Here is a 144,179-nt window from a genome sequence, read left to right as displayed (position 1 = left end):
CAGAAAGCAGTAAGCCGTGCATGCGAAAACAACCACAGAGACTTAAGCCCTTTCCAGCCCCCCAGGATCTCAGAGGACAAAACATTTCCTAGCAGGCACAGGATCTGCAAAGCAGTCTGGCCACCCAGCTCTATCACTGTCTTTGCAAATCCCAGCCTAGCTAGAGAAGTTCCACGAAGACGTTTTTCATAGAGCATCTTCATTAGCCTTCCCTACCTAAGAAACACTCCTGGGGGCATTTCTCTCAATGTTCACCAAAGCTTCACAAACCAAATAAAATCATCTCCCTTCTGAGCCCATCCCATTCACTCTCCAGGCTAATAATGCTGGGAAGGAGTGCAACACAACATTGCTCCCAATTTAAGTGCTGTACCTGAGATGACATACAAGCTTCTGCAGATATCTACTGCTTTGGGATCCTTAGAAACCCTTAACGTTCACATAGTTTGGGATATCCCTATGTTTAGATAAGAGGATAGATAAAAGCCAAAGTATTAATTCCGGCTGCAAAGAAAAGGGAAGGAAAACGTATATAGAGATAGAAAGCTAAAAGTCCTCAGCATTGCAGTTCCACATCTCAGACCTATTCTGAAGTTTGAGGACCTTTTTCAGCTCATGCTTTTAGTTACTTGAGCTTTGTCAATTCAGATTTGTCAACTACAAATTTGTAGTTGAGTAAGCCCTTGTGCATTTATTTTGTTGTTGTTAATGACATAGGCTTTTATTTATTTAAAACTAAGGAACTGAGTCACAGATGCCTCGGTAAGAGTAGTACTTAGCATTTATGGCAAATAACGCTTCCCAGTTTCCCAATATATTACAGGCAAAGACTAATCAATCTTCCCAGCATACATGAGACAAAGTATTATCTCCATAATGTATGACTGGTCAGATCTCACATGCTTAAGAGTACTGAGCAATGTTCCTTCATTCTAGTCAGTCTACTGAATCGCGCTGAGAAAATCTCAGGGGAAATCACAACTGTTCACACATTTGCATAATCTATTACTTGATTTGTATTGTACCTCTCAGTTTGCACAAACTAAATGTAGGATTTTTGCAGAAGCCTAAGGAGGGAGGAAGACCCTTAGCTATGATTGTGGTTGGTGAGCACACAGCAGCAGCTGCCCTGTATGCTGCGTGGGCTTTGAGTCCCTCAAAGCAGCCTACGGACTGCCTATCTGGGAACCACACGGCAGGTCTTGCAGAGACCTAACTGCTCTGGGCGTATTCAAGCAAATGTGGTGCACCACTTTCCAAAGAGCACTCCTGGATGACCTCAGTTGAGCATGCTGGTTGGTGTGCAGACCACGAGTCCAGTCCTCAACATGGCCTTAGAGCAGGTCTCCAGATGCAGTTCAACATGCCACACTTCCACCTCTCTCTGTGAGGGAGCACCAGCCGCAGACACGCTCCAGCTTCCAAATATCTGTCTTTTAAGATAGAAATCAACCTCCATACGTCACTAACCTGCCTAGAAAACTGAAAGTTTTGAGGAAGTCTGCAGACACTTTCAAACAACTGGGTGTTTTATTGCAGTTAGAAATGTCTAATTTGATAAAGCTCACAGGGCTCTAAATGTTTGGGTTTTAGTTCCCCAGAAACAAAGATCTAAATACAGCGATTAGCAGGTACGCACAGCAAGGTTAGGTGTCTTCCAAGGTCATAGAGGGACTCTGCGGCAAACTCACCATCCAAATCCAAGGCACTGCTTTGACCAACATCATCCTTCTTCCTAATTCATATGATTTGATGCCACTGCTATTTACTGCTTAAGTGCAATCATATGCCAGAGTGCTTTGTCAGATCTGGGCCTTCTGACTGACCCGCAGCTGCGTGCTGAGATAACAGAATGAGACACATAAAGGCTGGAAACATCAAATGGGTTTAAGGTATTTTTATGGCAAATTCTTGCCAAAAACTTAGAATCCCCACTGGGTCTCTTGAAAATTTCAGCTCAAAGAAGGGCTCAACAGAGGCATCAAACTAGCCTGGACCAGAGAAAGTTTCTCTGCCTTAGAGTCAATAAGGAAAGAGAGAAGATCCACAGGGCAATTCAGAGCTCCAGAGGGTCCTTAAATCTCTTTGTAAAAGTGCATTTATGATGGCAAAAGATAAGAGTGTCACAAACATGCTAATTCCACCAGAAGCATCAATTTTGACTGCCACAAGAAAATAAGTCAAATGAAATGAAAATAAAAGGAGACAATTTTCTGTTAAGTTGAGCTTTTCCTCATTCTTTGTTGTTTTTTTTTTTTTTTTTATGATGCATTGTCTGTTATGATCTTCCACTAAGAACCTCTACTTCATCCACAAGGGCTTTCGTGGTGGCTGACAGTACTATGGTAATTGTTTTCCTCTTCCATTATCATTTATCTTTTACAAAGAGGTGTTAACTATGACACTTGCGTTTGAAAGGCAGTTTTTCTTGTTGAAAGCTTAGCTTCAGAATAATGGGAAAGATTAGCAAACCTTTAAATTGTCTCATTTCTTTACAAAAACATGACAGATAAAAGATAATTCACACAGCTGATTCACTCATTCTAAGTACTGCATTTAATTAAATGAAGTAGAACACCTATATTTCTTAAAGGATGCCTCTGCAGTTTCACAGCTATAGGTTATTCTCAAGAGTCTCAATTTTCAGTTTTCTGGCCTGTAACACGCAGCTCAACAACATTCAGAGCTTTTTACAAAGCTCTGGAGTGAAAAAAAAAAAAAAGAAATTATCTATGCCTCTGTGAAAAATACAAAGGCCAAAAAACTTTTTGAAAGGAAACAAATAAGATATTTTTCTTCACTATAGAAAGATTGTAATGACCACAAGTGAGTCTTTCCACACACGCTCCTTTTTTAAGTCTGTCTTTTAATCAAAAAATCTGGGGAGAAATCTTTCTGAAATTACCTTTTCCTCTTCTATTTGGGGTTGTTTACTTCTGTCTAAGGGAGGGGAAAATTGAGGTTCTGGCACTTGAGCAGCAGCTTAGTGCAAATTGTAACTAGATATATCAGACTTGTAGGGAAGATAGATGGAAATGTGATTCACTCACGTAGCTTCTCCAAGGCAACTAAGCAGCACATTTCCTTTGGCGAATTTGAAATCCCCATGTCTACTTAACACAAAAACCAATACAAAACTATTTGTTACAATGACTCCTAAACATAAAGAAAACAAAGTGAGTGATAACCAGGAAAAAACAAAACAAAACACGATAAATTGGAAGATGTAAATTGCACACTCTTATGAAAACATGAAGACAATCAAATTTTACGTGCTTAGGGACACAGTACACACGAGCAGGAATCACAGCTTCTATAACATCAGACTTGAAAACACGTTCCACGCGTCAAAATTCACTGCTAATAATTTTCTTGAATGGACATCATGAGGGTGAGAAGCGAAGAGCTCGGATACAAAACTGCCTGCATGCAAAGTGATTTGAGACACAGAAGACAAGCCAACTAAAAAAGCCATCTTTTTTCCCCCTACCCCTTTAAAATCTCTCTCCGTGATGGCACCTTTGAAGGTCATTTGTACAAAGTAGGTCAAGTGTTTGCGACAGATGCACGATTTTCAAGCGGGCACAGTGTCTCTCAGCGCATCTTTGTTTCTGCTTCGTGAACATTGTGTTACGCAGTTCTAAGGCACGACGCATTGTAATTTTTAACAATAGGATTAAAAATTACTTGGATTGTAAATGCTTTGGAGCAGGGGGCATCTCTTCGGCATTTGTACAGCGCCGAGTACAATGGAGGTCTTGTCCGTGGCGGAATTCCCTCAGAGCTACAACATTAATAAATTTTTATGTCCTATAGAAGTCTGGGTTTCAGAAACGTCAAACACCTGCAGCTGCCATTAGCATAACGGGGCAGTATGTTATTAATTATTCTCGTGCTTATAATGCTTGGGTTGCCCAACCAGGGAGCAGAAACGATCCCACGTCACTCGGGTGACCAGCCACACCACAGGCGGTGGGAATAGAAAACAGATTTGGGCCTGAAGCCCCAACACGACCCCTCCGAGCTGCCTCCCAGTAATTGCAAAACAACCAACGTTCAGAAAGCAAAGCAGGGTTGATTTTCGACTACACAACAACTATAAAGGCATTGAGTTGTTAATACTGTTGGTAATGAGCGTTTTGGCCAATTGTAGCCCTGAGCATTCAGGGCTCTTGAAAACAGCAGAGTGATTTCTGCCAAGCTGCTGCTTGGCTAATGTCTTCCTTACATCCCTACCTCAATTTCAGTATTTGTAGTAAGTCAAATGCTGAGCTGGAATAAGTCAGAGCAGATTCATTTGTCTGTGGAAGTACACTAATTTTTACCAGCTGAAGATTAGCACCAGAAGTCTTGCTCTCTGTGATAAATGTTAACTACATGAAAAATTACTTAATTTAACAGAACCAATGCTGGCTTTTTTTTAAAATGTAAAATATTTATTGCTTCTATTCTGCATTTCCAGAAAATTTAAAGTGTTTTCACTGAGCTAAAGCTCATGTCCCACTTTTTTCCCCTGGATACCCTTATTCACAGCCCAGTAGAGCTGGCATGTGTGCTGTGCTCACCCCTCAGAGGTGACTTGGAACCGCACAGGCTGAAAGAAACTCATCGTGCGATGGTGCGCTCCTCTACAGGGAGCACCAGTTTTCATTCTGCTTCAGATAACGCCTGGAAAATAGCAGATCCAAGAGTTTCTGTGGCTCTGAGTTGTTAAGCAAACCACAGTTCCTGGTAAACAATGTCATTGAAAGGAATTAGAAAGAGCACACAAGAATGAAATGAATAGGAAGAAAAGCCTGGATGGGCAGTAAGGGAAGGAAGAATCGTATGTTTGACTCCAAAGACCTCATGGTAATTTCTCATTGAATTTTCCTCTTTTCTTAAGCATTAAAAATTATTATCTATTTATGAGGCTCTTTTGGTGAGCTGCTTTGGTTTATGTCTTTCTTAAAATTTCCTTGAATTTTCTGTAGAACGTACAATTAGTAGAAAAAAAAAATATTCCTTGCACAGTGCTAAGATACTGCTGATGGCAGAGAACTGTGCAACATGACAGAAGCCACTCTTTATGGCTTTCAGCTTTGTGTTACTCCATACTGGAAGATAAGCACGTAGGACACTAGAGAAGGGCTTGATACCCACTCTTAAATTGTAACATCACACACCTGAAGGGGTTAAAGGAAAAGAGTAAACACGCTCCAGACCTCTGAATATGCAACTCAGTACAACAGAATCAGAAACTTGACAGAAGACAGAAGCACTGAGGTTGAGATAGTGATTGCCAGACAGCAAGCCCGAGGTGGCAGCATGGATAAGTCTGCTCTGCACAGGGGTGCCTGGAGCTGGAGTTACTTCAAGGCCTGTTCTAACACACAAGTGACTTGAACATCTATTCTCTGTCACCAAGTGGTATCAGTCAAGCATTCCTGCCTCTTAGGCTCCAATAAACTTTGATGGTGTCAAGAAATAGAAGATGAGTCCTAGGATTCCACTGAGTTACAAGTAACGTGACTCGTCTGAAAGCCTCCTGGCATGCTGTGGACAAAAAAAAATTCAAGCAACAATAAGTAAGCAAGAAAAATACACCCAAAGCTGTGAAGTATAGATAGCAATAGCAAGAACAAACAATAATACCAAGTTACCACTTAGCAACAGTGTTCTCTCTACCACAGTCAGAGTATTCTCTGCTTTAAAGAAACCATCTCCGTCACTTACTATACTTTTTCTTTATTATTAATGCCATTATTGCTTTAGAACATACTAAGCATTTCAGAAAACAAATAAAGTCTTTGCTCAGATGGATGTTCCATACGGCTTAAGATTCAACAGGCACAGCACTGATCATTAGGCTCACAGAAGTAAAACACATGAACATTCATCCAACCCTTATGCCATTTCTGTCTGCAACTTGGACTGCAAGGCTTCCACAAGCAGCCTTTTAGGGCTTGCCCTTCCTCTCGTACCAGGAATGCCACAAGAACGAAGGCAGCTGGCAAAACTGAAAAGTAACAGAGAAAAGGAAAACAGAGAAACAACTAACCACAGTTTTGTGAACCTCGAACAATCAGAACAGAAAACAAAAGAGAAAACGATACACATTTTGGATTAGCCTTACTCTGTATTTGTTATGCCCATGTTGGTTCTTTTACTCTGTATGCCAAACCCAACGCTACGCCCAGCGTCACGCCACGCTGCATTGCAGTTCAGTGGCTGAGCAAAGTCTATCAGATTCTGGGAGCCTCAGACATGGCAAAGTTGAGGAAGCTGCCTAGCATAATTGAATCTCTGGATAAAAGAACAGGATGATTCTCCAGCTCCAGAGGAAAAATGTGAACCTTCACCCATGTAAAGGAATTCCCCTTAATATAAAATCTGTAGGGAGAGTCCTTCACCCTGATCCCTGGATACAGGCAGTAGGCTGAAGGCCAGCGTCATGCCCTACTGTGGCCTTTATATGGTCAACATGGGAAACGATTAATGGAAACCACCATTTTTGGCTTCTCTCAAAAGCAGCTAAGAATAACAAATAGCTATGTCAATCCCCAAATCTGAATAGAGTAAGAAACACCCCAGAGGATAAGAAAACACGAAAACTGTGGGGACAGATCAAGTGGATTCCCCTAATGATGTCCCCGCTCCTCCTTGGAAATTCTTCCTTTTTCAGAAAAAAGAGTCACAGGGTAAACATGACACTTGTTACAACGGAGCCTCTCCCCATTGAAAACAGACACATTCTTGCGAGTCCCTAAGAGAAATGGAGAAAAAAAATAAACACACAGGAGACATCAGCACTCAGGGGCAAAGGGAACATGGTAAGAATGGAATATTTGTAAAGAAAAAAATATAGAGAGAAAAGGGCTTTGCCTCTGACCTACAGCATCCTGTTGAGAAAAATGGCTGCTAGATCAGTCCCAGTCTTCTTATAGAGGAATTAAAACTACACAATACAGATGAAGTAGAAGCTATTGAAAAGAAATCTTCCAGAATAGACACCAAAGAAACCCACCAGGTCCTACAAAAAAGCCACAGGCTGTGGCCAGTTCACTGCAGAGACAAGCAGGACCAGACAGATAGGGAGGACTCCTTTTTCCCTTGCATCCAGGTCCTGTCCTGGTGCTCCCGACACACGGGCCCCGCAGCCCCAACAGAGCTGCTACAATCCATAATCATCCCACCGAGCACAGGGGAGGCAAAGTAGTGCCTAAGCCCTCCCCAAACCTTGTGGCACGGGTGGTGGTTGCTCATGCACTTTCACACAATGGTACAGATCTCACCAACGCTCTGCACGTGATAATGTTGGTACAACTCCTCTACAACCTAAAAAAGCTCATTCTCACCATGAGAATGTCACATAGTGGGACATGCTCCCAGCATCCAGCTCCACGATACAGCACGTTCCTCTGCCCCACCACACAAGCAGCATTTTGCTGCTTCTCACCAAAAGCATGTTCATCACAGGGCCAAAAAGCAAGTGTCTATTAGACGAAAATAAATATTTTAGAAAAGTAAATAAAAGCAACGGGTATGAAAGAAGATGCAAGATAATCCCTTACAGCACCTTCAACTATAGGAAATTAAAAAGCGGGAGCGGGAGCTATTCCGGAGACAACAACGATGTGAGGAGAGCATCGCTGGCTCTGCAGCGAGGCTGGTGGGGCAGGGGCTGCGACACAGGCAGTACAGGTCAGCTTCCCCTCCTCATTTTGTACATTCTTTTACCCTGTGAATGTTACCATTTTATTTTGGCTTCGTTAAAGCTGTTAAAACAGTGATTCCAAATACATGCATCCATCTTTTCTAACAATACTTTCCCCCCTTAGCTGCAGAGGGGGACTTATCCTCATCAGAGGATGAATGAGAAGGGTATTTTTACAGGCATTGTTCAAATGCAGTCCTTTTTCATAATGGAAAGCTTTATTTTTTCCTTTTTCCTTTCCTACAATGCACCCTACCAAGCTTATCTGCCTTACAAAGATGAATAGCTGAGTCAACTCTGCTGGGATTCAACCCTCTAGGCTTAAACATCATGAGTGCTTCCGTCTCCCTCATTATCTAAAACAATTAGTAGGGAGAAGAGAAAGCTGCATTAGAGCTGGCAGTTTCCTATTCTCATCCCTTGATACAACATCTCTCCGAAACGCCTGTATTTCTGTGAGCTGATCTTAAGCCACAGATATTGGATCCAGACACTGATTCATATTGCTATCAATTCTTCTAGCTTGAAGCTGGTCGGAATAAGCAATGCAGTTCAGACACATCAATAAAAGAGGCCTAAAATACAGTGCTTTGTTTCAAATCTGTCTGGCAAGGCCCTGAAGGTTGGGAGAGAGGCTTTGTCATCTACTCCAGTTGGGTTCATCTCTAATGCACTCATACCAACACACATTGTCAGGCCAGGACAATTGAAAATTCAGTAATTTCAAACTCAAAAAGCATGTAGATTCCAGGGGAAAATGGCCCAGCTACAATTCAAAAGCAGCTCAGGGCACAGGACAGTAACTGCCACAGCTAACGTGTTTCTGAGGCACCTGCCTCACTTAAAAAGCTCTGTATGAAGTTAGGAATAGAACAATCTAGGCTACAGTCTAATATTCTTGATTAAGTATATGTTTAGGACATATTTAGGGACTTAGATGCTTTGATAAAAAGTGAATTTTAACCCCATTTAGAGCAATAAAACCACTTGAGTAATATCTTTCTTGGAAGCCTGAATCATTGCCCAAGCTAAGCCTGATAAGTGTATCACTTAAAATTGGCTCTTTCTGCATTTAGAGTTGGTAAGTGCAAAATAGTGCCTTCAATTCTCAGCGAAGGCTTTACATCCTTCTATAATTTACTATCTTGGAAACTATTGTCAGGAGAGCATCAAAGGGATGCTATGAAGGCTGTCAAGAAAGACTGTCAATCTTGAGAGCGTATCTCATTAACCTCCCTGCTAGGACTGGAACAACAGTTCCTTTATAATTTATTCTGAGGCTTCAAGGAAGAGGATCTCAAGATAGACCTTCAGCTGAAAGGTAGCAGGCTTTAAGGTCTCTCTGCTGGACTTGGGAAGACCGAAGAGCCAGCTACATTTTTTTCAGAAGAGGGCTGATGAGGGAGTGAGCAGGATATGGAGTTGGCCTGTGGTTTGCTAATTCTCTGCAGATTCCCCAATCTCTTTTATTACCAGGACTTAAAGCTGCACTACACAGAGCCAAGGGGGATTTGAACTTCACTCAGCAAACCAGCTGACTTTGATGGGAATTACTCAAAGTTCACATAAGGGCTGTGGAACTGGACAGAAAGAGAGGAAGAGTGGAGGAGGATATTACATTCTTGGATGTAAGTTGTTGGCTAAAGAACATATGAGATGCGAATAGCCACTAAAGAGCACATTCAGGTTGCCTAGATTTCTCCCGAGTCCCTTTGCCTCTTGGCTGGCTTCAGATTCAGGTCTTCAGATCTTCATTCGGGTCTCCAGAGGATTTCAGTAGTGCCTGGATTTTGATATAGCCTAGGCAGAGCGATGTAGGTGAAATTTAAACTCTGAATAAAAGCCTAAACGGATCATTATTTCAACCTCCCCAGGAAGGGCTGTTTACTCTTAAGGGAATGCTTAAGAGTAGAGTCTTTGCACATTTAGCAGCATCATCTGCTTAGCAATAAGGTGAACTTATTACTACTTTATGCAGACTTTACTGTTCTGGGAGAAACATCATTATGGCCATCCTTGCAATATTTTTCACACCTCTTTGCTTCACATTAGTGTATTTTCTAGGTAAATAGTAAAACAGCATTGATATTACCCATTACCATCATCTGTTATCACATCGAAAGAAAAAGGTGCAGATTTTGTACTTGTGTTTTTAAACTCCCATATGAGCTTTTGTAAGGTGCATCTAACCAGAAGGGCAGATCTGGCAGTCATTACTCATGTCGAGCCATAGAACGAGACTGGTTTGGGGCCAAGGTATGGGGGGCGTTTGTCTTATAAATCTCAGGTAGAAAGAAAGCAGACCACAGTTACTTTATGAATAAAGTATAGGAAAATACACCAACCAGAATAGTTTATGCATAACATCAGTGCAAGCCTTCACTTAAAATCAGATTCAAGACTTTAAGCAAATGCACTTGCATTGACCCTTACCTATAGGAGCCATAAGCAGCAGCACTGAAGCATAAGACACAACGCAAGGAAGATGCAACTCAGCATTCCTGGTCAGCCTCAGCTCTCAGGGCATTATGGATAACACAAGGTTTGAGAGCCATGAAATCAGGGCCATTGTATTACAGCTTGGAAATAACTTATGCTTTAGGAAGTTTTACATTTTCTAGTTTTTATTCTCATCCTGAGTAAAAAGCACTACAAGAAGAGCAGTCTAAACAAGGTGAAGCTTATTATCACTGGACACACTTGCATCCACTATTTGCCAGACACTTACCAATAGTTTAAGGAGATGCAACCTTGCACTGAGGAACTCATGGTTCAACAACAGATCAGCATATGATAGATAGAAAAGGTAAAAAAGGGGACTATTTGCTTCACAGGAATCACCATTGTAAATGTGATTCTCTACAGAAATGTATCTTTTACAATGATGGGGAGAAGTGCCAGAGCAAAGATACACAAGGCATCTTTCATCTTGTTTGCTTGAGTACTGAAAGCAGTGAAGCAGGAGCTGCAAGATTAATCCTGCACGCATACAAAGACTCTCAGATTCACTTTCTGCACCTTGCACTGAAGCCTGGACTACTAAGATGCAGATCTGTCAGCTCTTGAGCTACCTGGACTAAAGCTACACTGTGTGCAAGTTTGCTTCCAGAGTAGAGTGTCCCTTTTGACATGAATGGAAGAGATAATTTGCAGTAACTGCACCGAATCTATTTCACAAGCTCAGTTTAGCTTACCTTCAATTAATTCATTTTTGTGTCCATACTTCTGTATCCCAGACCGCAAGGTCTGGCTCAAAAAAAAAAAAAAAAGTCCCAAACTCAAACTGCCTTTTACTAACCATTCTGGCACACAGGGAGCTTCCACCATTTGCCTCTGGTTCTTGATGTGTTTGAGGCCTCTACTAAACAGTAGGTACAGAAACATCTCTCTTCCCTGGACCCTGAAAGCATCCTTCTTGCCAAAAGGAGAAAGGCTGCTGAGAATAGAGCACTGTACTGGCCCATTTCAGTAATTGATGCTGCAATAAAAGTTTTGGCCTGGATCCTGGTGAAGACACCGCATTGCACCTAGGTACCAGGGGCTTCTTTAAGCATTCACGCTCATTGTGTACTTCTTGGGATCTTTTATGACAACTGTATAGACAGGCAGGCATTTCTCCCTAGAGATTTAAGACAGTGCCATAACTAAAATTATTTCTTCTTCAGCCCTCTTACATGACATGTAGGGCTTTAAAGGATCCGTGTGTGATGGAAGTTACCCTCCTTAAACAATTGTTCCCATGTTGCTGGGTCTTCTCAGACAAAACCAGCTTCATCAGATGTCCAGCATGGAATCTGTCAGCATTCCCAATGTGAGAAGGTGCACTGACCTGCTGCTGCTTGCTCTTATATTCAGACAAATCAGGAATAACATCACCAAAATCAGGTTATATAGCTATACACGCTGTTTACACTTGTTTTACTGCAAAGATCAGTTTCCTGGTGACCCTTTTGTCTGACATACCATTTTCCCGGGGGTGGGGTTAGGTCAGAAAAGCTCCCGGTTTTGCAATACACAAATATTTCAAATACAGGGAATAACTCCTATGCGAGGATCATTGCATGTATAGGAAGAGGCTAAGCACATGCTACTTAAATCACTGTTACGTACCCCATCCCCACACAACTGCCTCGAGCACTTTGCCAATTAGACAGAAAATGAGACATTTTCCTTGTTACAGTCCTGAGGAAGAGGAAACCACAAACAATCCTGAAAAAGGCAAAAGAATATGCCGCATGGAAAAAGCAAACATGCAACCTGTATTGAGCTGGTTGTTTTAAAAGACTAAGAGACAAGAAACATCCACACAAATTTAAATTCAGAACAGGTTGGTTGGACCTTTTCATGCAAAAGCACATAAGTTACAAAGAAGAGTAATGCCACCCAACATCTGCAAATTTTTTACGTGCAGGTGCTCTCACGAGCAAGCAATGTGAAAACATGCCTGTTTCACCTCATTAGTGGTATTCCTCTGTCCCTCACCTGGGGAGGGGGATCATTACTGATAAAGAAGTATATCTTTCCTTATCAATAGAAGAAACATTTCACTTAAGAAAGATGTAGGAGTTTTATACTCCCATTTATTGTGATGTGCAGCAGAGCAGTGATGGGAAGGAAGAGATCAACTGGTAAGGACAGGACTCTGGTGACAACTTTCCATAAAATTCCTTCTTCTCCAGATATCCAAATTATAAGCAGGCTCTATGGAAGACAGGATGTTTCAAATCCTGACTAAAGCAAACAAGTTAATTTTAAAGTCTGCAAGAACACCTGCCAAATCTACAACCCCAACAGCACAGCAACATGATAGGCCTATGGATGCCATCTAAGCTACCTTCAGTACAGGAGGTGACCACCTTTCTGCAGAGAAGGGTGGAATATGCCATTGTCAGATGTCTCTGAGAATTCATTTCATGTCATAGCTTGGTAAGGGCCAGATCTGAAAGACTTTATGACCTGATGCAAATTTGTGGAAGATGCATCTGAGGATAGGACTGACTGACTAAGAGGGTCCAAGCAGCATATGATGGCTGAGGTTTGGAGAATGTTAGAAGATGTCTTTGTAGTCCGCTTATGGATTTTATAAGCCAAGTCAGAGCATAAATGGTTTCAATTGTGTTTTGTAATGTAGTAATACCAAAAGCCAAAAGAAGAGGTCTGCATTTCAAATACTAGACTTCCAATGAAAATCCCATATTTTCTCTTTTAAGTTTTCTTCCTCTCCATTTTTAAAAGCCAATAAATGAATATACTAAATGAGGTTGATAGTGGGGAGCTATTGATCCTAGACAAAATCTATCTGTAAAAAAGAGCACTAAATGGGTTAGAAAATAAGAGAAAAAACCATGTCTGAGGCCTTAGACACATTTCCACCAAAACGTAGCTCAGGCAAGTAATGCTAGGACAGGGAGAGAAGAATGTGTATTTTTCTGTCTACCTGACTTGCCCTCAACACGAGGTGAATGAAATTTAGCACTGCCTTGCACTTCAGCTGCAGTGTCAGCTTTTTCAGACTGGCTTTGTTCACATCAATTCCCGCACTGTTCACACATGCACCGGAACCAGCACGATAAAGCCCTAGGACACTCACAGTCCAACTACTTATTATGCCTAGCTTTACTTTGAGACAGCTTGTCAGTCGGTGTAATTCAGCACCGCTTCCCCAAAATCGGTGACTGGAATGTCACCCTAGCAGCAATTTTAAGCCTCTGGTCCAACACAGCGAACAGAACTCTTCATAGCCACAGGCCATTTGTGCAGAGGCACTCTCAGGGGTCTGGTTTAGATCTCACTGGGATCATGGTGAGGCAGAAGCAACTCCATTAAAGCTGATGGCACAAATTCTCAGCTCATATTAAAAAGTCACCTCCTTTGAATTGCGTGAGCTATGTCCATAGAGCAGCAGAAGCATGTCAGGACAAGGGGCGAAGCAGGGTTAGAGCACTTGAGTTCCTTCCTCAAAAAAGGGTCAGCTGTATCCTTTGTCATTCTGTGTTTGCAAAGTAGAAGGTTGGGGAATAACATCTGCAGTGCCTAAACATCCACTCTTCAAAAACCTCGCCTAGGAAACTATCAGACAGCCAAGAAAAAATTTAAGCTACCTCAATTACTTTCAGACCTGGTTTTGATATTTGTTGTTACAGATGTCTCAATGCAGAGAGCTGTTCCACTTTGTTTCTCAGCGTAGAGAGTTGTTCCAGTTTTTAATCAAACTGCTTAATGACAAAATGCTGGGGGACTTACTGCTTGCTTTTCAAGTTTGTTCATTAATCTGTGTTAGATTCTGCTCAAATGAATTATGGCACCAAGCCAGTTTGCTTCACAAAACTAACATTTAAAGAAGTAAATAACTGAAAATGGTTAAAAGGCATAATTATTTTTGTAATGCAACATCTAATTAATCCATGAAGCTCACTGAAACAAGTGCTAATTGAAGAAAATACCTTAACAAGATTTTCAAAAGGAATGATTAGACATGGTTAGGGAATAGGAATTTTGCCATGCCAGTAACTGAAATCAAGCTGCAAAGTCACTTTCACATTTCTATATATAAGCCAACCACAGGCAGGGGCTGAGAAAGGCTTCTGTCTCCCTCGCACGAGCAGCCTGATGCAACACACTGGTGGTTTGCGTCTGTCTGAGGCATGACACGTTAGCCATTATCAGGGACAAGGTCCATCTAATCCTGTATCATTCATCTGGTTTCTTGTGGCAGTTCCAATATTGCTGTGTAACGTCAGAGGAATGTGATAATGAATAACTGACTCATGATGAAGCCATCATCTCAAAAGCCTTCTATGCAACTAAATGAATTAGTGCTTGGTATGAGCAATATCTTGATGTGACTAAGCTCCCAAGATAACTCAACCGTTTACCCATTAGCGAAGCAAACTGGAACCAGCCCAGAATTAGGCTTCTGACAGAACACCTTCAAGGTAATTTCCCCACAGCAAGCGTGACACGCATGCCCTCAAGCGATGTGATCTTATAAGAAAAATTGAAGAGAGGACAGTAGTTACTGAAAATATGACTGAAATTCTTGCTCCACTGAAGCCCAGGATGTCTGCCGTTTCACAGGGATCTTTAAATCCTATTCCCTATTTTGCAGCTCGGGAAGGTGCAACACAGGAGTTGAGGAAGCCTACGTGCAGAAAGATATCACCTCTTTCCTTCACAGCATCAGCATCAAGTTCAGACAGAATTTATTTTTCTGGCCTAAGAGATCTGCTTGTTGGAGAGACAGCACCGAATACTGCCATTGCGTGGAAACCAACGTGACCGATTCTTCACCACCTGTTTCTCCCATGACTCTGCAGACTTGGTGCCAGCTCACAGATCTCAAGGAGAAGAGAATCTTCAAGAAATCCTGAACATTGAAAGCTAAACAACTACTGCTGGCTCCAAGTATTTGTTTTTATTTTTTGCTCAGGAGATTTCTCTCTATCTTCAAATTCAAACAATTAGTCAAATTTTTGTAGTAACCATAACTGACGTAAAAGATCAAACCAGCTTCTGGTATATGGTTCTGATTTCAGCCACAATCAGTCCATTACTACACTTTGCTGTTACAAGCCAACTATTATGACACAGGAAAAAATATTGAAGTGAGTTCAAAAACTCTCAGAATACACACCCAAAGTATTAGCTGTTTTTCCAAATGAGTAAACATAATAAAACAAATTTTGTTTATACGGTAAACTTGCTGGAAATAAAAACCCCACAGAATCTACGCTTAATTGTCTAAAAGTGAAGAAAAGCTATGAAAGATCCACTGGGGTATGGTTTTACATGTACGTAAATGGTTTGAGATACTGCAGAAAATTTTTTTCACAAAGCCTGAAGTAAAATACAGCGTCTGGAATTCTTATTCTTTTATTACATTAAGTTGTTCTTTTTTCACATTTTTAAGAAACGTTTTCCTCAGGATTTCTGTCCCTCAACTAATTTTGTGCAGTGTCGAGTATTAAAGTAAGTGTTTTTGCAGATATGGCTTTTCCTTTCCAATATCTCTTATCACAGAAATATTGGCTGGGAGGGACCTCTCAGCCTCCCGCTCAACCTGGGACCATGGCCAACGCTGGCTCAGGTCAGCCGCGGCTTCGTCTAGCCAAGACTCCGCAACCTCCAAGGATGGCGCTTCCACAGCCTGTCTAGACAACCCGTCCCAGGCCTGCACTTCCTTTCTAGTGAAAACTATTTTCCTAACAGCCAACTTGCAGCGTCCAAACGGCTGTTTTACAGCCACTGCCCCCTTGTTTTATTATCTGAAGCTAATGTCTCCCTTGCCTTGGTAACTCCCCTCCAAGCAGCTGTAGATCGCCGTACGGAGCTGCGCCACCCCCTCTTTGCCCGACTCAACAAGCCCAGCTCTGTGAACCTCCTCGCTCGGGCACACACCGTTGGCTCCCGATCATCTCAACAGCTTTGTGCTGGATCTTCTCCTCTGTGCTTGGGGAACTGAAGCTCTCCGTGTTCCGTGCCCAAGTACTGCAGAAGAATGGGGCAAACTTGAAAACGAAGGAAACAAGTTTTTTTGCACCGCAGCAGGCGTCCACATCCTGAAGCTGTCTTACAAAGAAGTTTCCCACTTCTTATTTGGGCAAACGTAGGATCCCAGCAGTCAGTCCTCCAGCTGCCAGTACCTGACAGCTTTGGCAATTGTGCATTATCACTTTACAATTGGAAATTATGTTGCCATTGGATCACCAACTACCCAATTCATTCAGGAAAAGACAATGCGATACAACTGAAGTAGAATAAATTAGCCTCTATCCCAGTTTTCTCGTATGAGCCTTTTACAGCTGTTACATTAACATCCATCTGTCTATCGTGTTTCTGATGCCATTCACTGCTATCATTTTAACAGCCACGGTCTCCTTTCATCCAAATGAAGGATTTGTGTGGGAACAGCTGGACCGCTACACATAGCTCCCAGTCCATCGCTCCCTCGTTACTGCAAAACATGAAGAGAGGCACATAGCTTCGTGTACTGCTTCACAAGATTTCAAAGAGAAACATGGCCTCCATCCAAAAGGAGTTTATCACGGTTTTGCCAAACCAAAAGGCTCAAAAATCACAAATAAAGCCAGCCCCAAACCATGAGATTGATTTATTTAGATGTTTCATTCAGCAGCTCTTAAATAGAAAAAAGATGCTGAAATGCTTCAAGGATCTGGGCTTTAGTACCTCACAAATGATACTGAAATCACCCTCTGCACTCTGTCAGCATTTAGGGAGGTTTTTCAGTCTCACTTTATGGATTAAGGCCTGAGTGAGAAACGTCAACAAGGTCTGACAATGCTGGTGCAGAAAAACCTTTATTCCTCCTGATCTCTGTGCCTCCATTCAGAACCATGTTTGCTCTATGACCCTTCCTCCTCACCGCTTCATCAGCCAGAGATCTGTGCCAGGAGACACCACAGGAGCCCAAAACAGCAGGAGAACCGCCCAAGCTAGATGACAGCTTCATGTACTTAAGAGACGAAAACGGAAGAGATGATGCAATTTATGGAGGATGCTGTGCACTACACAGAAAGGTCTGAAGGGCAGCCGCACAAAAGCTTGTTTCATGAGAGGGCATTCACCTTGACCTACCTATGACAGACAACGCAGAGCTCTACTAGTTTTGTCTCAGCAAAGCTACTCATGTGGTCCAAAACGGTCCCTGGCAACCTCACGCAACGACAAAAAGCCCACAGAACTTGCGTGTGCCATTGCCTGATTCAGTGTGATGACCTCAGGTATACATCCTCTTTGGATTACTTGCCAACCTCCTCACCCTAGTTTAAAACAAAAACCTACTGTACGCGTTATTTCTAAGCTGACCTTAAAGAAGCTAGAGCAGAACGAGTACAGCTCAGCTTCATGCTTACGGGAGAGCCAATTCCATTCAAGACCAGATTGCTACTGGTTTCTGAGTGGTCTCATATCCAGCAGTTAATGCTGCTTTCATACGACAATACGCAGGACCTTTTCATGTAAAGTTTTCAGTACTTCAAAACTGAAGTTACCTACTCAATCTCGTGGCCTGAGGAAGTAACAGAGTGGAATCAAGCCTTTTTTTATTATTATTTTTAAAATAATCCTCAATTTTGGGACCCATCTCCAACAATTTACTTGAATTCCTTGTCAGCAATTGAGCAGAGCTAAATTAGTTACTGCTTTTGAACCAGAATTCATGAGATCTTAGGGAAACAAATCGCAGCACAAAGCCAAAGGTCTGAGACAGGGGTTCCTGAAAAACCGAGGCGAGTCAACCCAGGGGACATTCCAAAAAAAAAAATTACCAAGGATTTGACCCGAAAGCACACAGGAAAAGCAGGCAGATGGGGAAACAAGCACCCATTCACCTGATCCCTGGCCACCCACAATTTATAATCTAGTGCAAGGATCCATACACCCTTTTGCCCATTCCAGCCCCAGCAGTCGTGGCAGGTCCCACATGGGCAGGAGCGATGCTAATATACAGCACGCAGCTTTTCCAAGAGCACTGTGGGCAGCTAATGCTGCATTAATTACTGTGTGAGAGCCCCTCTTCAAATCAATAAAGATTAGAGCAAAAGTCTGAAAGCTGCAGTAACCAAAAACCTGTTCAGCGTGCACGGAGCGATGCGTTTACCCTGCACGGCTCCGTCTCGCTCACCCTCTTCTGACCTCTAACACACTCACTCCATACATACTGTTTTGTTACTGACAAATTAAAATTCAGTTAACATTCCTGGAGACTTCAATCACAGCGCTCAAAAAGCCTGCATATCTCAGCAAATGCACTCATCTTCCAATTCTGAGATGATCGCAATTTTTATTTTTATTATTTTAAATGTTCTTGCCAGTTTCCATTGCAAATCATGCAATGTCTGGTGAGCAAATGAAAAGGTAGAATGTTCTCATGCTTGGGAAAGACATTCAGTGTGGGAGAAAAGTTTCTTAGAAGTAGCTGCACTCTTTTTCTAAAAAGAAAAATACAGTACATACTTGGAATAGAATGACTAGAACAGAAAAGATGACATTAAGACAGGGGTGTAGGGAATATTTTGATGGTGGCCTTAAGTGCTGAAGATGTCTCACTGCTACACTGGTAACGGAGAAACATCTGGATGGAACAGGACTCGGAGAAAGGCGCCTTTATTACCAGCCCTGGTGTAAAAAGAGAGTGTTTACTTGCTAAAGAGAATACAGCGAGTTTTTATGCCCAGTTCATACAGAAAGTCATTATTAACATCCTTACATTATGGCTGCTGCAGGCAGATACACTCAAGCTCCAAACTAAACTGAGCTGATTGAAGTAAACTCCACCTTTCACATGTGGCTTTGCACAATATTTCAACTGTTGCCTCAGCACACTACTCGAGTTTAGGGATCCTGCTACATCTTACAAGACTGGGACCTTTAGCAGAATGACTGTTGGAGGCTGGTGACTCCAACACCAGCTTTTAGGCTGCATTCTTTTTTTTTTTTAGGTTAAAAAGCCTTCCCTTTTGGCTCCTCAATGTGCCTAGCCCTAAATAGTCATCCTCTCCCAATTCCAATAACTAGCAGTTGCATTTCTACTTGATATTCCTTTACTCTACTGATATTATCTACTTGATATTACTTCACTCAGAGAACAAAACAGCATGGCACAGGTTTAATGATAATTGTATAGTGATCTATGTTACATTCTTTTCAGCCTCCCGAATTATAACCACCATATATAACCTACACAATGAACAACAGCCTGACAAAGAAAAATAGAAGATTTGGGATGTATAGAAGTTTCAGTTTGGCATCTCCCAGCAGCATGAAATTGGATGAAGCAAATCATATTTAGACCATAAGCAGGGGGTGGGGATGTGTTTTTCTTCCTATTCAAAGGACTTCTGAACATGATCAGCTTTGGGAGCCAAGCACAGGCTAAGAGGAATTTCACATAAATACAGGAAGAACCGATGACAACACTTGGGAATAATCACAATGAGTCAAAGCTACAAAAGTCTTCCCAATGCTGCAGGATCACTTGGAAAAACAATCTCTCATTTTCCAAAGACAGTAAGTGATGATAAATGAGGATACGTTTATTAAGAGGGAACTTTGCATCCAGTTTTCTTCTCTCAAATCACAGTGAAGGATGAGGTCTCTGTATGATGAGCACTTTTCTAATGTAATAATCCCAACTTGTTTACAGGACCAAAATGTGACTAATAACCTCGTTGACGGATTTGTTTAACACCTTGAAGGACTTTGCAGCTCCAGAAAAGAGAGTAAACAGAAGGATACTTATCTTAAAGAAAATTCATCTTCTCATTTAACTTAACCTCAGCTTCCAGAGGATCAAAACAGAAGAATATGTGTCTCACGGGAAACTCTTAAGCTCAAAAAGATGTGTAATTAAAACTGGAATATATGTGAGTGCTGAAGGCTCGCCATTGTCTCTGCCAGGATGGGCATGAGCTTTAGGCAATCAAAAGGTTTTTCTCCCTGTAATGCAGTTAATGACACATGGGCCAAACCAAAATCCAGTAGCACAAACAACCCAGGCAGCTGGCAGCTCTGCAGCTTTTCCTCCTGCCACGGATCACCGCTGTCTTCATGCACAGCCTTCATCTCTCCACCTTGTTTTTCCTCACTTACAGGACAGAGTCATGCTTGGTTCCCACACAGGACTACTCTGAATTGAAATTCATTCGGGCTGGTTGAGACATGATATGGGAACGTAAAGCATCAGCCACGCGCTACGCCGGAGTGCAGCGTGCACGGGAGAAGAATTACATTTGGGTGGTGGCACAGGGGAAATTATGAAAGCAATTTAGAAGCATTGTAATAAAGCACAATGCACTGTAGTGCTGCTCAAATTCAAAACAGGAGTAAGTTTTTTCCTATGTTAAACGCTCCCTGAAGGACAGGGCTGCCCGAAGCGCAAGGCCTGGTATGGGGGCACGGTGCCACATGCTTAAAGCTGGGTTTAGGTGCATGACACAGAACTGCAGCTGAAATTCAAACTGACATGTCCATGGCTTCTTAGCTGTCTGAGCCACAAAAGCCAAATTAAACATTGCTTCAGCTGGAACTTGCCCTTTGTACCTTTAAAACCATTATATTAAAGAGCAATGTCATTTATGAGCTGGCCGTGGGGAACGGCAGGTGTCTAACACTGAGAAATCATTTCAGCTCTGGGGGATAAATCCAGTCTATAAACTGAAAGCATCTGAAATGAGCTCCTCATTCAATCCCACCCCTTTTCTTTCTTTTTCAGTTGCCTTTGCTGGGATAGAGCTGAGCTCCAAACCTGAACAACCTCCTGTAGTGGCACTGGCACAGCTATAACCTGAGGTCACATCAGCATGTTGCTGGCAGCTTGATCCAATACCTGCTGAATTCAATGGAATCCTTTCAGTGGGCTTCAGTAAGCTTTGGTTTACTCCCTAGGTGACACTGCATGTCTTTTTTCCTTCTTTTAAGCTTCACAGTACCAGGCAGTTAAAAGCGTTATTTAATCTCTAGCCAGCTGGAGTTGACTTCTCAGCAGGAAGCTCAATCTCACCAACAGACCTTGGAGCCTTCTGCTGAGAAGAAGCAGAGAGGAACACGTGTCACTTGGGGGCTGTTTTAATCATCGTTTCCTTGGGGATGGTTCAAGTAGATTCTGACATTGAAATGACACAAGTTCACCAGGGCAGAGAAGATTTCTCCTTGCCTCCTAACTCACCCACTGGGAACACAGTCCCAGAGACTAGGTTGATCATAAAAACATGCCTGGTTGTTATTTGAGTGTACAGGAGCTGGCCCATCACTCCTCACTTGGTGTTTAGGGGGTAAGAGGGCACTGAGAACTGTATCTTTAAGAAGAGATATTTAGCAACGAGAATAATAGGCCCCTCTCCTCCCAAGAAGTTCAGCCTGTCAATATGTTCACATTCAGTACACCCTCATGTATTTCAAAATTAGTAATATGGCCTGATAACCACATATGGCACTGTCTATCACTCATGAATATACAAGTGTATTCACATTGCAAGAAGGTTACTACACAGATAGAGCTTGCAGAAATGGAATATAAATTTTCTCCCTTTCATAACAGCCTAAACTGAAGATGACATGAAAACTGGGATGCAGGAAAAAAACAAACCAATATTTTTCTGTCTAGAAATCTAGAGGAGTGACCTGCTACTAGAACTGGTAGCAGGTCCGCAGCAATACCAGTAATGCTTCAGATGAATTATTTTCAGACCATTTCTCCTAAGAGGACGTGTCCCCAGCAGCTTCCAGCTCCTCTTTCCGTGGTGCTAAATGAAGGAAGATGAACACAGCTGCCTGGCACGTGCCAACTGCCCTCTCTCCTGGCACCTGCGCAAAGGAGATCTGCAATGACCTGTTACAGCTCTGCTGTCCCAGCAACTGCACAACTTGCTCAGTTCCTGAAAAGAGCCCGTCAACAGTGATCCCTTGAACACAGGGCAGGACTCTGCTACCCACAAGCTTTTAGGTCCTTCTTTCCTAGGGAGGAAGCTCTCCCCTAGAGTGATCAGTAATGGCAAAAGGAAACACACATGTAACCTCACAGGTCAACTCATAGGAAGCTGTGTTTGCATCCTTGCATTGAGAAATGGATGAAAATTTGCCTGTTGCTCAAAGGACACTCAGATTTGTGCTTGTCATTTAGCTCTTCCCAGAATCCAGATGACAGAACCACAAAACTGGGAGTACTGCAGCTTTGGCACCTTGCACTGTTACCCGGAGTGCCGCTTCTCAGGCTGTTATGAACCAAATGCAGAGTCCTCTTCTACCAGCCCACACCCCTGCATGGCAGGTCTTTTTCAGAAAGATATTTAGGCTTAGTTTAAAATATATATGCTCTGCTATTAAATTGCTTTTCTGCAGTGATGTTTGCAAAACGTAGACACACAAACTAAACACAGTTTGTAAAATACGAACTGTGTGTCAAACTACGATGTTAAAGACAATTTCTGCCCACTTCTCTGAGCCTCGAGGCCTCTAATTATTGGGTGGCATTTTTAGGTGTCACACTAGGCATACGTTACACCCATCTGCATGAGTGGTCTTACTTCTTTACATTTACAACCTGCAAAAACCATGAATAAACTGATTTATGATTTATTATTTTTTCCTTTCAGTAAACTTCAGATTTGTAACTTGGCAGAGGGAGCCATTGTATTTAACCACCTGTGCAGACTTTAACTAAACACTTGAGCTTTAAAACCAAGAAAACACAAAGTGTTAACACTGCTTAGATAGTTGCTTGGGTACCTTCCAACTTCTCTTAGCAAGACGAGGTTGTGAACGTGCAGCACCTTCATACAGTCTCTGCTCTCCCTTACTGTACAAGTACGTGGGAGTGCTGCCTCGTGCAGGAGGATTTACAGTATCAGAGCCATTCCCAAGCAAGAATCATTGCAAGGAAAGGTGCACACAAGGCTTTGGGGAGGTCACAGCCTCTCTCTGCGCTGTGCTTACTCGACAAAGGTTGCTTGCAAGCTGGAAGCCACAGAGATTTAACAGCTAATCCCAGCAGGGGTTTCCACTTGTGTTATTCTTAATATTTCACTGAAAAACACCACTGGGTCTGAACAAAGCAACAGCCTTATTTTTCATTGTACTTCACATGCACTTGGTCATGAGTGGCTCCATCCCAAAGAGTTGTAGGCTGTACTAATAGTGAACAGAAAAAAAGCTTTGCTAATCACATTTCATAGGTGGAAAATTGAAGCCCAGAAGGAATACTGAAGTACCTAAAGGGGACCTACAAGAAAGCTGGAGAGGGGCATTTTACAAGGGCGTGTAGTGATAGGACAAGGAGCAATGGCTTTAAACTGAAAGAGGAGATTTTGAATAGATCTATGGAAGAAATTCTTCCCTCTGACGGTGGTGAAGCACTGCAACAGGTTGCTCAGAGAAGCTGTGGCTGTCCTGTCCCTGGAAGTGTTCAAGGCCAGGTTGGATGAGGCTTTGAGCAACCTGGTGTAGTGGAAGGTGTCCCTGCCCATGGCAGGGAGGTTGGAACCTGCTGACCTTTAAGGTCCTTTCCAATCCAAAACATTCTATGATTTTATAATAGTGACTTACTGAAGGCCACACAAGTCACTGGCAGAACTAGGACCTGAACTCTGGTACACCAGTTTCAAGATCCATGCCTTAACTCCAACACTATCCTTAGCTACTACTGGAGAAATAAAACCACAATAATTGGCTGCAGAAAAACACTCAAATTCTTCCAAGCTAGAGACATAACAGCGGAAAGCATTATAAGTGCAGGAAAGGCAAATCTATACCATACTGCGGCCCTTCTTGGACTTTTTCCAAGTCCTCGTTGTTTAACACTCCAGGGACTTTTATTTCAGAGTTGTCAAGTTTCAGTTAATTATCTCTGTTTCGTTAGGCTCGGGTCTGCCTCATTTCTTCCACATAAGCCACAGCAATGTACGTTGTGCCCACCCGTGGGCTGGATACATGCAGCATTGCCTTCAAGCCCAAGTCCATCTGGTAGGGGCAGCGCTAACAAACTGCAGCAAGTGTCCTTTACATTGTCTGCACTGGGCTCTGGCTGGACCTCCCCAAACCAAACCCCTGCTGACTGCTGCACTGCCCATAAAACCTGTGTCATTACAAGGCTCTTCCCTCGTAAGCCAGAGCCCAGAAGCCCCTACTAAATGGTCAGTTCAGAGTCAGTACAAATAAACTGACATTGCTCGAAAGTGAGATCATTGGCAATTTATTCCTGCCCGAGCCCTACCAGAAAGAAAACAGTGTTTCATGTTGGGGCTTTTTTCCTCCTCTCTCCCGCTCTCATTTCTCATCTCTTTGCTATTTCCATGTGCTTCCCACCACACTGTGATTAATCTTTTCTAAGGCCTAAGGGACTGGAGTAAAGAGGTAAGTCAGACTGTATCAAAGACCCTACACAGAGGCAGCCAGGATCTGCCCCAGCCTTTGCAGGGCTGCAGCATTCCAAGAAACATTTTCCATCCTCAGAAGTTATAAAGAGTCAGAATTTTTACAGCTCATTAGTAAATCATTAATGAGATATTCCCTTTACCTCTCAACAAGCTCCTTGCTTCCCTCCCCCAAACCTTTCACAGAAGTCCTAAAACCTTTCTGTGAAAAAGAGCATTTTGTTTTCAAGGCCCTCGAACGCCAAACTCCTTCTCTTCCACTCCCCAGCACATTTTCCAACAGCTAAATTCAAGCCCGCCAAAGCTACTGCCAGGGAGGTGCAGAGCTGGAGCCAACCTACTTGGCACAAGCAAGAGGATTACCACACTATGCCACCCATGTACTGTGCCTAAATTCTGGCTTTCAAAAAAAAAAAAAAACACCACCAAATGATTATGACCTGGAGCCCTGGTGAAAGTCTGGAAGATATCTGGCTCCAGCACAGATCCTAAATCTGCACAAGGAACTTGCCAGTCTGGCCATCGATGTCAATTAAAGAGAGGAACAGGGTCAGCTTTTGTGATGTGTGCCAGTAAAAGCTTTTCCAATGCTGTCACATAAAAGCACATTTATCTGCACTTTTCACTCACTGAATAGTTACCAACTAATATCAGCAAAAGTAGTTTCTGTCAGTATAAATTATGCCTATTTGATGAGGATCCTGGAAGCACAGGTGTATTAGAGGAACAGGTGTAAAGCAGGTCTTGAGCTCCTGCAGTGAGAAATAATGCCGTGTTTTCCAAAAACCAATTGGAAAAAGGGTTCTGTGCAACATGGATGAGTGCTGCAGGGTCTGAACGCTTGTCTGAACTACTTGAAAAGAAACGGGCTCCTGCCAGGTACCCAGCTCCAAGAAAGTCTTCCACAGTATTTGCAAAGAGTTGGGATCTCTGTCAGACCCAAAACTTACGACATTACCCTTGGCTGTAAAAAATAAAAGAAAAGTTTAGAGAAATGGCTTGTCATGTGACTTCTAGTTCTCTTTAAATAAGAAAATCACTAAAATTCCCATAGGTATCTCATGGAATGTTAGTGCTTATTCCTACCCCTGCCACAGACTCAGAGTATCTGCAAACATTTACAGTGTTTTGGTGTGGTCATTCTTGCAAAATTATCAATAATCTAGCACTACTTGACAGTATCCCTGAAGTCTGAGCTGCTGACACCTTCTGATTGAAAACAGAATTCCCCGACCAAGAAAAAAAGTCTGCCCTTGGTTTGAGAGAGAAGTCAGAAAGTATAAAGTTGCTGAAAGATGAGAAGCAAAAGCAAAGAACTCCGAGTATGTTATATATTTAAATATCACAGGGAGTATGGAACTTGGTCATAATGTTTTAACGTATCACTGATCATAACGGGACACGTATGTGCTGGGCTTGACTCAAAAAGTATCAGTGCCTGGAAGGTGAATGGAAACTCAGGGTTCAATTTAGTTTTGTGTTTTAAATGTAAATCCAGACCAATTATATTCCACACATATTTGTCTGAAGAATTTTAACAAAAACATTGCCAAAGCCAGAATATTTCACTCAGGACACTGCCTCCTATGACATTACCTCTCAGACTCCTCCAGAGATCCTCTTGTGCCTGTGAGCCAGGGGAAAACATGATCCCACCAGGGACGGACCGTTAATTATCGCACGGGGCAGGAACTGCAGCTTTACTTATTCAGAATGGACAAGCCAACACCGTAACAACAGCGTAGCGGTCAAATGCCACATGAACTAGGATCTTGCATTCATATTCCTTTCAAAATTTGAGAAAGAAAAAAGAAATCACCGTGAAAGCGGACATTGTCATGCAGCGTCACAGGAAGGAGGGACTGCTTAACGTGAAGTTTCTGGTACTGGTAAAGAATGATGCTGAACTGGGACCATGTTTCAATGATGTGACAACACCTCTCTCTAGCTGCCCGCTACTGCTCTGATTTTACCCATTCTGCTCATTTTTGGTCAAACCTAGGGCAGAAAGTCTGCTCTCTTGTGTAAGATTGGGTTATCAAGACTTTTATAGGTACAAAAAACTGGAGTTAAAGCCCAAAAAGACAATGTCTCTTATGCATCCTGGTGAAGTGTCCAGCACCCATGCAAGAGAGTTTTCAAAATTTCTTTAAAGGCTGGATCTCATAGACTCCCACCTTAATAAATGAAGACAGCAGCTGCAAGTCAGGAGAAAAAAAAAAAAAAAGAGAGACAAACTTTGAGATGCTTTACTTTTTTGAGAACATTAAGATGGCAGCTGCCAGCCTTTTTCTAAAGAGGCTATTGAGATGCCCTAGTTACTCAATGGAAAACTACACAGAAAAGCAAAGTATTTCTCTACTTCCTGAAGTGCAAAGAGGCAAACCAGACAAGATTGAAATCAGCAATTTTACCCTGACAGTGACATCAAATCTTTCCTAATGGAACCACGTGCAACATAAAAGTGATCTATTGCCAGGATGTAAGTGTTCTGGTTGATTTCAAATCAAACTAATTCTAATATCAAAGTACAATTGGTGGAGCCCTTGTTTACGTATGGCAAGAATTAAATTCAGAACAACTATTTGTTGGAAGCTGAGTATTTATGCTTGCCAAAGTCCTTTGGACTTTCTTCCCCTGCTTTAATGTTTCTGGTTTTTAATGGAGCCTGAATTCTCTGGTGGTCACCTGTAAAGGTTGACTTAAACACTCCTGTGCTAGAAGAGTTAACACAAGGGTGTACTCAGCCCCATGGTGATGGTGGAGACAAGAGCAAGAGATTTTTCTGCTAGGTTGCAAGCTAGACAGATAAGGTCCAGACCCATCATCATTCCTGATGGTGGTGCCTGCAGTGTCCATCTATCTCCCTGCCCAAGGGTCCAGCACACGACCCACTGCCTGTCTCTTGTGCCCCTCCGCCATCCCTTTGGAGCACAGAGCAGGCACCTCATCCCACTGTCCCCCACATCCCTTGTCCTTACAGGGACAAACACCTTCATGACAGAGGTGAGAGGGACAGCAGGGAGGCAAAGGTGGACGTGCCACAGGGACAGACAGCAGCTCAGGCATAAACGTCACTGCCATTCACGCCGCACGAGCAGGCTGAGCAGAAAGGAGATATGAAGCTATCAAGGAAATAGGAAAATGCCAAAATATTAACACAGAAGGAGTAACAAAGGGGTACATTAGGAAAAAATAGTTTTGAATTAGGCCATGGCTATGCAAACTAAATGAAGCAAGAACAGCTACAACCAGTTAACAGCCAAGCAAAACCTGCCCATTAACAGACATTTGCATTTTGCAAGGGCCCAGAGAGACCTATTTTTCTATTTTATTTCTTCAAACATCTTTTTGAGGGAAAGAGTAATTCAGCTCAAATTTTCCTTAGATTTTCTTTAGTGAGTGCAGTCTGGTTTTTATTGGGAAAAGAATAATATCTTCAGGAAATTTATTTAAAAAGCAGGCTGTATATGTTCAATTAAAATTTTAAATAAGATATGAATTCATTTGCAAAATGTGAAGTGCTAATAACCTTGGCATATTTTAGTCAGATGCACTTTAAGAACAAGTCTTTTCTCTATGAAAAGCATTTTATATGAACAACTAAAATCAGCTCGATTAGCAGGTTCAGAAACAGGGATGTGGTTACAAAGACAATTCCAGCCAGAAAAGGGCAGACATTTGTAGAGGAAAATTAAGGGAATATAAATCATTTTCCAATAAATATTCCATGCAGAATATTCAATTCTGTGATATACAATACTGTCTTTTTCCAGAGATATTGCCTTCTCTCCCTGTGGATGCTGAAAGTGATTGCAGTATTAAGTTTCAATTGATTGTTAACAAAACCCCAAGCCTGTTCCTACTCCTGATTCAATCCACTTAGAATAGCAGGCTGATCTTTTCTAATCTCATTTTAATTTTCCATGGGGGACTAACTGTCCAAAATCCTTGCGAGGCAGCTGGAAGTTTCAGCCGTAGGATGCAACAACCTGATTCAAAGTCAACGGAGGAAGACTGTCATTTAGACCAGGTCCCTAATGGCTTCACTACGCTCTGGAAAGTGCCCTGAATTTCCGTCTTTCCCATAAAACAGAATGTCATTCTGCCCATATCAGGCCTCCAAATACAGCTGACATTCAGCCTTTGGAAGTAAAAGGGTCACAAGAACCAGCCTTAAGAGAACAGTCTCCCGTTGCAGCTCTGTTAACAGGCAGCAGGACTGGTTTTCCTCAGTTCACTATTGCCGATGCTGGTCCTGAGTCCCCTGCTCCATGCCACCGTTTGAGGCTTTCACTTTTACATACCTAATAACTGCCTGAATCCTAACCCACACATCCTGTGCACACAAGGACTGCAGGGGAAATGTGACAATCGTTTCCTAAACTTTTTTTCTTGAACTGCCTATCTCTACCTGCACCACCTCGCATCTTCTTCACCTCTCTGTTCCCCTCTGTACCTGGCAGGACAACAGGGAGTTATCCATCTGGGCAGATTCACTATCCTTTCACTTGCTTTCACCTTCCAAAAAAAAAACCAAACCACAAACCCAAAACAAATAAGCAAAAAAAGGCATCCCAAGCACTTTGGTTTCTCAAGTCCCATCCACTCAGGCCTGGTTCCTGAAGTCTCATACTGGCTATTTAACACAAGCTCTCCCACCAGTCTCAGAAGGGCCATGGTGATGTTCAGAGAGGAATTTCAAACTTGGCAGATGTTTGGGGACCACCTTGAAAAACTTTTCCAAATAGCTCACATGCTCTTCTAAAAATCAATCCCTTAACCTGCAATTTCACTCTCTTGCCCTACCTTAACCACCCTCCTTCTCTGCATACCTTTTCTGTGCCACTTCGACATTTTCAACATTAATGGGATAAATACAGGAAATTCCTGCTTCATTTTAAAATGAAGAGGTTTTACAGTAATGTTTCAGCATATCAAACTAAGAACAACCATTATTCTTTACAGCTCAGTGCTTGACCCTGTACACAACTTCTCGAGTATACGACAAGACACACGACAACCACAGAAGTCGCATCCAACAATTCAAGAAACAATTCCAGCAGACCAGTGCTCCAACCACCCCACAGCCAGCACCCTGCTAACCAGCTCCGTTCAGCACCCCTCCGCTACAGCTTCATTCTTCAGACTTAATGAGACAGATGCAAACAGCAGGCACTTACTCTCTAATTAACCAATTTGGCTGCCACTTTGTGATCATTAACCCAATGTTGCTGGGTCAAGATTGCACAGAAAGTATTTCTTCCTTTCCTGCACTCTCTCCCTTTCAATCCTAACGTATGCCGGGCTTTGAAATCAGCCGCTTGTCTTCATTCCCCAGCCACCGCTGCGTACAAACATCTTTGCTCACTCACTGCAGCACCTTGCAAGATGTATTCCTGAGATCTAAAAATAAGCTTGTTAGATTATTTGACAGCCAAAAATTAAATGAAATTGGGAGTAGTAATTATTTTCTTGATTATTTAATACAGGCCAGACTTTTATCAAAATATTTTGACAGGAGAAGATTAGTGAAAATAAATAGGCAATCAGCAAGTCATTGCTAACGGAAAAGATTTTTTTTTTCCCAAGGAAACAAGTACATATTACCTGTCACTGCCATGTGAAAGTCTCATGCTTTAAGAGATGATGTGTTAACAGCACTTTATCTAGAAGACAGCATAACAGGTAGATCAACATCATCAAAAGACAGATTCATGCAGTGCCACACTGAACATGGCAGAGGCACTGTGTTGTAACCAAAGATTAGTGAAATTTCTCATATTTAGGAGCTCCTGGGGGGCGCAGACTGGAGTACAGGTCTCTCCACAGCTTGATGAGAACTCTAATCACTCACCTAAAAACATTGAGAAGAAAGAGTCACATATATCCACCCTCCTTTCTCAGCTGATAAATTTTGGACAACCTCGACAGGAGCTGGAGGGCACTTACTTCTCAAAACACTGAAGAGGGAGCTTGACAATAGTGTGCCATCTACCACGTCAGTACTTTAAACTACACGAGCTTAGGCAATCTCACGGCCCTCTTCCTCCTCCTCCATGAGGTACGGGACATTCCTGCCCGAGCCAGGTATCTGTCAGAGCTGGTTATGCTCATTTTGACTTGCCATTTGTGCTCCGACTTGGCAAGTGCCAATGTTAGTGGAGCAGTTTCTTGTTTCATATCCAGGTAAACCTCGTCTTTCAAGATCTTATTATGAAGAGTCTTGGGATCTGCAACGGATCAGCTGCTTAATGTTAGCTCTGAATACGCAGTGCCAGTTTGTTATAGCACAACAGCTGCTATAATTATTTGCTTCTCCTTTCTTAAAAAGAAGAGGAATAACATATGAAATGGATTTTATCTGCTTTAGGGATAGCATTAGCATCATTTTCCTATGCCTGCCTCTCTTTTGGAACTGGTTTGCATAACATTTCCTAGAAATACACTCCATATGTACGCCAGCTAGCTACACCAACTACACCAGCAAGGCATTTCAACTGGGGGCGACTGGAAGGCAAGGGGAGGAGGGACCCATCCACATGCATTTGCTAACACCAACAAACACGAAGATGGGCTGCGATTGAGCCAGGTGAATTGTTCCAAAACAGCAGGACAACTCCCATCAGACTTACACAAACTGGGTCTGGAAAGATTACATTCAGCACAGAAAACACACACCTCAATTTGGAAAGGCCTCATTTAGCATCTGGTGTGGTGTGTCAGATTCCATTTGAGATACTGGGCTCGGGAGACCAGTGGGAGAAAACAACACACTCCAGAGTACATGTGTAACATGAGGAGTTAATCCCACACAGGCATTCATCTTTTCAAAGTATATATTTCTGACAGTTTTGGAAAGCACGCTTACAATTTCCATAATGTTTGAAAACATACAGACACTTTCTCTCAGTGTCACAGCGCCTTGAACTTCTGAGGCCCTTTTCGTGACACCATAAACTTCTCCTTGGAAGCACAGTATGATGTCAGAGGATGTAACAGTACAAGAGGTGAAGAGGAAAGCTGTGGGAGCATTCAAATAACTTTTTCTGGCCTAAAAAAAAAAAAATGAAATAAAAACTAGAGTTTGATCCAAGAACATTTTGTTCATTTGCTATACAGGGGTGCCTTTTGTATGAGCACAGACTGTTTTGTGGACTCTGGTCCTCTGTAGTCACCATTAAACGGAAAATATACAATGAAGCTAGTGATGTGTTATCATCTAAGATTTCTGTGAATGCTATTTCTGTCTTATGTTCACAGTGACTGCTGGTCAAACGTTCATCCACTACAACTGGATAAAAACAGGAGTTTTAAAGAATTATCACAGATATTTGTAGGTTATTTTATTTTCTCTCTTTTATCTGTCTGCACAGTTGGCATGATAATGCTCATTAGTGTTCAGGTTTAAGTGAATCTTCCAAAATAGAACTTTTTAAAGCTGTTAGTTTCTCACACATTCATGGGTTAAAAATAGCCATATTTTTAATAAATATATATGCTTTGATATCATCCACGTAAGCCAAACAAGTTTCATGCTAGCATAACTGAACTGCTGTATCTGTCACCTTCAGACTTGATTTGTGCCATAGTTCCAACACAGATTTAATGAACAAGTCAAATTTGATGCAAACTTTCAGAAGTTTCACAGCTCTAATCAGCAAAATAAAAGCGTGCTAGCTAATTACTGGAGTGTTAAGCTGATCTTTATGTCTGTAATCCCCCACATGAAAGAACCAGATTTCACAAGAACCATCTTTATATTTAATACCGTACACAAAAAAAAAAAGACATTATAGCAACTGATTGAAGACAAATATTGAGATGTTAATGAACATTGGACTGTTTACACCCTCAACCCTGCTTACCCCTGTGAAATGCTTCTCTTACATGACCACCCTGGCTGCCAACAGGATCAAGCTCAGGGCTAGCAATGCTCACATATCCCTCTCCCCCTTCTTCAGCACTCTGCTTTCCCTCACCATTTATTTATTCCACACTTTTCAACCTCTATTCTCTCATTTCAACACAGCCTTTTCTGCTGGAAGTCATCATTTTAGTAAGCAAAAGCTCACAAATAGCAGCATGAAAAAGGCCCATTACCCACTCAGACAGGGCACTGGCACTAAGACAGAAAATCATGTCCATCATGAAGTAGCCTCCATCAACATCTTTTCATAGGGTTGTGTTTGGTTTCAGACCCGTAATGACGAGGTTGAAGCTGCACGTTTGCACATCTGAAGGAGAGCGCTCGGGACCATCACCAGGGCCTTCTACTCATTTCAAGTACTTCAGTCCCCCAAAGTTAAAAATGTATTTTTAAATATGGACAAAACATTCATCTCCATCCATATGCCAAACAAATCAGCTGTCAAGACTCCAGAAAAATGCCCATTTGCTGTTAGCATATAGCACCTACCCAAATAACTACCACTTCAGCAAATTTATTAGCTTCTGAACACAAGATACCATTAGTAAGAGTATTGAACAACTTTAAAAGGACTTGATGCTACCATTTTTACTTAGTTTCAAAAACTCACTAAAAACAAACCTCCAGAATTGCTGAATATGTTTTGGACATTTCAAACTTTTTTTGAAGTCCCAGGTAGAGCACAGCTGTTCAGCACATCAAGCTTTATCAACCATCTTCCATTGTATCATTACATTGATATTCATACCTCCACAGACACACAAATACTTGTGATTAAAAAATTAAATATAAATGAAACAAAATGAAATCTCAGGAAGAATATGTGGACTTTAGCAGTAGAACGTGCCTCTATATGCCAAAGGAAGAAAAGGAGAGAACAGATGGCTTTCTTGCTTTGTCTTCATACTGCTTTCATACTTACACTACTTCATACTTCGAGTTAATATTTTTATCCAAACTCGCAGTGATTAACAATAAAGAGAGACAGACGGAGGATTGTATTTCACTCTGTAATTAGGCAGACACAATGAGGTGAGTTCTCAGCATGGTACAGAGTAAAATAAAGCACCCGTAGCTCCATTAGTGATATTTCCTATGCACGGGGGAATAACTTTTATTCCAATACGTGCAATAGACATGAGAATTTTAAAAACCCCCAGACCCACAAAAACCAGGGTTTACAGTGTTATTAATGAAACAAAATACCACAAGGCCTTCTTTCAGGATAAGACTTAACTCTTCCTTAACTTTCAAGCACATGCTTATATGCCTGATCGCTTGGAGAATAAAGAAATGGACAATGTCCTATTTCAATGCTAGAAATAACAATGGACTTGTTCTTTTTAAACAGCCTGAGTAAAAAAGCTTCCATAAACCTAGTTCTAATCAGAATTCAACATCCTTCATGAATGCTTTGTGCAACTGAAGTGTCAGTGAGTGCTGACTCCATCTACACCCACAGTGAAACCTGGGCATGTGGAACGGAGGACATCACTCACCTCTTGAGATCCAGTGACTGACTTGTAGGTAAACACACATGGAAAACAAAAGCAGCAAAGCTCTGGGAAAGACACAAGGCTCTTCAAACAGGGCACAATCCAGGGGCTGATCTGCTGAGATTCCCAGGCCATGCACAGAACAATCTGCCTACCAAGGCTGTGAGAGCATTTTACTTCTATGGGTTTGCTCATGACTGAGGTGCTGTCACATGAATGGGTCAGAAAGGAACAGTTTCTGGCAAAACACTTGAGACTAAGTTACATAAGCAGAAAAAAAAAAAAAACAAAACCAAAAAACCAAAAAACCATTTGCCACAGTAATGAAGATATTTGTCATTTCAGATCTGAAGGTAAGAGCACATGCTTGTATGACCTTGTTCAAGAGACGTGGTACACACACAGGTTGTACAGAAGTGACCACCCCGGTCACCTATGCTCAATTTAAAAACTGATGTGGAACAAGGATCAGGAAGAACAACCTGCAAAAGGGTCTACAAGACTCTAGTTCCATCAGAGTCTCCACCCTGATGTTAGCGCAGCGTCTTGGTAAGCTAGGCATGCATCTCACCTGCTTTCCATGATGCGTTTGCTCTTAAACAGCTTAATGCTTTATGAATGACAGCAAAACGATGGCTAACTTCTTATTGCCAAGGCAAGAAATACAAATGAGGTGCCAAAAATAACATGAGCTCTGTTGTACTCAATGCAAGTAGCAGGAGCCTACAGCCAAAGTCTGAACAGTCACGGCAGAGGGTGACGGCCAGCAGCCCGGACAGGGCGTATTCAAGGAACACAGGACAAGATCTGATGATTCAGCTCTTCCAACAAGCTCACCCTGCTCTATTTACAGCAAAGTACAACAACCTCTCATGCCCCTTCCTCTCCCCTCTTAGAAGCACAGGAATTGCCATGGTGACCGACTAGTGGCCCAACAAACGTAATACCCCGCTGTCAACAGTAGCTGGTACTCAGTGCTACAAAGGAAAAATACAACAGCTCTGCAGCAGGCAGTTACAGAACAGCTAGTCAAGAGGGAAAGTTTCCTCCTAATCCCCTTGCCATTTGATATTGGCTTACGGCTTCAGTAGCAGCAGACTCAGACCCTGCACGAGGAAGTATTTGAACACAAACATAGCATTAAACACGGGCTTAGAGGCACACGCTCAAATCCAACAGCCTTCAGTGCACTGCGTGTTCCCCAGCACAGAGCCACGGTCCCGAGCTGCAGCGCAGGGGTTCAAGTCATGGGGCCTTGTTCTTTCCCTGCAAGAAACACAGCGCTCTGAATAACACCAGTTCCTCACCTCAAAAAGATGGGACTCACAATGACAGCACAAATTCTAACACAACTCTTAGTCTGCCTTGAAGAGGCACAAATCTGTTCTGAAGAGGTCTAAAGATTTCCTGGGAGCTGCCCCAATCCAGACCTTCAATGGATAGCCCTACACTTACACTCCGTGCTGAAGCAGGTAACCCACATCAAGATACTTAAAACTGGAGTGGTCCAGGAGTGGAATTTGATGCAATTATCAATGGCTTTAGCCAGACTTCAAGGGCTCAGTCAGTGCCCACGACTGGGTCAAATTTTCAAAAAGATTCAACACTCATACCACCCGAGCTCTGGTCTTTCTTGGAAACCAGGAATTGAGTCTACACACCAACACCAGAGTGATGGACAGCACTGGCCCAGACAGATCTAAGAGGTACCTGACAGTCTTTTATAAATCTATTCTGGACCAAGACTTCTTTTCCAGTTGTGATGGAGAACTCTCTCAGTCAAAAAAGCAGCATATGGAAAACCCCCAGCACTGCATGTTCTCATAATTTTTGGAACACTGTAAATATTTGAGTCAGTAGATCTTAATCCATAAACACAGCTGGACTCAAGAAACAATGATGGTAACTTATTGTAATTTAAACAATTGTGTAACAAAACAAATCAATGATAATCGCTTTGGTTTTCTAAGGACAATAGGCACAACCTTTTCACAAAGTTAACATGATGGTACATATAATTACATAAAAAATAAACTTACATATGCTGAGATAAATTATTCTCAGCTTTTAAAGAGCACTGTAGAGGAACAACAGTGGAGGAAAAAAGCTGTATGGTGCAAAGCCAGCATTTCATATAGTGTACAGAGCTGGAACAGTAACTGCCAGCCAAAGGACATCCCTTTTCCCTTCTATCCTCTTCCAGAACATATTAGTTTAATAGCTTTATGACCAGGAACATCATTCCCCCAAGTTCACCCTCAATGTAAGCCCTTATGCACATAGTTTACATACAAAGAACTAGTGGCTGATCTCCGCTGTGATTAAGGAGAGGAACATTTATCCAAACTGCATAAGAACAGACCTGGGCAGTCAACTCACATTTTAAATAAGTTAAATGGGGTTTAAGTTCTTTGCTGAAAGTTCAAATAAGTTCACTTCCTTCTTATTTCCATTGCTTCTTTGCATTTTCACAAGTGTTTGCATTCAGCAATATAACCTAGAAACAGAAGTAAACACAATATGGTTCAAACCCATTTCAGAATTGTCCTGAGTAGGGTGCTATTCTGAAGTTTTTACGAGAGATGTAAAGTGGTTTCAACTAACACCAAAACACACAGCCAAGACAAACTATGCAAAAATACAGGATTTAAACACAAGCAGTTTAAGCAAAATCCTGATTACAGCTGTAAACCCTTTATTACTTTGCTAACACCAACACAAAAACACTCCAGCTTTCATATTTTACATCCAGTTTTCAAGAGATAAGATTCCAAACTTCTGGAACCCAGAGTTCAAGGGAAAACTGCAAATAAGGAAAGCTAAAGCTCTTTAGTCAAGCATCACAAAAAAGTTTGATAGTCCGGAACTGCAATAGACATACTATCAGTATTTGGCCCCCTCATGTGTGCTCCTTAGAAATCATGATGGATAAGCCTGGAAACCAGCTCTGTGTATGCTACGAGCCCCAACTTCCAGCTCTCGGTGATTTCACCAGTGCCACACAAAATGAGAAAGCTGACACCTGAACTAATTCCTTACACCAGGAAAATTCCTAGTTCGAAAATTGCTACTTCGAAGAGGAGCACATGAGCTACACAAAGTACTTTCCAGCTCTCTCCCTTGCAATGAGACAGATGAGCTGTATTAACTGCAACTTTCAAAAAAAAAAAAAAATCAAGTATGGAAAATATCAGCTCCACAGTACAAGTCTGGCAAAGTTATGATCAACTAAAATCAGGATCTTATAATAGGAACTGACAGGTACATTCTAGCTACTTGTGCAGCTTATAAACACTACCATTAGCTGGCAAAGGGATGAAGCCACAAAGCTGAAATCCTGTTCTGGACTAGAACTTCCCAAGTTTTCAGGGAACTTTGGATAAAGGAGCTCCGTTTGGTCCAGGTGGAAATGTACCTAAGTCTTTCAGAAATAAATAATTAGAAGGGCTAAGAATGGTTAAAGGTTCAAAGGAACTCTTTCCATTCAGATTAAAACTCTTTTCTCAGTAAAGAAAACCACAATACAGGATGGCAATTTCCGTGCCTGACATGTGACCCCTAAGTCAGCATGCTGTGCTTCACACCAGAAACACTGCCTCTGCTCCATTTGAATATATAAGAGCATTCTTTAAAAAAAGGGAATAATAAGTCTAGAACAATGACCACATTAATCCAGACCCTATTTGGCAGGGTCTGCCGAACAACCATTAACAGCCATTTATGCAAGTTCTTAAATGAGAGATCATTCATTGACTTGCAAATGATGTCACCCTCCAAACCACGGAACATTTCTTTCTTTTTGTGGCTTTGCCATCCTGTTTCTGCAAAGCTGCCAGGCAGGTAAACGGAATTCCACCTTATCTGCCTGCAGCTTAAAAACAACCTACACCTTGTCCGCTGAGGCCAGCGTTTTCAAAGATGAGGGCTTAACACTGGCCACCTAAATCCAAATTTAGAATATAAATAAGTACCCTGGATTTTTTTTTAAAGCCTTTAAATAAGTATCTGATGCTCTACAGTGTTTTCCTATTCCATGCTGTTCTTCAGTACGGATCTCAGGGGGAGGGCGAGGAGGGCAAAGGGGGACATTGTGCTATCTTGATTTATTGTCTCCCAGACTTCAGTACACTTGCATAGCAGGAGGACTGGCTAGGGAACAACAACTCTGATCCACCAAATCCTCCAGCATTTTGAAATTTAGCTTCATTCCACATCACTGGTGCAGTACAAGAACAGTTCTGCAAGAGATTTAGGGAGAGGTGAGAGAATGACTGACATGGTTAAGAACAGAGACTTCAATCTGCTTGAATCAGAAAAGCAATTGCACCTTATCCATCTTCCCAAGCCAACAACTCCGTCACAGAGCTGCCCCAAACGTGAGGAAACTCCCTGATAAGTATTTCAGGAAAGCATATTATTCCAACTGGCTTAATGCTTTCCACAAACGGGAGACTTCAAACAGTAAATAAACTTTTAATCAAACCATCCTTGGCCATCTCTATTTATAGGACACAAGTAGTTTTCCTCATAGATAAATTTGTAAACGCAAGCTGAGACCTGACAACACGACAGCATGGCTCCAGTACTACCACCACTAACAAGAAGTCAGACGCAGGCACATTTTCTCATCATTTTCTTCACAACAGATCCGTGGTGAGGGCTCAAGGGAAAAGACAGGAAGTTGATTGAACTTTGAGAGTGGGAATGTCAGAAATACTCACCCTACTCCCACTGGGGTCAGCAGGAGAGTGGGCCAAAACTTTCAAAAAATTTTTGCCTTATATGTATCAATTTCAGGAGTCAGGAGACCAAAAAGTGATCAAAAGATGTCTTCTCATCAGGCAACAGTACCTAGTCCCTGGAGAAACTCCTTCTCTATTGCTCATCTAGGATGGTGATGAGCTGCAGACCACTCTCCAGCTTCTGACCACCTTGGCACAGGTTTACATTCATCTTACCTAAGGTACCACATGGAGCCATGTAGCACCTTAGACCCCTTTATTTGTCCGTGTCGGAGCAAAACATCTTGCAAAGGGATCTTCCAGAGTGTCAGGATACACATACCTACCTCATAACTGCGCCATGTGTAGTAGGACACCAAGGCAATGGTCACCCAGCATCAGTGAGCTAAGTGCCAAAAGTTAAACAGGGTTAATGCAGACATTCAAGACTCTTCTCCCTCTACACACAATAATAAACATTTTTCTGAATTGGTACCATCAGCAGAACCTTGCAAGCACTGGCCCAGTTTTACGTGGACAGGCATATAGCAATGGGAATGTTACTACTGTCTTCGGTAGAATCAGATTTAGGACAAGACTAATTTTCAAACAATAGTTAATTGGGCTACATTAGGTTCAAAGTTTGAGCCAAAGTACTCTCCAGTCAGTCTTTCTTCACTTCGTGGTTTAAATGTTTAAGTTGCCTAAACCCATAGACATTACAAATCACAAATATTTCCAGTTGAACCTAACTTTGGGATTCCTGCTTTTCAATTCTTTTACTTGTCCTCCTTATATAGTCTTCCTTCATTACTATTTTTGTAAGTTATTCACATCAGAAATAGTGAGTCACAAAAAAGAACATAAATAGCTACTTATGTTACAAGACAGAATCCCTCAATATTTTCGACTGGCTAAATAATTGATTGCATGGTCTCTCAATTTGTTATTTCCAGAGCGCACCCACCCAGCATTCAGCAAGTTTTGGGGGTGAGAGGGCATTGTTTTTTTACTGAAAATAATCCAAAGGAAAACTTAGTATAAAGAAGTATCAAACAACTTGAGACAATGTAAAATTACAGATTTTTCAAGGTATTCAGATAATAAGATGCCATTAACGAAATAAAGCAAGCACCAAACAATCCAGGTAAATTTGAAAATCTCAGGCTGGGTATCTGAAAAGAAGCTAGATCCAGCTAATTCTGTCCATACTCAACACATATGCAGTATTGTTTGTTGTTTTTTTCTTGAAGCACATGCACAGCAATCTGTGTGTAACAATTTATCCAAATTTCTGTGTTTAAATAGGTCACTGAAAGGCAATGAGCATGGTGATCCATGCCTTTGTACCCCCCAAATCCTGCTTTGGCATTTCATCTCTGCTTAGCTGAGCCTCGAGCTCATGCACAGCTTGTTTGCAGCAAGTCTTAACAAGCCTGAGGTTGAGCATGCATTTAGGAGTTCGTTTGTATTTTATGTTCTGAATTCACACACAGAGCACTTTAGACCTCAGGGTCCCCAGAAGCAGACTGGGGAGGGCTGCTGTTCCTAACAGGATGGTCCACTGCCAGGGGTGTGCAACTCGCATCCCAAACAGAGGCTAGTTCATCTCCTCCTCCTTTGGAGACTCCATTTACCAGACACAAGTCTGCCTCCTCGAAGGCTGCAGTGGCATCAGCTGGCCGGGCTGTAGGCATCACACCAGCCACACGTCCCTTTCCATCTACTCTGAGGATAATTTGCTGGATATGACTCCTAGGCTAAAATTAGAGAGGTGCCAGGTCCCCTGGACACAGCAGTGGGATGGAATCTCCGTGCAGTGCAAACCTCCAGTACCCAACTGGATTGTATTCTGACTTTGAAGAGCTCGTTCCCCTTAATGCTTATTCCAAAATTATTTGCAGATTTTTATAGAAGTGCAGTAGAGAAGAAAACTAAGCATTACCATAGGAAAAAAAAAAAAAAGAAGTGAAAAAATACATTTTCAGTTGAATTTTGAAAAGTCAATGAGACAACAAAATCTGGAAAAGTTGTTCCAGATGGCAGGAACATACTTGAGGAATTTCATTTAATCACATTCTTGCAAGATGTTTTGATTCGGATGACATATATCAATTGCATACGTAAATTAACAGTCCTTCCTACTGAAGTAAACGTGAAGCTCCCAGGAGCAGGAAAGGGTCTCCCTGCTTTTACTTCAAGTGCAAGCACAGTAGGTAGGGAGCTGACAGCCTTTTTGTTATTCTTCTGAGGAAAAGCAATGATTCATCAAGACATTCTGGAAGAACATACCCATTTCAAAAGCGGCCTCAAGGCCATTTGCCCACCTGGGTCCTCAGTTCTCTCTCTACTGAGCTACCAAGACAATTCCCACCTCCCATGTCCAGCTTGATAGGTAGGCTGACCAGGTCCCAAATGCCTTGAAAATAAGTGTGATGGACAGAGAGAGAGAAGGAGCCCTAGAAAAATATGAAGGTTCCAGCTCCTATAATCTGATTCCCATCCAGCAAACCCCCAGTGCTCTTGCCCCAAGTTCATTCACCAAATGGATGGCTCCAGAGGTGTGTCACTACAACAGCCCAAGCCATTCAGCTCTCCTCGTGTAGATGGCCAGGGTGGCAAAAGGCTCCTCCAAAACCCCTCACAAAAGTCAAACAGAACACTCCAACTGGAAGGGAAATTTCACTTTCCACCCAGGTTTACCCCACACTGCAGTCATTGAACCCACCTTCCAGAAAAACCTAATGGTTCCAAGATGACCATTTCATTTTTATTTATATATATAAAAACATAAGCTGCATCCCCATGATGAGACAGGTGAGCTTCCAAAGATCTTACTTGCCTTAATTTCATTCATAAAAAGTCTAGGAAAGGAACACAGGTAAGATGACCTAGTACATGAACAGATCAGTATCACGAGTATAGCACAGATTTTCTACATTTCAAATTAAAAAAACCTTTCTATCTTTAAGGTCATAGCACCTCTCGAATAGAACATTAAAAGTAGATTATTTATTTATAGAGGAGTTTTCATTATGAGTTGGAACTCAGTTTACACCTGAAGTGCACATCAAAGTTTTCAAAGATGGGGAGTATTTCAGTCACTTCCAAAAAACTGCAAATGCAAAACTGTCTCTTTTGCACAGCTTCTCCCTGCAGCTGTGCTCTGAAGGGAGATGTACAGATACATACAGGTATGTATATTAGTTATTACCAGAATAACTGTAATAAGGCCCTTTGTTTGGCAACTGCCTGTTTCTAAGAAGTGAAGCATGATGAGATTTAGCTTGCCAGCTGCACGTTTCACTTTCCCAGATCCCCAAACAGAGATTTAAAATAGCCTGTTTATCAGATGTGTATCTAACTCGTATTCCACTGTGAGGTCTAAAAAGGAATTTCCATTCTTCCAAATGTCCCCCTCGTGAGGCATTACCGTCTGTTCCGATCATTGTAAAGGGTCCCTCTTTCCTTCTAGTCCAAAACCCACTGAAGCATTTCTTTAATGACAATAAAACAAGAGGCAAGAGGCTTTCTTGCTTTAATTTATATACAAATACATTACCAATTAAAAGGTAACTGTGAAGAATAAAGCTGATAATGGAATGCCTTCTGCGACCTGAACTGTAGCGTTGCTACCATGACATTATAATAATTAGTTAATCTACCCTCTAATTTGTCTCAATTTGCATTGGCAGTCTAGAAGCTGCTGTCTACATGATTTCTCATTGAAAACTGTGGTAGAAGACGAAAAAAACAGAGGGTTTTTTCCACCACTCACCCATTCTATGCATAATCTTTTCCCCTCTTCTCTCCACCACCAATGCAAATCTGGAATACATCTCCATTAAGACAAACGGAGTTATACTCCAGATCCACCATGAAAGTAGAATTTGGCTCAGCACCACTGAAATACACCAAACTCAGGCATCCAAAAATGCCTTATCACTGCAGCCAGCCTGCTGCCTGGGCTCTTGCTCCGCTGCCAGGTTTAGCTCAGTGAAGTTTGCAGAAAACTCCTCTGCTGAACCAAGGCCTTTCTCTTTCCCTTCTACACGACACCACCCCACTTGCAGAGAGTTTGTGATTAAGTTCATAAACTGCTTGATCACTCCTTTTCCTATTCAAAATACCAAAGGCAGCTCCTCCTTCTCACCTAAGCTGTTGAGATGGATGGAACATCTGTGCATCGGAAATGCAGGGGGTAGGCAGGAGTTCAAGGCAGAAGTCTAATGCCCTCGTATAGCTTCGATGCACATTTCTTTCCATCAGGAGTCAACTATTTTGCTACCACACCTGTGCAGCCAGATGTCACACAACAGTAATTCTACCCATTAGAAAGACGTTTTAGAATCTGCGTGCTCAAAAAAGGCAAGGAGAACAAAAATTAATAAAGATTTTATTTTCCAGTTAGTTCAAGACTTGGACAAAACACATCTTGCCTTTTCAGAAGTTGTATTTACAGGTATGCACAAGCTTTGTGATACCCCTTATTTCCCAAATCAAGCTGCACTGTGATTGCTTCCCTAAGATGAAACCCACCATTACCTAAAAAAAAAAAAAGCACAAAGCGTACAACTCATAGCAAGCATTTGCCAAAATGTTAGCCTTCAGTACTTCTTTTTAAGCAAACATAAGGAAATGAGATGACCTTTAAATCACTTCTTGACATGTACTAAATCTACAGAAATTAGGGAGATTCTCTGGAAAGAGCTGTATAATTTTAGTACTCACAGTATATTTTTAACATATGCTAAGAATATTTTGTATACTAAAAGAATGCTGTGTGCAGTGAAACTTCAGGGATTTTGTCAAGCTTTGAAAGTCTAGGGGTTAAGTTGAAGGGCAGTAGAAGTAGTAGGTGGACGGCTTGCAGCAAGCAGGAAATAACCACCATAATCAAAACTTGCATCAGAGTCACATCCTTTTCTTACCCCCATCCTCTTATCTTTAAAAGCAGTGCTTGGGGTACTCATTAGTAAACAAATTCCTTCTCCCACTCATCCCCTCCTGCTCCTAAGACACAGAAAGTGAGGGGCAAGCAACAGGAGTTTGATCTGCAGGCTGCACAGGTAGGTTGGAGCAGGCAGCTGAATCAGAGCACGAAACCTGGATGAGCCTCGGTCATCCAGTGTCCCCTTTTTCCAGTGGGATGAATTCTATATCCAAACAGAAGGTGGGTGGCAGAAGAACGGGTGTGACAGAAACTGGTGATGCCGAGAACAGCATAAGGAAGGAAAACAGGCTGTGCAGCTGCTGCCTAGAGAAAACCCCAAGAGACCTTTTGCAGCTATGGGGTGCCTAAGTTGGAGTGTGCACACACGGTCATGTAGCAGAGGATTTGCTGAGACCTCTGCTTAGTGAAAGTAGTTTGCCTCAAAGAGAACTCGTTTGCACCATCACTGAATTTGGTCACAGCACCACAAAAGCTGTCAGAGTGAGGTGTAAAGGGGCGTCTTGTAATACAGTTCAAGATGCGATGGTGTAAAAACATTATGGACTTCCACACAAAAGACAGATGGAAACTGGATCTAGCAGATATGAGTGACTGTAAGTATTTGCTTCCCATCGCAAAACTGCCAGCTCAGACTTAACTAGAGAGGCTTAACGTCCCGTCTAAATCAAAAAGACAGAGCAGTGCAAGCCTGAAGGAAGAGCAGACAAGGACAAAGTAGAACACAAGGAGAATTTGAAAGAGGTTACATTTCCTGGACCATGACTCCCAACGATGGAGAACTAGGGGGCACGATTAGCAACTTTCCAGCTAATAAGTGTATCACTTAAGAAGCCCAGCACTGTGAAGACTGAGGCAAAGTCAGAAGAAGGGTTACACACCAGTCATTGAATATACAATTCTTAATGATAAGAAACAAAGAACTGCCAACGCATTTCTCCCTATTTCTCACTTACACGTGTGTGCATTCCCTGCAAAACCTCATGAAGTTTAACCAGTTTAACCCGTGCCAACCTCATGAAGTTTAACCAGGCCAAGTGCAAGGTCCTACATCTGGGTCGTGGCAATCCCAGGCACAAATACAGACTGGGCGGAGAATGGATCGAGAGCAGCCCTGAGGAGAAGGACTTGGGAGTACTGGTGGACGAGAAGCTCAATATGAGCCGGCAATGTGCTCTTGCGGCCCAGAAGGCCAACCGCGTCCTGGGCTGCATCAAGAGGAGCGTGGCCAGCAGGTCGAGGGAGTTGATTCTCCCCCTCTACTCTGCCCTCGTGAGACCTCACTTGGAGTACTGCATCCAGTTCTGGAGTCCCCAACACAAGGAGGACATGGACCAGTTGGAGAGGGTCCAGAGGAGGGCCACGAAGATAAGAGGGCTGGAGCACCTTTCCTATGAGGACAGGCTGAAAGAGTTGAGGCTGTTCAGCCTGGAGAAGAGGAGGCTCCGGGGTGACCTTATAGCGGTCTTCCAGTACCTCAAGGGGGCCTACAAGAAAGATGGGGAGAGGCTGTTCAGGAGGGCCTGTTGTGATAGGACAAGGGGTAATGGTTTTAAAATAGAGGGAGGTAGATTCAGGTTGGATATTAGGAAAAAATTTTTTACCATGAGAGTTGCAGAACACTGGAACAGGTTGCCCAGAGAGGTGGTGGATGCTCCATCCCTGGAGACGTTCAAGGCCAGGTTGGACGAGGCCCTGAGCAACCTGATCTAGTTGGAGATATCCCTGTTCCTTGCAGGGGGGTTGGACTAGATGACCTTTGAAGGTCCCTTCCAGCCCTAACCATTCTATGATTCTATGAAAACTCCTGCAAGCACAGCTCTCCATTTGGAGAGGCAGGATGTGCTGTCGTTTGTTTCTGACTAAATCAAAGAATTGCTTTACCCAGTTTTCTAAGAGCGAAAGTGCTGACCAGAGATACACGCATATTTAGTAATGCCCAATTCAGTCTGTGGCAGCTACAAATTCAGTATTTTCATTTTTTATCCCCCTCCTCAGGGCAATTCTTACTAGGAAATATCAGCAGCATGAACTCCCATGGATCCTTCTGTGGAGTATCTCCTCCCTATGCACTACACTCAGGAATTTCGCTGCCAAGATGCACAAAAGTAAGTCATTGCAACAGGCAAACTGCATGGGCAGAAAACACCAGGAAGAATGAGTAACAGAAACAAGGACTTAAATTACACATGACCTGGTCTTCCAGCTCTGTCTTTTGTGAAGCCACTTTCATTGGAAGTAAATAAAACTAAGTATAATGATAAAAGTCTCACATCTCTGTTTTTGCCCTGTGTAACAGACTCCATCCCAGACAGAAAACCCCATCCCAAGGACCTCGCTTAGCTCCACTGTTTCAGAACAGATCCAGCTCTCACAGCAAGTACCGCCTGTTCAGGAGACGTCAGTTATGCACCCAGTCATAAAGTTAAGGCAGAGAATGTTTTGATTGTTAATTCAAGATGCTCTCAGAGCTCTGTGGTGACCCAGCTGGTCATTCCTGCTCTTGTTTGTCTGAGCAGCAGAACAGTCCACAGATCACGGTGGTTATGAGTAAGCAAGCAAGCATGTATGCATTGCTGTTGACAGCATCTTCCCAGAAATGATCACAGAACTCGACTGGTACACAAAAGGTCTTTAGACTTTTTTTTGAATGTTACACATATATATTTATAAATCTTATTTCAGAGGAAAGCCTGAAATGAGATTTATTTTCCTCAGCCTTTAGATAGCTTCCTGTAGACAAAGACACACAGAAGCTGCTGCTTAGTACGGAGTGCGCTTATTGCACGTATTTAAGGATTGCAAATAGTGTTCCTTAGCCAAATATTTCCAGCCATGGGGTGATGTGTTTACATACCCTGTGGTACACGATCAGCAGTTGCTTGGGCTATACTGTGCCTCTAATGTTTGAAACCTAGCGTGCCACATGCTGGGAATCAGGTAGCCTCAACTGCATGACTTCACTGAGAAACACTGCTCCAGATGTGAAAGAGAGTGATCTTCCCTTTTAAGAGATGACTTCCCCCATGATTCCCTTTTTCTCCTACCTGGAAATCTGAAAACTAAAGTTAGCAGAGGCATAGGCAAGAAACAAAAGAAATTCTAGAGCTGGCACAATATGGAATACATTCAAATAAATCAGAAAAAAAAAGCTACCAAAATAACTACAAAATTTGCAGTTCTCTGGAAAGAGATGGGCTTATTTTTCAGAGCATGGGAATGAACACACACATTCCTAATACACAAGGATGTCCAAAGCTGGAAGCATGTTGTTTAGATTGTTGTTGTCATCTCAACCCCTATATTTCTAAGCTTTTGGTGAGACAGAGTGAGAAACGTTCAGCTTGTACATTAGGTTTTATGGGAGACCCAACACTCAAGGCAGAAAGTATTTCAGGAAGAGCACTCTTGTACTATGAAGTCACTTGCTTCCACAGCAACACGGTGCTCTTCCTTTCCAGCCATAGCACTTACATGTAGTTCACTGTCATTGCACCCAAAGTTCTTCCTTACACCATCTTTGTATGTGGGAAACTACATCAGACCTCAATTAAAGCACTTACCTGGAACAGTCCTGAACCACACTTTGGTTCCGAGACAAAACCAACACCCATCCCAAATGACTCGCCCAACCCTACAGAGTTTATTTCTGTCCTTCTTCTCTGTCTTCTCTTCCTGCCAAAGCGCACTTTTGAGCAGGCCACAGTTCTGTAGTGTGAGCCATGCTGGTCTGCGAACGTCAGCAACAAAGGACAGGCAGTGCCCAGAATAAGGCACACTGTAGGGACAAAGGCAAATAGGGGTTTACATGACTTCTTGTCTCCATCATCTCCAGAGTCTTTTACAGTTGGTTCAAAAGATATCTGCCTCCTTATGAAATCCAATGCAGTTCAAGTACCAGTGGGTCCTTATTATCTCACCTAAATGTCTGAAAGGCCAAGATCATAATTTCTGACTGTATTGATACGGATCCCAGCACATAGTACTTCTTAAATGATGCCTTATTGGAGACTTGCATACACATCCTACACTTCAAAAATCATTGTTTGACTAAAAACTGGAATGCATTGTCCACCACTCACCTTAACTGATTAGAAAAGCTGGTGTTCCCAGCCAAGAGAACTGGCAATAGGCACAAGAAAGGATTTTGAGAAAAGAACTTGGTTCTTCAGGGAAGGCAGGAGCCTGGACCACCCCTTGCAATTGTTGCTAAACATTCAGGGATCCTTAGAAGGCAGCTCAGTCATTGCCGTGCTAAGGCAGAGCACAGCTACACTCAGCTTAGAGCTAATTAGGCAGAGAGGAGTTACGGCTGTTTCTGTATGAGACATAAGTGGAAGCAATAGATCAAACCCAGATCTTGAACTCCTGGAGTAAACACAAAGCGTATCAGGAGGAGCTGCTGGCAAGCCTAGCATCTGAGAAACACAGAAATGCGCTTGTGACCCCATCTGTAGGCATCCTAACAGCTTCTCTGAAATTTCACAAGCAGGGGGATGTCCCAGATAATGGACGGGAGCCCAGCTGCCCCCAGATGAGGGAGTTTCCTTTGTGCACGAGTCCCTAAGTTATTTCAGCAGCATCTGGCAGTGACGTTCTTGTTAAGGCTGCTATTTATAAAGCCTGATTGTTCGTTCAGGGACAGCTCTTGGCATACGAGGCCACAGGAGAGCTGGAGTGATCTGGTTAACAAAACACCCAGCAAGCTGGGAAATCAAGTCTGCTTTTGATTTATAATGCAGCAGACTAAAATTATGATTTGCCAGGCTCATTTTGGCACTCTCATAATTCAACTACAGTTCTGATTATTTTTTAAAAAATAATAATTAAAAACCCACCAAGTTTAATTACCATAATTATGGAAATACTCAGAGTGAAAAGGACTTGAAAATAATGAGGCAAACTCACACAGCTCGAACTCCACCAATTAACAGGATGTTAGGTTTGCAAGACAAGTCTCAGCAAAGAAAAACTTCTCCACTGGCACCAGGGCAGCAGAAGGGACAAGCCCACCTCGTTTCTAGGTTTTATTACAAACCTCTTGCACCCTCTTGTGCCGAGGTGTCAGAATTACTTCGGCTTGGCTGGTTTGACACTAATTGCTCTGCAGCACTTGACCTTCAAATCAGCTCTCCTGCAGCAGGCTATGGCAAGGCACGCAGCATCGCCGCAGCAATACATTGAGGGCTGCTACGAGCGTCCCAGTGATAAACTAATTTTCTGTGCAAGACTGAATATTACTGACTTCCAAGTTTTTGTGGATCTCCTCGATCTCTATTTCGCATACGTGACCTCAGATTTTTGTTGAGCTCAAATAATATTGGACACTTTGTAGAATCACTTGGTAAATGCAGCATCCCACAAATCTGCCTGGCCAGACAGAGCTGAACTGCACCTTTTCTGAGTTTCCTAGGAGGGAAAAAAGCTGAACAGCTATAAATGCAAAGAGGATCTGTGTAAAACATGAATATTTCTTCTCCTGCATCGGTTCAGGCCTCAGGTGGGGGTATCACATCCAGTGTTTGGTGCTGCATTGTAAGCAAAGCACAGAACTGGGGCAAGTTCAGAGAAAATGAGTACAAATAAGATGTCTAGAAAACACTAGCTGAGAGACAAGGCTGAACGATCAGAGAGTGTCCTGCCCAGGAAAGATCAACGAGTTCCCCTCAGTCTTTTACTAGGCAAGAGGGAACAAAACCAATTTTTTCTCTCTGCTCCTGGTTGATAGGACAAGGAATAACAACGCTAATTTGAACCATGGGAGACTAAAGTGAAATATTAGGAAGACAAAAATCTCCTCAATCAGTCTGTTGAAGTACTCCCTCATTGCAAATTAAAAGCAGATTAGGCAGGTACGTCAGGAACAACCTAGGTAGAACAGATCCTGCCTTGAAGCAGCAGGGTGAATTACGTGATTTCTCAAGGTCCCTTCCAGGCTTGTTGCTGTTGTGTTCAGCTCTGGAATTGGTCCTCTCCGGTTAACACCGAGGCTTGTTTTCAGAGTATCACGCACAAGCTTGTCCAACAGCTAAATACAAAAGCTCTTCTCTGGCAATCACATACACAATCTCCAGCACTGTCTACCTCCTGCTGGTAACACCAGCGGTAACACTAATTTGCAGCTCGTGCTCACTGTGAAAATACAACATTTCACTGTCTTAACTGCAAATTCCAGTCCAAGTTAAAGGTGGTTCTACTACAGCATGAAAAATATCTCAGGTACAGAAAATCCACAAGTGTCTAAATCAATAGACTAAATAGAAAGCAGGATCCTCAGCTGCTGCTATCAGGGCAGTGCCACAGCTTCCCTTACACCAGTTTTGGCCCGTTCTTTCCTGAGAATGAAATCTGAAGAAAATACACTAAATAACAAAGCTCAAAAATAAAAAAAAAGGACAAAAATCACCATAATGCCTTGGTTTAATGGGCATAGCCTTCCCTGCATCTTTTCCTCCTGGAGTGGGGGGATCCATGCGGATTTGCTGAGTGCTGATGGGGAGGTTTCCTAAGCCTGGCTGGGGGCCTGCAACAATTGAAACTAAATTGCATTCTAATCCATGAATCAAAGTGCTTGCAATTACCATTTCAAGGCAGGTGAAACAATAACAAATACTGAACAAAGAGATGTTTCAAGTCTTTGCTGATGCACTCTGTGTTTACTGCAGAAACTGCTAACTGGACACATTTTCCCCATAGCCAAGGTGATTGCCTGCGATAGCCCCAGTTAATCAAGTCTGAGAAAAACGAGAATGTAATCTCCTGTATTGTAAAATAGTATTTCAAACCTCCTCCCAGCATGCACCCAATGTAGCTTTTATAGTCTTTGCTTAGATTTAAAATGAGAGAACAGAAGCCACAGAAGGATTGGGCCAAATTGCATGTTGGCTTAGAAACAGTGCAGTCTCTTGGACCCCTCAGTATGGGTTGAAAACCCCACATAGGTAAGTAGCAAACCACTACACATCTCGATTTACATGGGTTTACAGTACACAAGATGAAGCTCTCCGCATTGAAGTCTTGACAGTTTGGACAAGATTTACATAAAAATTCATATTACAGACTTAGATTGTCAAAGTGGGTTTTTGTATTGTTATTATTAGTCCAGTTCCTAAAACACAGGTTTCTCCCCCACAAAGCAGATAACTGCATACTGATGACAGGTTCCTCTAAAAATTTCTTCGCAACTCCTGAGAAGTGGTCACAAACCACAGGTTGAAAACCAGTGGTTTCAGTAATTTCCTAGTATGCTTTTCTTTGTCTCTCAATCCATCTAACCTCTGGGCCACAGCCCGTCTTTTGCAAGTCAGCCCATCTTCAACACTCCAACTTTCTCTTAGCAGCTCAAGAGATCCATAGCTCAGAAGGAAAAAGTGTTACCCACAGCCAGCACCATGGAGCCCTTTCACTATTACCAGTAAAACCTCAAAGGAGGCTCAGAAGTCAACAGAAAGGCAACATAGAAGAGAGGCTGAAGCACCCAGCTCCTGGGCAACCAGCATTTTCTACCCTCAGACTCACAGAAAGGAACTGAGGCACAGAAGGATGGGGGAAACAATGAGTCTAAAACCAAACTGGGATGAAGGCTCTGCGATGTGAATGGATCTCTTGGAGGTCTTCAGCTGCCAAAAATTGGCCCTGTTTTTACTTCCAGGTGCACTGCAAGGGCACAGGTTGCTTGCACCATTGAGCCTAACCCCATATGACAACTCAATTTGAACAGTGCAGGCTATTTTGCAGGAATGATGATTTGTCCAAACTGGTTTTGGACTGAATAGAAACAGCCTTAACTAACAGTGGGCTTTTGGCAGGACAGGTATAGAAACCCAGCGAGTGTTATTCAACCCCTGGTCCTCCCAGCTCAGCCTGCTATTAACACATATGCTAAATCCCCTTTCAACAGTATTGGAAGCCACGTAGGTAAACTGAAAACAAAGCTGGCCCTTTCAGATGAGCTGATGGAATAGGAGTGCTTGCCTGCAGGAGAAGAGAGAGGGGAGGGAGCTAGCTAAGCCTCAGGCTCCAGGGAATCCATGGCTGGATGATTTCTGGGCACCCATCCTGCTCTTGTTCTCCTGGAGTCGGAGGGCATTAAGTTCTCATCCATGTAGAGCTCACACTGCTTTGGATCCGGCGACAGTGACGCCCCACCTAGCAGGGAGGGAGCTCCTGCGCTGACAAGCAGCTGGGTCAGGACCCAGCGATATCCCTGCTGCAGCCCCACGCCGGCTGTTTGCCTTGGCCAGGGCTGCAGGCAGCAGCTGAGCTCAGCAAGTTGCATTTCAAGCACAGCACCATTGCAGCCGGGGTTCTTTGCTGGCAAGGTGACTCACACTCCAAAGGTCACCTTCTCCTCCATCCCCTAAGCCCAGGGGAAGGAAAGGGGGGAAAAGGAGGAGCAGAGAGAAAGGGAAGCTGATTCTCACCACAGCTGCAAGCTCCAACTCTAAACTGCTAACCCCTTTGCTCCTTGGAAAGCTGACTCCCAAATCCCTAGGTGTTTCATTATCTCTTCCACTCCCTCCCAGAGTTCCTCTCAGGTAATTGTTCCCACATAGCATCTGCTTCAATTTGAGCCAGCTTCCTCCTTCACTGTAAGGTTTTTCAGCATAAGCGAGATGATGGCTTTGCTTCAGCTCCCTCGTTCCCTCCATAAGCAGTAAAAAAGTGAGAGGCAAATAAGCAAGTTTGTGCAGGGACAAAACTCATAACCAGTTAGAAAGAGAACCGCTATCCCTAGGGAAGCTATGTTGTTCACAACACTGAGAAATAGACTAAGCGCAGAATAAGAAACAACCTCCTACCAGCCAGATAACATGATCAGACACAGATGGACTTGCCTTCAGACCCCATCCCACTCACACACATACTGGTAAGAGATTCCTCCACCTCCAGGAAGAACAAAGGAGATGTCGTTCCCACATCACTGCTGATAAAGCAGTGGTTTTCAGAGAAGTCACCGTTCCCGCTACAAACATCAGTCAAAAAGAGCTGCGAGAACTTGCATCTTTGGTCCTGGTTAGGTCATCGTAACCCTTGCAAGACAAGTGAGGAATCATGAGCTCATCCCTTGGCAGGAAGGGACTGACTGTAGTTTGCAATATGCATAGTAATTTGTGTAATTTAATGCAGAGGGTGAAGTGCTCCGCCAGGGTAAATCACAGCAACGTCAATTTTGCACTGTTGCAGCAGCTGGGTCAGCCTGTTAATAAAGAACTTAACTCTTTTAAAAAATTTCTTCTGTGCACCTTGAAGACGACCCCTTTAAACCTATACACTGTTTTTAAGAGGCTTTAACTGTCATCTAAGTGCTACCCAGTCAGTGCTGTAAAAGGGAAAGTGCTCTCCATCATGGCTTTGTCTGATTGGATCTGGGTAAGTGGAAAAAACAAGCTGAAAGCATGGTTCAAAGATATTTTTGGACATGATGAATCCCAATAGGCAACTAATTTAAAAATAATTCAGTCACTATCTTTTTAAAGTGTGACAATGTTCATTGGGCCAAATTAAATACTGCTGCAGATTCCTGGAAGCACCACAGTAGCAGAGGGGAGATGGCCTATCAGACATCTCCAGCTTTCTCCATGAATAGAGACTTAATAGCAGGCAGGAAGGGCAGGAATACTTGTCCTTGCTTTCTGTACTAAGCAAGGAGTGTTGCCAGAGAACAGGGCACTACAGTGGAGCACCTATAGCAGACCAGGTTATGAACACTGTGTATGCAAAAAGGGCATAGAGATGAAGGAGATCGAGCAACGCAACACGTGCTGGTGCGTGAACAAATCCTCCCTTTTGTCCATTCAGGCAGCATTATTCTTATTAAAAGGCAACAGGCCCATCTGAAAAAGCAGACTGTGATCACAGGCATACACACGTCGAAGTTCCCGGAGTCTGGGTGCACATCACTGAATTTGGACTTTGGTCCCTATTGTTTTCTTCCCCACCTCCTTGCTCCAACAGGCTACTATGGATGCCAGAGGGGTTGTTTCCTGACATGCAGATCCAAGCAAGCCCACTGTTTCCTCCTAGGCTAGGTTCTGGGGACACCACACTCTGGCTAGCTCTCTTGTAGCAGCTTTAGTAACACCTCTCAGTAGAGGAAAGGGACATGATGCCTCCCTCCCTTGCCACCAATCCTACACCAGCAGCATTCCAACCCTGACAAAATCACCCCAGCTTACACACAAAAGCATCAGGTCCAAAGGTTTTATATCGAGCCTGAGGCTTATGGCCATGACCTACAGCCACCACTATGCCTGTGAGTAATTTGCTTTCATAGAAGCAAGCTTTTTGATCTGCTTTTAAACCGACGTCCAGCAGCCGAGTAGGTGGCCACTTAATATCTCTGGGTACTTTCAGAGAAGATTAGGTGAAAGTCCAAATCCAGGTTGACATTCCCTCTCTCTGAGAAACAGACCTGCAATAAATAAGGCTGCGTGCAAGTTGTTGTTCCTGCTATACTGCTCTACTCAGCCACTTACTGCCAATATGTTCCTCATTAGCACTCTGGGAAGCTGCGAGTGCATAAGGCACTCTGTGCAGCCCCGTTTTTATTCTGTTCTCAAACACATGGAAACACTTTAAAAGTAAGAGCCTTGGGACCTGTGCAAGGGTGACAAGTGACGAGATGAGGAGAGGAGACCAGAGCCAGCCCCTGACAAATTTGAACCATCCAGTCTTTAATCCACAACAACCAGAAAAAATTGATGCTAAACAAACCTAGCCCTTTTCAGAAAGGAGATTATATGTGTAATGGAAAAATTACAGGTATGGGCAGTCTGGCCTACAAAAATTGGTTAAAATTAAGAGCCTTCAGTTTGCTTTCAATGATTAATGGAACTTCCCCTACACGGTCAACATTTCCATCCCCCTCAGAGCCTATTGAGAGCCCCCTATTTTTTTAATTTAAGGAAAATGGAATTTTAGGACTTCATAACATTTCTCTAACTTGCTGTGACCAGGTGATTAGCTGCTTCCCCCCTTGAAGTACCATCTCCCTCATGAGGCAGAGCTGGCAACTAGGGAAATAGAGGAATATTGCCTCCATATCTCCAACCTGGGACAGCATTTTCCTCATAGTGCCATTGTAGCAAGAGGCAGGAGCGATGCCACAAAGCAACTGCACAGAGCTGACCTGGTTCTTAGAGAAGAAGGTGTCATCTCTATACTGTTGGGCCTGATGGATCATGGGGATGCCCAATCCTCTCCGTAAGTGAAAGGAGGCTGCACATAAGCAAATTTCCTAATTAAACAGTTGAGCCTTAGCACTGGACAAAACAGAAACAGGCCATGAATGCCAACCCCACAGGACTTTAAGAGTTAAAGCTGTTGGAAGAAATATTTGTGCATGTGCTTTCATGCCAGTGGAAACATAAGAAAAAGCCTAAACTCTCTGCACTGGCACAGCAGGTTCAGCTTTGATCTCTCAGGAGGTTCATTTCCTTCATTAGGCTTTTCTTAAAATTCACTTTTATGAACCCTTTTAATTTCCCCCCTGCATTTCCCCCCCATAAAAGCCTTTTTAGATTCATTCAACAAAGGGGCAGGGTGGGGGAGGAGAATCTCATTTAATTGCTACTAAACGTTACCTGAAGCTGCTCTAGTCATGTACAGGGATGCTGGAGCTGTTCGTTGTGCGAGACACAGGAACTGAAGGAAGGAAGGAAAAACCCACTAAGGCAATAATAAACCATTAAAAGAATCACAGGGAGAAAGAGGAACAGAACCACAAAGCACCGACAAAGAGAAAGGTGAGGCAGCATGGGGAACAGCAGGGAGATCTCCAGCAGAACTTGGCTGGTCACTGCTGGAAAACAAGCAGAGTACTTACAACCCACATCACCCATGGTCTCCCCTCTGTTTCATCTCTGTTGGTGCTGGATAGCTCATCAAACCAGACCCTCTCCCCATTTCAGGTGCCCTCTCTGTAAATACAGTATGATGACACAACCCCTTCCTCGTAGCGGGGCTGCAAGGCTTACAAACCTCAGACTAAAGGAGTTTAAAGGGGGTTCGACATCCCACTATCCAAGTTCCAGCACCAAGCTTATCACAGCATTTGAGCAGGTGATTTATGACTGCTGTTCCCATAAGGAGAAGCATGGGAACAGAGGGGCACCCTTTGAAATGCCTTCCTCTGCTGACTGCCGTAGGGAGAATTTGAATTCTGCACCTATTTGCGATGGATTCCATGAAAAAAAAAAAAAATAAAAAATCATGTACACATCATCTCATCTGACCTGTATGCAAGCTACAGGTAACAGTGTTGAGTTGACTTTTCCAAATGGAGGTCTGAATACTTCTCCACAGCATGCCACCTTACACCACAAAAGCCTTTCACTAGCAAGGGATGGAGAGATATCGCCCAAGTGGCAGAATACAGTCCCCTGCTATTGTAGTCTTCTGGACTGTATAATTCTATTCACGAGAAGCAGCTTCATTTTGACAGTAGTTTGTGGCTTTACCTCCACTCTTCCTTTTAAGAGCTTAACTTCTTATGATTAGTTACTTGGAGTAATTTAAACAATGAAACAATCAGAGCAAACTGTAAGGCTATTCTCCAGCTCATTCGTGTAGATGAACTTGCTGAAGTCCTTGGAAGCAGATACTGTTCTTAATGAGAAAACTGTGTCCAGATTCCTGCTTGGGCTGCAGTGAACCCTCAGGGGTTGTATCCTCTGACACGAGGTAACAATCCCCATTTTGCTCTCTCCGCCTGCTTCTACTAGAGGAAGAAGTTGTCATTTCTAGACAATTTCCAAGGGACAGATTCTGACCTCAGACAAAGGAGCACGAAATATGAATCCACACAAGGAAAGCTATTCGGTTACTCTAGTTTTAAGTCCGGTGTAGCAGAGATGAGGTTCTGCCCTGCCTTTTCATTTCTGATGTTCACTTAATTCACTGTAACATGAACACAACTGGATTTAACAGGACTCAACAACGGCAATAGCTCACAGTATTTCTTTAGTCCTGGAAGCACAGGCCTCTGCTTTTTTGCTACATCAATCCCAGGCCTCCCCCCAGCCCAAACTCAATTTCAATTACATTTAACAAAGCCAGGTGGATGGGCAGCACGAAGTCAGATGAAGTTCAGTGCAGACAAATGCAAGGTAATGCACTTAGGAAAGGATAATTTGAACTACACAGGAAAAAAAAATAGAATGCTTTTGCGAGATAATCATCTGCTGTGCACAGAGAGGTAGGGGACTGAAAAGACTATAATGGAAAGGGATGGCAAGTCCTTCCTTGGGAAGCTGTTCACTCTAGCTCACAGTAATCTAAGCTCACCCTAACTCTTGCAGCACTGCAGCAACAGAAAAGCTCCAAGAGATCACAGAGAGACTTCGGCGCAAGTAAAGCTTGAACGGAGTTCGAGTCTGATGGAGCACAGGAAGGGATGCAGGAAAGAGCAGCTCTTTGTGCACCTTTGAGTCAGAGCAAGTCGGGGTGTTCTGGGTACACAGCTGCAAACCCCAGGACAGGCAGAGTGCTCCCTCCCAAAAAAATACAACTTTTCGTCCAGATCTTCAAGAAGTTATGAAGCCCTATACAGGCACAGCAACCACTGGTGAACAGGACCCATACTATGCTAACAGTAATTTCATAAGGTAGAATCCTGTTGTCAAAAGGATTCCACAGTGAGACCCTCTGCACCCGCACAGCCCCAGCACATCAACTCTCCTTACACACAGCACAGATGCGAGAACCAAACCCTCTGCGTGCTGGGGAGGGAAGCCAGGATGGACATGGGCACACAGAACAACTGCTCCAACCTCCACTCAGCAAAACAAAAGCTAACCAGAACTTCAAGCTCTCTATAATGCCATCTAGATTTGCCAGAGAGCAGAAGCAGCCACACATGCAGCCTCTCTCAGCAAGCACCCTGCTCCCTGCTGCTGCCAGCCTGCACCCACACCCCACGCACCCACGGGAGAAACTACATCACTTGCTCACACCTACACAGTAGCATGAAGGAGAACAAGCCTGACTCCTCACTCCCCATCTAGCACCTTAAACACCAAGGTCTTCCCTTCCATACACCTTAGGAGGTCAAAAAGGGGCAGCACAGGCGTGGGAAGTGCAGCGATGCCTGCTCAAGCAGGCTATCAGCCCACCAGGGAAAGGCGGGATTGCAGATCCCATGGAGCATCTCCCGGGCTGGACCCTGGGCAGGGAGCGGATTTGGTGAAGTGTGGGGCCATCTGATGGCAGGAGCGGGCAGCGCCACTCAAAGCATCCCCAACACTGCGCGGCTGCGCTCCATTCATCTCCAGTAATGGAACACATGCCCTGGGGGGGTGCGCTGTGCAGGGCCGAGAGGAAGAAGGGGGAACAGTATTTATATTTGTCTTCCCAGATTTAGTTTGTCTTTATCTCCAGCTATTTTGAATGTCATGGGGAGTTAATGAAGACATGTTGTTCATCTGCAACGCACGGAACAACTTCGCTACTGTCTCAGCATATGAAGTTTTTTCTTACTTACACTAGGAGTTACAGGGAAAAAACAGACAAATAAAAAGAGAAGAGAGAGAAAAGAAACGCAGAAAGAGATATGACCGTAGAAGAAAAGGAGGAGGAAACTCTTTTTTATTGCAGCTCTCAAAGTCGCATCACACAGCATTTTCTAGTCTCCACCATCTCTTTCTTGATTGGATATGTCAACCCTGGAAGAAACATCCACGTCCATTTGGCTGGACATAAGAACGGCCTCTTAAACATCCCATTAAAGATCACTTTTCACCTTGTTCCCCAGTTCAATCCCCACTACAAATGCAAGTCAGAGTGAAGGCACACAGCACAGATGTATTCTGAGCTGTAGCACACTCCCCAGTGGCAAGTGGCACATCCCCAGGCCCTGCTGCAACATTCCTGCACCCACCAGGTCTTCCTCCAGAAACTAGGAAGGACACACCATTCAGTAAGGCCTCAGGACTCCCACCACAGGTACAGATACTGCTCTGCAGACGGATATTTTTAGTTGCTCTTTGTGTACTACGGACAGGAAACTGAGCCAGACAGCAAGTATGGGCTCAGAACTATAAAGGCTTTCTGGCCTCCAACCTCTGTCTTAGGACAATCCCTGGCTTAGATCTCACCAGTCATTTCCAAGAGAAGAGACGAGGCAGTGGCAAAGTCCTTTCCCTAGGATATCCCTTCCTTAGCTCTCCTCTCGCCCTTCTGCGAGAGGCAAGAGTATAGCCTTTCCTTAATCATGGGGCTGTTCTCTCAGAAATTAAGATCTTCCCTTTCCTGGCATTTCCCATTCTCTGTCTTTGCCTGAGGCAAGATCTGGCACACCTTGGATATTCTGGTTTGGCCTGAAGTTTTATTTAGACTGCTCCTTGCTTTGGGGATTCTCTGTTTATGTCATCGGGGGGTGTTAATAGGGGCAGAATGGTTTCCAGATCCACACCAGCTGACTGGATTTCCTGAATCCACGCCATCTGTAAAAACAGAAATGTTCCCTTCTCCTTGTACCCACAGATGAATGCGTTAAGGCTAAACCTCCTGGGGCAGCAGTACAGGAGAGGTTTGCACTTCTGGCCAAGTGAAACCCAGTGAGCTCTGGAACGAGGTACAGAACTACCATTTTTAATATGGAGGCTCAGCTGAAGACATGAAAGATCTCATTGCTCTGTGGAGCAGACAGAAGAGTTTGACATTTCAAAAGAGCACACTACGGAGTTTCTGGCACCTCTCTCAGGCACATCTGGCACTGGCCACCCTCAGAGACACAGGAATATGCAAACTCAGGCCCTGGCTGGTATTACAGCACTTGCATATCCCTATCATTCAGCTCTTCCATTTCAAGGCAAGCTTCTCTGGAGTCACTTGCTCCCCAGCCGCACAGGACAGCGGAACACACTAATCCAGATGCCTGTCAATTATAAAAAGAGGCAGCACAGCAAGAGAGGTGCTTGGGAGATGGGGCACTTGGGCTCCCACGCCTGGGTGTGCAACAGATTTGTCGATAGCCTGGGGTCTGTCAGCAGGAAGGGTTTATTTCTTGTAAGCCTGACACCAGTTTGATAAAAAATTCCCAGTTTGGAGCGAGCTGTGCACACCAAACTGGGAACTGAAAATCTAATGTCTCAGCCAAGACTGCTGGCCTCCTTCACCCTGATGCTTATCAGGTTCACACAAAACTGTAACATTATCTAGGCGCTGGCGTGGAGAGGTGAACACAGGGCTGAATAAGCTTAATATTTCCACTATTTGTTCTCCCCATCTAACACAGCTAAATGTTGCCCAGACACTTCGGAAGGAAATGACAGCTAGCAGTACAGCCAAAAAAATTCATTATTCTAGAACACCAGCACAAAAATCACTCTCAAGTGAAAACAGGCTAAAGCATCAAAGAGTTAGTCTGGCTAAAGTAACACCAGCAAACAGCTCTGAAACATTCACCAAGAAGCAAGCCAAGGGAAATGTCAAGGAGCTAAGTCCCTTATCCAGTGACTCGCACCCAGAACTCATATGTCAACTGGGTTACCCCAAGAGGGCTAATTTTGTTAGCTCAGCAAACTGCATCAGCTCAATGCATCTGCTGAGCTCTGTAAGGAAGGGGACAGGTAGACTTCACAACCAGGAGCAAGAGCAGACCTACACAACCTACCCTCTCCCAGCAGGAATGAAGCATCCCTCAGGCTCAGCCACAGCTTGCCCCTTCCTTCACTCCAAGTTGCTTCTTTAATAAAATTAGTCTTGTCTCAAGAAGGGACAATGATGCAGCAGCTAATCTGGAATAGCAGCAAACAGCCAATCTACAAATCCTTAAGAGTGCTCCAAATCATGAGGACTCCTAACAGAGAGGCATATACCCCCCACCCTCTGCATCCCAACTACAGAACCAGGACACTTCTCTTTCCTTTTCCTGTGCCAACAGTGCTCATGTCTTAAATCTGATTTGCAGATGGATCTGGCCTTTACTGAGCAGTTGAAGTCATCTCGCAGGTGAGGGAGCACCTAAGGGAGCGACACCGCACACCCAGATGGGCTGGTTTCACCCCCCAGTACTGTCTGCTCCGTGAACGAGCAGCAGCTCTGAGCACTGAATCTGACCACAACATCTCTGTCTAGATCTTTTAGTTCCCAGCCAAGCCTGACAGCACAGACCGTTTAATGTCAAACCTCCTATTTAGCTGCAGTGGAAACAGGGATATTCCCCTTTGGAAGCTTCCTCCCTGCCTCAGCTCATTGAAACCCGAACACTTGGTTGTTGTTTTCTCTCACATGAATGCTTCCTACAACATACATCTCATGCAGCTACAATACTGCAAAGGACACTAAACATCAGCAGTCCAATTCAGTCAAATTTTCTTTGTTGCAACATTAAGTTATCCACACCCCAAAACCGACTGTGCCCTGACACAGGAGCATCTTGCACGTGGCATCTACAGCAACCACCGGACTGCACATTTGCAGGTACTGCAGCATTGCTGTACCTCCTGGGGAACAACAGGACATGAGAGCTGGCTCTTGGCTTGACTTCCAGGTGAAACCAGTGAAATTCAGTCACCAATTTGGTGTTTCTAAGGAGTTTTGTTTTGTGGTAGTATAAATACTGCAATACTGAGATTTTCAAGGTCTTCAATCCTTTATGTGTTCAGAACTGCAACTGGAACCCTAAAATAGAACGATACTGCTCTTGTTATGCCAACGTCTTGTTTAGTGCGTGACAGCTATTTACCTCAACTAAAAGGAGCAATTTGCTACACGTTCTTCTTAAAGTCACCAAGCTCCAGAAGAGCAGCCCTGCAAATGCTGCCCAGAATCCAAAAGCGCTCCATTATAAACAATCTTACTCTGATACAGAACTATACTAATGCATATACATGACGTTTCATAACTTAAATCCATATTGTGTAGCTTCCATCCCATCAAATTAGACAGAGCTCACAAATGCAATTATTTCAGATTCCAATGCAATACATGAACTTCATTATATCTGTATTTTTTACCTTCATTAACAGAAAATCTGACCATCCAGTGTGATTTCCAGAACTCTGAAATTCATAACATGCCAAAAGTCACTAATTTTTTGATAATTCAGCTCAGTTTTCTGCTCCACATTTTGTGTTCATCGTAAAGGGCCTTGGAAGATCATAAGTAATGAACTACATTCAATAGCAATGGACCATCTAATCCCAAAATCCTCTCTCGAACAATAGCCAAGAACAAGAATTCCCATTTTCAACTTCTTTATACTTTAGCCAGCCTCCCAAAAGTCACTTTATACGGTGCATGATTTAATTGAAGTTTAAAAAGTATTCCCTTCTGGGGTTTTTATTTGTTGTGGATTGTTTTATGTTTTTACAAAAAACACCCTACCGAATTTATTGCATGTGTCAAAAGCTTCCTTATCCCATTTTTATTTTTATACTAAAAAGTGTATTATCTGTAGCAATATTATGAGTTCATCTCTGCCTCAATTTCTCTAATGCCTAACACTTACTCAGGTGATCACAAGTAATTGCTGTGATGGCAGAACCAAAAATCACTGTTCTAGCCATTAAAGCATTTCATTGTTTCACATTATTGACTTCTTCTCCAAAGTAATTAAGAGCATGAAGGACAGGAATGAGCCTCATTATCTCCCACAAGTACAGGCATCCTCCAGCTCTTCCATGAACTTTTCCAAGGAGCAACAACTCACTTTGTGTATACACAGGCATGTAAAACAGCAGAGGTTATTGCTGCAGACAGATTGCATTCCCTGCTCAGCCTTCACATGCTGCACAGCTCAGCAAGCTCACTGATCTCCCGGCTGGCTGTCTTTTGTGCAGCACCAAGCACAACAGCCATTAGTTTTGTACTAAGCTCACTAGATGATATCCTAACAAAAACCCTGTGTTCCAGCTTGTACCAATTGGAGAGATTGGGAGAGAGATGCAGTGGAGAGTGCTAGACAGAGCTATCAGCTCCAGCTTCTCTCCCTTTCCCTTAAAACCCATTGACAGTCTCTCAGAATAAAGCAAGCCATTTGCTGGATCTCCCTTATCTTATTGTACATCAATTTGCTGAAACATTCATGGGATCACTACGCATTTCATTTACCCTTAAGGCCAACCCCTCTGCTTATTAAATTAAGAAGATGAATGAGAGGTTTGCTCTCTTGCTAGCAGCCCAGGGGATTCATTAGTCAAGTAAATGATTGCACTTGCCTCAAGTTATGCTACTGCAATGTTTGTAATGTGTCTTCTGATCTCAGCTCCCCATGCACTTTTTGGAAACAAGGTTGGCTTTCAGACAGGTCACATTTAATTCCAGTCATTTGACTTCAGCAAATAGAAGTAAAGGCCTCAAATTCACTATCCTATTCCCTTCCCTTGCTCAGCGCTCCAAATGTTTCACAGAACAGATACACAAGGGGAATCAAGGGCTACATGTAAGCTACCAACATTCATCCCATTTATGTCTGTGTCAAACACAGTTACCATTTTAGCGCTGACATAAAGTAGAGATTTGGGTACATAGTGACACGCTGGAGGAACAGAACTGCACTGGGCAGAAGGGAGCATTTCCACCCCACCAAGTGAGACCATTAATTAAGCACAGAGGTAACTGTTAACAAGCTCCCTTTTGCCTTCCAGAAAAGAGCTGGCTCTAGGTAACTGCATCCAGAGGACATCAGCATTTCCATACGCAGTGTCAGGAAAGCAGGAAGAAAACAGCACCTCAGAAAAAAGTTAAAAATCACATCCCAGTTAAACTGCACTGAAGCGTAGAGGGGAAGGGGGCTGGACCCAAATGAACTCCAGGGAATAGTTGTCCCCAGCTTTGCAGGACGACTGCACAAAAAGTAGAACGTGGATGAACAAGCCCCACCAACATGGTTGGGTGAGCACTGCAGCCATAAGCACCACGGAAGAGATACCCTCTGGCAAGCTACGAGATGATAAGCAAACAGAAGATCATATATCTTTAAGACACTTACAGGTTGTGCTGTCTTGCACGTGGACTACTGGAAACACAGCCTGCCACCTTTAACACGAGGGAAGTGTTACTGCAAAAGGCACAGTTTCTGGGTAACAGACCTGCAATGAAGCATATTCCATTTTTCAGCAACGACAATAGCAAGAACCATGGTACCTGTCACCTGATACAACTCCCAGAGACGCACAGGTGACTGTGCACTCTGCTACAAAGCTACACAAGTGAATGTGAAACATCAGGCATTTGGAAAACTGCCCAGTTTGTGAAAGTTCCCCAGCAAATCTGTAACCAACCAGAAAGATATGAGACTTTGGAGCTGCTCTCCTCTCGGCATTGCACCTAAGCAAAGCAGCACAGCAGGCAAACACTCAGAAATGCTCACTCCCAGGAAACAGATCGCAGCTGCAGTAGGAAAGAGATGATTTCTGCAGCCTAGGAAAGGGAAAGAATGCGTGCACTGCACGCCAGAGCTACAGTGAGCATGCAAAAGGGAAGGACTAATCTAATAACAACAGTAGTGAAAGCGGAATTAAGATGTCTGAACTAAAATAACCGTCCTCCCTCTCCTTGCCATTGCCCATGATTCAAGTGCTTATTTACCCCACAGCTTTATCACAACTTTCTCACCTGACCTTCACGAAGTCATTTATCCCCTGACTATAAATAGAGTAACATGGCAACGTTTGCTGCATCTGCAGTGAGTAAAGCTTTTAGCCAGGACTGATTTCACACAGTAAACATGTCCAGGGTTCGCGCAGCACAAGGCACATATTGAAGGTCCTTTTGAAAAGTACAGAACAATGGAAAAGGTTGTTTCTGCTTTGCCACTGATTTCACACGAATTTTTGGACAAACTATGGATAGTACATCAGCTAGTACTTAAATAAAATTGCATACCAAGTCGCTTACTCTGAGAGTAAAGCTACGTTTGCTTAAAATGCTATCGGGATACAGCCCCTAACAAGGCGCTCCTCCAGAGAAGGACAGGAGGCAAGTCTGATAAATTTTGTTTATATAGGTTCTCCCATTTACCAAGCAACAACATATTCAAGACAAAGAATAACCTCAGAGTAGCCTGTTACACGGCAGTGGCTTTTACGGTGGCCACAGGGAACTGCAAAACTCCCTCTCTCCTTACCACTATCTGCTTACTGCAAAGGCAATCATGAATCCTATGCCCCTCTGTCTCTTGCTTGCAATAACTGCAAAGACCTCTGGCACCCCCACCCAGGAAAGGGCTCTCAGCTCTAAATAGGTGGATCTGGATGACAGAAGCCAAGAGACGTGAATTACCCAGCCCGTGTAGGGTTAGGATGTGATATATCCAGGTGGGAGGTAATTACACTGCCACAAATCAAGAATCTGTCCCAAACGTTCTTCCCATTCTAGCTGTGGATATAGCTGACGTCTAGAAGCCGGATTTCGAGCACAGAAGAAGCCTCGGCGGCGGCAGCCAGAGCTGCTGAAGCCCCTCGGCACACGAGGTGCAAAACTCTTTAAGTAGGTGCCGTGTTTACACACAACCGACCCTCCTCAGAGGGTTCTCAGCGCTGCACCAGCCCCCTCGGGGAGGGCACGGGCCCCACCGACCCCTGAGACACTGCGGCGGGTACGAACACTGCAGCCGGGGGGTGCGGGACCCGCAACGCACTCGGCCGCGGGCTAAAGAGGCGGATTTGCGGCACGCGTGAAAGGAATTACACACTCGAGGTCTTCAACCTCTACCTGCCCCGGCGGGGACCCCCCAAGCAAGCGCTTTTAATTGCGCTGCCCGCCCCGAACGGGGGCTCCGGGGCTGCCCCCGGACCACAGCCCGGGGATGCAGGAGCTGAGACGCTCACCTCCCTTCACAGCTTCCACCCGAAAAGCCTTTTTCCACGCCAAAAGCACAAATTTAAGGAGCTGCCGCCACCTAGTGGGTCTGAACGCCCCCCCCCCCCCTCCCCGCAGCAATTCGGCACCCCCGGAAAACCGACGCCGCCCCCGGGTGCCTTACCTCCGGGGTGCAGCAATGCCTTCCTCCAGCCTCGCCCAGAGCCTTGTCCCGAAGGAACAGCCCTCTCCCGCGGGGAGCACCTAGGGAGGGACGGCCCGAGCCAGGGGCTCACCCCGCGGGGCCCTTCGCCTCCTCAGGCCACGCAGGTGGAAACCATCGCACCGTGCCAGCCCACCCTTAAACCCTTACCAGATCCACCTGGGCCGGCCCGGCATCGCCCGCAGCGGGCACTGAGCCAGCCGCAGGGGCACGTCCAGGGGCAGAGCAGGCACTCGGGGTGCCCTGGTAGCGCCGACAGCCCCGCGGGGACCCTCCGGCGCTCCCGCCGCCCAGCCCCGCCCCGGGCCGGGGCAACGAGGCGCCGCGCAGGCTGCCCGCACCCCCGGCCCCTTTCAACAGCAAACTTCCCGCCTTCCCGCGGTGCGGGAGCGGAGGAGATGGGGGGTTCGGTGTGGCCAAGGCCGGATTTTGATGTAACGGTAACAAGAGGATGCAGAGGAAATTTTCTGCAGAGGCTGAGGCAGGGTGGTGGGTGCTGCTCTTTCCTATTTCGGGATTGAGTACCAGGTGTGTTCCCAGGCTGATGGCTTGAGGAAAAAGGTGCAAGAGGAAAAGCTGGATCTTAGAGAAAGGCCATGGGAGGCAATGGTGCTGCTTCTAGAATGTGGGACAACACAGGATTCCCCAAGGCTGCCTTTGGCATCACAAGAAGAACCTAAGCTCCAGGGCTGTGTGGGTCACTCCAGCATGTCTGTCCTGGCTCAGGGGAGAGAAAAATTAAAAGTAGGAGCCAGGTCCATACGTGGAAATGTAAAAGAAAGGCAGATGCCATGAGGAAAAATGGATGTAATTAAAAAGAGACTGCTCTTGGTAGTAGGATTTTGGAGAGAGCTGCATGGACACAGATAGTGGAGGGAAAGTCAAAGATAAAAGATAAATGTGGAAGAATTGTGACAGCATAAATATGTTACTTCTGCTACAAAAGCACTTACATACTTATTTCAGACAACAGCCTCTGTCTGCAGTTTTGTGCAGAGTACATCTGCAAGGGCTTTTCTGTGTGCCTCTGCCTGAAACTGGCACAGCATGGGCTTATTCAAAAAGCTTTGGAGATTACTTTCTTATCCTGAGAACAAGGAAAGGATTTGTTCCAGGTACAGAGCATTAGCTGCAAGTCACAAAATTCAGTAGCTAATATCATGAGAAATCAAAGTATTTTTAACAGGGTTGATGTCAGTAATTTTAGGGTGTCTTCTGAAGAGAGACATAAAAGGAACTACGAGGATTTAGGCAAAAGTGTCCTCTGCAGCTAGTGGAAAATTCAAAGAAATCTTCCATTATGTTGACTTTTATGTCTGCAATACAAAGCCTTGAATATGCCAGACATCACCTGGCCTGGAGCATCCAGTCAGACAATCACACCTCTTACTGGGACTCGGATGAGGGACATTCAAGGAATTACCTAAAGAGGGAAGACCTGCAAATTGTGTGGTTGCTCTGTCACGATCTACTATTGGTTCACTTGTCTCTCTGAGACATTGATACTGGCTGGCAGTGGTGGTTTTGCTGCAGGCATCTCTGCGACATTGCAGGGCAAGGTTATTCTCTTGCCTTGGTGCCACCTCTGTGATGGAGCTTCAGCAGCAGTGCCACCAGGTCTAGTGTCTAAAGAGTGGCCCTGATTCTGCTAGGCCTGAAGTTAGCTTCAGGTGATGCAAGGCCACTGCAGACGGTGAAGTTCTGAGTCAAAGGGCTGATGTTGCTCCAGGTGATTACACTGCTGCACTTGCATGCGTTTTATCCTGGGACTGAAGCTTGTTTTGTGGGATAAAACCCCAAAAATGTCAGTCTCTTTTGCTTAGGGTTGCATCTTACCTCATACACCCTGCTAAAAGGCAAGTGATAACAGAAACTATCTGTGCATGATTAGCCAGACAACAATTTTGTGATGACAGTCAGATACTGAGAACAGCACTGGGGAACATATACAATTCCTGATTACTTCAAAAGAAAAAGCAACCTAGACTTGATGTAACACAGTGCACAGTAACAGCACTTGCAGACTTCTCCCTAATGCAGGGTGCCCTGTGAGCCTCAGATGCAGATCACGCACACCTTTACTCCTGCTGGTCTGAGAGTCTTGCAGCATAATGCCTGCTGATTAATATGAATCTCCAGCGAGGAGAGGGATGCTAAAATTGCCATCTTGCCTAGGGACTCAATTTTTGGAGGCTGATGCCACCTCACCCCTTCAAATTGCCCTTACAGGTCCCTCTCTTCACAGCTCTCGGAGCTCTGCCTGCTGTGCCCTCAAGCTCTCTGCTGTGGTTTTGGTAGGCAATTTTTACAGTCAAAAAGGTTGATCACACTGCTGTAATTAAGATGATGCCAATCTAGATTAAATAACTTTACTCATTTGCATGCCTGTTACAATCGTATCATCTTTTGTATAACAGCATTTGCCTCTGGAGCTGATGGAAAATCTCTGCTACCACTGAGCTGTCCTGGAAGGAGTGGGAAATTCTGATCCTGCCAAGGAGGTGGTGGTGGCAGGTTATGCAAGGTACCACCTCGATGACACCAGCACATCTGCACACAGGCAAAAGCAGGAGGAAAGAATGCAGTGAGGTTCAGGCAGCACCTGAAGGCTACCGGAAGACACAAGAGATTGAAGCCTTTCTCTGCATCCTAAAGGTGATGCAGGGTTTCATGTCCTTGGGGACCCAAAGTAGGTCTATTTGTAAAAAAGTTGTCTTCTGTTTCTCAAAGACGAATTTGTAGTTGGTGTTTGTTTGCACTGCACCCACCACGACACGGCTCTTACGTGTGCAAAGTCAAGAGCAAAGCAGCAGCACTGTAGGCAAGAGGGGCATGAAACATCCTGAACTTTTGCTCCTGAGAACAAACGTACTATCCCTGGATCTGAACGCAAACGTCTAAAGCAATTTCTGCTACTGCACTGGGCTGGGAGGGGACAGAGAGGGAACTGACTCACTCGGAGTGGCCCGAATGGGGTGTCAGGCAGATCAGGTGCGACAGGGACATGTGACAGAAAAGAAGTGATCTGTAATGTTCAGAGGAATTAAATCACAATATTTTAAGGATGCTACTACAGATAGCCTGTACCTGCTCCTTAAATCAATATCTAGGTACTAGTATTTGGGAGACATACTGGACTCAGCAGGTATGAGGTTTTGCAATTTCTGGCTCCAACAAGCAAGTAAAAGGAATATTTAAAAAAAAAATACAACCACCTCATTGGTTTGTTGATCACTTTCTTTTGCAGTTGTCTTCTTCAATAAGAGCTGAAAGCTTTTTGAAGCTTGCAAGAGTGTGTAACACTGAGCTTATTTTGCAATAATATCCACATTTGTAGCTCCTGTCACAGAAAGAATAGCATGATTTCCTCTCCAGTAATACACTGGCATTTGAATTGAGCCTTGGGTTTCATGTGGTATATCTGAGAGCAGTGCCTCTCTGGTAGGCATGTCACTGTTTCCCAGTCCTGTAAACATCCAGTGCACGTACACAGCGTGTCACTGATATCTGATAGAGCTACAGAAACCAAATCTATTTGCCTGCAGGCCTTTTTCCTGTGTTGCGAGTTGAGTTACCAGTGAATGTTGTGAAATTTTCATGAAACGGTAGGATTGGAGAGCTGTACTGGTCTTGGAGACTTTTGAGAGCTCTGGCTGTCCAGTCACACCAGTAAAGCTGTACTGACTGAGACTGCACAAATGTCAGTCCATACTCCCATCACAGATGAGGGACCCATCTGAAAACCAGGTATAATAAATAAAGAAAAGGAAAAGTATTTTACTTGGATTTTTTTGTTTGGTTGTTGTTTTTTTTTTACTTTGCTTTTGGGTAAAACTCTGGCAGCCTCCCATCATCTGATCATCTGAACAACATTATTCATTACTAGGAGAAGGCTTTGTTTATGTCTATGGGCTGGTCCAGATCTGAAAACAGCTCTGAGCAGCAGAGACCTCCCTCTAGCTCTAGCATGCAGTGCCCACGGCTTAAGTCCCACGTTGAAGCCCCATGGTGAGAGTTTATTATTATTACCATGGTAATTTTGCTTTTTATTTATTAAAAGTTGAGATCAGAGGTCTCAGTCTAGGATCACCAGGGCAGGTTCATTTTTTACCCAGGCATGAAATCCATGGCTGAGAGTTGTGTGGCTTGTGGCTGACATAGATACAGTAGGTGGCTTCTGTGGCCTCCCATTTCCTAAGCCCAAATTCAGACCATGGTGGGCTACGAAAGAAAATGTGCTTGTGTCTGTGCTTTGTTTTACAGCACAGGGGTCCTGGGTTTGGTCTCTCACAGGCATTAGCACAGCTTAGTGCTCTTGGGAAAAGGACACTCCAGGAGGGAGTGTTGCACAGAGGGGTATGGGCTCTGTGGCTCGCAGGGATTTGCAGTGAGAGAGGAGAGGGTGCCAGCACATTGACAGCACTGTGGAGGTGTGGAGGTGGGACTGGGAAAAGAGAAGATGTATGTTGGTTGGATGGATGGAAGCATACAGGCACATACTTGGCACATGCTATATCATCCCTTATTTTCCCAAGCTCAGCAACAAACACAAACATAAAGGGAGAAGATGAGCACTCCAGCCTTTGGGAGGATGGGTTAGAGTGCTGCATTATGCAACTCACAGTCCTTCTCCATCCATCTTTTTTCTTTTGCATCCCTAAGGTTAGTACACATACACTGGCACTTCCATATCTACTTTCAGCTGCTGTCTGGAGTTCCCTTTTTGTAAAGTTACTTTTTCTGCGGAAGACTCAGTACTCTGCAGTGTCCGGAAGGTGGCAAGCTTTCAATTCATATTGCTCTGTGCTTCCACTCGTTTCCCCACAGCAAAGAGCTGGAGGAAATCTAGGACTATAGAGCCCTGTTTGTTCATGGGATGAAAGCCTGTGTCCAAGTGTATGTGCGTGAGACTGCGGGACAATTGCCCGTGACTGATTAGCGGTGTCAGTGACAGAGGAAACAGTGTTCTGCTACAGTCACAGAGAGCAGGCCGTTCAGTTTGGCATCCTCCAGGGCAAGGCACTGGGAGACAATAGCCAGAGACAGACTCGGGCTGCAGCGTTTTCCCAAGTTTTCTGAATACACTGATTTGGCCACAGCATTTTGCCATGAGAGGTGGGTCAAAAAAAAAAAAATAGATTCCTATCAAAAGAAAACAAAACCAAGATGGCTTTGAGAAAATCGTGTTCTCTCTCTGCAGGTTGGCCTACATGCTTGTAATTGCCTCCATCCCATTCTGTTTAGTGGAAGCAGTGTTCAGTGACAGCAGAAATTCTGTGTTTCTGAGCACATACAGCACCAAAGCAGGTGTCCATGTATTGTGCACATGCAGCTGTCTGCTGAGCTGAAGCACCCTGCTTTGTTTCACAGAAGACCTGCTCTAGTCACCCTCAAATGGTACATGGGCTGTGGCTCTGGCGAGGGAGGCCAGGCAGCCAACTTGGTGAGCAGCTGCACCAGTGACCTGCCAGGCTGTTTCCTTTGACGAGGGCAGCTGCCCCTCCTGCTCTTTGCTTATCTTGGCTGCAAACTCTGGTTCAGGCACTGTCCCATGTGATGTCCTTGTTTGCCATAGAGCCTGTGACATTCTGGTTCTGTTTCAAGGTTCTGAATGTCAGTGGCAGACAAGAGGAACCCAGGATGGCAGCAGAGCTTCATGGCAGGTTGGCACCTCCTCAGAGCCATGCTGTCTCGTGGGTGGACCCCCTCCCTGCAGTGACAGCATGTGCTGCTCAGAAGGAAACCTTCAGAGTGGTTTCTCAAGCTTTCCTGAAGCTGCAACACCGAAGGCAAAGGAGAAGAAAAGAACTCATTTCTTCCAGACAAGCTTAAATTTCGAATGTATAAAGCCAAAAAAAAAAGGTCCACGTAAGCAAAAAAGTCCCAGCTACCCATGTGACAGTAAGTAACACTGGAGTTGCAATTACTGCTTTGGTCAGGTGTTAGCTATTAATTTAGGAGCAGTTTACGAGGAAGCCTTGGCACTTGCTCTGTTGCTCTTTCCTAGTTAAAGCAACTTTCAAGGTAGGCAGTTAACAAAAACAAGACAAGCATGACAGCATCCCTCCTCTGCTGGCACCACAGCAGAATAAACTTCCTCTTAGCTCCTGGAGTGAGTAGGTGTGGTGCTGTTTCAGGGTTTTTAGGGATTCAACTGATTTTTTAGGCCACTGATAAGAAACAGAGTATGGCTCAGGTTACCTCAAACGTCTTCAAGAAAAGCACCATGCCAAGAATCACTTTTACACATCTCTGCTTCCTACATCATTCGAAATGACGAATAAAATTGTATTTCCCTCTTTCTTCTATCTCTAACCCAGTACAAGCTGCTGGTGACATCACCAAACATAGAAGTGGAGGTGGAGACACTCAAAAATATTGTTACAACCTTCTTATGTGCTCTTGAGGGTGCATAATTGCATATAATACATGGGTAATAAAACCTACAGCCCAGCGTGTTCTTCTTCCTTTTGCAGAGCCCTTCCTGCAGCCACAGAATTTATTTTCCTCAGATCTCCATCCGTTTCCCAAAACACTTCCTCTCACCCTATGAAATCTCTCCCAGTTGGAAAATGTATTTAAATACACTATTTGAAAAGATAAGCAAGGCAGTCCAAAAGAAATAGCTGCTAACAGGCGGGGAATTACCCTTCACATTGCTGAAAAACAATCCCTTGAAACCAGCACGAGATGCCTTTGCAGAGTGGGGCATCTTCCACCAGAGCTGCGTTGGAGGATCTCAGCCTGAGAGCACTGTTACTCATGGAAGCATTAAACTGGCTCTGTTAATTGTGTCAAACCAAGTGGTAATAGACAACAGCTTTTCCCATTCAAGAGCTCTCAGTCTACCATGGGTCCTCTTCTGCTATATGTTACCAGGACCAGAAGGTGGGAAGTAATGTCTCATCTCCAGGGCAGTCCCTCCATTGACAGTTACTGACTTCCTCCCCACTTTCCTATGGGAAAGGTGAAGTTAGCCCAAAGTAGAGAGATAAAGAGAGATGAAGCCTAAATACTGTATAACCTACTGGGTAGACTTGAGAGAGCTGTAAGACTAGCTCTGCTTTGGCAGAGGCACAAACCCAGGCTTCCCAGAGCCCCTCACATTCACATTTGCTTGCCACTGAGGTATGGGAAAAAAGAGGAGAAAGCACCATAACTCCAGCCATGCCGTTGCTTCTCCAGCCAGAGCTCGTCTGTGAATCCAGCCTGAATTAACAAGCAGCTTGGGGATGACTGAAACACATTTTTTGGCAAAACCACTATTTGACAATTAGAACATGAAATGATCCATGCAGGTCTGATGTGTAGCCTCAGGCCTTCTGAGAATCATCCTGAGAGCCTAGATAATAAGATAAAGACAGAAAAAAGAATCGGGCAGCTCTAAATTAAACTAGAGGCTGGACCAGTGTCAGCAGTGGAGTATAAAAGACATCACTGCAGGTTACCTCTGTGAATTCACACAATCCTCAGCTTTGCTCTTCAGCACTTCCCTGCAGTTTTGAACCTGGGTCAGACGTTCCGATTTCAACATCTCAATGTTTGATTTAATACCAACAATATAAAAAGGACCTCATATGTATAATTTTGGAGAGACTTTAAAAATAATGGTTTCCTTGAGGCATGAAACCAATTACAGGAGCTATTGCATATTGACTTCTTCCCCTCTTGACAGTGCTTTATGCACTTAGTTTTCTCTAAAGGTAAATATCCTCTGAACGACAGTAAAATGGCAAAATAGTCAATAAAAGGGCATGGATTTCAGATCACCCAAGATTATTTTAGCAATCCACTCTGAAATCTGATGACAAAAATCTTGGGCTCAGTCTCTCAAGCCATGCAAAGAGGAGTCAACAGAACAGGCTTGGCTTAGCAGGAACTTTGAGAACAAATTGTGTTTTTATAAAAGTAGAACATTATTTCAACCATAGGGTTACATTTGAAGAAAAGTAGGGCCAGCTCCCAGTGTGGCTGGAGAAAAAATATTCTCTCTCTTCCATCATCCCATGAGAAAGAAGCTGAAGACAATAGCCCTTCAAGTCCTCTCCTGATCCCACAGTGAGTCCTGCCCCAAAGAAAGCCACTACTGAGTTTATCAGAAAGAGCTAGGCTGAAGATTTCAAGTTTTAGACACTTGAGACAAGATTTTCAAAGAGCCTTTTTCAAAGGTCATTTTGGCCTCTCAGTAGTTGCAAAGTCAGATTTCAGATGAATTCAGACACTGCCCATGAAATGTTACAAGTGGGAGCTCTTGGGGTCTGACTGCTTGTCCTAGGCTGAACCTCTTGAAAATTCTGCTCTTGCATGTTATTCAGCAGAGAATTAAAACACATAATTTGTTCTTTTGTCTCTAGATTCCTAGGTAAAGCTTGGAAGCAGGGCTGGAGTTCATCTAACAACTAGCACAGAGCACAGGGTGCTGAAAGCCCCTCTCCCTGCAAACAACTGGGAATTTAGGATGGATCTGAAGGAGTGGGGCTGGTGGGACTCTGGCCTGGTATCTCTTGAGAGCATCTGTCCTTCCATCTGTCATTTGGTCTGGCTCTCTGCTTGGAGGAAATGAACTCAAGGCTTTTTCCTAATAGACATGCAACTGATCCAAGTACCAGCACCAATTACTGACAGACTCATCGGGGATATCAGCAAATGTGACTGCCCTCAGAATTAATTGTCCCCGCTGAGTCCGGCCAGACTGTCCAAGGGAAGCCAGCACTGCCTGTTTATAGAGAATGAAAATTTGGACAGACCAAGATAGGGAACTTTGAACTTGTGGCTTAGATGTAGCAGCTGAAAGGTTACCCTGTGCCTGGGAAAGACCAGATACATTTGCTTTCTCTGCCTCAACATTTGTCCCAGCACAATGGCACTGGCTGAACTTCCAGGATTTTTACATAACTCACAGCTCAGGCAGGGCAGTAGCTCAAACCAGCCTGCGAATATCTGGAGATCCTGGAGAGGTGCCCACGGTGCCTACTCACATCAACCACGGCATCTGTGCCAGGGGAGATCACTGCTCTGTGCTCACTGCGCTCCCGCCGGATGTGCTATTCAGATCAGTCTGCCTGGAGATCCCAACGGGAGTTACCTGGTGCCCTCACCGCCTTGTGTGGCAGGAGCATCCATCCCCCTCCTTTCCCGGATGGAGGCCAAGGCCTTTGGCACAACAGCTGCTGGCTCCTTCATGCCCTTATCTTCCACACCTCTGGCGTCACAATGGGGCCACTGTCATGTGCAGACTCTGGTTGGTGCCGACCAGCACGTGCTCCCCGCTCCCCCAGGGACAGGGGTAGGAAAGGCGGGACCCCTCGGTCAGCGGGCAGGGTCCCCGGCCGGCCAGCTGCCTCTGCACCACAAGCGATAGATGACCACAGTTCAGATCCAACGGGGCCCCTCCAGAGGTTATTCTCCTCGGAGCAGCGGGTCTGTGATCAGAAACCCCCACCTTGGGGCTGGGACAACACCCAAGGAAACTTCCCGAGATTGAGTGCCCTCACGCTCCTTTCAGTGAGTGATTATTCCTCTGAATATATCCTTGAGTCAGCCCTCGCCCCTTCGGGTGAGCGGTTCTACCTTCTGGGCACCCTGAGTGAGAGGTTTGAGTGTGTGCACACGTCGTGGCCATCACTCTCACGTGGTGTTGTGCAGTAATAACATCCCCGACCGGTGTGCCAAACCTGTAATTTGTTAAACATTATCAGAGTGTTGTTTTACTCACCCCTATTGCCCTGTCAGTTTTGACTGTTTAGTTTCAGCTACAAAGTGAAGTTTACTTGAATTTATTATCTGTATGGAGTCGTTCTGGGGTACCTTCGTGACATCTTGTTCCTTTGGTTATGGAGATCCAGGGCGCAGACGTCTGGTTACCATCCTTCAGCCAAGTGACGAGTGGGAACTTCCCTGTTCAATGAACAAGAGGATTTAGTTAAAATACCAGGGACACCTTACCACAAGCAGGGATTACTGTCAACTGCTTCTACTGCACGTTGCTGGTCCCAGATCCACAGCAATATAGGGACTGAGAAGCCAAACTCTGACAACGTATGTCGCTGCCTGGAGTGAAAGAAAGGCCCCGTGTCTCTGGAGGAACGTGAATCTCTGACAGCTGTGACCCGTAAACATGGAGTTCTCTTCGAAATGGGATCAGATCCACTTCAGCTCATGTACATTTGCCAGTACAAAAATTGTATCCAGTAACTGAAATTAACTTCTGAGGTGCACTGGATTTTATAGACTAAAAACAATGACTTCATGGTAAAGTGGCATTTGATTCCTGCATGAAATATTACAGGGTGCCATTTTTGCAATTTCCTCCTCACTTGATTGTGATAACACAGTCCCCTAGGCACTGGAAAGCCAGAGAATGCGTGCCAAGAGGAGGAGATGGAAATGGGAGAGTCGCCAGTACACAGTTAAGGAAACAGTGTTCGAGAGTGATTGTTGTGTGATAGGGAACATTTTGTCTTTTTCTTCATCGATCATTTGGAGCGGGAAGAGATAATATTTTTTGAAAAGCTTGGAAGCAATTCTTGGAACTGCTTTGAACCAGCTCCCAAGCAGAGCTAGCCCTGGAAGTCCCTTCTTCTCTTGAAGTTTTAAATGCAACAGCAACAATAAGAAAAAAATATGTACCTCCACCTACCTGTGACCATTCAAAAAATGGTAAGGACAGAAAGCAGAAAGCATGGCAATGTGGTTTATGTTTATATTTAACCCTTTCTCTGCCAACAGTGAAGCATACCAAGGGATACCAAAGGCAGATCGTGCCTGACCAACTTGGTGGCCTTTTACGATGGGATGACAGCATCGGTGGACAAGGGTCGACCAATGGATGTCATCTACCTGGACTTGTGCAAAGCTTTTGACACTGTCCCGCACGACATTCTTCCCTCTAAACTAGAGATGCATGGGTTTGATGGATGGACCACTCGGTGGATAAGGAATTGGCTCAATGGCCGCACTCAGAGAGTAGTGGTCAACGGCTCGATGTACAAGTGGAGACCGGTCACAAGTGGCGTCCCTCAGGGGTCCGTGTTGGGCCCGGCCCTCTTCAACATCTTTGTCGGTGACATGGACAGTGGCATGGAGTGCACCCTCAGCAAGTTCGCCGATGACACCAAGCTGTGTGGTGCCGTCGACACGCTGGAAGGGAGGGATGCCATCCAGAGGGACCTCGACAGGCTGGAGAGGTGGGCCCGTACCAACCTTATGAAGTTTAACCAGGCCAAATGCAAGGTCCTACATCTGGGTCATGGCAATCCCAGGCACAAATACAGACTGGGTGGAGAATGGATCGAGAGCAGCCCTGAGGAGAAGGACTTGGGAGTACTGGTGGACGAGAAGCTCAATATGAGCCGGCAATGTGCTCTTGCGGCCCAGAAAGCCAACCGCGTCCTGGGCTGCATCAAGAGGAGCGTGGCCAGCAGGTCGAGGGAGGTGATTCTCCCCCTCTACTCTGCCCTTGTGAGACCTCACTTGGAGTATTGTGTCCAGTTCTGGAGTCCCCAACATAAGAAGGACATGGACCAGTTGGAGAGGGTCCAGAGGAGGGCCACGAAGATGATAAGAGGGCTGGAGCACCTTTCCTATGAGGACAGGCTGAAAGAGTTGGGGCTGTTCAGCCTGGAGAAGAGGAGGCTCTGGGGTGACCTGATAGCGGTCTTCCAGTACCTCAAGGGGGCCTACAAGAAGGATGGGGAGAGGCTGTTCAGGAGGGCCTGTTGTGATAGGACAAGGGGCAATGGTTTTAAAATAGAGGGAGGTAGGTTCAGGTTGGATATTAGGAAAAAATTTTTTACTATGAGAGTGGTAGAACACTGGAACAGGTTGCCCAGAGAGGTGGTGGATGCTCCATCCCTGGAGACGTTCAAGGCCAGGTTGGACGAGGCCCTGAGCAACCTGATCTAGTTGGAGATATCCCTGTTCCTTGCAGGGGGGTTGGACTAGATGACCTTTGAAGGTCCCTTCCAGCCCTAACCATTCTATGATTCTATGATTCTATACTGCACTCATTTCTGCTCTGACCTGCTATAGGATTGATACTGGTGTCAATCTATTCTTTTGTGATGAGGCTCCTCATAGTAGGGGAAGAGAGAAGAACTAAGCTAAAAGCCAAGTGGCACAGTAGTGCAAGATGGACTAGCATATTTTATTTCAACTGTTTACAGCGGTAATATGCTCAGGGTAATTACAGCTAGTTAAGAAGATGCAAAGTTCCTGTCTATGAGGAAGTTTATGCATGGTTCTAACATCTTTCCCAGTAGAAAAGGAGCAGTCAGCGTGCTTCGGAGTACAGATTTAATGCACACGCATTTCTCAGCAGCTAACTGCAAACACGTCTGAGGCTGATGAACTGTTGTTTCTGCATAATCATTTATACCAAGCAGAGCACGAGCTGAAACAGAAGTTATCTGTTGGCATTTCACGGGGCTGTGAAGATACCTTGGTGAATATAGACTTATCTGCCATGGACCAATCTCATAACTGGAACAAAGCTGCCTTTTATATAGCTGTGTGATTCTGTAATGGGATAAAATTACGTCCTCAATTTTCAAACACGTTACTCTTGCTGAAAGATTCACCACAGAAAACAAAGCCAGAGTCTACAATCCTGTGGTTTGCACTGTTACAAGACAACAAAGAATCATAAGGCAAAGTCTTTCTATATAGCACCAAAAAGGGATATCATATAATGGAAGCCAGGTATCCTTTGAGCTAGTAGCCAAGGTCTCCAAAATCATAACTCTAACTGTCCAAGTAAAGGCATTTACATGTCCAAGTGTCTTGAGAGATTCACTGGAAAAGGACATGCCCCTTATCCATTCTTTTTTAAAATCTCTAATACTGTGTAGCGGATCTCTTCTCTGATTCATTTTGGCATTTCAAAACAAAAAGCTTTGAACATAAACTGAATATATTGGTAGACAATTAGAACTAAAGTCAGACACCTGTGAATTGCCACTACTAATAATCACTGGGGAGACTGACTGAGGAGGTAGGATACTGGGACTTGTGTTAAAGTCCAAGAGATAGGTGTCATCTGGGTCCTTGAAGACACCTTTTAGGGTGTCCAAAGCTGCAAGCTGGTTCTGCCTAGTTCTGATGAAAATCTCCAGCTCGCTTATTGTTGTGGTACTTTCATCATATTTATCTACAATCTCAGAAAATCTTCAGGTCACCATGAGGTTTTAGATACATCCAAACTACAATTTGAAAAAATAAACAACCCATCTTTGCAAATGCAACTTAAGGTTGGTCCACAATGCTCAGCCCCAGCATATCGCAGTTGCAAAAGATGTCGGTCATCCTGTAGTGCAGTTTCCCAAATGAAAAGTACAGAGGATGCTCTGCATCTTTTTGCAGCAGATTCCCACTTCTCAATTGCCCTGTGGCCTGGCTTTCTGATGGGGAGAGAGGAATATAAAAAGAGAGGTGACCATGATGGGAGATAGCTACTGGTAGACTGGAACATAACATATTTGACTGCAATCACCCACTTACATGAATGGGTACAAGGGATATGCTAAAGCATGGTGCATGCTCAAACTTGATCCTTAAGAAAGCTCCAAGGCTTAGCCAAAGTGCTGGTAAATAATATGGAAAGAAGGTGTGTGAGGATCATAGAATGGTTAGGGCTGGAAGGGACCTTCAAAGGTCATCTAGTCCAACCCCCCTGCAACAAACAGGGATATCTCCAACTAGATCAGGTTGCTCAGGGCCTCGTCCAACCTGGCCTTGAATGTCTCCAGGGATGGAGCATCCACCACCTCTCTGGGCAACCTGTTCCAGTGTTCTACAACTCTCATGGTAAAAAATTTTTTCCTAATATCCAATCTGAATCTACCTCCCTCTATTTTAAAACCATTACCCCTTGTCCTATCACAACAGGCCCTCCTGAACAGCCTCTCCCCATCTTTCCTGTAGGCCCCCTTGAGGTACTGGAAGACCGCTATCAGGTCACCCCGGAGCCTCCTCTTCTCCAGGCTGAACAGCCCCAACTCTTTCAGCCTGTCCTCATAGGAAAGGTGCTCCAGCCCTCTTATCATCTTCGTGGCCCTCCTCTGGACCCTCTCCAGCTGGTCCATGTCCTTCTTGTGTTGGGGGCTCCAGAACTGGACGCAATACTCCAAGCGAGGTCTCACGAGGGCAGAGTAGAGGGGGAGAATCACCTCTCTCGACCTGCTGGCCACGCTCCTCTTGATGCAGCCCAAGATGCGGTTGGCTTTCTGGGCCGCAAGAGCACATTGCCGGCTCATATTGAGCTTCTCGTCCACCAGAAATGTGAATTTCTTCGTCCACCAGGATGTGAAAACAGGCTCAGGCTCAAAGTGACAGTGTAAGTTTATGCTCTTTACATTCTCATTCCCTCTGGCTAGTGTATTTTTCTGCGTTATTTTCTGCTATGTAAGCAGGCAAGTACCTCTGTGTAATGTCATGTGTTGCAATTGGTTTGGCTGAATGAGTGGTAGAGAAACTTGCCAGGGATGAGCACGTAGCCAAGGGTCAGCCTATTCTTCAATTATTAATAAAGGTTTTCCAATTAATATGCCTCTGCACATGCGGTGATTCAAGCCTGGATGATTTTGGGGAGCTCAGAGGGTGAATCACATGCTTATTCCTTGTTTTCTTTATTGTTTCTCTTTCAGTGAGTCCTCCTGAGAAGGTGGCAGCCCTCCCTCACCTCTGACAGGGCTTGTTCATGCTCCTGTTGGTGGCAGAGAAACTTTCGCAACTGACTTTAACAGGGTGGAAAAACTTAATTATGTGCATTTTCAAATATTTCTTCAGCTTCGTGACGTTATCGCCTCTAGCAGGTTCAGAAAGGTTTCTGGGCTTGAGACCAAATTTATATCAAGTAAAGAAGTCATCATTATCTGAACTGGGCCTTGGTTCTTCCCCAGCATGTGTCTGCCTTAGTGATAATTCCTGGGAATGCCAACAATTGCCTATGGCCTTCCAGAACATACAACAGCTGCCCTTAGCTGTTAAGACCCATACACCAGATGTGGCATTAAGACCAGAGAAAGATACTGTATTTTACAGCCAAAGGAAGCCAAGGCTATTCCAGATACACAAACATTGCCTCCTGTGTGGAGAAAGCATCAACTTTCAGCCTTTTTAGCAAATCCACAGAAGTACAGAGAGGTTTTCATGAAGTTTGTCTGATGCATTGTCCACAGAGTAGAGAAAGATGCTGTAGTAATAAGAGAAAATTCTGGACTGGAAAAGACAGCCAGAGAGCCAAACAATAAGCCAGATACTATTTGAAATGAGAGATGTCAAAACCAAGACTGAGAATTCCTGCCTTTTTGAGTGCGGAAGGAATTAAGGATTGGTTTTGAATGCCATGATCTCCTGTACAATTTTGGTTCCTGGCCCCATGAGATGAAATCAAAGTTATCTGGAACTACTGGGAGCTGTGGGTGCAGTGCCGATCAGGAGCCTGTCCCCTTCCATCGATGGAAATGTGCTCACAGTTGACAGTAAGTGAATGCAAAAAATGGACAGCCCAGCATTTCTTTCAGCCTTTGTTAGCACTGGAAAAACATAATTTTAATTTGTGAGTGTAGACAGTTAATGGTTTTTCCTTCCACTCTGCAATGTCAACCATTAGCAATTTAGATCTTTAGACAATTAAAAAAATTAAGTTATTTTTCATTTATATGTAACTGATGAACTCATGCTGTCAATCTATAATGAAGAATTCAATATGGAATTATTGAGAGGTTGTTTTTGAATCTCACCTCCTGCCCACAATCTACTTGAATAAATAAGAGCATTAGAGGGATTTTTTTATTAACTGTTAATACAAAAATGCATGTTGATAAAATCTTACAAATATCCGGTGTTAGTGTTTGACTTTACATGAAGTTAACATTGGATAATCCAGCCTTAATCTATACTGTTTTAAGAGCAGGTTTTTAAACTGTGGAAATTCCATATCCAAAGGCAGTAATACAGTGCCTACCCTTTACATCATGCTGAAGATAAGAAATCCCAAAGAAACGAAATGCTGAATAATAGCATCTTTTTTCTCTTTTTTAAATAAGCTGGGCAAGGAGAAGTGGAAGGAACAGCTTCACATCCAACATCAGCTCAGAGACAACACAGGGCAGAGAACAGAGACTTTCAGACTCATTTTTGACTGGATCATCCCCACGTCTTAGAGGCTTGTTACGCAAAGAAGTATTTGTGTGTGTGCCTGAAGGAAGCATGTTAGAAATTATGGCATCACTTACTTAAGCCTCAGGCTGCATCATCTTTTCTTTTAATGTAGCAAATTTTAAAGCAAATCAGGAAATAATGTAGCCATGTTAGGTCTGGGTTTTAGAAAATGAAATCTAACTGCTAGAGTAAATTGCTACTTTACAGGCAAAAGTTACAGGGATCTGGGATACTGGTGTTGGGGGACTTGGCTTCAATCCTCTACCACGAGCATGGTGATTTATATGGACACTGTGCAAACTTTACAATAAGAGTCTGGCTTGGAAGCTGAAATGGAGGAGGGCAACTATTCAGTCTACGGCACAGCTTCCCACAGTAATCCAGGCTTTACTTGGAGGTCTTCCATGAGAAAGCAAAAAGTGGTGAGATCACATCCCAAGCTGAACTGATAGGGAAGAGGGAATCCTTCCACAGCTGGAGGCTGATCTATACATATAAATATGTGAAGTCACAGCTTCCATTAAAGTCTATCCATCACAAGTATCTTGGCATGTGATAACTCCTCTCAGTCTGAGTGATTCATAGAAATGACCCTGTTTTCAATAGCAAGGGAGAATTTGCAAGATCTTAGCTTGGCAACTGGCAACACCAAGAGTTTAGCAGAGAGATGGAAATAATGCACCAAGTAAAAAAAAATGTGGGGGAGGATGTGTGCACAAAACAGCTTGGGAGTTTAGGAAAATATCCAGCCTCCCACTAAGTTGCTATGGGGTAATTAATGAAATGTCTCATTCTCTCCAACTTTTCTTCCAACCTTTTCCTCCCCAGGGGCATGAGCTATCATCAAAGAACATTTTTATTTGGCTTAGTAGGTTAATAATGATGGATGGTTTAAGAAAAGCAGGTTTGGAGCCCATCTCACCTCCCAGTATTGAAAATTAATCAGACCACAGTTGGCCAAAGCGTAGGTGGAAGGAACATAAGGCTTCTTTGGTCTATTGGTGTCAGCTGGCACGCCAGTATACAACAGAACTTAGAAACATTAACAGATAGTAGATGTACTAGGAGCTGATGACAAGTAGTCATCAGCTTCTATTTTGTATCCTCTTATTGTTTTGTGTGAGCTGATAGATCACTTGCCAGTCTGCTCATACCATGAGGCTCCAGCTGGCAGACTATTCAGTTTGAAGCACCACACAGAGAGACTGGAAGATCAGTGGGAAGAAGTCCAAAGAAAAGCAAGAGGAATGATCCGAGCTCTAGAGAATGTGACCTGTGATGAAAGATTGAAAAGTCTTGGTCTATTTAAGCCTGGAGAAGAGAAGACAAAGGAAAGACATGATAACAGTGCCCAAATATGTGGAAGGTAATTGCAAAAAGGAGGGGAATAAGATGCTTACTATATCCATTGTGGTAAGGACAATAAGTCATAGGTCTACAACATACCTGAGGAAGTTTTGATGAAACTGAAGGGAAGGCACAGGCATGGTAAAGCCTCTAAATAATTTGTGTAAGGATGCTGTAGACTCGCCGAGGTTGCAGGTTTCTGAGCGCAGGCAGGCCAGACTGCTGTAGACAACAGTTTAGGTATAGCTGTTCTAGCCTTGGGCATGGGACTGGCTGAACAATTTCTTAAGGCATCTTTCAGACTTTTTCTATGATCTGTGATTAAAAAAAAAATCTCTTCTATCACTCCAAATAAAAGACACAAAAGAAACATATCCATTGACAGGAGCTAACGTGGACAAAACAACTAGATACTAAAGTCTAAGGGATAGCAATATTCAGAATATCTTAATAAAATATTATTTTGTAATGGAACCTACACCTTAACCATCTGATAAGACTTAAAAACATGTAAAGGGTTGTTCGTGGGATGACTAGAGACTGGGGCTAAGGGGAAATTAATGTTCCACTCATTCATTTTGGAAATATTCTCATTAGTAATTGCCCCATTTATAGTTAAACAGAACATTCAAATTCCTGGCAGCAAAGCACTTCCCTAGTTGCAGATAAATATTGATATTGGCTTTAAGTCAGTTTACAAAAAGAAATTAAAAGAAGACAACAGCTCCAGTGATGTCCGTCGGGCTTTGAAGCATCTTTTGAGAAACTGTTTGGTGAGTGCCGTTACGCAGGACACTACCTCAAAGCTATTCCCTATGAATAGTCTGATCAGAGGAATTCAGGAGAAATACCCAGTGGAGCCAGGCTGCCAATGCTGGCAGTCCTCAGCCCTTTGCCCATGACAAGCAGCAAGAGCATTTGTACAAACTCACAGAAACGGGTGCATTTTCAGACTGGTTCGCCAGCACTGCCCTCTGTGAGTGCTTCCAGTTTCCAGGATGGAAGCCCGTGCTTTGGTTGGGCATTTGGCGGGGACTGAGGGTAGAAGTAAGGGGCCAAACCGGGGGGATGCCTAAGGGGATCAACACCTGTGTTGTAAATACCTTCTTCCAGTCCCTCTGTGGGAGTGCTCCAGATCCAGTCATGCAGCATCCGTGTCCTAACACATCGTCTCTGGGAGCTTAGTGGTGTGAAATGGTACGGAGAGGCCTGGAAAGAAATACTGAATTACTATATGCTACGTGATATTACACTATACATTTGTGCCAAGACATCTGTGCTTTGGCTTACATGGGTTTGGGTTTCAGACTGCCATTATACTTGGAAGTAAGAAGGTGGGCTGAGCCTGACTAAGCAGGTTTACTTGGAGTCATGATCTTTTATCTCCTTCCTCACCCACAACCTAGTTAGCAGCTTTTCAAGAGCCACTTTCTTCCCGCAAGCTGTGTAGCGCATAACTCTTTCAGTACATAATGTTCCTTCCTCTCCTTTGAGGAAAATAAATAATAATAAATTCTAATAATAACAATTATGATCTGTGACTTTGCCCCCCAAAGCCACCCAGTTTCTCACTCTTTCTTACTACTGGGTTTTCAGTTCACTCAAGTAGTGAAACTTCTTCCCTGAACTCTAACCTTCGTGCCCACAATAGTCTTTTTCCCTGAGATGAGATGCCAGAAGATCCTACACACTCTCAAGGGCAAACAAGCCATAGTTCTCAGCAGAAAGCAAAAGGTCTCCCAAACCTGGTAGCTGCCAGCCTGCCGATGTGCTGGCTGCCCTGCACTGCCACCAAGCCTTTCGCAGGAGATGAGGTCCACCTTCAAAGATGCTGGTCCACCAGAGAACAGAAATACACAGCATTTTAAGCATCAGTTAGCTTTACACCAAGAAAAAGGCTATGACAGTGCCTTTCAGCCAAAGGAGACAAAGAAATATTAATCCTGAGGTGATTATCTACTGCATATTATTTGGCACTGGCACTTCATTTATCTATCAGGAATATCTGGCAGCTTTCATTTCTAAGACATGGGAAATATTTGCAAAGAAAACAGAAATGCCTTAAGTTATTCACAAACTAGTTGCAAACTAATCTCAAATGAAGGGATTAGACATCGGTGATGTCTTGAAAAAGTTTGACTATTCTGTTCTCAGCTTCGTTCCTTTTTTTCTGTTAAGGAAGGTCTAGACTTCCTGTCAGGGCCAGACATCAAAAAATATTACAAAAAGGCCCATTTGTCAAATATAAAGTTGCTGTATGCAGATCTGCGAGGGACTTGCTGTAATGTCTCAGAAAAGTCAATTGCTGCCCTATGCCTCAGTTTCCTCATTGGCTGTATGGCAATAAAGACATGTATCTACCCTGTGCCTCAGTTTCCCTACTGGCTGTATGGCAACAAAGACACGTAACTACCCTGTACACCAACACGTGATGGTCTGACGTATGTTCTCTCCAAACCAGTAGGAGTCCAGAAGCCTCAGAGGACCAGTAAGTACTGTTGGTGATGCACACCTGGCTTCCTGACCTGTAGATATTTTACCTAACCTTCCAGCTGCTAACACACATATGATTTGTCCTGGGGGTTGGAACTAGATATCTTTGAGGACCCTTCCAACCCTAACCATTCTATGATTCTATGATCTGCTTGAGGACATTAATACTCAGAATTTTCCATTAATTACCATTATAAGGATAGAACGGCAGCCCCATTAGCTCGGAAAGTCATTACGTGAACAGGAAGCTACCACAAACCTTCTGGCTAATCTTAACTGCCTTTTTTCTTTTTTTAGTATCCTGCTCAGCTGTGCAGAAGAGAAGACACAGTTTGGAGAGGCAAAGCAGGACAGCACACGGGGGAGACCGGGCAGTCAGGAGACAGGGGTTTTGCTTTCCTGCTCCACCGCACGACCCCAGGCAAGTCACTTAACCTCTGCCTCCACTCCCACTCTCTGGCTGCACAGCTATCAGACAGCTCTGCGTGGTGTGGGCAGCCACAAAGCAGACTCGGGACTCTATGATCAGGGGGGAATTGCTACATTTCCTCCTCCAACATTTCGTGTGGGCCAGGCTGTTACATTTCACCTAATGATTCTGATCCAAATAATTTGTGTTTGTCTAAAATGTCTCTTCCAGAAAGGCTGGATGCAGTAATACAGAACTTCTCATACAAATTTATTCCGCTTCAGATCTGTCTGCTGCTTCTTACTTTGCTGGATAACTGAGGAGCTCGGCATGGCCCGGTATTCCCCCCCCCATCCCCCCAGGAATGCACTTACATAACATATTTACTTTGTCTCTCAAAATTTTCTTTTACCAAACATATTTATCCAATTTATGTTCTTGTTCTGAAGCGTTTTCTCAGCCTTCATGTAACTTCTGTACCTTCCTTTGCAAGTTTTCACACTTCCTACAGTGCCAAAATTACATGTCACAGTAGAAGTAGTTTTGCAGGAGATGTGACGGCCCAAGACATCAGCAAGGCAAGCTTTGTGGGGAGAAATCATACAATTTATATTTTATTAGACCAGCAGATGGGATAAAAAGGAAAAAGTTTCATGTACATGCATTTCTTTGCTTTTCAAGTTGCAGACCAGTGCCACACAGAGGAGCTGAATCACCCTTTTAGTCCTACTGTTGTTCCACTTACGCACAACTAATGGTATTAACTTCCTTGGTCTCGCTGGGAGAGACACTGACAGACGTGCTGGCTGGCTTATCTGCTCTGCCTCTCGCTTCTGCCAGTCCCTACTGAGACAACAAAAGTCAAGGGCATGGTGTCTTGTGGTGGTGTGTAAATCAATCATCATAACTAAATGATGGGGAAAAGGCTCTCTGTAAACTGCTTCTGCTTTTCAATGAGAGAAAGTTTGTCTTGGCAGAGATGTGAGATTTGTATGAAAGATTTTAAAATGTGTGCTGAAGATTTTTGACAACTGATTTTTGCTGAAAGGTTATATGAAATTCTGTTATCCAGAACTGTCATGTCATCTGGGTTTGTTAAACTCTCCTGGAGCTCCCTGAAACACATTTTAATCTCTGGCATGTCCAGTATTCCCTGGTGTTACTCTCTGAACGTTACTTTTCTCCTTCTGATTCAGCCCTTGGACTTGTCTTCTAGTTGAGGCTAAAAATGGTTGTGCCTTGCATGAGACAAGCTGCTGTGCAACGTGGAGTAAGTCCCAAGCGTTGGTTTGAAATGTCCATACAAAGAATGGATCAAACTGGTGTTGAGAGCACATATGAAAGGAGAGAGGGCATCCATCAGCCCTGGCCAAAGCCCTCTGTGCTTGTCTCCATGACCTTGTATTGCAGAATAGATACTTACAGGGTATTTGCTTGAGGATAATTTTCCCCATGTAGTAACCACAGAAAGGAACTAAAGAGTTCTCCCCCTTCGTTAATATTTTGTTGGATCCTATTATTGTTTGGTTTTTTGTGTTTTTTTTTTTTAATTCAGCTACTGTCAGGAAGATATAACTGTTATAACTGTGCTGTTTAGGTATATATGGGCATCACAGCACCATGTTCAAGCTAAGAAACTGGCCCAAAACTGTGAGCCCTAAGGATTTGGCTCAGAGACTCAGAGAAGTGATTGGCAGCTGAAAAACTAAGTAATCTCACAAGGATCATCCCAGAGGCACCCAGCGCTTTGGCAAACATCAGATTGTACAGGTTCTGGGGAATATGTTTCTCTTACAGAGAATGTAAAAAGCAACGGGGACAGAAAAAAAGGGTGGGTTTGTGCTTTTGTTGGTTTCGTTTTGTTGTGTTCTCAATCTAGGGGTAATTTTTGGTCTGTCTAAACTAGTTGATTTATTCCTACTTTGAAGATAAACCGAAAGATTTTCTCTCTTTCCTCGGCTACCTTCATATGTATCTTCTGTGACACTTGACACGCCGTGTGTAATTGCCACATCAATACACGTCTGCAAATCTGACTGCTCAGAACTTCGTCCCAAGCAATGGAAAACTGCTGCAGCCTGAGAAGTGGAGCTAATAGGATCCATCTGCTTTGGAGACACTTTTAATTCCTATGATTTACTCGTTAATTTTGTCTTCTCTAATTACACACAAACGTCAGCCGGGGGAACTGGAAAAAGGGAAACAAGAAAGGGAAAAGGAGCCAGCTGTCAGCAAACGGCTGCATTTCGTGTTGCAGTCACTAGCCGGCGTGATCCCCACAGTCATTGCAACACGTCCTAGCTCTTTCTCAAGAGATAAACTGTGAAATTAGGAATATTTTTCAAGGAGAATAACAAAAGGGAGAATCCTGATGGGTGAATGAACTGTGTCTGAAGAGAGGATCCAGAGGTACCATCAATGGGTTAGATGGACTGATTGTTATTATCATGAAGAGGCTCTGAATGAATGGAGCAACCACCACCACTTCGGTCCCAGCCATAAAGCCATGCACTGAGACCTAGACAGGGGAGAGGTTGTTTATGAAAAAAAAAAAATAAAATCAATGATCAAAGTAATCCAGCAAAGAGGTGAGCCAGAGAGATGGCACAAGCCCTGGTGTTCCCCGTGGCCCTGCAAGACGGTACACCCTCCTGCTTTCCCCTGCGAGGCCAATAACCTGCAAACGTGTGGCCCCATAGAGGTAACACAGCACAACTCAACGCCATGGAGATCTGCTTAGATGCTCCAAGGGCTGGATGCCTTTTTACTTTGAGAAACAATATATATCCAGTCCCTAGCACCCTAAACATCATTTATATCGATAGGGTCACTTGTGCCTGCACTGGCAGCTCCCTGCCTGGTGTTGCAGGCAGAGGATGGTCAGCAGCTCCTGATTGGATCTAGCAGAGAGAATCACAAGACTTTAAGACAGTTTCTTCAGTGATTCAGCAAACTAGGCCTGTTTCAGACTCAGGTTCTGCCTGTGCTGCAAGAAGGACACAAACTGTCTCTAAATCTGAAAATATCTAGTCACCCACCCTGACCTACTGCTGTGTATGTGTCATGCAGGATATCACCATTGCCTGCTACGCCTGAAGCACCCCTCTGACTTTTTTCCAGTCTGAGCCATTTTGCCCCAGAAATGGCACCAAACCTCCCCCATGGCATGGTTTCACCCCTCTCTCACTTGCTGTTCCTTTGAGCTGAGGTCACCTGCAGCTGCTGCCTCCCCAAGGGGCCGTTTGAAACCAGGAATTTGTGAAAAGCCAAGCTCCCCTGGCCCGAGCCGGCTTTCCTTTCCTGGAGTTGTGGCTGGTTCCTGAGGGCATCACTTCGTTTCATAAAACCTTTACTAATGCAGCACAGAACACGATGTAGAAGGAAAATAGCAACCAGAAGAAATGACTTCTTTGGTTTCTCATCATATAAGAGAATTATTAATACATTTCCAAAAGCTGCTAGGTAGCTTTAATAACCTTTATCAAAATACTAATAATTAACAAGGAATATTCTTCTCTCCAGAGGTGGAGCTTTTAGCACCCTGTTACCAGCAACCGATCAAAACACACAAAATACAGTCGTACAGACATCCACTTTAGTGTTGTATTACTGACACTTTTCATATATTCCAGTAGCTTTCTAATGTAGGTCAACGTTACGAACACAAGCGTACTCATCTTCACTCCTTTGAGGAAAAAATACTGAAATCTTCATTTTGCCAACAGGAAACAGAAATGACCACCCTAAGGGCTCAGACACACCAAGAAGTTGCTGTGATGGCTGATTTGCAGCCCTCAGTGGAAGGTAACCCACGAAGGTTTCCTCAAATCACTCTCACATTACAGCATGCCGAGGCCAGTTGTCATCCTGTCTTATAACTTACTCTCTTGCAAGAAATTTAGGGACCTCATTTCCATGGAAATCAGTCACAGGTAAGCACTGAAATACTGTCTGAGCATTTGCTGAGGTCATCTAAGAAGTCTCCAGTTGAACAGACTCTCCCCAAGCACCGTGACAAGTAAAATAACTTTCTTTGTTAGCTCTGAAACTTTTACAATAGCATCTAAAACTGAAAGGGAACAATCTGAGGATGTTTGTGTGATTTTAGGTTACTAATAAAAATATGATAAATTAAGTGCAGATTATTAGCCACAATGTTTATGTGAGATGGGCACTAAAAGAGATTGCTAAAAAGAGGAAAACCAGAATTTTGTATATAAAACTTTTTTTTTTTCTGGCTTTATTTTGTTTACTTTTTAAATATGATCTTTCAGTATTTAATTTTTAATTTTGGTATTTTCAATTTTAAAATTCCCCCAGCAGCAAAGCCAAGTTGGACCACACAGATTGCATTTCAAGCTTCATATAAACTGTTCTGCCTCCAGTTCTGAAATCCAAAAAGCCGATGAAGTCCTCTCATATCCTTACTCCTGATTTTTTATAATCTCACCATGATGCAAGTGTGAACTAAGAAGGTGTTTGATGTAACCAGGTTTATGAGGCCATGATTAATAAGCCAGGCAATACTGTAGGACCCAGGAATGTTTCCTGGCTCCCAGGTCTAGGTGTAAGTACTGGCAAAGCTCCAACTCTGTGACGGGACCAAGTCTCGATCCTGCTCAGCCCCTCCTGCACTTCAGTTTCCACGTGAAGAAACCCAAGCCTGTAAGCTGGAAATGCTCTAGACTGTGCCTGAACAGGTCTCCAAAGAGGACAAGAAATGCAGTTTATTGCAGGGCATCGAACAGATGCAGCCACACAGCGACATAATCAGGGTATAAGTGACATTAACATCGTTTCCTCAGGTCTGTGTTTCAACATGTCCTCTTCCATCTGAAGCAGTGCATGAAAAGCAGCACGGTAGCACCAGGGAAACCCCAGGGAGAGGCGAGGGCAGGCTGTCTAGACACAAATTAGCACACGCTCACGGCCCTACCTCTGTGGCATGGATATGTATGTACTTTCCTACGGTTGCAGAAAACATGGGCCAAGAAGACAGCAGGACTCAGATGCTGATCTCACTCATGCCATTTCTCACTTGAACGATCTGGGACCTCTGTGCAGGTCCTGGTTTGGTGCACAACAGGAATTTGAGCTCCACTGGTGGCTCTGATGTGCAGCTGACAACAGATGCCAGGGAGAAGTTCTTTCTTAGCACCCTCGACCTGGATCATTACCTGATTGCTAGGGTAGAGAAAGCCAAACCTTTCCCACCTTCTTTTACAGAAGTCTCTTGCTCAGGGGTCTCGTACATTTTCTATAATAGTTACTGAAAACATTTTGGCTCTATCAGCTCTAGTAGCCAATGTGTTTTCAATCCCATGTGAGGGGGAAGGGAATTATTTTTGACAAGTGTTGTAATAATGAGTCATTTTCTAGCACTGACAATCTCCTGGGTTTTAACCTGTAGCTTTTTTTTTCCACCTCACTTAGTTCTTCCCACGTGCAAAATCATTTGGCTCTATAGAGGCCCTGTCATGGTTATTAATGTATTCTGGACCTCTATTTGTTCCCCATCTCTTTCCCATCGCAGCTTGGTTCTGCATGGGAGGGTCTCCAGGCAGAAAACAAAACACTTCAAAGAGAAGACACCATTATTGTCCTCCTCCTGTACGAGCTCCCTAGGTGGACTTTGTAAAGCATGAACGGTCCTTGGCAAGGTATCAGATCAGTAGGAATGTAAAAAACCCCACTGACTTCATATTTACTACATCTTTGTGACATGAAAGCACTTGCTTTTCAGTGTTATAGTTTCTCTTTGTATTTTCATTCTCCTGTTTCTGCATGGGGAATTCGAGCTTAGAGGAGGAGCTGAAACTTGGGTCATCTATAGCCACCGTAAGAAATACAGCCCTTTCTGGCAACGGTGCACGCTCATACCCTACATCCCGCAGCCAGATACGAACATCTCTGCAGAACATCCAGTCGGTTTTGTGCCCTCACAAGTTGCATTCCCAGCGGACAGATCACTGCTCTAATATCTAAGGCAAATGGATTATATTCATTCTCCCGTTTCAAGCACATCTCAGGTCTTAAAGCTGTTGTATTGAAAGTTGCTTGTCATGACAAAGACTATGTTAGACACCCCGAGCGGGTACAGTGCCTAAAACAGCAGAGCTGCAATTTCTGAATGGGATTTAGCTGTTACTACACTATAAATAATAAATAGCAATTATAACAGACATTTACAGGAATATATACCCATATATATATACTTTACTTCCTCTAACATTATTTATTCACTGTGATCGGGCAGTGAACTCAGCAATGAAAAACATAATTAGATATGCCCTGTATTTTGCTGCCAAGAATATCGAACAGTGTAATGAGTTTCTTTGTATATATGTGCTATTTCACTGCTGTTCCTTACTGAATTAAATGACTTGACTGATATTTTTTCATCAGTTCTCACAGGCAAGGCTAGTGCTTTCCCTTTCTAAGCAGCACTTGAATTTTAAGAGTTGGAAGACTGAAATCATGTTTCCGACATTAGGTATTAACTGCCCATCTGTGGTTAGGCACCTGTGGGCTGAAGCAATGTAATTCCTTTGGTTTTTGAATGAAATATGTGACTGCTGCAGCCTGTACTGTGATCTCAGACACAGTATCTACAGAAGATACAGAACAGCACCATACCCATACAAGTAGAGCACTGAAGAACAAACAGCAGTCACCTAGAGCATGTACCATGGTCTCTGCTCTTTTGCATTACATGACGGAGTGAACATGGTCCCCCTGAAGCTGGGAGAGGACTACATTGCACTGGAGATAGCTCACGGTTCAGAAATGGCTGCAGCTTTGAGCAGGCTCTCCCCTGCTGTCTAGTGTTCGAAGATCACAGTGAAAATGAATGCAGGTCAGTGAGTGAGTTGCTTGAATTTCTTTGTTTAATCAGTTATGGGGATGCCCATACATAGCTGCCCCACCTTTCAGACCTTCCCTGTTAAAAATGTAGAACAACTTGCCTTCCGCACTAATGGTGCTGTAGATGGAACTGGGAAGATGGTTTATTTCCTCACTTCACACTGCCCTGCAACACCAGGAGATACTCCATACCACATGGCTACCGCTTATGCTTTGGAACCATGAGATGAAAGGACATTACTCTGTACGCCTCCATTTTGGAGATGAGGTTTTCTTTTGAAATTGTTACAATCCTACAGCCTCAGGAGAGGATGCATAGCCTGTCCTACAGATCCCTGTGCTCAAACTTCTCCTAAGCTGCTTTTATGATGTCCTTTGTATAGGCACTGAACTCACTCCCGCATCACGTTTAGTGCCTCCTCGGAGGTGCCGATAGCTGCCCTGTTTTACTGTCTGCAATGGGAGGAAAACGGTGCAGCCAAATGTTTATGGTGCCATAAAAACCAACAACAGTAATGAGGTGGTGACACGAGCAATGCAATATCTGCACAGCTCCCAAGCTGTGCCTCTGTTCAGCTGATCCATCATCACTGCCTCTCTGACATGGCACTCCCCCAACTCTCTGGAAGGAAATCCTCGACAGTCGTTTCATTAATAAGGAACCAAGTACCAGCTTAGAGATGAAGGTGCTAATTGTGGCACATCAGCAGCCAGAAGAAACAATTCCTCTAGGATCACACACATTAATCTCCCGTGGCTGCTGGTCAGAGTGAGAGGCATTCCCTTAGTGGTGTTGACAGCTGCTAATAAGACAGCAAAACACTCTGCAAGCATGACCATTAATGCTGCCAGCCAGGAAGCTGGGGATTCACATCTCTGGCAGATCTCAGTCATCAGCATTTGCTTGTTGGATAAGCACGAGGCGATATGCTGGAGTCTCTTGGAGGCAGGAAAAGGAATAAGATGGCTTTCCATGCATGAATTGCTACACTGGTGAAAGGAAGGCTTGGTTAAGCACCACAGCCTTGAACGGGTCATACCTTCTGGCCCAAAGCAAATCTGTGATGCTATCTTGAGGCTTCGAGCAATCTGGTGTAGTGGAAGGTATCCCTGCCCATGGCAGGGAGGTGGGAACTAGATGATCTTTGAGGTCCCTTCCAACCCAAACCATTCTGTGATTCTATGATTCTATTGACACTGCTGTCAAAGACGGAAGGTAAGGAGTAGCCATCGCTATTTTTATGATCAGGTTGTTGGAACAGGGATATGCCTCAGCTGGGTACCTCAGTAGTGAATGTTTTCAGAGGAAGAACTCTGCCTACTTGTGTTTACATCCTGCCCTCGCCAACTGGCATCTGAACACCACAGAATCACAGAAGTGGTGGTTGGAAAGGATTTCCGGAGATTTCTATTCCAGTCTCCCATTTGGCTATTGGACTGTTGCCCATACTAGATCAAGGCAGCCAAGGCTGAGAGCCCCTGGGGACAGCGATGGCACAGCCCCTCTGGTAACCTGCTTAGTGCTGTGCTGTCTTCCTGGTGAAGATGTTTCCCCCACGCTAGATACAAACATCTTGTACCACGACTTGTGGCTGTAGCACATTTACAAAGAAGTAACCAAAGAAAGCAGATTTGGTCACCAAGCTGTGCATATGTATTTACTTGAAACTAGGGAGCTTAGACCCAATTCCCAGGTATTCATCCCTGAACCTCCAGTGCTTCCACATTCACAGCAATCCTTAGACAGGTAAGTGGGAGACTCAACCCTGCATGCTGGCAGAAATTTGTGCCTTGGAGAAGTTTCCAATTCTATCCAAATTTCACTAACCTTTCTAGGGACAAATGCCTCCCCTCCTCCACATCCTGGGGCCTGCTATCATTCCTTAAACTCATGACAATGTTTGGGGCTGCGTCAGTGCTTTTCCAAGCTCTACCAGCAAAACTGAAACCGTGCCTAATCCCTTCCTTTGCAAAACTTCCACTTGGGGATATTCTGTCACAAGGAGCTGGTATGAAGTGAGGAAAAATCCCAGACTGCTATGCCAGGTGCCGAGGCGCATTATAGATGCAACAATAGTTCAGCCACAGTGTGCACAAATACAGCTACATGTCTGGCTGGAATTAAAATGCATTCCTTCCCTAAGCTGGCAGCTTACTTCCGTCTCCTTCTGCAAGACCCTGACTGACCTCAATACCGAACGAGCCCCCACCCCATCTCCCTCTTTGGCTCTATCGATCTATTATTTTGAGACACAAATAGGCTGTCTTGTGAATTAGAGGCTCCAAAAAGAAGAGAAACTTGCTGCATCAGTCAAATTCCTGCACTTTTCTTTGTCTAAGTTGTAGCTGGGCAAATGTCCATAGGGTCCAGTAGCTAGACAGCAAAAAGAAAAAGGTTAATGTAAAAGTGAAAAAAATAAAGAGAAAAGTTATGAATTAAAATTACGAAATGAAGAATAAAGGGTAAAGTCTGGGGAAGTGGGAAAAGGAATAGGAATAAAGAGGGAAGATGAGGGGACAAGTAGAAACTTTGAGAAAAGTGGCACACAGCCTCCGCCTGGAGAGTTCGCACAGGTTTAGATTTCGCTGTTAAAAGGGGAATCAATGGCTGGCCCTGAGCCTCACGCTGGCAGCCTCTGCTGTTCTGATCTCAGGACCAGCATCTGTCAGCAATTTTCAAGAGGAACCATTAGAAATCACAAAGTTTAACAGTTTGTCTTGGCCCCCTGGAATTTTACCACCCCCATCAGCTACTGAAAAAAGAGCAGGGGGTTGGAAGGAGGAGAGGGGAGGAGGGTGGAAGAGAAGAAGGAAGGGAAAACAAAATGGTACTTGTAAGATTTAATGTGTGCCTCCCCCTTTTCCCTGCTTATATGCCACATCCGCAGAGGTGATATATAGATGGTGGTTTTGGCCTCCTTCCTATGTGCTCTAACAACACGGATGCTGGTTCAGAGGAGAGCCCTGGGCTGGCTGGAAATTCCCCGTGAGCGAGCTCCAGGCGTCTCTGCTGGGGAGCCTTCCCGGAAGCAGAACAGACTCGGACATTTGCTTTGCAAAGCAAATTATTCTTGATGCTCTTGACATAAGAGTGACTTCTGGGCATCTCACATATAAATCCAGCAGAAAGAGATGTAGCATTTCCCAGAAGTGGTTCAGTCACTTGGCTACCACCGGACGATTTATTCCATCTGTTCTTCTACCCAGATCTCTAAATAGCGAACCACAAAAGGCAGTGTGGGGAGTGGGGAAAGGGAAGAGCAGTTTCTCAGAGCATTTTGGCAAGACCAGCCGTGTGCAGTGCTTGGTGGTCAGCTCTGGAGGGGACACCTGACAGTCACAATAAAAAGGTTTTTAAATAAAGGCTTCAAAGGGCTGGTTCTGCTCAGCACCAGTTAAACTGATGAAACAAAACTGAATGAAGGAAAACAAATCATTGCAGCGAGGTTTGAGTGTGTTTTCTACGCTGCCAGTAGTGTGAATCAAAACCACTGTGCTGAAGGAGAGACTTATGTGGCAGGTGAAGGATGGGCTGTCATGGTGGTAAGGAACGCTGTGCAGGGTGTCTTATAATGATGTCTGGTCCGTTTTTCTCTAAGTGCTGCCTAAATCCATCCCCAAAGCACCAAGTGCTACAGGGGTTTAAAAGTACAGTGAAGACTGAGCAGGATTTCAGGTCCAGATCTGAACTTTCAGGCTGCCTCATCTCCTACCTGAGCTCAATATAAATTGCATACTCCTAAGGGGTGAGACCTGTTTGTGTCCATCAGGTTTACACAACATGATCCTCACACTTTGGTTCTTCTTTTAGGTATATAGTGTAGTTAGGAAGCATTTTCCTTCTGCACCTTCTGCTATACAGAACTCACCCTTCCTTTTTCTGAACTGCTGGAGCCAGTGATACTTAGACACAGGCTGTGCAGAGGATACACCAGTGGTCCTGGCCTCATTCACATCCTGAGATGCACATTTTATCCAGCCTACAAAAAGAGCTGGAGACAGAAGGGGTTTGTTTTTTTTTTTTTTTACTCTAAGCCAGATTATTAGGGAGGGAGTACTGGGGGTGTTTTACTTTTTCAGTGAGATGGGACAAAGTCAAGCCTTGGGGCTACATAGAAGTTTTATCTGACAAATTAGGTCCCTTGACTTTAATCCCTTGTGATCTCTCCTATGCTATGGTCTGGTTATGACTATTGGTCTTTAACTATGTGATTTATGTTTCATTTTATGTCCCATGGCTTTGTGACATGTTTTGTGGTTTATACAGACTGAAAGACCAATCAGACCTTGCCAGTGCTGTGCCTTGCCAGACTGTGGAGAGGGCAGACTTGTAAGATTTAAGCTGAGCCTTAACAGTTAGACTCCAGGATCTTAAAGGTCCTTTCATAGAATCATAGAATCATAGAATCGTTAGGGCTGGAAGGGACCTTCAAAGGTCATCTAGTCCAACCCCCCTGCAAGGAACAGGGATATCTCCAACTAGATCAGGTTGCTCAGGGCCTCATCCAACCGGGCCTTGAACGTCTCCAGGGATGGAGCATCCACCACCTCTCTGGGCAACCTGTTCCAGTGTTCTACAACTCTCATGGTAAAAAATTTTTTCCTAATATCCAACCTGAATCTACCTCCCTCTATTTTAAAACCATTACCCCTTGTCCTATCACAACTGGCCCTCCTGAACAGCCTCTCCCCATCTTTCCTGTAGGCCCCCTTGAGGTACTGGAAGACCGCTATAAGGTCACCCCGGAGCCTCCTCTTCTCCAGGCTGAACAGCCCCAACTCTTTCAGCCTGTCCTCATAGGAAAGGTGCTCCAGCCCTCTTATCATCTTCGTGGCCCTCCTCTGGACCCTCTCCAACTGGTCCATGTCCTTCTTATGTTGGGGACTCCAGAACTGGACGCAATACTCCAAGTGAGGTCTCACGAGGGCAGAGTAGAGACCAATGATTCCAACCTAAATGATTCTATGATACAACATTAGCCATGATCAACGGAGGAGAATCTGGATTTTGACTTGCCATGCCCAGAGACCAGTGAACTGTACCTTGAGTTGCTGTTCCACCCTACCAATGAAATGCATTTGCTCACCGACCCCCTGACTTTTCAGTGATATTTTGCTAGAAAATGGCTAGAGTTAAATATAGAGATTTGAAAAGTGCTCCTGGGCAGAAGGTCACATCATCAGTTTAATTGATTTATTGCACAGAGATCCCCACTGCAAGTTTCAGGTCAACCCTGGACTCCTGTCTAGCATCTCTCTTGACCTCAGAAGTGAGCACTTTTATCAGCTAAATGGGCAGATTGAACAAGAAGTGAAAGAAAGAGTCAGGAGAGAGAGGTCTCTCAGCCTATGCTTAGTTTACAGCAACCTAAAAACCTTCCAAACAGAAATTCCAAATGAGTTTTAAAACCTTCCAAACAGAGGAGATCTAAATGAGTATTTCAGATCCCCTGGACACTTGAATCATGTGCAAACACAATGTGACTTGCAACATTTAATAGCCTGAATTCCAGCAACGCTATACAACACAGTGCAGTTTACATGATGTTTTTCACACCAGGGACAGTGCGACAGACAAGTGACACGGGCAGGTAAGTTTAATAAGACTAGTATTAAGCAGTTGGCATGGTCTTGGCTATCAGATCTTGATTCGTCTACACATGACATTTGGAGTGTAGCCAACTTTTAAAAAATATCTATGGTGAGCTAAACTAAGCTTGGCTACCTTTACCTCAGACTAGGCTATCACACAGAAAAGCGTGGATGCTGTAGGTACCAGCCTGTTTTAGATTACTGAATCGATAGCTCCCTATTTTATACATTTGGTTCATATTTGAAAGATTCCACCAAGTTTGAGCACTTGGTTCTATCTCTGTTTTCATTGTCAATTAGCTAAACAAGTTGCCTTTTAATAAATTTTCGATTTTTTTTTTCCGCTGAAAGAAAAATAATTCCTGGTTAATATGACATGATTCAGGACTTTAGAAAAGAACAGAGGAATCTTAGCGTCTGTTTTCAAGTTGCTTTGATAAGGACAGACCTTAATTAAGCATCTTATTAAAAGTATCTCCTCCTGGATTACATCAAGTCTCACTGCTTTTGCTGAAAGTCAAAAACGTGCACACATGCTAACTGCAGAGCGGGGGTCCAAAGGTGATGGAGCTGTCAATAAAGTAAGTAGCACATGCTAGATTAGCTGCGAAGGAGATGGATCATGGAAACTAAAAGAGATTGTGTCAGCTTGGCTAGTATCTAGGAACACTTCAGATCCAAGTATATTTGGACGTTTACTGGGGAAGCTATCTAGTACAAAATATTCTTAAAATCAGAGCCAACAACTTTTAAATTAATTTGATGTTTTTTCCATGTTTAATTTGCCATTAGCTGCCTCACTTGATTGATGATGCCCTTTTAGTTCTCTTGTGGGTATCTCGGATATCCCAGGTTCTTTCCACTGCTATAGTTAGAATACTTTAAGTTACATCTGAGAATCAATCAACCTATTTGGACATATGGAAAATCTAAGAATTAAAAAAGTAAATTATTAAAAAAAAACACATCTTGAGTTTTCCAGTATCATTTTGTCTCCTCAAAAATGCCTGAAAACATTTGTATAAACACAGAGCTTGTTTTTCAAGACCAAATCCCCGTAAGTGCTACAGTCTGTTCACTGATTACCCTCGAACCAGAAACCAGACCCTCAGCCATCATGAAACGAATTTGCACTAAGTCAGTCAAACAAATCAACACTGCTTTACACCAGGCAAAGACTTGGTCCATCATGTCCTTCCTGTACAGATTTCTTGTTTAAATCGTTTCTATACCATAAATACCTGCCTTCTCTGTCAGAAGTATGCAATACCTGAAGCATTTACAGTTTCTTACCATGCATAAACTTCTCTCTCCTTTTGGAGCTGTGAATGTTTGATACCTTCCAGCAACTTATCTCTGTAATCAACTCAGAAGAGAACGTTTTTGGATAATGATGTCGTATTTCCTAAAGCAAAACAAGTAATTTAGAGCAGCAGATAAATTAATTCACTTTGGAAGTTTATGTCTCGATTTCGACACAGCCATGTGTACCAGTGTGAGTCCAGGGATTAAATGGCTACATCCAGCGTTCCTTACTGGGAATAACAACACAATTTCTTTGGGGTTTCTTTCATTTTCCTTCCTCAGAACCACTTCCTGAAAATTTTGTTATGAAGTAGATCTTTTTCCGGTTCTGTGAGTTTGAAATGGAGACCTTAAAGAACAGAAACAAATTCCAACCAGAAGTCAGCAGATGGAAGATGTATTTTCACATATGCGCTGAGTCACTGAAAGGAGTCCAGAAAAAGCAGGTGTATCTCTTTTCATGAGTGTTCAAGTAAATTATAACCATGCTCTGGAACAAAAAGAGTGCGCCACATGGCTGCAACTGATGCCTGCAGAGTATCATGAGCCGAAGTTTTGACCTCTGTGTGTCACAAATACCAAACATTTATTTGAGTTTACGGAAATGAGGCTCCAGAATATCACCAGAATTCAGGCATGTTGTTTAAGTCTAATACGACATTTCTGTCCCATTTATACTTCTATGAATTCCTGGCTGTATAAGGTAATCTATTTACTCATTGCTTCAAATAATGTGTGCTACTAAAGGTTTCAAAGGACATATTCCATCTTCCACCCTAGAGATAAGTGAATTGCAGTGGGAAGGTCCTCTCTTTTCACACGTTAGGTAGAGGAAGATGGAAAGAGAAGGGTAGACACTAGCACCATTGGGACTGCTGGGAAAGGAGAGAGGAACTTGCCCTTTCCCCACAAAACGCACGTAACTGTTGCAGTTGTTTGCCATGTCTCAGTCCTGCTTCAACGCAGTGCCCTACCCTCCTATCTCTGATGGATGCGACTGCTTCTGAAAAGTGTGTTGAATCACCAAGTAACATCTCTACAATTATTTTATAATTTTCCTTGTATATTATGTAAGAGGAAAGAAAGCGTCACAGCAGTCTGAATCACAGTTTAAGTTATTCCTTTTCCCTGGAAATTATGGGTCAGATTCTACCTCCCAGACGGCTGTAAAATTGTGCACTTCATGGCAGTTACTATCTTGCTCTTCACAAAAACACAACGTGGTCCTCCTTACGGCAGAGACTTGCAACGTGCATGAAACCATAAGCAGAGCCAGTAAGAGGAAGAGGGCAGTGCAGGAAAGCAGCATCTCTCTCCTTGTGGAACCAGTCCCATGCTCAGCAGCACAGTCTGCACCACACAGTTCTCTTAGTCCTGCCCTGCAGCATACAATGGTCTCATCCTGTGGTCTTTTTTCATTAAGCTCTCTTAAAAAGTACCAGCTGAAAAGCTATTTTGCTCAAAGACCTTTAAAAACTCATCTCCTTTTGCCCCCTTCCTTTGTGCTTGGCCCTGCAAACCCCAGGAAACTGTCCGCTCGTCTCTGTGAAAGCACGCTGCTGCAGAAATAGAAACTCGGCGTCATAAACCCAGCTGGTGTCAATTAATACAGACCCACCGACTTTTATGATGCTGCACCAACTTACAACAGCTGAAGGTGCACAGCTATTGACATTCAGCAAATTACATCAATTTTTAAGAGTACCTGGCCTCCAACCTAAGGGTAGTCCAAAGAGATTGCAAAAGCTCTATTTAGAAGACAAGCGTGGGTGATACTATAATGCAATTATTCCCACCAAACACGGGTCTCCCACCAATGGCCAAGAGCTCCTTGTGGAAGACTGCATGCAAAATTTTCTTTTCCTACTTCATTGTTGGTGGTAGAAGCACACTTGTTAGATCTGAAGTAACCTCAGGTTTGAAAAATGCTGAAATCTGCACTTTTATGCATCTGCTATGAGACCATCAGAGACTTTCGATTCGCAGATAATGATGCTGTCTCCTATCTGCTCCTGTAGGAGAGTTTCTTTGGGAAAATCCAGAAAGGAGAGGGAGAGGAGAAGGCAACCCCTGCAGCCTGCAGTTTGGGAACTTCCCCTGACACAGCAGCAGTGTCACCTGATAGTCCCTGTGTTTCTCGTTATCAGTTTTCACTGGTACATAATGGTGGTATAAAAAGCAGAGCAAGCAAAAAAAAAAAATATATCCCATTTGTACAATACTTGCATCTATTTAAATTCCACTTGCAGCTCTCCAGCAGCAGGACACAGATAGAGTCTCCAGCCCTGTGGCATTTTCCTTTTATCGTTTAAGAAATGAGAGGTCTGTTCTGGGGAGAGCCAAGGACATCCCCTGGCTTGGGAAACTGCATCCATAAAAAGCATCCATTAGAAATCCTTCAACATGGGACAGTATGACTGCACGTGGTGATGATCTGCAGGAAGAAAATAGGGTAATGTCTGAACTTGTGTTGATCAGCAAAAAATGCAATTCCAATACAGTTTTTAAATCATATGCACCAAGAGGTTAAAAGGAAAACTCAATTTTTAACAGAGGAATTTGAATTTGCTAAAATGTGAGAAAATGTTTCTAATCAAAGTATTTTATTTGGGTTTCAATACTATTTTGTTCAAACCTAAGCTAATCACTATACGCTTTGCTTTCTGAACCTAAACAAAAAACCAGACACTCCAGTCACCTTTAATACCAATTTTGAGGGTAAACAGCACTGATTAACGAATCACAAACTGTGAGCAAAACTGAACAAGTCTCTCCTTTTATTGAGAAAACAACCAAAAAGTGGCTGGAGGGGATGTGCTTAAGCTCTTCTCCTACTATGAGCTTTGAGCATTCCATTTCTCCATAATCACCCCCTGCCCACCACCTATCCAACCCTTTACTATATTGCGGTGTCCGAAAACATATACAGGAATAGTCAGATTCTTATTATTTAAATGGAGGCCGTGATTTCCCTGTTGTGGTCAGGAAGATAAGCATCTTTAAGAAAAATTTTACAGCTCTAGCTTCAGACTTGGGTCTGAATTGAATGAACCAGAGAGGTCCTGGCCAAAGTCAACCAAGACAAAAAGGAGGGAAGGAATGTGAGAGAGTCTGGAAAAGTTTAGTTGGATGGAGCTTAGAGTCCAGAGAGTGCTGGGGATGCAAAGACTGGGATTGTTTATACATGAGAGAGATGACAGTTAAAACTTCAGTTTTATCCTTTGAATCCTTTTTACCTGTTTCATGACAAGCGTTAGTACTAAACAGGTCGAAGTGAACCACCTGATTTTGAAGGTACTCTAAAGAGTAAGTCTCATACCAGTTTCCAGACTTTGAGTTGCTCTGTTCCTAAGAGCTGCCTGCCATGCTTTGGGCCACAGCAGCACAGAGGAGGGACACTGCCTTGTCAGCATACCCTCACCTCCGAGATGTTGCCAGCACTTACACAGCGTTTCCTGGAAGCAGAGAATGCCACAGCACAACGGCACATACCCAGGACTGTCATTAAAAAAAATCCAGTAGCACCCTGCTGGCAGCTAAGAACACAAACCAAAAATCACAGGCTTTAATTTGAACCAGTGTTTTGATGAAACATGAAAACCAACCAATTTCTGCAGAGGTGGAAGCTAAAGATAGATCTGACCAAACTGACAGAATCAGCAGCGCGCTGGGTTAGACAGACTGGCAGCGTGGAGAAGGGTGTAATGATGGGAAACCTCCTTCCAAAGAGAGACATCGTGGGGAATGGGACAGGAGAGTGGTTGTACAAGAGCTGTCAGTCATTTCAGATCTACCTCGCTCAGAAGTCCCATACTCCATAGGCCTCTAAGAAAAACTTTCTGTAAAATGCTTTGCACTTTGGCACTGAAGGATCTCATAACGCCACGAGTTCCAGACGAACTGGCTTCAGAGAGCTGCAGCCCTCGTGAAAGGGAGTTTCAGCAGCAAATCCTTCCCAAGGAAGGAGTGGAAGAGGGCAGTGGAAAAAGTTGCCTATAGAATGACTAAAATAGAATAAAATAGTAACAGTCTTACTGTAAAAGAGAACGGAAAGGAAAATCTGCAAGTCAATGAGAGAATTCACACGTATAAATAGAAAAAGGCAGATGTTAATGAGTCATTGCTCGCTCAGAGAAGTAAGCCATTTGCCTTTTCTTTGAGTCACTGGCACATCCTGCAGCAGCGACCTCTTGACATGAACCATTTTTAACAATTCATTACTCATACAGTCTTCCAGCCGTTTAAAAGCTCTGGGAAGGATTGAAAACCATGACATCATCTCTTGTCCATGCTATTTCCTACCTGAAATGCACACTACTGGCTGCTGGGGTGGGGGGGGGGAGGTTAGCCCTTGTGTATGAGCAGGAAGAAACAGCCTGTAAAAGGGCAGGTTTTGGGCTCACAAGCAGACAAGGATTCCCCCGATTGCAGTCCTTGGGAGTTGCTCTGGGACTATAGTTCTTTATGCTCAATACAGACCCTACAGCATTCATCAGTCAGAAGCAAAAAAAAATTGCCTAGGCTAGAAAAATCTTTAAAAAAGTGTGAAGTTATTGTCAGGTCCACCATAAAATACCAGCTCCTCACTTTGAGTCTACTGCAGTAGTTCTCAGAAAAAAGCTGTGGAAAACGTGTTTCTCAGTGGTGATGGAAACAGGCATCCAGACGTGCTCTGGGGCCCAGCTGTGAAGCTAAAGGGATGACTTAACAGGGGAGGAGAGAAGCACTAAGAGATAACATGAACGTCACAAAGTGCTTACCAACTCACAGGCATGGTGGTCTGGCCTAGCAATTTGGTGCTAAGCCCTAAATCTGTAGACTGAAGTTTTGCATCAGTAGAGTGTTTTTGGGGTTTATTTTTTTTTGCAGGATTATTTCAGGCTGCAGAGTAAGTTATGGATAGCGTGTGGAGCCTAGAACACACTGCATATAGCGCTGAATAAACAGGCATTCAAAGAACGCAGCTAGGAGAAGTAACTTATGGAAATCATATGTTATTTTTGGATTGTATGTTTCCAGGCCAGCTCTCATTGGCTCCACTCCCTTATTTTTCCCTCTGGTTATCACAGGCTATCTCAAGGTTCCTCTGTCTGCCAGATTTCTGCGTGAGCATTCTCCTCAACAGCTTGCTATAAAGGACAGTCAGTCCTAGGGCATCTTTGGACTACAACCATGGATTTAACCTCAAACCAATGTAATTTTTCTTTCAGTGCTTTTTTCCTACCCTGCAATCATGCTTAGCTTCTTTCCCAGGATCACGATGCAGTGATGTCAGAGAGAGGAGCAATTTCCAATTGACAAGGGCAGGTGGCAGCAGTGGTACCTACTACCTCTCATACTACCATCATCCCAAACTGCAGGAAAAGGCACTAAAAATTAAGTCAGAACCAGGATAGAGTCCTGAATGCAAATCCCCAATTTAGGACCATCTCCATCCCAGAATTCACTCCAATGTGTGTGTGAAATGAGCAGTGGATGTCATAGGGAATTAGGATAGGGAGAGAGGATTGTTCAGTTATTGATTTCATATAGATTTCAAGAATAAAGAGCTAAGAGAGAGACAAAAGATGTTTTGTTTCTAGTATGAGTTGGACATGTGCTTTGGAAAGGAGAGGGCTTCAGTCTGAAGGCTTGCTGAAATGAGGCACTTCTGGCATGAATTGAACAATGTTGCTTTGTACAGTGAAGCAGGAACAGCTTCTTTCTGTCACACAATAGGGTCTGCTTACGGAGAAGAAATATTAGGAGAAAGAAAAGATGACTTTCAAGAGTGAAATGGGAAGGCTAGTAGAATAAAAATTATGAACGGTTTCTTAAACACTTTCAAGCTGTCTATCCATCCAGAACCAGATACGGCTGTCAAACACATTACCCAGATGACTCCTAAAATAAAGGGGTGATAACGTATTCTTTTTTTCCCCAACCTGAAACCCAGTTGTAAATTTAAGAGTACTGCTGTCTGCTTAGTGAGGATCAAGGTTGCTTGTGACACATCTTGTGCAAAGATGTTGTCTGGACACTTACCACAGAATGCAATGTTATCATTGCTATTTCAAAAAAAAGGGTGTATCTAAGGTTAGGTAGAAATTTATGGGGAAGATCTGGATTCTCTGTGAAAGACTAGAAGAAGAAAACATGAGAGAGAATTTGGGCAAAATAGGTTCTTTCCATCTCGGAACTGCACTCAAACTAGTTCTGGCACTTTCACTATATGAAAAATTTAACCCACAGAAAAGGGTCTTCTCCCAATGGACTCTTTCAGTCAGAGAAAGTGAATTGTTTTGAATGTTAGCACTTAGTTACTCCCTCCTACAAACTGACAAACATCAGCCCAGACTTGTAATTGCTTTCAAACTTTAGCTAGCTGCCATGGGAAGAGTTTGAAAGACCATAAATATTGGCTGACAAAATAATGGAATTGATTCAAGCTCCTACGCAAAGGAACATGTTGGGTAAGATCTCCCTGTGACTTGGTTCTGACTAGAAATGAGTTTCATTCGGATTATTCAAGCTATTCACATCCTTGGGTGCTGAAGAAAACAGAATAGGTTAGAAATCTTGCAAATGATAAAAAGGCAAACATCTCCCAAGGTCTCTGGAGAATAAGACACGTTTGCCTGGTCAGCTTGCTCAGAATTGATAGACTCAGCCATTGTAGGCTCTACAGCTGACCAAACGTAGACATTCACTGTACTTATCAGAAGCTAGAAACTCAGTTAAGACCAAGCCTCACTGTAGTAGATAGCATACAACAGATGTGACAGTCAAATGCCTGCAGTTACGCATCTAACAACATAAACATGAAAAAAATGAACAAACAAAACAAAGAGATGAGAAGGAAAAGGAGAAGGAAGGAATGAAAGACAAATGAAGCTGAGTTAGAAACAACTTCCTCGAAGGTACAAAGGAAATTTCCCCTGAGGTACAAAGAATAGGAGCTTTAGTTAGGTCTTCACCCTAACTCTACCTTATTTCCATTTTTGTGAAGTACAATTTTGCATGGAAATATGGAGATGAAACTATGTGACCCATACAACAAAGCCTTGTGTAAGTCATTGGTATTATTGGCCTTACTAAGTTGAAACCAGAAAGTATTCTACCAGACCACATCATGTTCTAAATGGAATCAGCATCTAGAAGTTAGATGTCACCACAGGTCAAACCACTTGTGAAGCTGGGTATTTTGAAGATAAAAATATAAGCATAAGCAAACTAGAAAGATTTTGCACGTAAATGTGGCTGGAACACCTGGATATAAAAACAGCTGTGCAAACATCATGACTGTGATTTGGAAATCAGTATGTGCTCTTTAAAGTACTCTCTGGAGAGAAGATTCTCCATGACAGTATTATCTCCAACAAATACGTATTGTTTGTGAAAGGAATAGATTGCAGGAGGTACAAGTAGTAAGATACGATTTTCACTTGTAAGTAACAGCAGACTATGTGTTTGAAAACAATTTATTTGTTAAACAGGAATAAGCCAAAGGTCTACGGTGTGCTGTTTGTGGGAAAACGTCCAAGTCAGCTCAAACACCTTAGAACCAGTCTCAGAAAAGAGTACTGGTTTTTATTAATTGTTGCTGAAGAGGTTACCTCTAGGCTAGCATGGAACTGAGCCTCCCAGGCTGGGCAATCGTTTATTAATATCAAGTGACCTACCCCTTCTGCAAAAAGGCAGAGCTTTTGGTCTCCAGGACTAGTCCGGCACCTTTGAGGTGTCTGGTATTTGCCACTGCCACCTTGCCTTTGAGCAAGGCAGGGAGTGTCTGAGGCTACTAATTGGCGAACCACAGATGTGGCTGAAAGCAATGATTGTCCTCTCTGATCTGGCCACAATTTAATTGCTATTTTAGTTAAAGCAGATCTGTAGCAAATGTGAGTTTGATTTAAGGTTATCGAGTGAGAAAATCAACCACGGTAACTGGTAAGTTATTAAACAGATTAATTGCTTCATTGTTAGAACAATATACAACGTTTTTAGCCTGGTCTTGCCTAATTGTGATTCTTACAGATTGGTAGGTTTAAACCCAACAACAAATGGTTCCCTGAAGAGCCCTTCAGGCTCTGCTCTCCCACCCTTCTAGTGTTTTCCTTCCAATCAGTTTCCATGGTCACCACTATCTCTTAAAATAATCGTGACTGATCACTGCTTTCCCAGACAGGAGTCAAAACTCCAGGACAGGCGAACACTAAAGAGATGGATTAGTTGTTGGTTTAGAGGCCCAGGAATAAAAAAAAAAAAATCAAAATACCAGACAGCAAAGTGACACGGGAGTGTTACTGTAGAGGTAAGTGGTGTGGCTGGCATTAGACAACCAGACATTTCACGACACAGAACCATAGTCAGTATTTTCACCTCTCTGCCTGTTTGTTTTGATATCCAAAGTCCACAAAGTGAGTACTGAAATGACTCATAGAGCCCCTTGCTTGTTAAGAGTAAGACAGAAAACTCAAAGAAGCTTATTTATACACCACTTAATGTGGACACTTAATTAGTTCAAGCTTCTGAGAATACTCTTAACACTCCCTTCCGTACTTCAGGAAGCATCAGACTTGCTTTGTTCTACTGATATCTTTGCAGAAGGAGGAATATTTGGGATACATTTGTAATTCTTGAAGTATGAGCTGCAGATCTGACTTCTTACAGCAGCTGAAACTGAGCAGTGACTAAGAATAGTCTTTTTAAGCCATCTTGAAACAAAAATAGCCTTCTCAGCTCATCTGCTATGGTTTCTGTGTCCTACATTTAGCTCAAAAGATTAAACCATGAGAAAATAGACAACATGCCAAGATGGTTATGAGAAATTTTATAGGGATCTTTCTTATCCATAACCCTTTGCACATAAAGGGACTTGCTTCTCCTCTTTTTACCAATCCTCTGGCTGACTGTCCGTGTATCTAGCCATCCTTTCTAGAGCAAGATCTTCTTAAAACTACTACAGAAGGAAGGAGTAAAACACCTCCTCTGAGAACGTTTCTGGACTTCAACAACTGAGTGACATTGTGAATTTTCTCAGTGCCACTTGAAGGCTTCACTGTCCTCAGGCAAACATTTCCAGCTCTTCTTAAGGCATTCTGTGGTAGGAACCAGCTGTACATATAGTCAAGAAAATAGAGAATTACAAAAGCTGATATACACTGGCCTTTGCTTTTCTGTCTCTCTGGGAAGGTGATTAAAGGTCTGGTAAATGTCTCCAGAGCCCTGCATCTCTAAGCATTGGTGAACCCTGCCCAAAAAAACCCAAAGCTTATTCATTGCTCCTAGCAAGGAAAGACTGCAAATGAGGGTCTCAAAGCTTCTTCAAGGAGCGTGGGGGGAAAAACATACAGTCTGCAGAACCGTAGCTGCAAGACAAAGACGCCAGGGACGTCTCTGGAGTCCAGGGCAAACATGGAGTAGGACAGCAGGAGCTGTAACAGGCATCTCTGTGTATCAATACCAGAGGTGACCACTCCATGTCTCATTTGGGTTTCCATCTCTCAGGAAGCAGACAGATTAGGAAGAAGTAATATATTTATAACAAAGATATACTGGAAGAAAACCAACATTAAGGAGGCAGATACGACTTTCAAACACTTTTCCTTCCTTCCTCTCAGCAACTCCTACCAAAAAGATGCATCTCTCTGATTCCTATGCTTAACCAGGTTACCTCCTTCTAAGCTGCTGACTCCCTTCTAGCTCTGCCATGACCACACACTATCCCTCCCTGCTCCAAGTTACTTCATTTGGTTTAAGAAAGAAAGGCAGACATGTCCTGCAGTGCATCAGTGCTATATAACAATAGAAACTTCAAGACTCCTACTTCATTTCTAGGAAGACTCACATGCTACATGAGAAAGGATTTGCTGGAAAAGAAGATGATCTCATAGCTCTGGCAATTGGATACAGACTTACACTGGATATCAGCTTCTACCACCAAGTATCCCACCACGCTCAGCTAAGTCATTTCAGCCAGGTGGCCACTTGTTGTGAGTTCCTTGTTTGACCTGGGCCCCAGGAGCTCGAAGTGACTAAGCGCTAAGTACTCACAGCTGCAGCTGAACTCAATGGGAGCTGGGAACCAATAAAGTGCTCTGTACTGCTAAGTCCTCTGAAAAAAATCAGCCATTGGGGATCTCTCAATGAGCACCCAAAACTTAGAGGTGTGTTACATCCTGTGTCCCTATTTCCCCATCGGTCCCATCGTATCCAAACACAATGGAAATGAATAGAAGAGGGTTTCATAAACGCTAAAATGTAGTAATGGGCACAGCAGGAGAAAACCAAACAGAAGTAGTCAGAATGGACTTGAACATTATCCAGTAAATAAAGCATGCAACTGATCTAAACAGTAAGAGTAGTTGCTCATCCTCATCATGAGAAGTACTGAGTCACATGGGGGAAAAAAGTAATCATATTTTTGATATGCATACATTATGGTACAGTTTCAAAGAGATCAAATTCAGGGTACTTAGGAACTATGGTTCCAACTTTTCCCAACTTCAGAAAGTTTAGCCTTGAAACTTTTAAATACACTTACATAAAAATAACTCAAAAAATACGTGTGGTGACAGAGGACTTTACCATTGAAGTTAACAGCTATAGAAGCTATAGCATAGCTAAATCTCTTAGACAACTCTTGGAGCTTCTAGCTTTAACATTTTACGAAAACAAGGAAACGCATCTCAACTGTCCCTTGTAGATTTTAAAAGAAGTTTTTCTTAAAAAAACCCCAAACAACAAAACAAACCCACAACAGTTTCTTCAGGCATAGTGGAAAGAAGAGAAAGATGCCAATCGGCAGAGTGAGGGTAGCTAAGTGGATTTTAAGCCAGAGGGCTGTGGTTTGATTCACTATTCTATCAGAAATTTCACATGCAGCCTTCTGAAAGCCAGAACATCGAATGCTCAGAAAGGTTTTAAATAACAAAGCTGGAGGTGCATTCGGTCTCTGCAGCAGAGCTCCGTAACCCCCAGAACCCCCCTCCTCTTCCTCTCCACAGATGAGCTCATTGATCAGCAGTATCACGGACAGCATTCTTCTCCTCGGGTTTCAGAGTGGGAACCGTCTTTGGAAAGCCTCTCCATTCAGGAAAAGCCAAGGCAAAGAACACTGTCATGAATGTTTCTGAAGCACAGAATGTGTGATTGTTTCTAGTCAATGGTCAGAGAACTCTGAGCTGTAAACATCTCACAGTGCCGTGCCTGGAGAACGTCAGGCCCGCATTTCCCACCACTCTGGGGAGCAGAAATGAGTGACTATCACAGAGTGACTGTAACCTCAGTGGTTAGGACACATAGAGATTAACATACAATTACTTTTGGAAAGGGTATTTTTCTCTCCCCCATTTCTGGTGAATCTGGAACGTAGACTGACACCTTGTCACATAGTCTGTAGAGAGCTGAATCAAATTTGAGGACCCTTAAGCTTTTCAGTGTCTGAAATACAGAGCTGTAGCAAAACTGAGAGCCAATGCAATCCACATACCCACACAACACGTGTTCTCCTGGAATGCCTTCATAATACATTTATATATGATTTTCTGTTTAGTAAACTTCAGAATTTAAGTCAAGTAATTAGTCAAATGGTCTTCCACAGATTCATGCACATCATCTGAAATAACCATCACTAAGAGATAAGGAATTGGCATGAAAACAAGGATATTAATTCTAGCTATTTCTGATAACACTGATTTAAAATAGATGTTAATACTTATCCAGCTGTGGTTAGCTTTCCAAAAGCAAAATTCCGAAACACTTCCTTACCACAATCGGCCTCTCTGACCTCAAATCACTGCATCCCCAGATAACTTCCATGATGTCAGTGCAAGCGAGTCTTCTTAAGTGGACTCCAGGGAACGATTCCTAGATCGGTACTTTCCATTGGAAGTACACTGTTTTCTCTAAAGGTCTAGGGAAAACACGTCTTTGCTTTCTCTCTCACTCAGAGTTAAGAAAGCTCATTAAATATTAAATGAAGCTCAAGAAGTTTGTTGGTCACATTACTTGCCAATTGCTTCTTTAATTTGTTGCTTTGTATGCAAAAATGAAATAAGTTATAAAACCCCAATGCAAACATACTTGTTTTCTGTTCTGGCAGAGTTATTTTCTCATGCTTGTGGCAGCTGAGTGACCTACTTTTATTTGCTTGTGTCTCAGTGTCTCTGTGGTAGGCAGCACAACTGGGATGTTAGCACTGTTTAGAAAAGCGTGGTTGTCTGAATGACTAAATTAACCTGGGTTATCCATGAACAACTACGGTTCAGACGCCAACAAATACTTTAGTTAAAGGCAACCTGACAGCTGACAGTGCAAAGCCTTGGTTCAGAAGATCGATCTGGGAAGGTAAGTAAAGATGCCACTTAAACCAGGGTCTGCATCATCTTCTTGATTATCTGTTACCAGTAATTTAAAAAACTGACCTTCAGAAAGAGCTGCAACTTTACTACAATAGGAATTGGATCCTCACAATGGTTGCCAATACGCAGTCTTCTACTCACTGGTTCCAGAGGCTACCCATTTTTAGTTTGAACGAGTGAAGAATACAGCATTTCAGACATATCCAATACTGGTTTGGAAGTACTTGTAAGAAAGGCCAGCCAGCTTAGCTGCCACGTTTCTCCCCTCAGATATGTTTGCAGAATCCCTGCAGGCCTTATACTTGTCTTAAATTACTCCAAATCACGAACTTTGAATAGAGCAATGGTAAGGATAGCCACATGCATGAAAACCCCGTACTTCCACCCGTCAGAGAGGTACAGCATAAGGTAAATATTAACTAATAAGGAGCAAATGGAGATCTAGAAAGACAACATGATTGATAATATGGTAGATGATGCTAACAAAGAAATTTAGAAAGTAAAAAACTGGACAAGTCTGTCAAGTGGACTCTGTCTTTAGTGGTCACATCCTGATCTTTCTCATTCGCTCTCCTACTTGTATGCAATTTTCTCTCAGCCTTGTAAAGAACAAAGAAACTATTTTCTTTGTCGGCAACATATTTTCACTGACTTCCGTGGATTTATGCCAGCAGTGAATTTGGATCACTCTGTGGAAAACACACCGCTTCCCCCGAGTAAATATTATAAAAAAGGTTGGCAGGAAGGAATCCCCTCTGAAAGGCACTGGAAACATGGTGCATCTACAAAAAGTATTTTAAACTTGGCAAAATAACCTACAGTAAACGCTTACTTGTGCCAGACTTTATGCAATTGACTCAGTAAGACAAACAAAAGTTCCTTGATTTGTTTACCACATATCTTTAGTTTCATCTCCAGAAGACCAGTATGTCTAACCAGAACATGCAACAAGCTAAGTCCTACTCCCCTTGTTTCAAGAAAAATTTCAGGGCTGTTGAAATTCTCACAGGCTGCAGCTGAAGGTTTCTCTAGAAAGACGACTATCTGTCCCTCCTACAGTATGCAGTTACCATTAACGTCACTGGGAGTGCTACTGCTGATGAAGATTAACATTTGGCTCTTAGTGGTTGTCTATCCCTTAGCCTTTTCTGCAGGCTGGGCTATTTCTGGTTTATCTAAGTTATCCAGATCAGAAAACGTGGTCTTTGCAAGAGTGGAATCAAGGAGTCTGCTGATCAGGACTCATAATACAATGGAATATTCCCAGATGAGTCCTTCTTAATCCTATTTTAGATTTTCCTTCAAAGACATCGTTCACATGTCTATACGTCCTCAAAAAGTACATGAAATTGTAATGAAGTCTTCTTCCATACTGGCTTTATGAACTGACATACAGCTCAGCTACACCTTTGACTTCACATAATATCAAAGCCCTTGGTCATATCAGCCATTTGGTATGTAACCTGCAAAATGCCAAAAGATCAAGGCCCCCCTTAGTCCCCTTGAAATGAATAATCAAAGTGTTACACTTTGATAGCAGTTTGTCACTGCCTGTTAACGATTAGGCTGCCAAATAAACAGCTATCCTGTTCAGAACCAGTTTGACTTTACTGCTTTCTGGCATCACAGCTTTTTCGAAGTTTTAAATATAACAAAAGAACCTTAAAGAATGTGTGACACAGCTTTGTGGTAGCTAAACCCTCCTATAGGTGAACACCAGAAGAATGCGGTACAGCACAAAGGTAATCCTAAAATCCTTTCAGTTTTAGCGTGTCTCCAAGCCCTCCCCATACAATATTCTGGGAGGGGAAACAGACGCTTGCTTCGCTCCGTTACTCCATGCATCCCGAGCAGCTGCTACAAGCACCTAGAAAACTGGACATCCTTAGATTTCCAGATGACTGCAAATTGCAACAGATACCTTTTCAGTGACCTTCATAACCACCAAAGCTAGAGAGACAGAAGCTTACAGGGTAGTTTGTTGTACTAAAAAAAACCAAAAAGAGAGTAGGTACAGCTCAGATAGAAGTACTGAAGCTCTAAAATCCTTTTACGTTTATTTGGCGACAAGAGGTGAAAACTTCAGCCGTTCAGGTGAAATATGAATAGGCTGCCAAAATTTGTCTCGTAACATAATCCATTGTTAAAGAAAGATTTTTTTTTTTCTTCCTACCTGTATTTCTTTTCCTCATTTTTCTTGAAACCAGGGAATCCTGCAGCAGCAGGATTTCAAAGAGAGACTTCCATCTCTTTCAGAAGGTTTCAATTGCCATTTTTTAATACATGACTGAAAAGGCTTTTTATTAAGCTTTTATAATTTGTCCTGGCTACTCCTCTGTATAAGGATTTTTAAGATGCTTCCCACTGCACCATTCAAGCAATCTGCATAGTATGAGAGCTCTTTAGTGAATTAGACAGGGCCACATGCACTTGCACTGGGGAGTTAATAGTTAACTTTGGTATTTCGCTGCTTGTGTTGGTCACTTACTAAGTTTTTATGTCTGCTTGATGAGTTTCAATTCTTGCTAGAGTGGATAAGTGTGAGTGCCCTTTTTGTATGCAGGGTTCCTTAGAATTTTTCAATGAGAAAAAAGATACTTTTAAAAAGAATTTCAGCTGCTTTCATTTTGAGGAGTATTCGTTTTTAAATGAAAGATATTAAGACTTCTGACTAAACATTTAATGAATGTTTTGGCAGGTACGGCTGAAAAAAAACATCTCTTGTTGATGCATCTTTTCCTCTAGGACATTCAGTTTTACATGAAAACACATCCCCTTCTTCCTGCTCGTTGACTGAGATTCATCACTAATGTCATCTTGTTATAGAGGGAAGAGTTTTGTAAAACAATGGTTTTGTCACATTGCTTAAAGACGCTGGATTCACGTCATCTCCCATGGAAGTCTGTTTCCCAGCTGGCTCTTGGCAGTCAAGGACATGTTTTCCACAACTGTCACATACATCGTCCTAGACTTCATGATCTTTGAAATATTCTATTGCTGGTCCTCCCACACATTTTTCCCTTTTCCACTTTTTTTTCCATTTTGTAACTCATCTCTGACAAGGACATGCTTGTTTGCAGGAAAACAACTGGCCAGTGAACTGGCTCTCTTTAGGTAGAAAATTCTTTACTCTATAAACTTGTTTCCCTGTACTTTATTTATTTTTCCATATGATGATAATGATCTGCTAACCTGAGTGACAAAGAGGCCTCTTGTGCACAAGCACACGCTTACAGTCTTCTACAACAAAGAGTTACCAGGGGAAGTGCTGTGTTTATACACACAGGCTCAGCTTCCGGAGAAACACGCTGACTTTATTTCTCTTCTGTCTGGAGTAAAGCAAGGCACGTTCTAGCTGAAGTCAAGTAATCCCAGAAAATCCCTGAAACTTTAGACTTTCTGGAAGAGTTTTGGAACATCCCCAAAGGCAAATAGAGGGATTTTGCAGAGCATTCCGATACTCATATGAAAATGATTTTGGGGAAATACACACAATGCAAACCACTCTAGGGATTAAGAGTCTTCCAGCAAAGAATTCCTTCAGCTTTGCATTTCTTAGATAAAAGATCTCAAAAATAGGAAAGTATTATAATTTCATTTTAGAGCTATTTGATCTGATAGGAGTTTCGACGAACTGACAGGTGAGGTAAGCACTATGTGGTCTATTCACAAGTATATAACAGAGTATTGACCGCCACATTTCTCTAAGTGTGTATTCACGTCTCTGTCTTCTCCCTCCATGTGTTTCCATTTAGCCAGCTAAATATAGAATCATAGAATGGTTTGGGTTGGAAGGGTCCTCAAAGATCATCTAGTTCGAACCCCTCTGCCATGGGCAGGGACACCGTCCACTACACCAGGTTGCCCAAAGCCTCATCCAACCTGGCCTTGAACACTTCCAGGGATGGAGCAGCCACAACTTCTCTGGGCAACCTGTGCCAGTGCCTCACCACCCTCAGAGTGAAAAAAGTATCAACCATCTTGATTCTCCCTTCAAAAATAGCAGTACAAATCAGGAATAATCCTAGTGAAATCACCAACTTAGGCCAGTTTAAGCAGAGAATCAGGCCTCAAAAAACAGTAGTGAGTTTTGAATTTGCCTTTCCTGTCACAAAGCAAATACCGAGGGCATGCGATATACTACTGCAGCAGAGGGGTCTGAAAACCTCTTTTGACTGCAAATAGTCAACATGTAGAAAAATCAGACACCAACTTTCCCACAAAAAAGAGGAATATCTTAATTTGGCCTTATAAGACTCTTCCTGTCCAACTAGAGAGCTCTGTACACACATTAAAACAGAAGTACTAATAAAGACAGACATGTTCTTAGCGAATTTGTTGCAGGCAAACAACATATGAACAATATGAACATCAAAGCCAACAATTCTTTGGTGGCCTATTTGAAATGAGCTGCTGGTTTCGCTCTGTTTTCTAAGTAGATACGTGTCCGCATTAAGTACGTGGAAAAACATTCATACAGAAATGGGAGTAGGCTTGTAATTCCAGAATTTTTCTTTTTCTTTTGTTTGTGATTCTGAAGACCAGTCCAGTTTGGCAATAACAATCCATTCTGTATAAAAATCTGTTTAGCAGAAATGGATTTCTTTCACAGAAAATCCTGTGACTCTCTCACAGGCCAACCGCATGTCACAAAGTCACCTTCAGCACTGAGTTAACTGGTCTTTATTCTTAATTTACTAGGAGGCTAGAATTTTCAAACAGTATTTGGGAGATAACTGAGGCTAAATAATGACATGCTTCCTAGATTAGACCATGCATGATCTTTCTGCCAAGTACCTTATCTAAAATAATTATTCTTTTTGGGGGAAAGACAACACATTGTGGTTTTTAGTTTCTAATCTATTGTTTGTCTCTGTCGTGGTTTTAGGCTGATCCAGCAACTAAAACTCACACAGTCTCTCCTTCTCCAATAAAGTAGAGAGGAGAGGAAAAAAAACCAAAAGGACTGAGGGTTGAGGCAAGAACAGAGGGAGCACCCACCAACCATGGTCCTGGGCAAAACAGGCAGCGCTTTTCTCAAAGCAAAACAGTTTATTAATGATTACTTAGAAGGACAAAGGGAAATAAAAACCGATTACTTGAGAGGACAGAAAGAAACAAAACCAGATCTTAAAACCGACACCTTCCCCCCCCCACCTTCCTTTTCCTCCCGGCTCTACCTCCTCCCCCCAGCAGCACAGGGGGCAGGGACTGGGGGAGTGCAGGTCAGTTCATTCCGTGCTGTTACTGCTGCTTCTTTCTTAAAGGAGAAGGAGTCCTTACACCCTTTTCCCCTGCTCCAATGGATCCCCTACCCACGAGGAAAAATCCACAAATTTCTCCAACGTGAGTCCAGCCCACTGGAAACAATCCTTCCCCACAGATTGCTCCGGTGTGGGCTATACCACAGTCTCGGGTACTTAGGGAGCTGTAGCCACTCGCTCCGGCGTGGGTCGTCACGAAGACTCCAGATGCCTTTCTGCCTTGCCGTGCCCCCAACACGACCATCCTCGGGCTCAGGCATCTTCTCCCCACGGGCTGCGAGTGGGTCGCTGCTCCACCGAGGCCGTCCTGGTTGCAGGGGGGCCGCCTGCTATCTCACCATCAGCCGCAGGGGAAACTCGGCTCCGGCACACCTCCTCCCGCTCCATCCTCACTGACCTGCTGTCGATGCGGCTGTTTCTCTCAGATCTCAGTCCTCTCCAGGTGAACTCAGCCCAGTGGGCACCCTGGGAGTGGGGTGCCCCCGAGTTCCCCAGCTGGCTCCGCCGCCGCCATTCTCCGTGGGCGGCGCCGGCCCGACGCAGGCAGCCGCCCGGCCGGGAGCCAGGGAGCGGGGGCAGTGCCCTCCTCCCTTCTCTGCTCGATCCTGGGCGAAGCACCTTTTCCGGTCCCTTTGTCCCGACTTAAATAGGGCAATTCGCAGAGGCGCCCTATTGACTCAACCCCGAGGGGGATGGCAGTCTGATCCGGTGGCCAGAACTAAGCCTAACCCGGATCCGAAACCGGGGAGGTCGCAGGGAGCAAAATCCCTCTCCTGCCACCAGAACCACCCCCCCCCTCCACATCAAACCATGACAGTCTCTTTCCTTCCTGCACACTAAATAACGACGACTTGATCTATTCTGTACTGAAAGGAGAAAACTTAGTGACTTTAATCTCACTTTTATTCCCAAATTTCATTTTTAGTAGTCTGAACGTCAGAGCTCTCACGCCTTAGGACAGTGCCCAAAACAGGGGGCTACTCCACAGTGGAGGGACAGGGAGTTTCTACTTTGCTTCTGCTTGAAACTGTTCCACTTTGCAGACATTTACGGTTCTTTGATTACACAAATGAGGGGGTGAGGATGAGTTGTTGCCTTGTGGTGAGAGAAGGACATCAGATCTTGGTTGCGCTGTCTAGTTGTGATAGTTTGATGTGTGGGGGGGTGTTCTGGTGGCAGGGGAGGGGATTTGCTCCCTGTGCCACCAGATCTGAGTCCCATCCCCCCCGGGGGAGGTTGAGCCAAGGCGGCGCCTCTGCGAATTGCCCTATTTAAGTTGGGACAAAGGGGCGGGAAAGGGGCTTTTTGCTCAGGAGCGAGGAGAGAGAGCAGGAGGGCGCTGCCCTCGCTCCCAGCTCCCGGCCGGGCGGCTGCCCGGGCCCGGGCCGGCGCCATGTGCTCAAGATGGCGCCGGGGGAGCCGCATGGGGGACTCGGTAAGCGCCCCACTCCCGGGGTGCCCGCCGGGCCGAGCTCCCCCAGAGAGGATTAATATCTAAGAGAAGACAACCACAACGACCGGGTCAGCAAAGATGGAGCAGGAGGAGGTGTACTGGAGCTGAGGCTTCCCTTGCAAATCGGTGTGAGATGGCAGGCGGCCCCCCTGCAGCCAGGGTGTACTCGGCGGAGCAGCGACCCACTCCTGGCCCGTGGAGAAACCCACGTCGGGAAGGAGATGCCTGAGCCCAGGAGAGGTCGTGGAGCAGGGGATGCGCGACCAGGTACTGTTGATAATGGGGCATGGAATGCACGACGAGGTCGTGGAGGCATCTGGAGACCGTGGGACGACCCACGCCGACGCGAGTGGCAGCAGCTCCCTAAGAGGCCGAGACTGGTAAAGCCCGAACTGGTGCGATCCATGGGGAGGATTGCAATCCTGCGGGCAGGACTTACTTTGGAAAAGTTTGGGGACTTTTTCTTTGTGAGTAGGGGATCCACCGAAGCAAGGGAAAAATGGTGTAAAGACTCCTCCTCCTTTAAGAAAGGAGCGGCAGTGAACAACATGGATGAACTGACCTGTACTCCCCCATTCCCTGTCTCCCTGCGCCGCTGGGGGGAAGGCAGAGCCAGGAACGAAAGGAAAATAGGGGGTGGGGAGGTGTTGTTTTAAGATCGGGCCTTGTTTTCTCTTTCTCCTCTCAAGTAACCGGTTTCGTTCCCTTTTGTCTTTTGTTTAGTAACTGTTAATAAATTGTTTTGTTTTATTAAGAAAGCCTGAGTCATGTTTTGCCCGAGACCATGTTTGGTGGGTGCTCCCTTTTTCGGTTCTTGTCTCGACCCTCAGTCCAAAAAAAAAAAAAACCACGACACTAATCCAAGGACACTTTCATTTAAGAACAGAACAAGGCAAAAAAGAATAACAGCTCACGTTCACTGGAGAAGACCCTCTTTCAAGATATTGAAGAGGATGAAATGTAAAACACAGCCTGTCCCCAGTGTTCCCTGACTTACTGGAGGTGAAATCTCCCTGTTCAGAGCTTTCTTTTCCCCTTCTTAATTCTGGAGTATCAAAGCCTTTCCATGCAATGTATATCCCTCTGAAACTTGGGTCATGCTACCTACCAACAGAAATTACTTTAGAGGACGCAGTTGGCAGAAACAACTAGCAAGAGGCAGAGGTGAGCTGCCTTTAAAGTGTAACTGGAGTTCTTATGATGTAACTAAAAGTCTGCTCTGGCTCCTGAAACTCATGAAACACTTCATCCTCACAGTGTTGAGACATGACACACATTAGCCAAAGCCTCATTTAATCAGCTTAGGAACCTGAATAGGGCTAACAGTAAAAACAGCTCCTACCAATCTGCTCTCCGCAGTTTTAGCTTTCGAAGCAAACCTGAGAGTTACACCCAAGTACTCCATAATCCCACAAGCAGGATTTATCAAACACGGACTTCTAAAGCTGTACTTCTCAGCAGCAAGTGCAATATAGTTAGTCCCCTCATTTCACTGGGCATTTCTATAGGATATTCTAGATCATTCGTAATTTGCTTTCAATACATCTGCATCACATTCACATGCATTTTAGCAGCATGCAACTGGGAGGAATTACCTGGGTCATCAAGGCTGGTTCTCCGCTACTGCAAGCAAATGTATAATGGATATTATTCCATAAATTCATGTCCAACAAGCTCATGGGCATGCTGGCATAGATATCCAAATGCTTTCATGGTCTCCTCTATCAGGGCACAGTAGTGTCAGCTGCTTCCAAAGGGATGGAGAGCCAGGAGTGATCCCAGAGCCAACAGAACAGGAGCCTCACCGGCTCCTGAGCAAGGTGAGCAAGACAGGACAGGGGGTGGTGGCCAGGTTCAGTTAACAATCCTAATCACTAGACAAGTTCATAGGAATGAATCAGGTTCAGGGCCAAGCCAGGAGCAAGTACAAGTCAGCAATTCAGGATCAGGTTTGGTGATGGCAAACAGGGTCAAACACAGTCTGGTGATCACAGACAGGTTCATAGTGATGATGCAGATTTGAGTACAAGCCAAAAAGTTGATTCATGGGTCAAATCAATGAGTTCCATGGCTCAGCATGGCTGCAGCTGAGCTAGAGACAAATAATCGTGCCACACAGCTTAAGCTAGGAGCAAAGTCCCAGAACTGAGCTTAAATGACCTCCTGAGCCCATGAGCAGGGTGGAGGCCTCAGGTGAGGCTGGTCAGGTCCATTAAGGTTATTAGTGTCCTCAAGGCTTTCATACCCTCACAATTTTCATGCATGTTTCTTCCTCATTTCTCTGCTTTTTTCTTTGCTGTGGTGGTCCAAAGTGCTTACAGAGGGGACATTGCTCTGGAGAGACCTTTTCAAACTGGTGGGTGGATCTTTGAGAGCTGAAAGGGGCCAAAAGCAGACACTAGCTGATGTCCACAGGGAATAGCCTCAGTGCTGGTGGCCTCACACCATCACGCTTCACTCCCTGGGCTCCCACAGCCTTTGAGGCAACCCAGGCTTTTATATATCTTAGCTCAAGAATAGGACAGGTCATGGAGTCTGCTGAGTATCAGCTGTAGCATTGCTCAGTTACTCTGCTCCGTAAGCAGGTTACAGTCTGCCTCATAAGCAACATTTTCCCATGGTCAGTGACTCCAAGGCCTGTTTTTGCTACAGCATCCCTGTTGTTCAGGGCAGTGGAAGAAAGTAAGTGAGGTTCAGTAGTGTGAAAGAAGCACCACAGCTTAGCTTTCCTCAGCTTGTGTGAGAAATAACTGAAAATTCTTGTGGAGTTAGTATATTGATAACGTGTTGCTATGCAATTCATACACTATATGCAACACAACGAGCTTCTGCGCTATGCCAGAGCAGGAGTCAAGTATCCGCATCTGCACAAGATCATGTTTCCTCAGCAGTGACAAGAGAAGGCCATGTGTATGTGCTGCAGAGCAAAGGTGACTGTGATGGGTTTTGTTTACAAAACAGCCCATGGAAGTAGCGTAACCAAGTCCCTGTGAGTCTCCATGGAATTTAGGGGTCTAATTCCATCGCACTTTTTTGACGACACTAAACATTAACAAATTATGTGAGATGACAGCAGCAGCATTCTTAACCAGTGAGTATTCCCACTATGTTTGTCTGTTCTCCCAGATAACTTTCATCTAGGATGTTATCCGTGCTGTAATTCACTCATGGATTTCCCTCTGAAGTAAAATACTTCATTAACATTTTGTATTCTTAAAAACTCCAAAATGAACATTTAGGTATTTTTAGGCTGATTCCTAAAATAAAAAAAAAAAAAAAACAAACCACAAAGACAGGACATTTGTAACCAGGGCTCACAAAGCAGATTATCTGAAGATGCTGGCTCAGATCCTCCAATGTTTCTAGTGATCCTCCACCCTCTGGGGCAAGCTGATACTTTTCCTTAATGTTGTAGCACTCCATGAATATATTTCTTCTTTCAAGGGGATGGTTTGATGGTTAATCAAGTACTACTGAACATGTATAAAGAAATCATAATCCCATCCTTAGTTTTTACACTGGAGATCTAGCCCTCCAACCTACGTCACTGTTAAAGGTAGAACTTTCCAGGATAAGGAAAATGAAGATGTCACCATTGGAAACACAAAATGTAGTCTGCTGTGTTATGACAAGTTTCTGAGAAATCACTTGCTCAGAGTTGCCTAAGCATTACAAGGCTACAGTGTTGTCTGATGATGTGTTTTTTCTGGACGGTTTAGGAAGGTCTCGTGTACACCCCCCCTGCTCACCGCTGCCGCCCCCGTCCCGTTCCCTTCGTGTCCATACGGTGCCTTCTGAAGCCACACACTGACCTGGATAAAAAACTCTTTAAACAAAAAATAATTTATTTTTAGGCAAGATCACATCATCGATCTTGTTCAGAACCATGTGTGGACAGTTGCCTCAGTGTTACTGAAGGCAAGTAAACTGCAATTTGAAATTTCTGCAATGAGCTTTGCTGCCAGAGAAGACATGTCAGAGTATTTCTCTTTTTTGCAGAAATGAATGGCAACTGGTGCCTTGTCTTTCTGCCCCGATCTCTCCTTACTGTTTGTTCAAAACATAAAATTACATGGTCTTCCTTCCTATTGAAAATCAGAACAAATGCTAATTAATTTTTTGAACTTGCAGTCTGAAAAAGCTCCAGCATGTGAGGTCAATCAACTTTTTAAAATGTCAAGTGCTGTTCTGGATTCATTTAATATGTTGGGTTTATATTTGAAAGCCTAGAGATGAGGATTAAAAAGAACTATGAAGTACTATACTTGAACTTTAAACTTGGGGGATGGAGTTGTTTTCTGCTCGTTCAAAGCTGACTTTTGTCCACAAACTGCACAAAAAATTTATTCTGCAGTACCCAATAATACGTGATGGTTTATAAGCAACTCTACCACATGCCAGTTCTTTTGTTATGGCTTAAGTTTCGGTCAAACTTTTAGATGACTTCAAAAGAGCACTTAATTAACCCAGTTAACCCAGATAAGTTTAAGGATGCTAAGGCACATTCAGCACTTTTACAATTTCATCTTGGCTCCACGTTAACCTGACCTTGCACACAAAATACTCAGATGACAGATGGTCCACAGGCCTTGTCAAACCTTGTGCATCATTCACAACCCATTATTTCCGAAGTGCTATAAGCAAACAAATTCAATCTTTTTCCCAAGCTGCCCTTTCACCCATGGCCTTGGCAAGCTTTAAGTGCAGAGCAATTCGAAGGCTTCCAGTTCAAATGACATGCTCCAAATAGATATTCAACTTCTTTTTCAGTGTGAAGACTCCCTCCTCCTGGATCTTGTTTTGGATCTTTTTCTGATAGAATTCGTGGTGCCCAGGTGGTTTCTAAATTGGAATGGATTTCCTCCCCCTGCTCTGTCTCCCTTTAATTCTCCCCTCCTTTTGAACATACTGAGAGATTGATATAGTTGCAAGTGATAGCTAAGACAAGGAGACAGCAGTCTCATGGATGAAAGGAGCATGAGCCAAGGCACCCAGTTTACTTCTTTTGGGAGACGGGCCTCTGCGGTGAGACACCAGAAGGATGCCAAATAATGAAGTCAGCAGTTGTACAGATGCCTGGAGTTTGGGGCCATGCTCAACATATCAAATCTAACTAGAAGTTTTTTTGAAGGTTCCTCAGAGAAGCGGACCGAATGGTGCTTACTGTACTGTCTACATGCAATCATTGCTATGGCTTCCTGACCAGACTGGCATACTGCCTGTCGCTTAGGAGACTGTTACTATTGTTATAGCAAAATTTTTTCCTTTCCACAATGAACTTCACTGATTTTTATGGTTATTTTGAATAAAGATTAGTTATTTCAGCTCTGGATTCCAGGAGCAAAAGGTGGTCCACCTATCCCTAAACCACTCCATTTCTCTTCCCAAAGCACTTGTGTCAGGGATAGAAGTATTAACCCACTTGGTGAATAATCACTAAGGATGTTCCTGTTCTGGAACTGCATAGCCAGAGTCACACAAGAAGTCAGTGTATGAACTGTGCTCTTGAGTTGCAGTCTAGCATCCATCCACTTCAGTTGTTTTCTTTGTTCTGGTGAGATGGAACATCTGCTACTTATTTCTAAGAAGTCCAGTCTTAGGGATTAAAATAAATGGAGCTTGACCTTTTTATTATTCATGTTAAAACATTGTTACTGACCACTGGAACTTCTGAGAGCTATGCTGGCAAAGTTGCCTTTTCTAAAGACGTGAAGCAAACCTGTCAGAAGAATGAGGGCTCCTTAGCTGCACAAGATTAAGGGAGATTTTCAAAGGTGGGCAAATTTGCAGTCCCACCCTGAAGCTAAACAATCAAAGACAGACACCTAGTAGCTTGGATTTATAGCATCTTGTCATGCAGGAAGAAATCTGCATGCTCTAGCTTTTTTCTGAAGGGTTAAATCTGGATAAGACTCATGGAGACTCCTCTTTCACAAGACAAATTTTAAAGGAAACTTTGATACTTACAGATCAGACTTCCAGTTCAGCTCAGTTCCCATTACATCAGTAGTTCTCAATTTCACATTATGACCGTGTAAGAAAGACTCTCTCACAAATATTTATCTTGCACTTCACTATAAGGAAAAGGTACTGCCTATTTACAGAGCTGCCATTTTTCCTAATGCTGATACAAGCAAAAACGTGAGGAGAGCATGACCTCTGTGTGCTCCTGACATCTGGCAGCTCAGGCAGTTTTGTTTCCTTCTGCTATATCACAGATGCTCTGTTTCTAGCTGTTGCCAACCGGTCAGAGTAGAAGAGTTGTCAAGGTTGGTACCACGTCTTTACTATTTATTTCAACATATCAACTGTACTTGATCATATGTGCAGATTGTCAAGTTTAGGACTGGAAAAAGATTTTCTATTAAGGTACAAATTTGGCAACGTTCCCCTGCCCCAAGAAGTGCAGACTACCTGCACTGACCTGGGGTACCATTGTGGAAGCTTTGCTACTGCTGGTGCCTGTTCCTCTCTGGTTCTGCAACATACAGCAGGTTAATTTCTAGCTTAAAAGCAGTGCAAGAAGACAGAGAATCAGGAGCACGATGAGTTTGTGAACCAATGGAATGACCCATTTGAGGATAATAAGCCACTGAGCACATTCTTCCATTTTTCTGGCCAGTTTCAATTTGAAACATTAAAGGTTATTGGCAGACACAAAGAGACAGTCAAGGTAAATAACATCGTTTATGCTTTGGTTAATTAACTGCCTGAAGTACCACCCATGAAGCAGATAAATCAGGCTATTCTTCTGAGCCCTGACTGAAACAAGGTTAAAGGAATATTTTTAACATTACCATAATCTAATATGTGAACAAATGTACAAATACTGCATTCGAGAGAGCTGTAACAAAATAACTGTACTGCTTTGGGGAGGTTGAAAGGATAAATGCCAACGTGTTCACTGCCCTGAAAATAGGAGACTAGAAAATACACATATCAAGTTAAACTAATGATTTATGTGTCCCAGAGGCAGGTATCAGTAGAAGGAACTCCTGGAAGGCACAAATATTTAATATATTGCCTGTAAGAGAAGTGTTTATTTCTCCTTCTAGTAGGAGGCTATTTCATAACAGAGAGCATGGGAATTTGATATTCCTCCCAACATTTTGAGTGGCTTACTGATGCTCCCCAGAGGACTGTCTGCCTGCAAGGAGGCTACTCAGTGAGGGCAGCAGGTACTCCCAAAGGCGGCTGCATTTGTAAGTGTGTGGGCTGGCTACGAGTAGAGATCAGGGCTGGCAAATTTGAGAAAATGGGGACTGGAAGCCTGTACTGGGAAGAAGAACAGTGAAGGGAAAAATATGCCTAGAGAGAGATGGGAATAAGTTGACTCACTAGAGAAAGGTTGCAGCAAAGCACACAGGAGAAGTTTTCAGAAAGTACAGAAGAGAGAAAGAATTTAGCACAGTGCTAATAAGTGGATTTTTCTATACAATACAATGCTTCCTTCCCAAGCAAACACACTGGTTAGCTTAGGACATCTGTGTCAGTCAGCCCTGGCGAAGGAAAGGAAGGTTACACAAGTGGAATGATGTCCTAGCTTGGCAACCTCTTACTAAGCCCAGGGCTAGTATCCTTGCATGCTACTGCACTGTGCCATTCAGATAGCCAGCATTTGTCTTCAGCTCGTAAACCTAAAGCGTACCTCAATGCACAGCAGAACTCCAGCCTCAGGAAACTCCCCTGTGGTCACACAGGTTGTGGCTGTACTGCTAAAGGGAACAGGGGAAGTTTGGGGGCTCAGGCGCTGATGGTTACAGTCAATACCATGAAAGTGTTAGCTGTTTCCCACACACAATCGTGTTTTGTGCCAACTATCAGTCTTCACAGTAACAGCCAGACTCAGTTCTGGGAAAAACAAGTTCCAGGGCTTATTAGGTAACGTAGGCAAGAGTGCACCAGGCTGGTTTCCTTACCTTACACTGCTCCAAGAGACTTCCCACCCTCAGGAATTCCCAGTATATGATCACGGCACAGCCCAAGGCACGCAGCATCTTTATGTTCATACTAAGAAAACACCATTTTGATGAGCTACCACACAGTTCTTGCACTGCCTTCAGCATCTTGAACTGAAAAAACCCAAACATGCAAAAACTAATAACTATGTGTTAAGTCACAGTCACACAGCAGAAAACCCAGCTGTACTGTGTGAATGTAGCCAGCCTGTATCCTTCAGCATCTGGGTGAGCAAGCTGCCTATGATTTGTCTGGTGAGGAAGAATAAGCCCAAAATCCAGGAGCTTGCAGTCATAGAGGCTGTATCCTGAATCTACAGTCTGGTAGTACAGCAAGGTTTTCAGGACCCCAAATCAACAGACAAGATTCTGTCCATGTGTCCAGCCCCTGTGTCACAATCCCATGGCGCTTCCTAGAAGGGCTTGTTGGAACAGTACTCTGATCACAGAAAAATGTAAAGCCTCATCTAATTTTCAGCTGTGATTGGGTGAGTCTAGGGAAAGCATGGTCACAGACCATTCTCACCCCATTCCTAGTTCGTCTCTCTGTTCTCACCCAATCCCTAATTTCTTCCTCCATTTAAACAACTGCCCAGAGGAAAGACTCTGCCCACCAGCAAATTTTTTGTCTGGATTGCCTGCAAGGAAGAGTTTCTGATACCTCTATTTCATGCCAACTTGGAATCTAACCTTATATTTACATTGGTGGCATGCATTCATGCCTAAAAGTGCATGCAGAATATCCAACAGCCTATAGCTGTCAACAGAGTTCTTAATAGAGACATATGCCTAGCATATCCCCAAGGAGACACATCCCAGACTCATATGATGACCCTGAAATCCCATTAGGAGCAGCTTAATGCACTTACAAGAACCACAGGGAGAGCAGTGTTCTTCACACATGTAAAATACATGTTAGAAACCCTGCACGTATGTGGGATTTAAAAAAGGAGAGGGGAATAAAAGAACTCTTGAATAGATACGAACACACTAATAATAATAGTATTAGTTCACCGGAAAGAATACTTATGATGTCAGAAACCACCAAGACATCTGTTTATTTTAATATTAAAGATCATCTTCCCTAAAGGACATGTGAATGTGCTGCAAGGACTCCCAGTGCATCATCAGCCAGGAAGGCAAGTGGCAGCGAGATGCAGTTACTCAACCACAGACGGTGAATCAGACCGTAGAGATCCCCACGCAGCATCCCCCCCGCTGGCTGCAGCCTGACGACTGTGGGAAACATTCGGGGGCTCTGCAGGCGGGGGATGTCTGGGCTGTGACCTGGATGGAGCATGGAGCCATACACACTAAATTCTGATGCCAGAATCTTTGTTGCTCATGCTAAATGAGGACAAATGAATGATAATTGTGGATTATTCGTTTGCAAGCTGACCTGTGGTGATAATTGTTACTGGTACCCACACAGATCCATGTTATACTGTAATCTAAAGTACTGAGGTACATTTAGAACGATCAGAGGGGATCTGGAAGGGTGCAAAGTCACAGCCAAGCTTATGTTACATTAACATCCACATTCCTCTGATCTGTTCATTCATCTAGCAAACACCAAAACCAAGCCAGCTTATTCTTGGTGTGTCTTAAATTCGGCCAAGCTATTCCATGAATGAATTTATCCCATCACCTACAACAAACGCTGGTGCTCACAATTCTTTCAGTTACATAGATATAAATTCTGTTAAAGCCCTCAGATCACAGATATTTTAACAAAAAGCTGGTAAGAGAAGGATTTTAAATCCTTGTCTTTTAGACAGAACATCAGCCCTTAAATATAAACCTGCTTGTGCTGGCAGTGAGTCGTTGAGTGTGCAAAACTTACACACCACGAGGACGACGACTTTGTGCTTCAACTATACACTGATCGCGTGCTGTAGCCAGAAAGCTGTTTCTCTATATGGGGTATTACAGAAACATCTTTCTCATGATCCCAAACAAGAAAATAGTTTAAAGAGAGAGAGGCCAGCAGCAATATCAATTATTGTTCCTTCTTCACCCCCTGGACATTTCAGAATAACTGTCATGCTTGTGCTGCAAGGCAGACTGAATCAACATGATCTCTGGTTTCCAGCACAGCTCCATAGGCAGCTGTAGATGGAAAAAGAATAATATTTTAAGTATTGCTACTCTAAGCGTGAACTGAAATAGGAAGGAAATATTTAGCAGGAAGAGATAGAGAAGAGCTGCTGTGCTTCAGCCATCACTGTTCTGTTTTGCTGTTATTGGGCTTTCATTTTACAAAATAATTATTTAAAGCAAAATCTATTAAAAGGACTACAATTTGAGTTTTGTTCTCTGAAATAATGAAAATTTACTTTGGAAAGAAGATACAAAAAGATGAGACATCACCACACAACAGATGTTAGTCAAGTTGGTTAATATGCTTGTATACTATAGCTATGAGTATGATACAGGAAAGTCTATAATCCCCAGGCTAAGTTCATTAGCTTTTGGTGCCTCCCCACAGTAAACAGCAGAAAGAGGCTTACTGTTGATACTATTTGATTTCAGGCTTTTAATCTTTTGGATTCTGGAAAGATACTTATTTTCATATGAGAGAATACACATAGCATAGTCAGCTGTGGTGAGATGTGCGAGGCCGAAGTTTCCAAAAAGTACTTTTTAATTAAAAAAACATTGTCAAGATCCTCAGAATTTCCCAGTAGAGTACACTAAATAAATAGTCATAGCTCTCTGGCAAATGCCTGAGAATTTGTATCCCTTTTGATTCAGCCAGCATCCAGGACTGGCATTATTTTACAGATAGGACTTTTTTGTTAGATACTTATTACATTTATGGCACTTCAAAACACCCTGTAATGTGCAGAGAGCAAGTCAGGTCACAAATGGAGCAGGTGTTCTCATGACTTCTTAGAATGCATCCAGTTTGCTCTTGTGCAGAAAGAACCCAACTAGGTTTATGCTTTCTATAGGCCAAGTTTTTCCACTTGGTCAGCTTAAATAAGCAGCTGGATTTTTTTTTTTGTTTGCTTTTGTGGTGGGTTTTTTTTTTTTCTTTTGTTTTTTTACCCAGAAGCATACAGAACCTGATTTCAAAGGATGGACACCTTCTTCAGGTGCCTGTGTGTTTCTGAATACAAAAGTCTTATTAATTTATCCCTGTCAAACCCCCACAATCTCTTTTTGTTCTGCGAGACCTCAATCCTATGTCTGGATTCAGGGAAAACAATTTATTTCCAGAATAGCAGAAGCATGTTGCAGGAGCGTAAAAAAAATAAATATAAACCCATTCACCCACCTCCAAAAAAAACCCCAGGTAAAACACTTTTTACTTTAAACTGGGGTACTTAAGTCAGGAGTGAAATTACTACACTCCAGACTGAGGATGCTCAGTACGTTTCCATTTCATGAAAGATGTAGTAACATTTTTGTTTGCTGAAATAAGGTAGAAGATCAAACCCCTCAGTGAATTCTCAGATCTGTGATAGATGAGCTGCTAGGACAGCACTGAACTCTGATACTGAAAGACAAACAGCACATCATTAAAATCCAAGAGGAATCCACTGTGAAGCATATCAGTCCATTGCGTAATAACATCCTGAGAAAGAGCTACTTGTTATCTTATAGAATCACCTGAAATAAAGGTATGTAATGCCAAAAGAATTCAGATATGAAATGATGTCACAGCATTTTTTAGAAGCCCCATTAACACGTTGAGCCTATTCTCATTTTCATTGATAAAAAACGTCAAATGTATTATGAAGGCTGAAAAGCCTCATCTTGCAAGGCCAAAAGTTACAGTAACTGCAATGAATTCTGCTTTGAACTTACTGGGAAAACAGTCAAAAGAGAAAAAACGTGTTGGATAAGAAATGGCAAGAGAAGGAGACAGCCTAGGGAAAAAAAACAAACCAACCAACCTGTAAGGAAACATCTCCACATAAACTTTATAGAGGATTTTAACTCACAGAAAATGTGAATCGGTTGCTCTCAAGCATAAATAAGCACAGTTCCTCTGACTTCAGGGAGCTTCTGACATCCTACCTGGGTTTAATAAATGAAAATGAGGTGAAAATACTTGAAATCTTGGCTTCACTCATGTCAACACAATTTTTTACATTGACTTTTCCTTGGATCCAGAGTTTTGCCTGAAAGTTTATTGTGTTTGCCGTCACCAGGAGAAAGGGAAAGCTGGCAGCAGATCCATGATCCGAGTATCCTCTAGCCAGATATAAAACATCCACTTCCTTTACAGCTTTGACTGACAAACTTAGAGAGGACATGTTGGAACACAGCTAATAAGCACAATATTTCAGTCTTTTTTTCAGCAGGTAACAGATTCTTTGGGACTTGTTGAAGATGTTGCCACCTCGGGCACAATAAACATCTTCAGAGGCTGTTTAAGATGCTGTTCTGACATGAAGCATAGGCTGCTCTGAGGGGTATGTCTATCCCCTTGTGAAAACAGCACAGAGATACTGAAAATAAAACTCATAGTGAAATAGATTTCAGTTGTGGAGTACGTATCCAGGGTAGCAGGTAGGATGTTATGGCTGTCGTCATTACAGCTTTTTAGCTTGGATACCACTAATTGGATTACAGCTAGGTTAATTACATTTGTCTGTTCGTGCTGCAGTTGAATCTCCCAGCTGTCATGTCATACAAGCAGAATTACACTGGCTTCATGACTACAGGAGCAGAAGAGGCTTAATAGAGCTTTGGCCATAAAAATGTTACTTTTCATTGAAAATGGGCTTATTATAACAGGAATTAAGAGAAAAGAACTGAACAAGAATGTAGCAAACGAGCACACAGTGAGTTTGTCATAGCAATCTGAAGCAACCTGGAGCGAGCGCTAAGCAGGACTCACACGCAGGGCTTTGGAACACAAGAGCACAAAGACCAGAAAAACAGGATGATTTTCTAAAGACACTTGATGAAACATTACCTTTTATTTGTCTGCCAGCTTTACTAACTTCCCAAAGGCACTTCTTTGCTAGCCTGGCTTGATCAAATGTTTCCCAGCATAAACCATTACCCCTCTAAACAGATGGATCGTCCAAGACCTTATGCACAAAATGAGAATAATATCTCTCAGAACTACTACAATCCTACAAATATTAATGATTGTTTATAATACTACAGTGAAAGAGAATGCAAAGGAAAAGATCTGTGGGCAATTCTCCCACTTTCCAGTCCCAGTGAATTATCTCAGACATGCATCCTGTGTCTCATCCACCTCAGAGTGCTTTGCTTTACAGGTTCTTATAAAAAACATCTTCTGCAGAGGCTGTTCAGGATGCTGCCCTAAAAAGCCGAGCAAGTGCCCACGCTGCTTCTGGATGTATGATACTGCCTGCCACAACGGGGCTGCTGTGAGTGACTGCTGTATCAGATCTAATTAAACACCCCAGGCTAGCACAAAAAACAGCCATGAGGAACGCTCCCGACTGCAGACACCAAGTTTGGCACGTCAAGCTTTGTTACCAAATCTTTTTGTCTTTCTAGGCTGGTAAATAGCTTCATGTCCAACTTGTATTCAGGAATTACTGCAGAGAATTCAAAGGCAAGGAAGGAATAGAGAGATGGGATAAGAAAGAGGATGGCAAGTAGTTTTGTATTAAATAAGAGTGTATTTTGATATTGAGTGCAAAAACAAATGGCCTTCAGATGCAGCTTTACAAATTACAATATCAGTAGAAAAAAAGAGTCTCTGAAATGTTAACTTTTTCCCTCAAGATTCAAGTGAGCATTCATGCTGGCTGCTTCACTTCATTCCTTCCCCTAACTTTCAAGCTGAAATGTCAGCTCAAACTCTATTTACAGTCCCTCACTTTAGACTTTCCTATGGCATTATCAAAGTAGCATTTGACTTTCCATTTCATCAACTCAAAGAAAAACAATCCCAAGCTTTGGATATATTAGATACAGGGATTAAAACTGTGTACTGTCTCCTAGTTGTTTTGTCTAAAACAAAGGGATTGGTTCTGTGCGTGATTCTGACGTGTGCAATATCCAAGCTATAAAGCAACACTAACAGAACTAGAGCATGCTGAGAACAGGTTATCAAGGGTGTTTTTCTGGAGAATATTTAACTACAACCATGGCACTGCACTTACATGCTCCACTCTTTTCTGATTTTGGTGTAAGTCACTGACTTAATAAGGCTAAAGCACCGAAACAAACATTTTGTACCTTCTTTGCACAAATACATTCATCTTCTACAGCATTAACAATATTTTAAGAGGTTATGACCCTCTTAGACCCCCTGGCTGTGCATATTCTTGCTCCTCCCAGTTGTTGCACTAATGGTTAGCCTATGGCAGTTGTGTGCTCTAAAGCAAATAAAAGAAATTGTCTGAGTTAAGGGCATTTTAATAGCTTTTATTTAAAGTCTGATCACTTCCCTGATCCACTGTAGAGAACTTCTTCCATATCCTGTAGCAATAGCACATCTGAGAGGTGGCAAATTCTGAACTTTAAACTTTGACTTGGTACATCCTCTAGATGTCTGAGATATTTTTCAAACTAAGCAAAAGGTTCCTGAGTCACTCAAATTTCTTTGGAGAGCAGATCACTACTGCTCTTGGGATGCCTCTGTTTTAAATGCAGAACAGTTCAACTCTGCCCTGAAAATACGTCCAAACCTTTATCAGATGGAGTTATTCTGATGGTCCTAAGACATTAGGCGATATGAGTAGCAACTGCCAACTTGGATTTAGAGGGAATTAGTCTTGTCTTGCACTGCTGCTTTCAGTGTATGCATCTGGGAAGAGAGGATGGCAAAGAAAACTGTAAAAAAGACTGTGTCAACCAATACACCGATGGATTTTAAGTCAGACCCCAGAGACTGTGCTTGTGTTGCTGAATAGGGAAGACCAGGAACCAATACCCAGTTCTAACACCAGATTTTGCTTACTGGGTCATACCTACACTGTCTACAGCCAGCCCTCTGTAAATCAGACTTACCTTAGAGCTTGCTGAAGTGGTCCAAAACAGAGTCCTAAGGAGACCTAACAAAGAGGCAGCATGGACAACCAAGGGTCCTTGCTTAATTGCTGTCCCTTGTTTCCCAGACCTCTTTTATTTAGCTGCTCAGATGCACCAGTAGTGTATTCATGGCACTTATTTCAGGTGAGTTACTGAACCATCAGTCAGCTGCCAGCTCTTCTTGCAGAACAGCTTCTACCCAGTGCTGTAAAGTTTTACTGGGATTGATTTGACTGGGGTAGTGTAATGTCAAATCTCTAGCACTAACCTTCTTAAGCTTAGAGTTGTTACTGCTGAGTCTAAAACATGCTGTCTGCAACTATTTCAGGACAGTGAAGCTTCAAGTACTACTTGCAAGCACAAGTATTTCAGAACAACCAACACAGACACGGAGCAAAATCAGCTGATTTAATGTCTTCTCCTGCAGAGAACTGTGTCCTATTTTCTTTCTCTGCTGAACTCAGACTCCTTTAGCAACTTTTGGGCTTCCTTCATAGACCAAATGATCAGGCACCATACCTTGCTGTATTTATCTACTCTTTCCTGTTTAACTGTCATTTTGTATTGAGTGGAGAGAGAGAAAAGAAGGGAAATTAGAAAGATCTTTCTCACATTACTTGTGGTCTCCTCCTGTTTCTCCCTTTCCCTTGCCTCTGTTAGCACAAGGCTAAGTTCTCCCCAGTGAAGAGTTGAGGACGCTCGTGGGATCTCTGAGGAGCTCTGCAGAACTGGGAAGCAGGTGTCATCACAACTAGACTGTGTTGCAGTAAGAAAAACATTTAGCAGAAAGAGCTGACATCATGTTGTACCCAGCTTGTCACTGTGCCTGGTGGAGTTCCCTCTGCTTTGACAAGATACAGAACTCTGAGGCCCCATGAAAGTCAGCATGTAGTGCTGTGCTGACACAGTGCTATGGAGGACAAACTTCTCAACACTATTTCAGGTCAGCTCATGCAGCCATCGGATTGCTGCTTCTTATTGCAGACACACAGGACTAATGCTCAACCATAAATGATGGTTTTTCCACCCCCTGCTGTTTTCCTCCTCTGCCTTCACATCTGTGGTCTTATCTGGAACTGTGCGCTTGCACCATGCTGTGATAAAAGGTTAACATAATAAGTAACTGGCAAACCCACACCACTGGCAACATCTGATGAGTGAGTCATTCTTGCTATAGGAGCCATTTTCTTTAAAGTGGAAAGAAAAAGAATATAATACTAAAATAAGGAACCAGCCACTGAACTTTCCATAAATAATATTTCCTCCTCATTTTCTTTCACTGAATGACTTGTGCTCATTGCTTTCTCCCTTTACCACCTAAGTTCCCATCTCCCGGTTCTACTAATTTGTCAATGAACTGAAAAAGGAGCCATGTGAGTCATACCAAGCCCAGACAAACAGCAGCCTATAAGGAATCTTCTCCCACTTCAGAGAGAAAGATTTTATTCCCTGGCTTTAAAAACTCAGTGCAATTAGAAGGGGAAAGGGGAAAAAAGCTGTTCCAAATATGATGTCAGTGTTTCCACTGCTTCATAGAGAAACCTTGTCCCCCTCTTATTTTAGAGATGAAATATTGGTGCTTATTCTCCTGTCAGTCGCGTGTGTGAGGAAAGAGGAGGAAAAAGGAAAAAGGATTTGCTGGCTTCTTTTACCTAACTATGAAAATATCAAGAGCCTGCATCAGCTGAGAAGCGGGAAGCAGCTGGAATATATCTGGAGAGAACACAGCAGCCAAGCAGGCTCCGTAATCAAAAGCTCCTTGCACTGAAGAAATTAAACTCCACAGTTCTCGGAGTCATTCTGAATTCCTGAAGTGTGATGTGGAATGGGTCTGCATTCAGAGGCTAGTCAAGGGTTAAAAAGAAGAAAATTATGTAGGTGCAGAATGACTATCAGTACAGACTATTCAACACTAAAAATACAGCTACTTTCCATGCCCTCAAGTCTGAAAAAAGTAGTTGTCAAGAGTTCTGTTCAGTAATGAAACAAGTTATCTTACATTTGCTCCCCAGTATCCACTTATGATGTACTGGAATATTTGACACAGATCTATGCATGAAACTTCATGACAGAATATACAGTCTCATACAGCAAAAATCTGTAGAGCGAGATGCTGGTAGATACTACACTACAGCACTGCAGCATCTTCAGTCCCTCCAGGCTGCTAACATTATGGGGGACCACAAAAGTCAAGGCTGATGAAACAAGAGGATCCAATGGGTCCGCAAACATTCAAACACCAAATTTTGGGCATCTCTTGCGTCTGAGATTACTGATTATTTGCCCTCCTATCTCCAGGGTCATCACTTTGTTTGCAAGAGCAACTGGTATGCCAAATCTGAAATCTCTTCTGAGTTCCAGCTCTGTAAATGCCCAAATGCCAACCCTTGTCACCACTGCCTTCAACCACAGGCTGCTCTTTCCACCACTTCTCTCATCCTGTGCCTCCAGAGCAGCTCCCCATCATGTCCCACTTTCGCACGTGCTACTGTGTTTTGCAGCATCTGCCTTGTGATTGGCAGTTTGGCTTTGTCCAAGGGGAAGCAGCAGAGCCCTGGACAATCCCCTCTGCGCTGTTTCTGTGCGGTGCACAGACGCCATGAGCAAAGCGTAATAGTACAAATGTGCATTAGTTACACCAGTGCCCAGGCAAAAGCAGAGTGCCTGCAACTAGTATCACCTTTGTACCTTTGTGAACATTTTCCTCTTTTTTTTTGGTAAACAGTGTAACAACTTCCTGTCCCCATTTCTTCCCTCTCATCACGCAAAGTTCAGCAAGAAACATGTTTTTGTTTATAGAGGTAAGGAATTAAATCCATGTCTCAGCTTGACCCTGTCTGCCCCATTCCATTAAATACCATTCCTCAGACATTAGAAACAAAGAATAGAGGGATAAAGTCTCAAACATGCACAAATAACAATTTATGTTCAGCATTTTTGCACTTATAGATTACTTGTCCACGTTTTGATAGTGACTTTGCTTCTTCCACATGAATAATCGTCAGTAATATCTTTCTTTTCAAGGTGGCTTCTGAAATCAGAGATGATATCCTGCCTCCCAGGGCAGCACCTGTGTTCCCTTGCTTACTCCAGGAGGAATAACTGCAACATATGATTTTCACTTTATTATGCTATAAATTATGAAGTCATTGAAGACTGTCAGAGAAAGAGACATGTGTCCTTGCAATATAATACTGCCTCCACAGCCATCCCAGTGGACACTATACTACAGGAAAAGACTTGGGAAGAGGGGAAAAACGCCTTTCCCATCAGCAGCTGGATTCAGACACTACCTGTGGCTCAATCTGCTGGCTGATTCAGCTTTCTTTTGTGGTTATAGTGAAGTAACCCTGGCTAAGATAGTGCACAGGGGACATTAAGCCATTTGCTCAGAAAATTTAAGCAGGCACAATATGATCCATTGTCCTCTGTTTGCTTTGTATTAAGGAAAATCAAAACCAGCTTACAGCAGTGGTTAAAGGATAGACATCTTGCTCATGCACACAGCTATCATCATCACTCAACAAAATGTAACAGCCACACGGAGAATGGCAGAGTAACTGTGGAAAATATTTGCAGTTCTAGCCTTGTAGCAAAGGGAAGGATCTGTTTGTGGGATGCAGGACTTCTACCATGTTGAGAAGCCATGTCACTTAGCCTTGCCAGGCTGAACCTGTCTGTAGGAAGAGAGACAAGCTCAGGAGTTTCAAACTCTTCAAATGGGGAATCATACCTTACAAGAGACAAAGCCTGTACTAGATCACCTCTACTCTCATTGACTACAGACATCCCAGGGCAAGTACTGCAGTGCCACAATCCTATTAAGACAGTTTTCCATGCTTATTTAGCTCTCCTTAAATAGATTAGCATATCTTGAAGAGAAAACATCTTAAATACTTTTTAACAGAAAAGTTAGTGGCCAGAAAGGCCACTAAAAGTACAAGACTGAGCAGAAAAAACAAGAGGATTTGCTGGCACTTGAATAGGGTAGTTGGAGTGTGGGGCAGGGGAGCTCTTCCAGGCCACAAGGACAACAGTGGAGGTAGTAAAAAAGAGGATGATGAAGAAACAGGAAAAGAAGCAAAGAATCTTACGTCTAGGAGAGGAATAAAAGGAGACACAGGGTGGATAATGGAAACACTCAGGAACTCTAAACCCTAAGCCTCTCATGTTTACCCCTTCCAACAAGCAAGTCAGAAATCATGTATTTGATTCACCTTTGTGTTTACTGCCACTCTCAAATTGTCTCCCAAAGAATGGCTTTTGCTACAGCTACAAAGAGTCATCAGATGGAACACTACAGAAAATCTAGTTATTTTATTCTTTTCTATTTCTTATCTAGGACAAATTAGACATTTTTCTCATGTTTTTTTTTATTTCCAGAAGACCTGCAGTTTGAAAGAGCAGCTTATAGAATATAGGAACTGGTATGGCACAGAAGATAGGCATTAAAATTCTGCAGGATCTGAATGCTTAACCATGTGCTCAGTTAAAATCCTCTGATCCTGGTGTGGGAACTATTATTTTCCCAATTCCTGAGGAACACAATTCAGATTTCTTTTTTCTCCAGGAAATCTATTTTCTGTCATACACACACATATACATACGTCTGTGACTGCTGCCTCTGATCCTCCACCCTTCCAGTCCTCTGTGTTACATCCACCATGTTCCTGAGAGCACTCTAAGTCTCTGTGACCCATTAAAAACTGAATTCTGCAAACTGATCTATGGGAAGCTGTCCATGCATAAGGGCAAACATGCTCACTAGGAAAACTCTTGTTGAATCATTAACACCAGATCAGTTCCATGCAGATATGCATAATTAGTCTGGACAACTAATACTGGAAGCTATTTGCCCAGCAGTTTGGGAGGTTTGAAAGCCATAACAAAGTTATAAAGCATGAAGAAACAAGGATGAGATGCTGTTTAAAATTATCAAATTCACTCTCCTTGAGGGTGCATACAAGAGAATGGCAATCCATTAAGAAACAAGAACCAGCTGAGTGAAAACAAACCTCAAATCAAGTGACTTTTCACTTAACAGTGGTGATTACACAACTGTTCTGTTGTATAAGTAGACAGACTATGTTGCCTGCAAATAATCAAGTTAAAATTTTGAAGGTCCAGAGGTGTAAACATCCTCCCCATTGGGAGTCCAAAGATCTTTTTGAAAGCAGCATGGATCTCATTATACTAAAAATACCTAAAGTGATTAGGTTTTGTTACGGGTAACATCTTTGCCAAATCTCCTTTATAAACCTTATTTTGGTTTTGATGATAAATAAAAGCCAGAAATACCAATCTGGTAAACATCATTGCTTTCAGAAAGATGGACACCATGGTGAAACGTTTTTTTTTTCCTGAACAAGTATGGTTTCATTTTTGCAAGGATTTGCTGTTTTAATTTGTTAGACTTTCAGTTATTTTATCTTTTTCCATACAAAATGAACAAAACATGTACTGTCCAGCTTCATCTGGCTATTCTGAAGAGTAGCATGAAAGAAAGCAGAGAAAGTTCAGTAGTCATAAGCAAACCTAGTGGTTTTATCTCCTTTGTTACAGCCCAGAAATTCACTCTAACAAAACGGCTGCTGACCATTGCATTCAGGGAGCTAAATGCAGCCTTTACATAGGGTGACCTCAGTGCACTTAGATTAAAATGAATCTGGAGAGAGCTTAAATGCTTGGAAGTGCAATAGACATCAAAAGAAGGAGTATTTTGATTTCCTAGATAAAGCATCACAATTCTGATCCTGCATATTGCTGACATTCAAATAAATGAAAAAATCTCCCTGTAACAGCTGGAATTAATTCAATAGTTTTTTCTTCAGAACAATGCAAAAATCCTTAAATGGTCCTACTAATCCTGGTGGTAAGGGAGCACTTCACAATCTTTAACACTACTCTAGTATACCAAAGTGATATACCATCCCTGCTGCATGCAGATCTGAATCAGAGAGGTGACATCTTACTTGGCCTTGAGTTACCTTCACTTTACTCCTACACACTGGATCACTTCACAACCTTTTTGACCAGCTGGAATCTGAAAAAAGCTACTTGTATTTCTGTGCAGAGACACAATAATGCAGACTGCAGACACTCTCATAGGATGGTCCCAGCTGGCCTAGCAGCTACACTCCACAAAATTGAGCTTCAGCTCAGGCATTATCATGCAATCAGTACTGACATCAGCTCAGAAAATGATGAGCTAACCCTCACCAGGTCTTCCTTACCCCTGATTAAAACCAACAGCAACTGGATACCTAAATAGCTTGTAGAAGTGACACAGCCAGCGCAAAATCAAAGCCGCCTGTGGGACAACAAATCACACAGCAGTGTTTCCATTCCTCAGTATTCACTCAACTGAGTAAAATCAAAATTAAAATCCAACCTGGACCCTCTTCCCACAGAACTTTGTCCAGAGTTTGTTAGACTCTTACTGATCTGGTCAGCGATCCCAGGTTTGCTGCTGCGAGCAGAATCCAGGCTTTTGAAATTCAGGCTGAATGATTTGCACAGTTCCCCTAAATATACCCAGAAATAGAGCTTTCAAAAATCTGCAATTAGACTCATCTACAGAGTAAAGCTCAGACTGACATAAATCTCAGAAAATGTGTTTGGTTCGGATGAGCCTAAAGAAGTTTGAACATTGAGCCAAACCTGTTTAATCTGGAAACGATGCTGGAAATCTCAAAGTCAGGCTTTCTTGAAAGATTTATAGTACTTCCTTATTTTCATGTGGTCAGAAATTACTATAAGAAAAATGTCTTTTCATGCTATTTCAGTATTTCAGCTTTATGTTTGGGCCAAAAATCAAAGCTGCTTTAATTTTATTTTCAATAATCTCTAACTAGCCTGTAAAAAGAGGACTACAATTAGATTTAAATTGATATGTCAAGATTTGTTCCATAATCCTGAATACAACACTCATGTTTTTTGACCTTTTCTTCTTATTAATCAACCATGTTTCCATTTTACTAGCAGAGTTTTTAGCTGGTATGGCCAAGATAGTCCCCTCTTGTCAAGATAACATTCACAAACAAATTTTAGACTCCCAACTTAGTACAGGACTCCTGCCTATATGCTTCCCCCCCCCAGTTAACTGTGTCATTTATCCATCTTCAAGGAGCCACCCTGAGGTTGGCTGAACTGTACATAGTTCAAAAGCAGTGGAGTGGTCGGAGTGGTCACTCTTCCCACAGAGGGAACCTCTTGTTCAGCAGCATGAGTGCCTTGACTTTGAAGTAAACACTCTCAAATGCAATTCTCTGGTGCCCCTTGACTTCAGCAGGCCTTCTGTCTGCCCCAGATGCCTGCTAATGAAAAGGAGTTGCTGCTGCTTCTACGAAGTCCAAAAACTGAGTGGCAGCAGTGGCTCTTGCCAATTCCGGATCTAACTCTAGGAAAGCTGCATTTTCCAGCCCCACCAAAAGAAATGCTTGTCACATTATTCATACATGTGGTCTTTTACCAAATGAGGAGGCAGGCTGAGCAAGGGAAAAGCCAACGTTAATATTTGCATAAACCAATCCAGGCCAGAATCAGAACAAGCGAGACAGTATGTCCTTGAGTCTCACAGCAGAGACTAAGCAATGAGAGCACCGTCAGGCCCACAGTCAAGGGGCTCCCAAGCATGATTGCTCATGAGCCCTAATGGATATTTCAAATCCTGAGTTCTGTGACCCTGGCATCCGGTGCATAGTGACAGTGATACAAGGATGCCTTAGCACTACTGGGATTCTGGCCGTATGCTGTACCAAACAATTAGGTGCTGGTAATACTACAGCATCCTAAATATGCTTGATAGTATTCTTTTACCATCAGGTCCTGCTGCCCCTCTGTGGCCTGGCTCCCTATGCCTGTCTCCTTATACCATGGCAGTGAGGTGAGGGGGCAAATAAAAATAGACTTGTTCTCCCCTGTTCCTTCCCCAAGGGCATATTTCCTTCTCTGTAGCTGAGCAGAGCTTCCCTGCATGCAGACTCACAAGGAGGTAGCAGATGTGGTGGTATAGAAAAGCTTCTCCCACAATGTGGTGCAATAAGATAGAGAATAAGCCTCCCTGCTCTCACTGCCACTTCATGAGTATAGATGGCATCCAGATTCTCCTCAATTTCTTTCTCCGAAAATGCAAAGTGCAGGCAAAACCAAAGCAATCTTCTGCCATATAGAAGCGTTCCAGTGTTTGGAATTTCTCCTTATTAATAATATATCTTTGTTAATAAAAGCCTGTATCAGAAGCATGTTGCCCACTTTAGCATGAATAATCAAATATTAGAGGGAATACTTCAGAGAAAAACTGAGAAAGTGCATAAGTTTAAAAAAAAATCAAAAAGAAAACGTTTTATCCAGAGAAGTGACAGGATATCCATAGGATATTCTGGGGATTACAAATAAGATTTGAAACTAGAAGCAATAGACCTCTCTGACCTAGAGGAAAATAAACTACTCCTATTTGAGTTAACAAGCTCTGGAAGTAAATCCATGGCAGTGAAAAATCTAGAATTTCCCAAGAGCCAAGATGCTGGCAGAGAACATCACAAAATCCTACCTTTTGTGCCAAAGGAATATTCCAGTTAATGAAATATACAGCTTGGAAAAATCTGCTAGATTTTGTAAAAGATGCCTTGAAAAAATTCGTCCCTTCCAACAATAAATCCTATCCAAAAAATCTTTACTGAGGAGACCATTCACACTGGAAATGCATGTACCCATCCCAGAAGACTCCTAGAGATGAATCCAGAAAAGGGTGCAAACAAGTGACTCAGCACCTGGGGGGGTGTTGGTCTGGCAGAGCAAAAGCTAAAAGAATGTGATAGGGATGCTTCATGTTCCAGAAAGGAACAGACCACGAACAGATGAGGAAAAGATGAATAAAGTAAGCGAGGAAGAAGAAACAAGTTCCAGGGAATCTTAGGAGAGGGTTAAAAAACTGTTTCAGATGAAAAGTCAGGGGAAGGGGTTTGTTTTCATACTAATCCAGTTCTCCAGCATAGCATGCCATTTGCCAATATAACACGGTGGCACAACATCTGGAGTGGCATTTGCGAGTGTAAATGTTCAGAAGAGAGAGCCAGGTAAAAACAGGCTGTTGGCACAAGAACTTAATCTTGATGGAACGAAGTTCAGCTGCCTTGCTCAAAGCTTTCATCAATCAATGGCCAGAAGCTGGGCAGTAATACGCTGGGTTTGGAAATAAGGATTTTAACTGTCACAGATACAAGGTTTTGAAGCAGCCACCTCACCGGAGTAGCACAACTCAGTCTTGGTTCGAAAATCCGTCTGGATACAGTTATGAATGCCACTATGATACAGATGCCTGACAGAGCCAGAGACTAGACATGACCTTGAAAAACCTTTCCAGCTCTTTTTCCTAGTTCCTCCAGCCGATGTCTATGGTTGCTTTAGCACAGAACTGCACTGAATTCTTCCCAACTCCACAGACTGAAGCAATTTCATCTTCACCAGCTGAATAAAAAGCAAAATCATTTTTACAGGAAATACACCAGCCCTTCTTTCATGTTTGGGCTGCAATATCTACAGGCCGGTCATCCAGCAGCCAGCGCGGCGTTGTTTGAAACCTTCCATAAAACCAACTTCAGCAATGCCTTGGAAAGGTTTCCCTGAAAGGAAGGGCCGAGTTTCAGATGTTACAGTGTTTCCACAGCTCGATTGCAATTGCCTCTTTCTGCAAAGGTCAGAAATGTTTAGTTTCACCGCCTTGCTCCTGCCCATCCCAGAAACTAAGATGATTTGTAAAATTTGGATCCATATAGCCCTTTGGGCTCCAGCATTCCCCAGAAGGACTCTAGAGGAAGCAAAGTGCCTCGTTAAGACCATGCATAAACAAATCTTGCTTTTTCTAGAGTGCCTTTACCAGCATCAGAGATGATTTTTTTTTCCCTCTTAGGTAGGTTCTAAATATTTGATATGTTTTTCTCCGCTAGCACTCTGCTTTCATCAAAGAGTTAATGAAGAGCACCAGATAGCTCCTAGCAGGGCCTTGTAGTTAATACTTCATGTCATAAACACTGGTCAGGCATATATCATTTATTTACATTGTGGCTAAGTCAGTAGCCAGATTTTCTACCACAGAACGACGTGCAACAAATAAAGTAAACTGGATCTGGCCTTTCTGGGATATACTGGGGCTGGAAAGAAGCAGAGGTATAAGAGCATCCTACCAGCTGCTCGCTAATCTCACTCCTGATGGGTGAAAATTTCTCCTTTGCTGAACTGTTGCCTTGGACAAGCATAAACAACACACTCGCTTGTCCCAGCACAAAAGTGGGGCGTACCCAAAACAGTCTTAAGGACAAAGATTCAGAAACAGTGTCCTCAGAGTGAATAATAGAGGAGGATGCCTATTT

Source organism: Tauraco erythrolophus, chromosome 22, assembly GCF_009769465.1.
Source record: "Tauraco erythrolophus isolate bTauEry1 chromosome 22, bTauEry1.pri, whole genome shotgun sequence".
In the NCBI taxonomy this organism is placed as follows: domain Eukaryota; kingdom Metazoa; phylum Chordata; class Aves; order Musophagiformes; family Musophagidae; genus Tauraco; species Tauraco erythrolophus.
This window is presented reverse-complemented; position numbering follows the sequence as displayed.